This window comes from Leuciscus leuciscus, assembly GCF_965113295.1.
Source record: "Leuciscus leuciscus genome assembly, chromosome: 4".
In the NCBI taxonomy this organism is placed as follows: Eukaryota; Metazoa; Chordata; class Actinopteri; order Cypriniformes; family Leuciscidae; genus Leuciscus; species Leuciscus leuciscus.
Window position 1 is genome coordinate 5,556,137 of NC_138728.1, and position 135,053 is coordinate 5,691,189.

Consider the following 135,053-nt stretch of genomic DNA (forward strand, 5'->3'; position numbering starts at 1 on the left):
GCTTTATTTTTATAGGACAGTTTGAGAAGAGAGACAAGAAATGACTGGAGAGGAGAAAGGGGGGAACAGGATCGGGAAGAAAGAGCCGGAATATAAACTCTGGTCGCCATATGTTTGAAGCGCTGCCCACAAAGCTATGATTGGACATGTTCTTGACAGTCAAATTACAAATATACTCAGTCTATGCAGACAGATAATTTAATGTTATGGAGAAGAGCGCATTATCCATGTTATTTGAATCAAGACGCTTTCAGCTGGTGGCAGCCAACAGTCCACTCCTGTAATTTCACCTGATAAAGGTCTTGCCTGTACAGCAGCATCGCTCCCTTGAGAAGGTTCTCCATAGCAACTGGGCTTTGTTACACACAGACATGTAACTCTGTTCACAATAAGAGCAAATGAGGGATATTCAGACAGCAAAACAAGACCAGCGACAGTTCTCCGTTATCTGATATTCACGGTCCAAGTTTAACTCCAGTTAGTGTGACTGAATCAGAGCACTGAGAATAACTAATGGCCAGATGGAGCGGCGTTGATCATCGCAGTCTGTTCGATTCCCATCACAAAGACAAACTCTGCGCTTTCAAGTATAAATTCATTAATCACATGCCACACAAATGCTGTCGATGGAGACATCTTCACATACCATTTCTTGATTAGATCACGGCAGGATGGCGCTAATGAAAGCCGTGTCTCAAAGTTGCTCATGTGCGTAAGACATTATGCCTGCTGTTTGTTTGACATTATTTATATATATATTTGTGTTAGTGTGGATGTATGCTGTAATTTTATCTCACTGTGAGCAGGACCCTTCGTAGGAGGGTATTAAACCCAAACATTCGGCTTCTTTGAAGCGTTGGGTGGCTTGCAGATGGTTTATAATATGGACTGTATCCGTGATGCAGTTGCAAGAACTATTGGCAATCGAAGCAATTACCTTCATAGTCGCTCCGTTGCAAAGTGCAGCATGGCGGTCCTTTGACTTTTGCCAAAGTTGACCTTTGCTACAAAGAAATCCGAGCAAGGACTCACCAGTAACCTAATTAATAGGAAATGTCACAGCAGTAATGACGACCCACGATGTGAATCATCAAGGGTGCAATGCTTCTGTGGGTGAAAACGGGTGACTTTGAAGACTTTCTTTTACTTGGCTGTCCAAGAAAACGTAGGTTTGAGAATATAGTATGTTGCAACAGATGATCTACTCAAAGGACATTTAGCATTTGACTGTCGCCTAGCATAACCTCCAGTCTGATTGGACCACAAGATGACCATCACAGGAACTCAGTCCCTTACAAAAAAAAAAAAAGTGGTGCAATCAGCAGAACCTAATTTGGCCAAGTGCAACATGTTCCTGGATCAACATTTTTGTCAATCCTGGAGAAACATTTCAATAAACCAATCAGATTTGAGAGACAAGTTTACAGTTTATGACAAGTTTAGGCTTACAAACAGGGTTAGTTGCTTCTACATCAGTGTTATTCACCTATCATTTCCCTCTGATTTTAGGGATGAGTTATGGGTAGGTTTAGGTTTAGGGGTAGGGAAGATTATTATTACATTTTCAGACAGGAATGTTGTTCCAGGATCAACCAAATATGTTGACCCAGGAACGCATCTAACTCGGCAAAATCAGGACGTTCGTAGAATGATGGCTATACTGTTGCATTTTAATATATACCATGATACAACAGGTCAACAGGTTACTCAAACTTACTTTAAGGCAAGACACTGTGCGAGCAAAATCATTGTCATTCATTCCCTAGTGAAAAATAAAAATACCAAAATGTATTTTAAATACATTTATTTTAAGTATACTGCTAATATATTTACATATTTATGTACTTAATATAAATACCCTGCAATTGTACTTTTGGTATACTAAATTGATATACTGGTAAAGTCTGCTAAATTCGAACAACTAATTTTATACTTAATGCACTTTAGTCATCCGGAAATAGTGCTGAGGTTCAACTAAAGATATGTTTAAGTATATTTGATTGTGCTAAAGTGGAACTATTACAATAGGTGTGATGATCTGATGAGTGTCCATGAAAACTGCTGAGTGGAAGGAAAATCAAACAAAGGGAAAACTGAAAGTCCATGAAAGTGAAACTAAAGATGAATAAGTCCAGATAACTGTGATAACTATGGTATGTGTCCAAAAACATGAAAGTTCTGTGGTACCAAAGTATAAATTTAAACAATCTACATTTTCATATTTTGGAAGCCCATAAACGGGTAATTGGGAGTTCAAATTTAAAGTAAGCATGGGAGATATAAAGACACATTTTGACAAGAAAATTGCAATAAATAAAATAACAGTTATAAAAAGTAAAGATCTCTATCTATCTATCTATCTATCTATCTACAGTATCTATCTAAAATTTTATATCATATCCCAGAGATCAATTTGCATTAAATCTAACACATTGTCCTATATACTATAGGTGTGATAGTGTTTAGGATGATCCAGCACAACATGTCAAAGTGAAAACCAAACATCTGTCAAAATGTCATAACACATGACCTTGTTGGTGGTCAGGGATGATTCAGACATCAAATTAATGTGGAAGTGATTTACTGCTTGATGTTTTATTGCGGCACGCCTTGTTAGAACATAGTGTGGGAATGACAAATCAACAAAGTTCTCGGTTGACTCTTTCATGTTGTTTTTTTTATTGCCGCTTTTTTGTTTTATGCTCTTCTGTCCTTAGAACTGCAGAAACATTCATGGATCCAAGACCAGGGTTTTATTTAGCACAAGTGTGGAAGATCAGTGATGGACGGACAGATGCAGCGAGACAGATGGGCAGATGTGGCTTCACAGCAGTGCGTTCATTTTGTTCTATATTTCAGTTGAAATGAGCTTTTCATGTTTGTTTTTTTCCATCTCAATTTTTGAAACTGTTTCTGAGCTCCACATCTGCTGTGGGAGCTTGAGAATATTCAGAATTTTTAGGCTGTTTGCTTTCAGGCTTTGAGATATACACCACACAATGCTTGCATTAAAGTAAATATCATCTAAATTACTTCATAAAGAGTACAGCGCAAGTTAGAGCCAAAATTAAATTGCTTATGACAGTATTTCATAATCCACACCACACACATTTTCTAAAGATGAGGTGCGGGAAACTAAGTTAATGTGATTTGCTTTTTCTTTGACCATTCTTTCATCAAAGCAGCGTATCTAACAAAGCGTAGAGATGGATGTATGCACAAATTAGAGGATATGAGTAAACCGCTCTCTCTTCTCTCTCACACATATACAGTATCAGTTGTTGTATTTTGTCCAGAGGTTATTTCTGTCTGCCTGGACTAAAACTTTAGAAATGGCCATTTCACCTTTAAAGGGACATTTTGCTCTCAAAAGAGGGATAATTGTACCAATAATCCTGTGTTGACCTTTTGTTCATAGCTTGTCTTTATCTATAATTACTTTTTTCCACACTGTAGCGGAGTTACTGGGGCAGGGGGGTTGTGCGGGTTTATGGGCGGTAAATAAGTTACATAACAAACTGAAATGAAAAAAAAAAAAAACCCATAAATTGTAGGTTTTATATACAGTGCAAGGTAAACATGACCTCTCAGCCCACAACTTATACAAAAAAATGCTTCGGTTTTGATACAGGTTAAGCTCAATATGTATATATAAATATATATATAGTCAACATTGTGCTACAAGTGCTTCCAGTTCAGCACAACTTGCATTGAACCCTATAACGTTCCTTTAATAGGCTCTAAGTCAACACTTTGTTTTCTGCAGTCTGTTCAGTTTGTTTTTACTTTGTTTGACTTGCGTTCCTGCCATTTCACCCCAAAATAGTTTTTCTCTGCAGCACAACTACTGCAAACGACAGGCAGAACAAACCGTCCTTTCCTTGCCAAGCTCAGCTGGAAGGACGTAGCTGATACCCATGATGCTTTAGGTTACTACTGAGTGACAGATGCTGTAACACTGGCAGAGGTTCAGTGAATTGGATTAGCATTAAGGACATTTGAAGCCTCCTTCTCTGTTTTAATTAACAGGAACTTCTGATAAATATTTCAGACCCCTCGGCAATGACAGCGTGCTCACGAGGAGATGCAAAGAGGGTAAAATAAACCTCTAAGCGCCGTAATGTTACACGGATTTTAAGTAAACCTTGCACGCATGGCTGATCTCAGAAATGCGGTATCCGTCAGCTCTGCGTGTGCTGTTTTACCACGCCGCATATTGAATTCAAGCATTGCACGTCAAGCGAATAGAATAGGGTCAAAAGGCGCAACAGGACCAACTATGCAAATCGACAGCTGTGAGAAACATGCTAAACGCTCTCGCGCAAGGACAAGGACTTATTCGCCTCTTCAACACCCTCTGTAAATTTCAGCATCTGTATTTTAATTTAATTAACTGATTAGTCCGAATTGAAACAGCCGACTGTCAGTATCGCTAGTCAGCTGAACACTGGAGATGTTTGGACGCTCCGTCTGTGTTGAAGCTTGTGTGGATTTTAATTAGCATGAGGATGATTGTAGTGATTATGACAAGGGTGAGAAAAACACTTTTTTGTCTTTATTGCCGTAGAAATTATGAGAAAGGATTTTGAAATCAAACAATAATTGGCAGACTCCCTGATATGCTGAAATGATGGACAATGCGAAGATCATAGGATCAAACATCATGGGACACCTGTCGGGTCTAGTCCCTGAGTTACGTCTCCTGCTGTTGCTAATGGAAAAACATGGACATCAACTTTTTTTTTAAATCCTTTAATATTTATGCATTCATTTATTTTATTTACTATGTTTATATGAGCTGGGAGGGAAAAATATATTGCAAAACTTTTGCACTCCCCCAAGAAACATTGTGTTCATTCGCAAAATATTTGGGTATAATACCTTATTTTAAGGTGACATAGTTCAACGTTTTTACATGTACTTACTTACTAGTAATAACAGAAATGATGCATAATTACAAGTAACTAACCCTTAACCAAACCCGAAGCGTAACTATACAGTAAGTACATTTAGTTAATTAATATTACTCAGTACTTACTAGAGTAAGTACAATGTTACTACTTCACCTTAAAATAAATTGTAACCAATATTTGCGTTTCCTCAAGAAACATTGTGTTCCTTTGCAAAACATTTGCCCTGAGAAACTTTTACATTTTCAAACCTTTCAAAAGCATTGACATCATTTATTTCCCTATTTTTAATATTTTTCTTACTTTTTCTTTTGTGTGTAATTAATTAGTTTTGCAGTGTGACAAATACATTTAAATTAACTGTTTATAGACATACATTCCATGTAGACTTTCAATTATCATGAGGTCATAAAAAGCACGAAAGTAATTTAAAAAATGAAGTATAATGAATTCAGGTTAATTGCACCACTTTTGATAGTCCTGTCTAAAAGTTTCCTAATTTACCTAATTTTATCCTAATAATTAGAAACATATTGTTTAAAATACAACACGATACTTCTGTCACTGCTTGAAATTTCATGTTAACTCTCCTAATTTAGTTCAAACCCACACAAAGTGTGTCACAGTGGGTTGTTGCAATGAAACGCACGGGCAAAAGATAACAAAAACTTTATTACATCCAAACAGAAAACTCAGGAGATCACAGGAGGAAACAATAACAACCACGTACAACACTGACGACACCGGACAATGAACTCAACAAAACAGGGCACTCTAAAAAATGCTGGGTTGTTTTAACCCAATTGTGGGTCAAATATGGACAAACACAAACGTTGGGTTAAAAATGTAATAAAAAATGTAACCCAACGGCTGGGTTTTTCCATATTTGACCCAAAGTTGGGTTGAAACAGCCCAGCATTTTTTAGGAGTGCAGAGAAGCATACAAGGGAGCTAAATGATACGCATGTGTAATTAATCAGAAACCTGGGAAAGGAAAACCAATATTCCTGGGGAAAACCAAACTAAAACACAAAGAAACTAAACATAACCGTGACGCAGTGCCAGCCTAGAAATGCATATTCTGAAATCTGATCCGTATTATGCTTATCTTTCAAGCATTGAATTTGAACCTCAGACCTTAATGCTAACCGTCAGTCACTCTTCCATTGTGATGCAGGTCCACACTTCCCCTTAATCTAACTGAGAAATTAAACAGTGTTTACTTTGGCTTAAAAACTAACTTAGTCATTTTTTTTTTTTGTTCTCATTCATTAGAGATGGCAATTTCCTTTGTGCAGATGAGAGAGAGAGTGGGGGGATTGATTAAATTATGCATTAAAAATGAAAAGTGTGCGAAAAAGAAGGTCACACAGTGACTTTCCCCACTCTGAAGGGCTTTTTAACTTTGTACTGTAATAAGATATTATTCTGTGCAAATATACACCATCAAGAATATAAATCAAATGAATTACAATGTATTTGTTCCCTGATAAGGGCGTTGGGCTTGAAAGATTAAGAATAGTATCACTCTGTCATTGGACATCCATCATGATACTGACTATTCAAGTTTATTGGGTTAACCAAACTTAAATGTATCATATCTTTCAGTAATATCTTATTCTATCTCTGTATCTAGAGATACGCCAAGTCTCAACAGAATTAATCATATCTTTATCCTACAATACCAGATGTTACGAAAGTGAAAAAAGTGCTTGCATCTGTAGATAGACATGAGGAAGAAGCATCATGGGAATTTGGCACATTTACAAATCTGCGAGCGTTGCTTTTATCACTTTTCTCCTGCTTTACCTCAGTCATCTTCCTAAGCATGTTAACATGATAATAGTGGTGCTCATACAGTATGAGTGATTTTTCATTATGCGCAATATCATTCAGCAAGGTAATTCCCTTGAGCTCCCCGTGATATCGTGGCATTTGTCCAGTCTCCTTTCAGGAATGACCAATCATTTCCTGTTGTGACAGGCATTTAGATGAATGTGATCTTCTGCTTTGGTGATATGTCACCCCGCTCTAACAGAGTCATGGTAATTACTGCGCTCTGGGGAACGTAATGTATCATCAACAGGGCTCAAGATGCACCCTGCATATAGAAGCTGAGGTCAGGCTATCAAAAGAACTTGGTGCAATCACTAAAAAAATGGTGTTGATTAAGGCAAGATTGGGCTTTACTCTACATATGTTGCTTTGGAAGTCAATCATCCATTTAATTGTAGAAAATGCAAAAAGCATCCATATAAACCCTGGTTTCCCCTTTGAGATGACTGAAGATTTAATAATGTTTACGTTCATCTGTGGTTTTGGTCATTGCACCAACTTCAATTGCAAATTCATGCCCTTGGCAGCCACCAATTTGCCTCAAAAACACGCATGCATACCATATCCTTGCAAGTGATCCTGTTACGTATTATCTTTTAACTTGAATGCTTTTGTTTTACAGTTTTTGAAGATAAAGGCATGTCACAACATGTCCACACCAGCATCTGCCAATCTTGACTAGCTTACAGATGAATTTTCACCAGAAATGCAGCAGCAGCAGAAGAAGAAATAGAAAGCCTCCTCCATTGTTAAAGCTGGTGAGTGTATCTATTTTTGTCATAACCAATGCACAATTATATGGCGAACTGCATTTTATTTTTAGCATTTAGCATTGTTTTTCCCTCCTGTCCTAAACACTATCAGAACACTTACGACTCACAACTCGATGTGTAAAATTCTGTAATAAACGAAATAATAATTAATTGTAAGTGAACAATCAGCTCTTGTAGTCAATGCATTGGATGCAGGAGAAATGGGCAGGAATGAAGATCTAAGTGGCTTTGTTAAGGGTCAAACTGTTTTGGCAAGACGACTAGGTCAGAGTATCTCTGAAACGGCAAGGCTTGAGTGTTTCTCCCGGTCAGCAGTGGTGAGAATTATCAACAGTGTCCGAGGAGGGACAAACCACAAACCGTCAACATCCAAGGCTGATCGATGCATGAGGGCAACAAAGGCTATCCCCCGTCTGGTCCGAGCCAACAGAAGATCTACTGTGGCACAAGTCACCGAAAATTTTAATTATGGTTATGGGAGGAATGTGTGACAAAACAAAGTGAATCGCAATCTGCCAATCTGCCTATGATGACCCCTGTCCACCATCGAAAAAGTCTCTACAATGGGCAGGTGAGCATCAGAACTGGGCCTTGGAGAAGTGGAAGAAGGTCGTCTGGTCCGATGAGTCCCGTTTTCTTTTACATCTTGTGGATGGCTGTGTACGTGTGTGCCGTTTACCTGGGAAAGTGATGGCACCAGGATGCAATGTGATACGAAGAGAAGCTGGTGAAGGGAGTGTGATGCTCTGTCCTGCTGGGAAACCCTGGGTCCGGCCATTCATTTGGACATACATTTTACGTGTGCCGCCTACTTAAACATTGTTGCAGACCAGGTACACCCCTTCATGACAATGGTGCTCCCTGGTGGAAGTGTCCTCTTTCAGCAGGAAAACTTCAAGGTGTTGTCCTGGCCTCCGAATTCCCCAGATCTCAATCCAAATGGGCATCTGTGGGATGAGCCACCTTGGATCAAACTTGTTGGTCCAGCATTTCCCACAGATGCTCAGGCCTTGTCCACACTATTACGTTTTCGTTTGAAGACGCATCTTTTTTTCGCCGTTTTAGCCTTCGGTCCACACTGACGTGTTTTTATGAACGAAAACCAAGCTTTTTGAAAACTCTCTCCAAAGTGGACGAATCTGAAAACGGCATTTTTATCCAATAGATATTCATGTTTATACCGGTATTGTGCCTGTTATGTGCTATTCACTTTCACACAGTTGCTAAAATATGTTACTTTTCACACTCTTCAAATCACAGTCTTGCAAAGATGACCGATAATTTACTCGCACTTGCTGTCCTGCAGCAAAAAATGAGAGCAGTTGCGTTTTAGACCAAACATGGTGAGTTAGTGCGACCTGATTAGTGAATGGTGAGATATTTAGCTCATTAAAATGATCCTGCCAGAAGAATTGCGTGATAACTTTACTATGTCTTGTTCCGTCTGTATCATCTCAGTGAGCTTTTATGAGGGTTTATGCATGTGCAGTTAGAATAATTTAGCGTTTTCCAATGTGGGCAAGAAACTTTTGGAAAACCCTTAAAACGCTAGTGTGGACGGAAAGCGTTTTGAAATGAAAATTTCGTTTTCAAATGTATTCGGACTAATGTAGACGTAGCCTCAATCTACGCAGACCTTAATATGTGGCCTTGTTAGGAGATGACCGATGATATTCGCTTCACCTGTGACTGGTCATAATATTTTTGCTCATCAGTTTGTGTCAAGTTCTGGATAGCAGGGGGAAAAAACAAGTCTATGTACACATCCTAGCCACTACTTTTCAAAAATTGACTTTGGAATTGTAAAGTTAGTTCTCATCCATCAAACTGCATGCAAACCTGAGTCAAGCTGGCCATCTACCTTCTAAAAGCACTCAAGAATACAATTTAAAAACTCTCGATTGGCACTAATGCATTTTTGCTGTCTCATAAGACTATAGCATCAGTCAGCAAAGAGAGACGAGTTTTCAAGCTCAATGCGTTTAAGGCACCAGATGACGTCGCAGCTGAAAAGAGTAGATTTAAGCGTTAAGCCCGTCCAGGAGGTCTCAGAGCACTCCCTGTAAATCCCACCATTAACGTTCATGGATAAAGGTAACAATGATTAACGCCAAAGCCAATAGCGTCAAACGGCAGCATTCGTCACCGGTGGCAGTTCGCTGTCAGCACAGGTGATTCATTATGCTTAGCTTATTTTAATTAGCTTTGCTGCCACACAGCTAATTGGTCGCGGATTGTAAGCAGAAAAGAGCCGGTGCCTCGAGGAGAGGTGTTAAGACGACTAGACCGCTTATATCAAATCTCATTTAAGTAATAAGCGTTTTCAAAAGGCCAGCTGGCTATCAGTGCCAGATACATGTCATGTGACCTTTTTAAAAGGCGTGCGTGGAAATGTTGCATGCCAATAAAGCATGTGTTGGTGAACAATGTTCTGGCTCTCTGTTTCTGTTGCCTCTCCTCTTACATGAATTCAGATGAGCTAGATTTTGCTTTTATTGTGAGAAGAAAGCAATATCAGATCAGAGGCTTCTGACAGCTTCAGGAAGGCGAGTTATTTGTGAGCATCTTATCAGCAGCTGTGGCAGCAGACGTATGGCACGACTTTATCAGTGACAGAGGAAGGCATCACGCACAAACACACACAAACAGGCGTGTGCAGACACATGACGGACATCTCGCACTCTTCAGACTTCAGTGCTTCAAACTCGCCTGCTCCTTCATATGCTTCTGCCGCACGTATATCTCATCCCTCTGATCTGTTTACTTTGTTACGGCAAACATGGAAGGAGAAATAATAGGAGATATGTTTCAAGCGCAAACGTGCTCGTTACAAAAAGCAGCTCGTCCGTCTTAAAAATTTGAAATGCCTAAAGGCTGCTTTAATATCGCTAGTTATCATTTGATGTGGCACCCACTTTAATGTGCAACCAAAGCATGCCATAACAATGGAGATGCATACTATTTTGCTAAAATGTAATGGGTATTTCATGTATCTTTCATTCTGTGTTATTTTAGTAGTATTTACTGTAGGCCTATATATACTATTAAAGTATTTGTTATATGTTTTTGTTGTATGAATTAGTTTTTTTATATTTTCATTTCATTTTAGTGCTATGGTCTTTTGTCATTTTTATTAGTTTTTGTATATTTCTGTATAGCTCCAATTTATTTTTATTTCAGTTTAGTAACATTTCAAATTTTCGTTTAAAGCTTTCAATTTTAAGTTTTTCATCTAGTACTTTATTTATTTTATTAGATAACATTAACAAAACTTGTTTCAGTTAGATGCTACTATTATATTTGTTGTTAATATTTTAATTAGAATTTATTTTTTTGTATTTTGTCATTTTGTTGTGTTTTTGTCATTTTTATTAGTTGTGCCTATATAGTTGTTTAGTTTAATTTATTTTAGTACTAAATGAAAATGAGAAATAATGCCTTGATCAAGTTTTTTATATATAATATTTTAACAGTTAGGGCCCTATCTTGCACCCAGCGCAAGTGACTTTGTACACCGACGCATGTATCATTCCTATTTTGCACCCGCGCAAAGCGGACTTTTCCCTCCACAGAAGCACGTCGGTTAACTAAGAAATACACTTGCGCTCCCGGGGGCGGATCAGCGCAAAGAGGAGGCGTGTTCCGGCGCAAACGTTCCTTCTTGCTATTTTGCAGGTTTAGAAAACAATTGCACCACTAACCAGGAAAAAATAGTTTAAAGTCAGTGGCGCGTTGCGCATGTTATTCATAGGCTATTTTAAGGGCGCATGCTTGGCCATAATCAATGTAGCGTGTGCACAACGCGCACTTTGATTCTCTCATCTACACAGAAGCAGCAGTTTTCATTTTTGCAAATCATACATTATTACGATAGATAGATAGATAGATAGATAGATAGATAGATAGATAGATAGATAGATAGATAGATAGATAGATAGATAGATAGATAGATAGATAGATAGATAGATAGATAGATAGATAAACAATTTATTATAAAAGCATACATCTAGCTTACACATTTACCCAAATTAACCGAAGTTAATTTGGGTGGGTTTCTCCATTTCAATGTAACTTCTCTCTTTTACGGCCGTGACGAGAGCGTTGCTCTCCTTGGCTGTGAACCGCTGCTGGCGCGCGCCTGGCAAATCCGCCGTTACAATAGCAATCCGCTATGGAAAAAGCGCATCTGCTCTTAAAGGGAATGTGAGATGACGCTCTGATTGGTTTATTTCACGTTACGCCCAAACCACACCTATGAATAATGAAGCTACTTCAGACCAACCCATTTTAGATTTGCGCCTGGCGCAAGAGTCATTTATCCCGCCGGGAAAATAGCAACAGCGCCGAGACCCGCCCACAAAGTTACTTGCGCTTTGCGCTTTGACACTTGCGTTTCAGATCGTTAAAATAGGGCCCTTAATGTATCATTTAATTTCAAGAAGTGAAAATAATTTTTATGGTTTAAGTTTTAGTTACCAATAGTGCCTTGTTTCACCTAAAATTACTTGGGAGAAATAAAAATATAAATAAAATTGACGACAAATATTATGCCAGGACATCAAGCACTTGGTTTGTATTTATGCAGTGTTGTGCGCAAAATCTCAGTGGTCCAAACTCTCACTCCACAGGTGTATATTAAACATCAAACATCCTCTGATGGACAGACAGAAAAGTTTGAATTCACACTGAAATCTCTGATCTTGGCATCTTGGCAGATCTGAGAATAGTTTAGAACAATGTTGAGATGTCTTCTGAAACTTCAGATAAGTGGTATTAAAGTTTTTCAGGGCTTTTTTTTTTTTTTCTCAGGAAAAAAATCTGAGAAGCAGGAGAAACAAGTCTCAAGTTGCTCTCCATTTAATGTCATTGTAGGAGAAACAATAGAGATGTTAAAAAAGATCTCGTTCGTGATTCTTCTTTCCTACAGGGGTGGACACCTTAAATAGCATTTGACTAAGCGAATTTGCCTGAGATGTTTTGCTCGAAGTGTTTTCAACAAAACTATCAGTGTGCTTTGAAATCGAATAGCCCTGGAAGCACCACGGATATCACTTTCTACTGCGGTACAATACTGAAGACTAGCTGTGGGTGTCAGACTCGCCTTCAGCATGTCTGCTGTCCCGGACTACGCAGAGATGGCAGGCGGAGTAAATTGAACTGATCTGTGTTGATTAAGGTTGAACTGAGGGCAAAAGAGAGCAGGGACGCGAAGGTCACCCCCTTTATCTATAATCACATCACAGCAGAGCGCTACTGGTGGATCAGCGTCTCATAATTACTCGTTATTCATGAGTCAGTCAGAGAGAGAGAGATTCACATGATGTACTGCTCCCTTGCGCTCCTGAAATGGCAGCTACAGGAGATGTTTAGTAAGAATAATGACATAGATGTTAATCCTGATGTTCTGACGGTTAATTATTGGAATGAACCACCTGTGTTTGTTCCCAACTGTTAAAACACGGCATACTAAAACGCTGCAATTAAAGGTTAAAAACACATTTGCTCATCGAATCATGTTCCGCTTGTCCTGTGGCCTTACGTCTATGTCTGCCGGATCATGCGGTTTTAGGGGATCAATATCCAATCCTTCTTATTGCAGATTAATCCCTGAATATCCCAGCTTCATTAAAACTGGCAATGCCAGTGTATACCAGTGCATAATGTATACTGTGCAGTAAATACGTTATACTTTTGATGTATTTGTTTTCAATTCAGGATATTTTTGCATTTTCATTTTTTAATCTTTCTTTTTTTTTTCAGTCTAACCACAAATATGACAAAACATCAACACCTTGAAACCTTATTGGTGCTTGTGTTACGACGTCATGACTTTTAGTCGCATAAAAACCAATAAGGTTTGATTGAGTTTATAAATGTTGATTTAATTTGAGAGTGATAACCTCGTATATTTTGCTTTGTTCATCATAAAGCGGTTGTGCTCCATCAGAAAGAGAGAGAAAGTCATGCCGGGTGAGTAAATAAATCCATAATTTTCATTTTTGGGTGAACCGTCCCTTTAACGCCCCTATCTGTCCTTATCTTTTTGTAAAGGGTATTAATATGGTATCAGTTCGTTGAATATGTTTATCTTGTGATGTGAAGTATCATTTGAATGAGAATAACTCCAAAGACATTGTTGTTTGTACAACTGATAGCATCTGTGTTTCCCACACCAGCAGCGGCCCATTATTAGACATGATTATCACTGCACAAACAGCAAAAGGCACAACCCAGAAGACCACGGTTAAAAAAAAGTGTCCTATTTATCCTTTGATGAATCCTGTCCCTTTCAATCGGGGGTGTCTAGAGAACCAGAATAGATAGCAGTAAAATTCATTATCGCCTCATATCTCATAAAGAGTTCCACTGCAGCGCATACAGTTTATTACAATGCTTCATGAAGCTGTCGACTCGAAGTGTACAGAGAAAACGATGCTCGTTCCAAATGGCTTTGATGCCGATCTGAAATTCAATTGCATTGCATCAAAGAAGAGCCAAGTCCCAAGATGCCTGCTGCTTGAAGCGCCATCCTTCTCTATTATTATTTTTTGTTTTGTTTTTTGCTCAATCCGTTTAAGAACTATTGTTAGCTGTTGGGTGCAAAAACAGTTTTCAGTCTTGAACAATTTGAGGGAGGTAATACGGAGGTTAACACAACATTGCACTTAGCTTGATGAAGAACAGAAAGTGAAACAGCACATCGTGTCCCGACTCCAGATTCGTGTTGCTCAACACACCCACCTTAAGCGTAGCTCTTTCAGAGAAAGACAAGGAGCAGAAGATAAAGGTGACAGCTAAAGATATACATTGGCATGATAAAAAAGTTAAGTCGTCTTCTTCCAAGCACATTTCCTTTGGCACCGTGGCCCCGGCTGTGGAGCCAAGGCAGTCATTATGGGTGAAAAACTGTCCCGGTTCAGGGCCCTTACTTTATTGGAATTGCTCGTAAGTGTCACTACGTCACACTTGCTCCCCTGAGGTGTATTACTCCATGGTGAAATAAGTGCTGGGTGATAAAAGAAAATGCTCTATAAGGCGTATCTGTGCCAGAGGGAGCCACAAACACGGAAACGGCACTGCACATCTGTATGGACAATATATTGGCAGAAATAAAATTGCCTTTGAGCAATTGTCTGTCTTGCTTGTAGTGCAAACGTAGTGACACATCGAGCAAGACAGAGGAACACAGGACTTTTCTCTGATCAGAGAATATTTGAGGTTTATGAGTTAAATGTATTAGTTTTACAGCCTAAACCAAGAAACTGAATAATAATTGGTTCATTTAAATAAAAATACTATTTCTGAATGATATTCGGTTGCGTTAATGGTTCTTGCACATGCTGATACGCACTGAACATGGTACTAAAATACAGGGTTTCCTGCAATATAATCACCAAAACAGAGTTACTAAATCAACAGCATGAAAATGAGAGCGGGAGTAGTCCACTTGACAAATGCTCCTATTTTTTAACAAAAACATAAAGCGCAACCAGTGTCAGACTCCCAACAAATGACTCTGAGTTTAGTAAATCAAAACAAACAGCTTCACCAATCCAACTCCCGAACGAATAAAGACTACCCTTTTCATTCCATGACTTCCATTCATACACATGCTAATGCGGGAGACAGGAAACGCAAGCTCATTCGCTGCCTTCCAACGTTAAAGTTTTGGCGAACTGAATTCGTATCACGTTCTGACGTGCAACCAATAAAAGACTGATACATCTTAAAATCTGCAAAATTGTGAGTCTATCTGTGGGTCTTGCACATATCTAACCAATGAAAAGTATTAATAAGAGCTTGTGATTAGGCCACATCCACACGAAGCCAGAGCTTTCCCTATCCGATATTTTTTTTCCCCGTTCCAAAAAAAAATTCCGTAAACACGGCGTCGTCTCAAGAAATATCTGCGTACACACGCAACCACTGAAACCGACTCAAAACGATGTAGTATACATGCCAGACCAGTATGTGGCGCTGTAATTCTGCCACAGACATACACTAAAAACGGAGAAGAAGACTTAAAGCATGCGCATAAACCTTGCGCGCTGTATACTATGGCTGTATACAACAATAATATTAGGCACAGTAGCTTCTTTTTTTCTTTTCTTTTTTCTTTTTTAAACAAGAACTTTGTTAAACAATATGAAAAACCATAAATGTAGTTGCTGTGACTTGACGGTGTCTGACTAGTTGACACTTGGTGTGATGACATCATCGTTTCACAAAACGTACGGATTGGCCGTACACACGAAAACGCAAGGGCGGCGTTTTCAGATTTATCCACCTTGGGACCCGGTTTAAAAAAATTGCGGTTTCAGTCTCCGAAAACGCCGGATCCGTGTGGACGAAACGCCAATACGATAAAAAATTTATACGTATACAGCGAAACGCGTCTCCGTGTGGACGGCCCCCCTCGTATCGTTTCGTATCGTTTGTGTATTTGAGCGGTGGAGAAGAGTGTCTTCCTCTTGCATTTGTCGTCATGTCATAGCCAATAAGTCTAAATAGTTAAAGCATGTTAACAAATTGAACCCTTATTGTGAACTGTTACCATAAGACTAATTTTGGTATCCTGCCTTTCAGAGGGATTCTGTACTGTGAAATAGGAAATGTCAGAATGTGTCCCATGAGTTTTGTGAACATGGAACTTTCTTGGCTGTAATAACACAGTGCTTGGAGTTTCTCTTCTGACAGGTTGAAGCAGACAAATGAGGAGACTCACAGCCCACCTGAAGCCCAGGAGAATGCAGCGCGAGCAGGCTTTCCAGCGGAGGCCCCTGATAATTATCAGGCCTCTTCATGACTGACATCTGCCTCCTACCCCACTATTAGGACCAGCGACTTGAAGAAGAAGAAAAACAACAGCGAGGGGTTCCACTATATGCTCTGTAAGCAACAAAAAAAACAAAAAAACATTGTGACTTTGTGGAGGTGGTATCTGTTTTCATTTTACACAATTAATGAATTTATAATGCCTGAATTCTTTTGTGGGTTCATTGTGAGATAAGGTCCGTCTGTTGGTGGATGCAGTCTATACAGTTTATGATGAGAGGCTTTCTAATCATCATGATCAATGCAGAAAGTAATTTTGTTCTGGGTCATAAGCTAATTGGCACTTATTTAGCCCCCTTTCGATGATATATAAATTTCCCAAATGTATTTTGAGAAGTGGAGGTGGAGATCTGCTGGCTCAAATAATGAAATCTCTTAGAAGATTGTTTCAGTTATGTTATTTTAAAGGGATAGTTCACCCAAGAACAAATTCTCAATATCACTGCATCACAACCAAAGGAGTTCATGTATGGAACAGCTGCAGTGAAGAGATGAAATCATGTACAGCAATGAGTCATTTTAAAAGACTATTTAAACTGAATATATTAAATGCATACGAAAAGGACTCGAGGTGATAGTATTGTATACAGGTTCATTGGTCTACATATTAAGTCTAGTATTGGAGGTGTTATTATTTGATGTGCTATAGATAGATGGAAATGAAGAAGATAGATAAAATAAAATAAAAAGGGAATGTGTGTGTATGCATGTATGTATGAATCTGTGTCTATGTGAATGCATGGGTTTATGTGAACAGTAAGTAGGTAGATATACAGTGTATGTAAAGATGTATGTATAAGAGAAGCATCAAATTGTTTTGTATTTAACTAAAGGATAAAAATAGAGAAAGGGGGTAGGACCTGAAAAGTTTGTTATGAACTTCTTCCTACTCCTTTTTGAACATGGGAATTTCTAATTTGAATTACTTACAATAATTTTGGAACATTGTGCTGAGAAGTACATGACTTTATTTAGCTGTTATTTTAATTTTAATTGTATATATGTATGCATGTCTGTATATATATATATTTTTATTTACATGTTCAAAATAAACTACTAAACTACAAAAAAAAAAAAAAAAAAAAAAACTCATGTTGCTCCAAACCTGTATGAGTTTCTTTCGGAAGATATTTTGAAGAATGTTGTTAACCAGACAATTGATGGCACTCATTGACTTCCATAGTTTTTTTTATAGTTTTTTTAAATATGGAAGTCAGTGGTTACCGTCAACTGTCTGGTTATCAACATTCTTTAAAATATCTTCTTTTGTGTTCAACAGAACAAAGAAACTAATACAGGTTTGGAACAGCTTTGGGTAAACTATCCCTTTAAGAAATACAAAACCTTCCGAAAACGTTCCTATTTAGAATGTACCAATCCTAAAAGAATTGTCATGTGTTAAGTAGAATTTACAGTACTAGTTATATGCATACTTGATATTGTAGTACACTCAAGTTGTAGTACTTAAGTAATGTGTTTTTGCTAACTAAATAGCAGTCCATCCATAGTATGTAATATATAGTACACTCTATAGTGCATATAGTCCAAATTTGGAAATACATTCTAGCTGCATACGTATTAGAAATATAGAACCTTAAGATGTTCTGATTTTCTTAATTTTTTTAGTTTCTCATAATAATAGTTTAAAATGAACTGAAAATCAAGTTCGGCTCTGATTATTCCAGCATGGTGCCTAAACAGGTGATTAAGTCTTCATTTTCTGGCGTCCTGATGTGAGAAGTAATGCTGATGTCGACTCTGGAGATTGTAGGCATGGTGGTGGTTCGTCTGTCGAGCGTCTGCTCTTTGGTGACCTTGTCCGTCTGAGGCATCTGCGGCTCAGTGGAGCGTTTCTTGGCCGTCTCATGCTCCATCAGTCCCAGTGACGGAACACAGCACCAGACTAGACCCGTACGGCCATAAGGGGTGCTGGAGTCAAAGCGCTCCGCCAGCCTAGCTGACCCCTCTGGTTTAAGGGTCATTCAGCACCTAAAGTCACCCTGATGCACTCATATGAAAACTCCAGAGATGTCCCTTTGATTGGCATTGTACACAAGGATAGGTTCAATCAAAATGCAATGCAAAAAATCCTTTGAATGAAAAAACAACTAGTTGTAATGCATTCTACAAAGAAACAAGCAAAAACTCTAAAGTATGCATTAAAAAGTGTGTATGCAGTACATGGATATTCTAAACAACAACATGTGTGAGTGTGCATGAAAGCTCAGGAGTGCAGGTGTAAGCCCGTCTAAAGGCCCTATGGCGGTCTCCAATAATACGAGTGAAGGTTTCTGCGCGTTACTGTCTTTCCTTTTACGCAACACAACAAGATTAAATGAAATACATTTTCTCATAGGTATTACCTCGCTATTTCATCTGACTCCATAAATGAAAAAGGTTTTAATGATATCTGAGCGTCATTAAAAGTGAGCGAATGTTTGATTATTCTTTTTAATTCTTTTAATTATATTTTACCCGTTCAAATGAGGAAACTCAGAGGTCCTCGCGTCTTCTGTTTAACGTTCACAAGCCCATCAGTTTTGGTCACCAAACAGAGGTAATTGCTGTATACTGTACCTGAGATCGGTCACATTCATGTTTACACAATCAAAGATACTTTGGTATAGCCCCCATGGATTTGCATACACTTTAATTTTACTTAACGTTTACTTCAGTAGAAGTACGGCTACTATGACAGATATAAGCTGAACATTACTTCTCTTTAATAGCTTTGGATTGGCCATGCCGTGGTTTCCCACATTCACTTATCTAAAGTAACATTAAATTAAATCAGGTAAGACACACCCACATTTAGATTGGTAAAGCAGCATTTGCTGTTCTAAACGGAAATTCACTTATTGTCTTTGCAAACCAAGTACACTTGAATTGATGCCAAATATTAGTCGTCACTAATCTGACGCAAAACTTGCGGGAACATACAAATCCGTTTAATCTACTTGGGAAAACAATATCAGAGTCAGTCAGAATAAAATCAAATGTTTACAATTTATTGACCAGGTAATAGAACAATAATTCAAAATCCAATTCATAGAATAAAATCATTGGTCAATCAGATATAATAACAACAATTCGGAAATCAGGGAATTATAGAAATATTTTCCTGGCAACGAAAACTACTCGCTAGAAGTCTACCTACAGACTCCTCAAACCTTTTACCAATTTTCCTTCTTAACCCAGATAATTCAATATGCTTATCAAATGATGGTGTCTGTCATTATAATTAGATTTTGGTCCCCTATTGAGGGGTTCACAACTGTGGGATCAGAAATTGTAATTGAATGGGTTCTTGATACCTGTAGAAGAATACTTATTTACATACAGAAGGTAGTTTGAATGGAGGACCTCGGGGAGGGAGCACCTTTAAAGGGCACACCACATTTCTCATAGTTTATAACTTCTTTTAGCTTTTCATTATGGCCGCACTGAGACACTTTAAATCATACCAAACATGTATAGTTACTTTTTGTACACACTTAACATTGCATAGCTTTAAGTGAGAGGAGGAGAAGAGGCGGAGATGATGAGATGTAGATGTGCTGTGTGCTGCGTCTCGGATGTTTCTGTTATATATGCAAGAGAGAGTTCAAATGTTAATTTTCATGAGAGCCTTTTGTTTTCTCGAGGGGTAGCCCAGACTTGCTGGCACCCGCCTTACACAGGGAACAGGAGTCATTGTGCCCTCAGCTCCCGCTGAAGCCAGCCATCAGACACAACAGGGTGATGGTGTGTTCAGTTGCCATGGAAATACAAGTTAGTAGACCAGACCACATCCAACAAGGTTCAATGGTTCAAAAAAATCTCAAATTAACTGATGTAACAATCTGCAAGCAATTAATTCTTGCACTATTTCAACTGCTTTCAGCTGTTTGCTTTGTGAATGAATGCCTTCTTTTTCTGCCCAATTCCCTCTGGTTTACTATATAGTTTTGTATATCAACATTATTTGAGGAATATGGCTGTGCTTTATACCACTGTACAGTTGCAAAGCTGAATCTTGGTTACATACAGACGTGGTTTTTTTTTATTTTTTTTATTGCTAATCACTGTAAACTGTTATTTTCCACCAATGTGTCAATGTTTCGCTGTTGAGCACATTCGGGTTAGCCCCTGCTGGTAAATGCCATAACTACACCTTTTTTCTCCACAGCCATTCATAAAGTATTCTTACAATATTAGATATTTGCCAAGTAGAAATATAAATCACAATTTTCTTTATACTGTAGTAGGCAACCTATATTTGACGTCACAGCTCTGGATGGCTGCTAGTGAAGGGCTTGGGTTTGAGATTGAGATAAATGGGAACACAATACTGTTGTGTTGGAATTATTATAGACATTGTTCTCCTCAGTGCACTTTTGTGCAAATGTGTCAATCTCTGACCCCTAGTGGTGGACTGTAGTATAGGGGTTATTGTTTGGGAAGCTTAAAGGGATGGTTGATTATGATTTCACTGCCCTAACTTTAGTTAGTGTGTAATGTTGCTGTTTGAGCATAAACAACACTGCAAAGTTACAATGCTCAAAGTTCAAAGCAAAGGGAGATATTTGCTTTTAAAGAAATGGCTTTTTAAGGACTACAACAAACGACTGGTAGGTAGGGGAGAGCGGGGCACAAAGTAACACTTTTTGACTTTCTCAGTTTGTGTTAATCTACTTATGGTTCAGAGTTTTTATTTTTTCCTACATTAATTTCCCACATGTCTAGTACAATTATGTGGTTTTGTTTTATTAATACAGTATATACTTTTTTCTGGATATACCCCGAAAGAATGGAAGTGAAATGTGACAACATGCCCCATAGGTGGGGTTCATTGTAACATGTGTGGGGCACATTGTAACATAACATATGACAGCTTAAAATGTTATCTGATCTAATAAAAAAAATATACAAAACAAACTAAAATATTTTCTAAATAAAATACAATTAAAAAACTTTTTCATATAAAATAATGGCAATTTTTAATAATTAAATATAAACTCATTTTTTGAGTTTTGACTACGAACACATGAAAACACAGCTATACAACATAGTTCAAAACAAATAAATAATTAGTAATTTCTGAACATTGACTCTCAGTCTTTATTCACCTTTTTCTCACGTTTTCTCAATAAAATGAATAAAAGTATAAAGAATATAATAGCATATTTCTAATAGGGGCACATAACGCAGTGTTACAACATGCCCCCGCCTGCACAACTGGGATTTAAACCCTGCTAGTGTCTTCTGCTAGTTAGTGAAGCATTAAATAACTATCTCAACTGTTAAATAATATCTTGGAGATTAAAATAATATAAGATTTGTCTTATTTTAAATAAACACAAAAAATAGAGATGAAAAATTAACTTAAGTAAGAAATGTACTTTTGCTATGGTTTAATAAATGTCTATGGATATCTTCCCAAAAAAAATAAAAAATTGGCGGAATTTTTTTTTCTATATAGTGTTGATATGGCAACAAGCAAATACACAAAGTTTCGTCATCCAAGCATGTGCGGAAGTATTTAAAACAAGCGTGTTACAATTAGCCCCGCGTTAGGTTGTGCCCCTACTACAACATTCCTCCAGGGTTAGTGACATCACCAACCCTAGAATTTACATAAACCCCACCCCTGAACACGATTTATAGATTATCAAGACAGAATATGCTAATCAATGACTGGAAGATAACTACACATATATATAAATTCATCAACTAACCATTCAGAAATATCCTGTTGCATTCTACATGTTGTCACTTCTTCTTGAGTCTCTCCATCATTGTCTGAATCCGGTTTGAACATAAAAGGCTAAAAGTTTTTGAAATTTTCAGTGCATGTCTGTGTGAGTGCAAGTTGTTGAAGCTCCGCCCCCTGTGCCAGGAGCAGCAGCTCATTTGCATTTAAAGGGACACACACAAAAACGGTGCGTTTTTGCTCACCCTCAAAAAGTGACAATTTTAACATGCTATATAAAAATATCTATGGGGTATTTTGAGCAAAAAAATTCACATACACACTGGGGACATCAAAGACTTATTTTACATCTTCAACCCTTTAAAATGAACACAGGAGGGATGGTTCACTTTCACTGTTTTAGAATGTTATGTAATTATAGGCACCTGTATTGAATGGTTTCTGTATCATTGATCAGAGTGCTAAAGTACTCGAGCCATGAGTCATTTGTATTTGCACAAGCAAACTAAAATGACACACAATGCATTTTGATCTCACGTTTGCTTTTGTTAACACTATTGGTAAGGTTTTGGGTAGGGTTTCAAGTGCGATAGAGCATTACAGTGCTTCTCACCAAACACTTCATTTCTGAATTGCTGCGATACAAACAACAACCATCGTAATAAAATGTTTCTAGATTCACGTTCATCTGTTTTGGATACAACTGAAAGCACTTTTAACATTAAAAGTTTTGCGAAATATGCAAGAAGCAATGTAATATGTGCAGAAATGATGCCATGGGTCAGATCTCTCACACTGTTTTGAATGTGCAACATTATTGTCTGTAAATGAACATTAGTTGGAGGGGAATAAAGGGTGTTGTGATTGATAATTATCGTTGAGTACTTAAAATACTTTATTACAGTACTAACTTTACCATAGTCAAAATTGTCATTTCAGAAATCAGGTCACCTTATAGTCTACTGTCAATCAACTTTCAGTACTTCAGGTTTAGTACTCCCACTGATAATAAAAAGCTGCGGAAAACAATTTCATGTGCACTTGCAGGTATCATAAGGGAAAAGTGGATTTTCTTTCATCTGATCCACATTTTACTCAAAGCTACTATCCACAGGAGCAGTGGATTGAGGGCAGATGTTTTTCTCAATAGCTCAAATCCCATTAGCATAATGATCAAGTGCAGTGCAAACTAAATATTTGATAGCCGGGCCCAGTGCGTATATATGTGTGCGTTTGATGTTTGTTTGGTCCTATCACACTGGGGTTGTTTGAGGTCAGATAAAGGCTGTTCCTGATTCTACGGGGGGGGGGAAACACAACCCCGGATGCTCCTCATGATACGCCAGAAGATTGTTTGAAAATGCCCCAGTTCAGATAAACACCTCATGAATATGAGTTTAAAAAAAATCCATGTCAAAACACAGCAACAAGTTCCTCGCTTCTGTCTCCTATCAAGAAAAACATGTTCTCTCTGCCCCGGGAACGGGTGCTCTCATCCGTGTTAAACAGTCGACTCCCCCCTGAGAGCTGGGGTGAAGACAGAAACAGAGCGAGTGTCCCACAGGCTAACAGCTCACACAACACCCTGCAGAGAGAACAACGCCAGCGACGACTCACATAGCTTTCTCTGATCAGTCAAGCATAATGCTATCAAGTGCATCTCGCTAACCGGTACTCTGCAACGCTCCTGAGCTAAATGAGACCGCTGGGTAGCACTTCTTTTCAGAACCTTGGATGGTTGTGGTTTGCTATTGGTTGATCTCATGTGATTGACAGGTTGTCCCGCCGTCGCACCTGTAAACGCATCATCAGAGAAGAGATGTCACTGCAAGAGGGAGGGAAAGTTAAGCTGCACACAATTACATCTCATTACATTCCAGATGCAGCTGTTCACGTCCTCGTAATTATGCATTTATACGGCAATATCAACGCCAAAATAGAGCTGTCTATAGAACTCGGAGATCTAATTCGCTGCTGGTTCCTTCAAGATTTTCCTATGGGGTTTTATAATACATGTTTTTCAATTTATGTGTAAAATAAAGCATGTGGTAAGCATAACTTGACTATACATTAATGTTTTGTTCTAAAATGTAAATTAAACAGACCCAAACGCACAGTTTCAAGCTATGTTATTTTTGTAAACAGATGTTTTTAATAAGTTAAGATAAGACAGCTTGGGGTGTGAGTGTGTGCAGATTACTTTGTAGAACAAAACATCAAAGCATAGTTCAGATGTCATACCTGCACCACTTTATGAATCTACAGTGGTCTGGGGTTGCATCGGTCACATGGTACAAGTCGGAGCTCTCGGGAAATTCAGAGTTTACCAGTTGTACAATTAAGAGTTCTATGACTATGTGAATGCCTTTTATAAGTCAGAATCTCGTAATTACGGTAATTCTTACATGGCATAAATGCACCTTTAGTTTGATTAAATATTACAAGGGCACATTAATTTAAAAAAAAGTGATGTGCAGGGATAAATAATTAATAATAAATACTGCAATTTTCCATTTAAAAAAGTTTACTTTAACATTGTAAATCCACCAGCAAAGTTTCCTTTATTTTAATTTTATAAGCCGAATCTCAGACAACTCACAAGCCCTGAAGCAACATCACTTTGGCAAATACATACAACATATTGTCAAAATACATGATATCTTGGCGAGTGTCATCGAAAACATTCGGTTATGTCGTGACTCGTGAACATAAACAGAAAGAAAGCAGCTGTGTATCATTGGATTCATGCATTATGTCTTAAAGCGAGCGCTTACCAGCTGCTGTCTGTCTTTAATGTCAATCCAACAAAAAAAGACAAAGAGAAAATCACTCACTGCTCTTGACTGAATAACTTTCAAAGCTTGTAAAATGATCAGTCTGTATTTAATAAAGACTATGCAATGTTATTTGTCATTTGATTATTCTATTTCTGTACCTGAACACCTGATGTATTTGTGCTATTGCTTGTACTTTGCTAATTGTGATCTTTAACTTATATATATATAATTTTGATGTAATAATACGCTTATTTATGAGATTACAAAATAGCAAGGGTCACAAAAACTTCCTACAAATAAACGAAAACAAGAACTTATTTTAGCATATATTTCTTTCTGCTTTTGAAGAAATTGCAACCCACTGCTTCTCTATTAATAAAGAGAGCTGCACAAACAGATGGGACTAGTTCACACACGCAATCGCTCTCTCATTAATGCATTCAAATAAATAAATGTACTGGTACTGTGCTAATAAACTGTTTCGCATGTGATTTACGGTCTCTGCTCGGGATTTTGCAGTGATTTGTAATGGCACACGCATTAGAAGTGGATTTATCAAGACCCCCCGTATGCTGGGAGACCACTAATATCTTCTAGTACCGACGAGCATGAAAACACTCCCGCCCCGTCCGCGTCTAAACCAGCTCACTTGCAAGTGATTAGCGACTTCATTACCCATGAGCCTCTCCGTCACTCTCGGTAGGCCTGTTTTCAGCGTCGCCGGCAGTGATGGACAGGGAGTGACGTCAGACTCGTTGTTAATGGGGTGGGCATTTGAGAGCAATTTCCCCTATCTGCGTAGGGTCACTGGGGAATCGCTTAATGGGAAATCGTTATGCAAATCCAATGTAATTAAAACAGGAACCACATGCCTCAGAACCTAGAGTCTGTGTGTATGTGTATGTGTGTGTGTGTGTTTCGTGGGTGTTAATTTACATCATCAAGCAGGCAAATTAGCAGTAGCCAGAATGAGCAGCTGATTATTTTAGGTTCATGTCTGATAATGTGTTTGTGGTGGGTAAAAAAAGGGCCATAACAATTCCAGGACATTCAAGCTGAACATTATTTGTGAAATTTGCTTGGCAGCGAAGGGGCCCTTATTTTGGAGTCACTTAAAAGGGAATTATTTCACGCATTGATGATAGTTTGGATGGGCTATTATGCTGTTTTAAGAAGCTGCACACAAAATTATCATAATGAGGGGGCGATCCCACAGTGGGCCTGTATTGACATTATTACACAAACCAAGAGTAAGAAATCATTTTAATTCTCCGTAATAACATTTCCTGGAGCACAATATAATTTCTGCTGCAGATGCGTTCACTGCTGAGGTTTTCTCGTGTCGTAAATGAACATAGAAACTCTGTGGATTTGCTGTCTTCCGAGAAAATGCATATAAGAGCTGATAAATTAAACAGATCTCAGCTTTTTGTAAATATTCCCATAGGAAAGAAACACATCTCAAATGAGATCTCCTTGACAGCAGTGAGATGGAGAGCAAATGGAGACCTTTTTCGTTACAGAAGAGATCTCAGCAATGTTTCAGACTGTACTCATTTGCCAAGAAAAAGTCTGGAGTCGAATGCCAAAGACTTTAATATGAACTCCATAATTTCCTCCAATCCCTCCAAGACCATCTGAGGAGATCTGAGGAATTCATTTACAATGTTATATTCTGAATGTATGTCAACAGTGGTCTCATTTGTTGCAAATTTGATCTCTGATATATTATACTACCGTTAAAAATTTTGTGGTTTATAAGATTATTTAATGTTTATAAAATAAGTTTTATTCTTACCAAGGCTGGATTTATTTAATAAAATAAAATTAATAAAAACTTTAGTCTAGTGTCCAGTTCCCACTATATTAACTGTTGCTTATTAGCATGCATGTTGTAGTATATTGGCTGTTTATTAGCCATTATTACCATATTCTACATCCCTTAATCCTACCCAATACCTAAACTTACCTAAACTGCCTTACTAACTATTCATAAGCAGTAATTATGAGTTTATTGAGGCAAAAGTCAAAGTTAATAGCTTGTTAATAGTGAGAACTGGACCCTAAACTAAAGTGACCGAAATGATTTATAACAATGTAAAAGTCTTCACTTTCACTTTTGATCAATTTAATCTATCTTTGCTTAATTCTTTTTTTTATTTATTTTTTATTAAATATTACTGCCCCAATATTACTGTTTCCTGAATCATAGTACAGTTTTCCTCTAGGTTTATTTATAGAAGACCATTCGATATAAAACAGTAGAATTAAGCAAATGATTGTGAAAGTGCATTTATAGCAACCATCAAGAAAACAGTATAGTAACTAGAGAGCAATTCCTTATCAATCACACTCAGGGACCGGTCGCATACACTTCTAAGACTAGTCTTACAAGTTAGCCATAATTTTTATAATCATCACTTTTTTAAAACAGTTACATTCATTTTTCTTTAGATTGGCCTAATTTAATACCAAAAAGTAACACTGATTAACCCTTAATAACTAGTAATATTAGTTCTGAAGACACTTGCATCCACATGTAGCCTGGGGAAAACCAGACCATTCTCAGTAATAACTGAGTTATGGTCTGGCAAAGCTTCATTAATAATTCATTTCCAAAAGGACGTCACCAACGGACGTCGCTCAAATGCCTCTGGGCGCAATTGGATAGACCTAAAACCAATCAGAGCGATCGTCATCGTGTAAAGCCATATGCTGCGTCCCAAATCCCAATTCGCCTAAGTTACACTACGCCATAAAAGTATGTTCTCTTTTTGTGAAGAAAAGGTATTTACTTTTGAATGTGTTGCAAAAAAGTAGGCAAGCTTTGGGACATACTACTTCGTCATCTTTATCGGACGGATCTGTCGCGTGCATCCTGTCACGTAAACTGCCCTGTCAATCATCTTGTCACAGTTAAAATCCTCTGTTAAATCTAATTTAATTTCTTACCATTTCGGAGAGAAATGTAGCAGCACGTTCATCTGCCAGTGGGTCTTTCATGGAGACTGTCCTCATGTGTTTGCAATTTGAATATAATAATGCATTTAAAAGTTAGTGCGCTTCACCAACGGACGTCGCTCAAATGCCTCTGGGCGCAATTGGATAGACCTAAAACCAATCAGAGCGATCGTCATCGTGTAAAGCCCGCCTCAACGTTTCTGATTGGTGCCGCGATTTGGACGGATTAGAAATCGGCTTGAATGGGCTCTTTGCCAGACTACCTGCAGAGCAAATCTAAATTTTGCCAGAAGTTTGTCTGGGTTTCCCCAGGCTAATCCACATGGCCATTATTTTAAGACTGTGTCTCAAGAACTAGTATTACCAACTAGCAGTTAGTTATCAGTCTTACTTTTTGGTGTCAAATTAGTCCATGAAAAGCTTTAGCATTAAGTTCTGCCAGGAAGACTTAATTGTTACGTCACTCTACCTTTTCATCTATCCAATCACATTCCAACACTTGTGGTATAAAAGTTCGGTACTTACGTTTGAGTTCGCAGATGCTGACGCTTCAATTCACCACCATCCTCCCCACCTCCTCCAAATTGAATCCTTCCCTCCATCCTCCTCACCACCACCACCAGGATGGTCCCTTCCATACCTCACGGGGTCGGCTGCGCCCCTGCCTTGATCTTCAGGCAGGATATGCAGAGTCCGGACCCTCAGATTGCGAGCTACGGACGGGGCCACGCCAAAGAACTTTATTGCTTGCTGGGTTGCTAATAAATGGATAATTGTCACAGTATTTATTCTCCCGAGTCTTTCTGGTAGAACTAGCAATTCTGTAGCAAACTCATAGCAAAGTCTACCATCTAGGCTATATTAGGCCCATAACTTTCCAACTAATGTTTAAACTGTTCTAGCATCTTGACAAATTTAATTTGTCTAATTTGTTACAACAGTTCTTCCATTGCTTGAACCCTCAATCTTTCAGTCACAAGCTTAGGTCTTTAACCTGCATTATCCTCGAGAGTTTAAAGGCCAGGGTCGTGTTATCAGAGTTGACATTGAAGAGTGTGATAGCAATGAGTGAAAACCAGCCCTCCTAAAAATAAACGTGATCAGAGGCGCGTGCTGCGGTGCACATGTATTCAATACACCGCAGGCAAGAGCGCATGAGCGATGCGTCATGGGACGGTTGTGTTCACTCCATCTTTCAGTGCCTGTCGACAGCTGCCTCTTTCATACTTCAGATTCCACTAAAGGTGTGTGTCCTTCCACCGTCCGAGCTTTGTCTCCCACGTCCCGGATTCGGAGGCTCTTAATATACGCCAAAGCGGAACCGACCCGGCACATAGTCCGTCGCTGAACCATAAAAACCTTTTTGAATGCATTATGGGGTCATGCATTTATCGATCTCAGGCTTTTAGACCAAAAGTTGCCCTCTCAACCTGACTCAAACTTGCTACTGGAGATAAATGTTCTCTGCATGCCACTTTCTCCCTGTTTTTATGACTTAAAATGCTATGATCCATTTTCATGTTCTTCCCAGCAGTCTCGAGGTGATATTCACCTGTAATTAATGCCACGCTCGACTGAATAGGACTCTCATTCGAAATTCAGGCCTCCGAGCATTGGTGAATTATAGCGTCAGACGGCACCATAAAATGCTCAATTTAACAATTATGAGCATTTATATCTACAGCACCTGACCATAGGACACCCAGAGTCTTTGTTGTCATTAGGGAGGCCGTGGGAATCTTAATCACCTGAATATATGAATTATAATATATGGGAATTTGTCTTTTATAAAAACCTATAACATTTTCTGTGCTGGATCAACCACACGCATGTGACTCGGAGGGATAATGAGCGTTAATTGTGTGTTTGTGTTCCAGAACAATGGTGTGCCAAAAGGTGGCATTGATGGGAGGCGCTGTGGTGAGTTATTTTGGTTGGCCATTCACATGTGAGAGGTGAGGCATGAATCAATCATTGAAAACCACACTACGCCGTCTCCCTCGTACATCACTCCTCTGTTCACGCTCCTGGACTCCTCTTCAAAGGTAAGAGCCTTGTTTCAATGCTTTTTTATCATGTCTAACAGTCTGCCATAGAAATCAAAGGTCCACTTCAGAGGTCTTTTAAGTTAGAGAGCAAAGAGTGGTTGAAGAGTCTTTTGATTTGAGCAAATGGAAGGGTTCGCTTTCTTTGCTTGAGTTTTTATTTATTTTTGCATGTTTTTAAGCATGATAAATGGCATGCAGTCTAATAGTGTGGGATATTGTGAGGTGAATGACAGGGTGTCTGGAACATGACTGGAACGACATTCTGGGTAGACTTGGTTGGTTGATCGTTTGATATATAGTTACAGTTGATGTTGCCAATGTATTGGATACAGGCCTATATATCATCCCATGTTGTTTTACACCATCGAACTATAGACCATCATAAACTAATAAACAATGAGGGGACTTTATAAAAATTCATAGGAACATATTTTGACAGAGTTTTAGTTTAGTTTTGACCTGCAAATTGTAGTTCTAGGGTGTGTTCACACTTGTAGTGATACATTTAGTCCTGGTTCGCTTATCTTTCACACTGTCATTTTTAACACCAAACCTAAAGATACAAAACTACAACAACAACAAAAGTGCTTTTATGTCGTATATTTTGTGACACAACTTGTCGAACATCCAAAACAATGCTGTGTGCTGGGCCAAATGCGTTCGCTGTTTGTGCGTATATATGATGGTAGCTGAGAACTCGTGAAGAGCTTCTAAAACGTGTAAAGGAGTCAAAACAGTGGCAGAAATCCCCCTGTCACACACACAAACAAAGATGTGCTGCGAGGAAATGCGGTTCTGACACTTGTATCGAACTGTAAAGGGCGAAGTCGTGACTATGACGAGGAAAAAACATATATGCTTGAGCACTCTGTCCTTTTCAGGGTCGAATCTTGAGACATCATGTCCTGTTTTGGTTCGTTTACATGTCTCTGGTCCGTGTTTCGTTCATATTTCACTCAAACAGCACCAGAGTTCATTTGAAAGTGCACTGAGACCCATCTTTTCATCGGTCTCGGTCCGCTTGTTTGGTGCGCACCAGGGTTCGGATGGCAGCATTCCTCAAGAATGTCAAACATGAAGGTCATTGACTCGATTACCTCTTGCCAAAGTCATGCCAGTTATGTCAAGGACATTAACATTAGCAGGACTAAAGCCAAAACAGAGTAGATGCCAACAAGCTGTTGAGCGATTGTCATTTACAATCAATATGTGACATTATTCCCCTCAGGTTATATCAGTTTTCTCTTTAATACACAATAAACTGTTGCTGGATCTCTCTTGTGAGTGTGTGAAGTTGCACCAGATTTATTTTCACTAAATGACAGTTTTCAGACACTGTGTCATCAATATCTCCCATCACAGCATTGAATTCACACTCAAGAGTGTTTTGTCTGTGCTTCCTATCCACACCCATTCCGCCTCTAAATTTCATCCCTCAACACCATTTTCCCGGAGGAACCCCATTAACCCCTGCTCAGAGTCATCCTGCCCGCTGCGCACCGGTCAATGAGACAGTCAAGGTCACTGTTTTCTCCAAGGGGCCAAAATGTCAGGACCCCGATCTCTTTGAACCACAAGATGTAATGAATGTATCTTTGAAGATGCTGAGAAAATCGCTGATGTGCACAGAGAGATGGTTTGTTATATTGGTGGAGTAAAGGTCACGGTTCTTCCGTGTTTGTGTCACAGCGATGACCGGTATTAAAGCGAAACCCAATGTCCGGTAACCGTCTGCATATTGGAATTGCTTTAGTGGATCTGTAGCTTTTGATGTCAAAGATTTAATGCATTTAAACATGCTTTTTTTAGGAGCAACCCTTGACTCTGGCGTCACTCATAATCCATGACAGTTGTTTGGCATTTGACTAGTGATGCCTGACGTGTTTAGATATGAATGGTGAAGTGCTGGATGATGACCACAATTATTTTGGCTCTCTTTCAGGTCACATAGTGTATTTCAGACATGTCTGAGGGGTGAGTGTTATCTTTATTAGGCTATTGACCCTGTCAATGTCATACTCATCCAATTCTGCTTATTTACACCAGGTAATGAAATGTAAGTTAATATTTTCTTTGCAAGCGGCCAAAACATTTTCCTGTAAAATACATGAATCTAGTTGCTCTTTAATAAAACTTTATATACCGTTATATAATATTTGTGTTTTTTTTGTTTTTGTTTTGTTTACATGCAATGATATCGTCACAGACCGGTAAGTGAATTACCACCACATTTGTTATGAGGGTTTTTTAAGTCTTGTTTTGTTCATGATTGATTCTCTTTTAATAGTTTCCATGATGATTAACAGTTGAAAGTAGCAGTGCACAGGGTGGTGTCTCTATATATTAAAGTCCAGTGAATGTTGGAATCAATGATCCTAATCCAGCTCTAAATGGTTTTTAGTCGCTCAGTGATTCTGTAAGGACACTGAACAGCATGTTAAAAACTAATCTGCACTGTAGGTTTGCTCTGGTCTGCTTAAAACTATACTGTACCACTGAGCCCTCAGTTCGGCAGTTCAGACGGTAATCAGGTCAGACAGTTAATTCATGCATCACAGTGTGTGTAGATTAGACCCACTCACAGGATTGTCTTAACAGGACCACAGACTATAAAGAGCTCGGCTTAACTCTTCTTGTTCTTGCAGAGAAAGACCAAATCCAAATACTCTGCAACACGCAGACTTCTGCTAAAGGTGGGTCAGAAACAAAGCTGAACATTTCAAGTATGATGACACACACACACACACACACACACAGAGAGACGTTGGGTTTCCATGTTTTATCGGGACATTCCATAGACATAATGATTTTTATACTGTACCGACTGTATATTCTATAACCTAACCCTCAACCTACCCATCACAGAAAACATTCTGCATAAACGGCACTTAGTATGATTTATAAGCTTATTTTAATCATGGGGACCAAAAAATGTCCCCACAAGGACAAGGATTTCAGATATTGCCATCTTTTACCAGGGCTACACACACACACACACACACACACACACACACGTATGTGTGTAAAAGCAGCAATGTAAAGCTTACAATTTTGTAAATACACATTAATTCTTCAGTAAATCTGTTTGAATCATTATTTTTACAGTCATTTTTGGGATTATGATATTTCATTGTATATACAATTATATATGTGTATATTTTATTTATTTTATAATGTGTGTGTGTGTGTGTGTGTGTGTGTGTGTGTGTGTGTGTGTGTGTGTGTGTGTGTGTGTGTGTGTGTGTGTGTGTGTGTGTGTGTGTGTGTTTGTGTGTGAGTGTCAGTGTGTGTGTGTGTATGTGTATATATATGTACAGTATGTATACAGTATATATGTTTGTGTGTGTGTGTTTTATTTATTTTATTATATGTGTGTATTTAATTTTATATATGGAAGTGAATGGGGCCAGTTTTTTTGAAAATTGAAAAAACAATGTAAGGCTTTTATAAAAGCACATTCATTCTTCTATAAAGCTGTTTAAATCATAATTATACATACAATAATAATCATTATAATGATCATAATTATAATGCAGTCAGTTTATAATATTTCATTGTTACATTAATGAAGATCTTATCTTATGCTAAAATCATGTTAACACACACATTATTCACATTATTCACATACTGTTGAAACAAATGGATTGGATTGCCAATTAAATTTTATTTTAAATGCTGTACTATAACCCGGATTTTTGCATTTTTCAATACAGTGTCTGTGTGTGTGTGCGTGTGCGTGTGCGTGTGCGTGTGCGTGCGCGTGCGCGTGTGCGTGCGTGTGTGTGCGTGTGTGTGCGTGTGCGTGCGTGTGTGTGTGTGTGTGTGTGTGTGTGTGTGTGTGTGTGTGTGTGTGTGTGTGTGCGTGCGTGTGTGTGTGCGTGCGTCCTGCACTTTCTACTATAATTTGTAGTAGTGCCTTAAATTCAGCACTGTGTTTTTGTGCCATCACCTGATTTGCATTAGGTGCTAAAATAACACTGAGAGCATGTGCAAATGAACAGCAGTATAAATGGACACAAATGAAGAATTATGTATTTTGTACTAGCATGACACCTCTCTCACCTTTTCCTCGCTTGACCCTCAGAGCAAACTGCTGAGAAAGGCAGAAAGTTTGCTGGTGAAAGAAAAAGAGCAGAAAGATTTGGAGAGAGAAAACACCCTGAGGGAGAGAGCGCCGCCCCTCAACCTCTCCGGCCTGTCTGTCCAAGAACTGCAGGTGCGAGACTTTACTATGTCAGATATTTACATTGAGAGCTTTTACTGCGGCAAGATGACCGTGTCCAGAATATCTCTCAACATATTATAATGGTGTTTCTGTTTACATTAGCCGTTTGAGTTTATGTATCATCATCTGTCTTTGCAGGAGCTTTGCAGAGATTTGCACCACAAGATTGACGTTGTGGATGAAGTGCGATATGACCTTAATATAAAAGTTGCCAGAAATGATGCAGAGGTATGTGAATGGAGAATGTGCATAGCCTATGTTTGGGATCGGTATGATTTATGGCTGCATTAATATGATCAAAAATACAGTAAAAACAGTAATATTGTGATTATTACAGTAATATTGTATGATTAAAAAAACTGTTTGAATATATTTTAAAATGTAATTTATTTCATCTTCACTCCAGTCCTCAGTGTCACATGATCCATTATGTAGCATTTACTACAGTTGACTGAGTGGATCATCAGGTAGTCCGAGCTGGTGTGAGTGAGTGGAGGCGGGGACCAGTTTGCATATTCATCGCGTATACTAAATGAAGCAAGGGTGTAGAGTTACATTCAAGCTATATTAAAGCATGAATAAATTATTTTTCACAGGAAAAAAAAACAAAACGTTTAAATATGTCGTTTTGATTATCAAAAATGAGTTTTAGGGGTATAATGATTGACTGCAAAGGGACTTTGAACCCCCCGGTGTATATCCTTTAGAAAATCTAAAATATTTTATAAAATATTTAAGTTATTTCGCTGATACAACCACTTTACAGATTTATTAACAAAAACCTGATGTATTTGTTTGTTACCAGATTCTCTCGTTAACCCAGAAGATCTATGAACTGAAGGGAAAAATGAAGCGGCCGAACCTAAAACGGGTGAAGGTGTCGGCAGACGCCAAGCTGGGAGCGCTGACGGACTCCAGAGTCACGAAATCTGACTTCAAAGCAAACCTCAAAACAGTTAAAAAGGAAGAAGAAAAGGTAACACTCCAGCTCAGTGTTATAATATACTTCAGCTCATTTGCTCAGATGTGCTGTGTCTAAAGAGACGGGTTATTTTTTTAAAGGCCTAGTGGTGATGAAATATTGGCATTTCAACTGCCCCGTCTGTCTGTCTGTCTGTCTGTCTGTCTGACGCGTGTTGCCACGGTCCGCCGTGCCTGTGCAACCATTTGAGTTGCTCTCATCTCTGATTATCTGTCTGTCTCACTGAAGCATTTTCTCTCCATCAGAAGGAGGAGGTCACGGACTGGAGGAAAAACGTAGAGGCCATGTCAGGCATGGAGGGCAGAAAGAAGCTTTTCAACTCCGGACAGTAGCCCAAAAGAGGTCGCAATTAAAGGATAAAGGGGCATCTTGATGCAAAGCTCATGTTGTTTGTTTGAATTTTAATCACCTTGAACATTATTTTATGGTAAATTATTCATTTATTTTGTCAGCCAGCTGTGGCTTGCACACGATATTAAATTGCGATTTGCTGCGATTAAAACGTGTGAGCACAGCCCGTAGAGAGGGGTTCGATAATAGAACAACCTCTTATTCATATCATATCATATCAACTGTGTAAATATTTGCTTCGTATTTAGTGTTGATTGAAACCAATGAGGCTACTGTTTACCCTCGGGTGAAGAGCATGATTATTTTATGGCCTGTTTGTAGTTTACAAACAGAAAATTGTTTAATTTTTAATAAAAGCTTATTGAGTGAATTAGGAAGTTGGAGTCCTTCATTAAAAGATCAAACATTTGATTAAAACACGCTTTAATGTCAATGCCACAGGAACTGCATGTTAAATACCCAGTTAGAAGCAGTTTTAGCGGTTGACCTACAGATGGCACTCTGCAATTATATTACAGTAAACTGAATTGACATTCGGTCAACACCAGGGGGAGACAAAGGCACACAAACCTCACCGCAGGCCTCAAGTGAAGCCTTAAATAAACCGTGAGATCGTCACAACTAGAATATCAGTGAAAGACAAAGGAGAAGATATGCATCATCTGGTTTACATCTGGAATAGGACATTGTAAATGTCTGTGGACAGGTTTAGTATTGTTTAGAAAAGGAAGTACAGGGAGGTCAAGTGAAGAAATTTGGGAGGCACTGTATCCTCTATTACCAGACAGATGGCAAACTGGCAGATATGACATCTGTCATCAAGACCTGAGTCAGCACAACCAGTTCAGCAAAGCAGAACGCTTAAGGTCAAAACAGACTGTTTAAATCACCAGAAGAACAGAAATCTGTCAATTCAGTGCAACTAAACCAGTGAATCAATAGGTTTTGGGATAAATGTTTTTGTAGGCTAAATGTGGATATGAACAGTTGACATGATATAACTGTGGCTATACTTTACCTAAAACTAATAATTCTTTAAATTAGTCATAACACTTAACAACAAGGTTTCATTTGTTAAAGGTAGAGACTTCGGAGTGACTAATAATAGCAAGTTAGCTTTGAAAGCATAAGATCCCACCCTCCCTTCAGAGCGTCTCAAAGCCACGCCTTCTCCAAAACACATGAATACGTACAGCAAAGTTTGCAAAGCACCACGAGAGACAGCATTAAATTACCTCATGTGTCAAAGCACATACTGTAACGTTACAATAATAATAAACATAAACAACTTGGACTGTTGCAGATTCATTTCGGCATTGACTGTGTTGTCATTAAAAAGCATAATTCCGGGTCTGAGGACATGAACGGCTCCGGGTAGAACGTCACGGGTTGGGATATCTTAATTAAGGTAATTACGACATGGCGTGAATTCGGACCGAATGCAATGATTGGACAAACATTTTTTGGTCCTGAGACTTCCACAGAAGATATATATGTAGGCCTACATTTTTTTTAAATATTTAGACCACTTCTATTATTAATTGCTATCAGGATGTGAAGAGAGTTTCAAACAGTATACATCAAAAGTGTTGCCTTCCCTATCCTTAACATTAGTTTACTACATTAGTTAGAACTAATGGTTATAAATACTTCTAAAGAATTTATTCATCTTGGTTAATGTTAATTTCAAAATTTACTAATAGGCTACATTATAAAAAATTAAAAAGATGTATTTTTATTAATTAATGTTAACAAAGATGAATAAATACTGTTGCAAATGTATTGCTCATTGTTAGTTAATGCATTTATAATATTAACTAATGGGACATTATTATAAAGTAAAACTTAATTAGTTATTATGCATGCAGATTTTATGACCTCAAGATTAACTGACATGGGAAATTTCCATGTTTTGGAAAAAATAAATCATTAAAAGGGTATACACTTTCTCTTATAAATTCATTTAAATTTTAACTTAAAATATTTATTTCAAAAATATGTGCATAATATGTGTAGCAAGTACTGCAAGTTTTCCATTTGTCCAAACACATAAAAAAGAAAAAATGCCATCCAAATCCTTTTTCAAGTGGATCAAAGTTATTTTGAAACCTTAGTGCATAATCTTAAAGTATGCAGTATCTTTTTTACTATCCTATTAATGCAGGTTTCTCATTTTTATGATTAGCAGATGGATTTGGTTTAGATTGGATACAGATGCTGTCTCTTTGGCAATGTTAGACACACGTTGTTCTTCCTCCCTTAAAAATGACTTCCAAAGGTTCATTGTATCCTGCCGCACTTATTAATGCCAGGAAGGTTTAGGATCAATGTGAGAGAAGTTGAGATCAAGGAGAATTATCAGATTGTTCTGAAACGTCTTCAGTTCACTGAATGTACTCAAGTGGATAACAGAGATGCTTCATATGCTTCTTGTATATTAAAATCACCTTCATTAATTACAGACGAAATTGTAATTATTCCATAGTCCATTTGAATCTGTGTGTGCTCGGCACCCACAATCATAAGGCCATCTGAGATGGTTTTTGATACTGGCACCCTGGGGTTCACTTACAATTTTCTGTGATGTTAAACTCTCAATGCTTCAGATGGCCTGCAAAATAAGTTCATGTACTCCCAGAGAGAGACAATCTTGAGATATTCCCTCTCTTAAGAGCACAGAGCAAGTTAAGGCAAGCGGCTAATATTTTCAGGAACTCATATTTAATATCCGAGGTTATCTAAGGCCATTCCCAGATGTTATCAACCAAAGCACATTATAAAAGTAAACATCTGAGATCCTCAGGCAAATATAGTGCAGGCAAAGCCCTCAGATCAAAAGACCAACAAATCTGGAGACTTCTCCTGTTTAACCAAATTACAGGCAAAACGATCGACATTTGACTGCTCTCGGTTTCCAATTCGTGGGAAAATACTAGGAGATATTTTGCTCGCACTTAAAGGTAAAGCACTTGAGCACTTCTGTTTCACCAGTCATACATGTAGAACAATGAATCATTGTTTTCCTTCAATGGTGTTTACTTGATTTATTTTCCAGAGATCAAGAATGACATTTTCAGCCTTTCTTTTTAATGTTGCCAAGACACACACACACACACACACACACACACACACACACACACACACAAACTGACATCGACCTCAGGTCTAATACTCTGGTCTGATTCTTACACACTTACACACACTTACACTGAATACACTTACACACACATTTTTGAGCAAAACACTCTTGTATCTCAGTATAGAGACAAAATCCACATCAGGGCTATAATTCGGTTCTCTATTTATTTATTGAGGTTATCAATAATAAATATCATCCTGTGTGTGTGTGTGTGTATATATATATATATATATATATATACATATATATATATATATATATAAAGTTTAAGTTATACAAAAGTGACAAATACGTATAACTTGCTATAACCGATTGTTTTGTACATTGTTATGGACTATTTTTCTTCGCGGAAGCGTTAAGATAAGATTCAGGTAAATAATTTCAACTCAAATCAATATGTCATGATGACCACGTATTTATTTATTTGGTGAGTAGCCCTATTTATTTAGTAAGCGGGATAATGAACAGTAACCGAAATAAACCTGTTCAGGGCGACGCAAAGTTATGTTTGGTCAAAGCTTGCAGTCAAATTGCTGTTTTCCAATTAAAGCTGCAGTCATAAATAATGAATACGTTTACTTTGAGTACGAAAAAACTTATATAAGTTTTGAATTGACATGAAATAATGATTTGATAAGAATACTACAATGCAATAGTGTTCGTTTACTCTTCTAATGAAGGTTGTGTTAGCAGAGATGAGTTTGGGACTGCGACTGCACATGACTCGCGAAGGCGGAGGTCTGATGGAGCGAATAAAGGGAGGAGCTTCAGAAACTCTGAGAGAGAGAGAGTCCTGTTACTGAACGCTGGAGATTTGGGAGTGAAGGAGCAGCTCAAGTCATTTTCTCTTAGCAGGTTTCTTCGCACATCTAAAGGAAGCACTCTTCTTTCGCCTCATAGCGCAGGTGAGTTTTACCATCACTGCCAGATGTTTGGATAAGAGTTTACAAACTTTAGGCGATTTTCACAAACTCTTCCTGCTTTTTTGATAAAACATTAACCATTAAGCGTCAGTCTCAGTGAAGTCTTTTGTTGAAAAACGTGGCTTATACTGCATGCATTTATATAGTTTATATTATTTTGTCTTTGAAGAAAGTTCTTGAAGTTCTAAGTGATGTGATGCAATTGCTTTGGAATACGAATGAACAACTATGTGTGCATTGGTATGTGCATTATAGGGAGTGTTATTTGAGTGTTGGGGATGCACTTTTTTTTTATTTAAGTCTCTTATGCTTTCGGTATTTCTTGTCCCCTTGGCTTCCACACCCACCCTTTTGCCAAAACCTTTAGAAAAAGGCCTTGGTTGATTGACATCTGCCGAAACTGTCTAAATAAGGCTGGGGAATGGAAATGGCATTTTGATACTCTGTTGACCTGATGAAATGGGTTCAAGTATGCTTTAATCATACTAAAAATTAACTCCTGAGGCCCAGAAAAAAAGTTTTTTTTTGAATATAGTGTAATGTTTTTTAATTCACCAATACATTTAAGTTTCAGGATTTTTTTTTTAACCAAACTTTGAGTAAAGATGATTCTCAACTATGTTATGAAAGATATAATGGAATGAATTAAAATACAATTTTACTTGGCCATAAATGCCATTCCCATTCAATACAATATATCTATACATTGTATCTAATTTGCATATTAATGTGTTCTTGGGGCAACATGTAATGAAAAAAGAAGTGTAATAATGTGGATAGTCATTTTTCAACATTTTCATAATAATATCTAATATATCATTGGATACTTTCTTTCCCTATTCACTTGTTGTGTCTCCCAAAATGCCTGATAAACGTGATTTAAGCCCACTACAGTGGACATGTATGAAATCAATGCCCTAAAATCACTCAAATATGGCCAAAAGTCTATCCTGGGTCCCATAATTGCATTGAACTCTTTTGGGCTTTTTAAAAAAATATATTTGGGGGATTTTGTTTATGTAGAGAGGACCATTCCTAGGCTTCTTTTGCATCCTATAGTCTACACACAGTAAGGAGGGCACCACTGTCCCAAGATTAGTTTTAGGGATGCTGTAACGCATTAAGATTCTCAGTGGTATTGTCCAAAGTGGATTTGGAGTTGTCTCTGCCTGCCCGAGTCTCCACACTCTCTTCTCAAAATATTTGTGGCGTGGAATCACCGGCCATAAACATTCTTATATTGTTTAATTCATGTCTGTTGTGGGATTTGGGATTGAGCTGAGGGGGTGGGGGGTTTAGACTGGATGCTCTAGGGAATTTCTCTGCTGGGAACCATTGAGTGCTTGTTGAACTAAAGCGATGCATTTATGAAGCATCTTGATTGTTGCTGTTTGCGTTTTGGCAGCGCAACCATAAATCCCGACCTACAAAGAATGCAAGCTCTGTACTTATTGCAAACTATTAAATTAATTTTATGGCCCCATTTACTAACACGACCGCACAGGCCAGGCTTCGAAGTCTACTGAATGGCAGCTGCATATTTGGCTGATTCAGGCTATAATGTGCATGCAGCTTTGTACAGAATCTGTCAGATTGTTACTTGTGACCTCGTTTTATTGCTCTGACCTTTAGTTGTACGAGTTAGAGCCTGAGGAAAGAGCTGAACGCAGATTTACCGAGTGATGTGCTGTCAGAGTAGCAGCACGGACAGTGAAGCGGGCCAGTAATTGGCCATGAAATAGAATCTGATAATACTCTGGTGTTTGGAAAATATATGGGGAATGCCCTTGCCTTAAAAGGAACAGATTGAATATGGTGACATATGATTGGAATAGCCTCTGGAATGCAAAACAGCACTGTTTCCCCACATTTTGCACTTTTTCTCTCTTTTGGCTCCCTCTTTGTTGGGTTATGGTAACTGGCTTGCTGTAGGGGTTTAGAAGGGTCCGTCTTAAAACTGACATGTCAGAGTCACTCATGCTGAAAAAACTCTAGTCACAATGACCTGGGAGAAGGTCCAAATTTTCTCCCTTGTCATAAGCACTTTCTACTGCCAAAAGGATGACTCCATAATCCAAAGAGACAGATGGAATTTTTATGTTAAAGCCGCCAGCACTTGTTCATCTACCTTCGTTTTTGAGTGCCATGCCCACATCTCAACATCAAATCAACCACTGATTCATAGAACCAAGTCCCTGCCCAGGGGCGGATCCACGGGTGGGGATTTAACAGTTTGCCCACCGTCAGATCCATGGATTATTATTTTTATTTGATTTATTAATACAATTTTCTAACGTTAATTGTTTTGTCATGCTTTCAAACTTTATCCTAATATTAATAAGAATATGCGAATTAGTCTCTCATCAGTTACGTCACGCCAGGACTAATGTTATGTTCTTATCCGGATTATGATTCTATCCGGATTCCACATAGCAGCGCCCTTTTTATGTTATTACAAAAATGGCTAACCCGCTATCTATGACACATTTAAGAAAGAAACATGTCTAGACAAAGATGACAGGATGCCGTAACAACTTGGCACTTTTGTCTTTTGAAAGAGAATAACAGATAATTCGAATTATGATGATATTTTCAGCATCTTAGATTCAAAACTTTTTTAGAACAGACATCAGCCATACAAGGTAAGCTATGGGTAGGTTTTACTATGGTTACGCAATATTTACTTTTAATGTTTGTGGGCAAGGGGTTTTCTGAACTGTACATAAGCCACATGTACTGTATTAGCAATGGCAGGTTGTTGATACAGGACTCAGTATGATATTTCTTCATGATATAGTTGTTATTTAGCCTGACAAGTCCAAACACACCATTGGCAGGGCTCAATCCGAGGGGCGGGATAAACGGTTGTCTTTCAAGTTCCCTCTGCACGCAATAGGACAGCGCTACAACCAACCAGAGCGTTTTCCCACCAGCAGAGCTAGTTGATAGATTAAACTTTTAGATTAAAACTTCGAACACATCTTCCTTTTTTAAGAATGACTTCAGTGCCGTTCTTTTTTCTTTTCTCAAAGGAAAGCTTAACTCCAAGTCTTCCAGAGTCGCGGCCAAAGCCGTTTCGAAAGACCGCTGTTCGCCAGTCATTATGTTAAGCCCGCCCACCGACTCTATACACGATGTGATTGGCCGGACTAGAGTTTGGTTTTTCCAGCTCGCAAGCCAACGGAGATTTGCTAGACGACACTGGCTGCAAAATAAAGTTTGCTGCAGCGAGGGTGCGTCTAGATTTCTAGGCTAGTTGATATTAGGACTCGGGTTGGATCTCTCACTCCTGCTTTGTTTTTGTTTTCATTTTTTTCACGTGGCAGCCGCTCACACGTGATCGCACTGTGCAATTAGAGCCGGCACTTTAGTGCTTAAAAGTGAAGTATGTCGTTTCTGCGACACTAGTGGCACCTAACGCAATTTAAAAAAATAAAGTAACCTTGCAAACGGCCCTTCCGCGTGTCGCGCCTGAAACTCAAACATCACAAACACACCTCGTACTGGGGCTTGAGAAGGCATGTCACAACAGGGGGAAGATGATAAAAGGTCCAACATATGAGGAATACGTTTAGCTGTGTTGCTATGTGTCATGAGTAAGCAGTTAAGTAGGCAACACTCTGCCTAGAGCTAACGTGAGCGTCTCGCTTTTAATAAATCCATCCAACCATTTTCAACCAAACCAAAAATCAATTTTTTGACATGACGCACCACAACTATTTGAGGCTGTTCATTCTGTAAATGAAATGCAAACTGTATAAACTGGAACATTTGTCTTTTTGACAGTGCATGATGATGTTGTATTGAAGCGTTTATTTCGTTGGGGATATTTTGGGGATATTTAATTTAATTTGATCAATCAATAAATTCCTCTTGAAACAAACTTTGTTGTATTATTTTAATTTAATACTGTGAAGCTGCTTTGATACAATCTGTATTGTGAAAAGCGCTATACAAATAAACTTGACCTGACTTGACTTGACTTATTGTAGCATGTTGAAATGCAATTCCCCATTTGCTTAGACGTGTTCATGACCCGTTTATCTTACATACATACTTGACTGTTGTCTCAGCACATTGTAAAAAGTTATAAAGGGATACAGTAGGGGAAAAAATGTAAACGTTGCACTTTGATTCTGGGATCTTACTTTTGCCTATAGAACACTGAGGTTTGAGATGAAGTGCCGCTTAGGGACATTAAAGGAGCTGTATGTAAGAAATGTATTTAAATGAATCATAAAATGGCCCTGATATGTCACTAGACATTAAGAAATCATGTTCATTTCAAATACTTATATCACTGACAACAGTAGTCCGGCCAGGATATTGTCATTTAAAAAGTGAAGTTGCAGCCCTCAACTGATGTTGATGTTGTCATCTTGTGTTTTGGCCAGAAGCGCCACCCTCCACCTATCTACCAATCACGAAGTCAATAGTGTTTCGGCATCGGGGTTGCCAGCTCTGCTCTAGTTACCACAGCTACGTAGCAGCCTACGTTCCTGCTGGATCCTGCAGCCTATCTGGCAACCTCGAGTCAGGGGGGAGGGGGAGGGGATACACCGCTCTACAGTAATTTGAAAGTGATTGCAGTACCAGTTTTGGCCACAATCTTACAAACGGCTCCTTTAAGCAACTGTTTGCATACATAATATCAAAAATATTGTGTTTTCTTGTTGAATTATGGTGTCGTTCCTTTTTGCTTTGGATGATTTCAGGATGAAGTGTTAGAGCGATTTAATTCTCCCTGGTCATTGTTTTAATTCATTAAGCTTTTTTTCACATTAGGTGTCAACTCCTAATGAGCACAATATGAAATGAAATGAGTAATTTTATATCACAGTAACAGTATCTATCACAATTTAGGTATTGTTAGTTATTTTCCTGGAAAGATGACATTTGTGACATCTTTAATACCAATTTAAATGGCACTCTTTTTTTTCTTTACTTGCTTACATATTTATTGATGAATAACATAATGACACAAGATTATTCATGACAAATTATTAAGTTTAGCATTACTTCAGAAACAGCTGCTTTACATTTATATAACACTATATTTAAGTACTAAAGACTTTAGTAATTTTAAACAGCATTTTAACAGTAATGCCGTATAAATATGGCTGGATTAGCTGCATTTGAACTGTTGTAAAATAGCACATCAGTTGAAATCTATGTTAATATGGCAGGTTGTGATGTTCTTTGGTACATGTAAATCCAGTTACTAGAGTGTCTTCAGCAGACATAAGCGGCATGTCACATCGCGCCTACTATAATCAATGGAGCTGGCACCCGTCTGTAACAGCATGAGTAGATTATAGTTTTCTTTGGTGTCAGACTGCAAGTATAAAAAGTATAGCTGACACATTTCTGCTGTCACATGGTAAACAGTCTCATACTACCCTATTTGGGCATTTGAACCCTCTAGATTAATGTCTTTCTGCTTCTTATCTGGTTTAGTCTACATTCACGGACTTGTTTTATCAAGAGCACTACATTTGCCAAAGCTCTATTTGGATCCTTCAAATGCATCAAAACATGTAATTATATTGACTTGAGCTGACAATTTAATTAGCAAGTTTGCATTATAGAGGTTCTCCTTAAATGTGCAAAACAATTTTCCAGATATGAAACTCCCATCGCTGTGCTAAAATCACGTTTGGTTATCCACAAAAAGATTTAGGCTCATAATGCATTCTCTTTCTGTTTTTATTACGCATTCAGTACAAAGCATCCTCAAAGTAATTGTGTAAGCAGAGCTAAAATAACGTTTATTTTAGATGACTCTTGTAAAATGTTCAATTAACTTTTTGTTAGTGTGATTGACGTGCGGCAGAAACCTCAGGAGATGTAGCTCTCTAACCCTTCCCCCTTCATATGTTCAGCTATTCCTCTGCTGCTTTGAATCCGATAGCCTGTAATTTTAAAGCACTGGATCCAGGAACCGCAGTTGTGTAACGCTGCAACGTTTCTGAGCTTTCTCAGAACTGCTGGATCTGCTGAGCTCCAAAACCAGTGGTGACAATCGGGAAACGCAGCGAAACGGGGGCATTCCTCTATTGTGAAGTCAGAGGCAGAGCCATCTGAAACTGTAGCTGATGTTTATTTAGGTCCCTGCAAATATGCAATAAGTGCCCCAGATGTTTTGTTAGTAATATATAAATCTGAAATTCCTCCCGCCTTTTACATTAAGTCCTTCTGCAGCAGGATTCCATTTTTTTTTTTTTTTGCTGTAATTTGACTTTGTGGTCTGTTTGTTGTCCTTTTATTGAGACGGCAGGTTTCAGTGGAGAAGTCTAATGGTGCCTGGCCTCGGGCTTCGAGGAGATCTTAAGTGCACTAGGCTCTTGCTCAGACCGTTGGTTTGTCAGGATTTTTCAGGGGTGATGAAGGCTGATGGACATTTATGCTTCTCTACGAAGTCTGTCAAGGACTGAAGCACATTTGATATCAACTTTAGTGAGAATGCTTCAGTTTGGAATGAAAGATGACAACTGAGAAGCTGTCAATTGTCTGCCTTGAGAATGTAGCCAAGTTTTAGAATAAGGAAACGTTTACTATTTTGGGGACGTAGGCTAATCGTTGTTTTTGCTTGGCTGCAATACAAAGAACTTAATTATAGCCCAGCCATCTAAAGCTGTGACTTTAAGGGGCTAGTTCACCTAGAAATTAAAAATTTGTCATAATTTACTTGTCTTCATGTGGCTCCTCCAAACCTGAATTTCTTTCTGCTGTGAAATACAAAAGATCTTTTGAATGCCAATGGGGTTACAACGACATTGACTTTTATTGTATAGCCAAGACAAATGAAGCAATTTTTTCAAATGATCTTTTGTGTTATACCAAAATCATACAGGTGTGGAATTGCTTGAGGGTAAATGATGAAAGAATTCTCATTTTGGGGTGAACTATCCCTTTAAGACCAAGCAGCATCATCGTTGGACATTTACATTTATGCATAGGAGATGCTTTTTATCCAAAGCAACTTGGATTGCATTTAAGGTGAACTTTGTTATCAGCTCATGCATCCCTTTTAAGCTACTGGAATGTTCATTGGACTGAATGAACATGCAAATGGTTTGTGCCAATCAATCCTATTATGACTAACATCTATCATTTAATAGTTATGTATAAATTAAATGTCAGGTTTTTTTTGGTCTGTGTTTCTGTAGGACTTTGAGTTGGTTTGTTGTTTGGATAGAGGTCATTGTTCATTGTTTGAGTTGGTATCCTGTTAGTTGGTTTGTGCTGTTTCTAGATCAGTTTCCTTTGTCTGTATTCATTAGTTACCATGTTTTTTTATTTTTTATTTCCTTCATGTGTCACAACTGTGTTTAATTAGTTACTTCATTTCTTGCCTAGTGTTTTCCCATGTATAGCCCTCCCTGAGTTTGTTCAGTTTTTGTCCTGTGTTAATGCTGCCACATTTGTGTTTAAAGCAGCACTCAGTAGCTTCGGGACTTCTTCGCTGTATTCTCGCTTTTTGCTCGCAGGTTTCTCTCTAGAGCTCCCCCCACAGCGTCGGAATAGATATTTGACAACACTGTTGTAAAAACTCGTTGTTGATTCTCAGACACTAGAGGCTATAGATCAACGACATCAAAGCAGATGGGACATTCTTTAAAACGTCTTCTTCATTCGGGTTTGGACAGCGTGAGGGAGCGCAATAATGACAGCATTTTAGCAGATTTCTTTTGGCCGTAAAGCAATTGTTGACATCGCGAGACCTGATATCACGCGAGACTTCCTGACGCAGCGGCCGGCGGCCCGCCGGCTCAAAGTTGCAAGTGCGTATTTTCCGCTCACGGGCACCAGGGGGGTGCGAAACGACCACCATTCAACCCGAAATAAGTAATATAACCATTCCAATGACTCCGAAGCTGTTCAGTTAAGGTAAAAAAAGTTACTTAGTTCACCTTTAAAAATAAAAGTGCTGCAATTAAATCCCTTTCTCTAATATTGTTTTCCTGACCTGCCGAGAAAATACATTTGAAACACCCATAACCAAAGCTTCATATCATTCTTACATCTCGGGTGACATCTTTCAAAGACCGTGTGATGTCAAGTTTTCAAAATTACCACAATAGTAACATCCAGGCGATCAACGGTTTTTTGTTGTTGTTGTAGTGAGCTGATTCTCATCTGCAAAAACATGCACAGGAAATGTCTCAACGAACCCATTTTCCCTGTCTTCTGCCTTGGCCGACCAAAATCCCACTAAACAAACAAAACTAGCCAAGAGATGTCCAACACATTCCATCAGAAATCACCCCTTGAGAGGGAAATGAAGAATTAGGGGACATATTTGGGGTCATCCATGATGCAGAAGTGAAAGAACGCATGAAAATTGACGTTGAATCTAGCATGAGGTCATGTTGATGTAGAGGCTTAGCAAAGGCCTGTGTAGTGAGTGCGAATGTGTGCCAACAACACTCCCATAAAGGTGTTGAGGGAGAGCCAGTGAGCGGTGATTTGACGAATGCCGATTCTGCTGATGTAAGGAGCGCTTCAGCGAGCTGCTAGTCAAACTCTCCTGACCTCCTGACCTAAGAAAACAAGCATGCTTCTCTGTGCCGGCTCACTTTGTGCTCTTTCTGCCTTACATGGTCAGGTCGTATATATGTATACTTATCGCAAACCCAGCTGGGTCAAAGAAAAAGCCAATCTTGTGAGATAATGTTGCTGCTAGAATGATGAAGTTGAGTGGTATCAAGTAACAGATGACCTACACGGGTTGCCAAAGACAAAAAACTGACTGATGATGTTGAAAACAGAGCAAAATCCTCCAAATACCTCTGTGGATCTGACGCTAGTCTTCTTTTGTCTGGCTCTGTCTACACTAATCCAGATACCTTTGAAAACGCATCTTTTTCTCTACGTTTCAGCCTCACTGTCCACAGTGAGCTTTTTAAAGACGCTCTCCCAAATGGTTAAACTTGAACACATAATTTTCACATTGTAGTCTGGACCGTGAAAACGGAGCTATTTGAAAATGATGACGCATGTTAAGTCATGTGATAGTTTATAAACTAATCATATTATCTGTATGTGCCTGCTGTGTGTTATTCACTTTCACAGGGTTGCTAAAGATAAATGTTACTTAGTTGCAATCGGCATGCGTCAAAACACGAGGGCAATCGCGTTTTAGACCACACGCGGATGGTGATTGACTGCGACCTGGATACATGTTAGTGGTGAGATATTTTACCAATAAATTGGTTGTGCCAGAAGAATAGCGTGAGAACTTTATTATGTTTCTGTATCATCTAAGTGAGCATGTATTATGAATTTACACATGGTGCTGTAAGAGGATTTTAGCGTTTTTCAACATTTCAGTGAGGACGAGAAACGTTTGGAAAACTCTTGAAAACGCTAGTGTGGATGGAGAGCATTTTGAAACGAAAAGTTGTTTTCAAATGCTTTAATAGACCTCAGTCTTTATGTGTGCGTCTGGTAATAGTAGCAGCGGTAATTGTTTAAGAGTGCCTTTATGGAGTGAACTCTTTCCTTCTAATCAGAAGCATATTTACGTACTAGCACACTCTCCTCAGAAGAATCCTCAGGAATGCAAGGCAGTGGCGCTCACACGTACGTACCCTCACTTCCTTTGACTTTCCACTTCACATGTCATTGCATCCTTCTGAGAGAGCCTATTAAAGCTGATTAAAGTCCGACATCAAAGCAGGCGGTGTGGCTGTCACTCAGGATTCCCTCTTCGAATGTGTATTTACCTGGGCATTGTTAAATGAAATGCATCCTGACGCCTTTACATAAGTGGAACTATACAGTACTTTGCTGTATAGGGGTTGGCTCGGTTTGTATTTGTAAGCTGAGAGGCACTGCGGAGTTAATTTCTTGATTGGCCCTTTCTCATTGTCTGGCAGTGAGTCAGACGCAGAAATTCGCTCTCATGGTGAGAGTTTTTAATCATCAATGCTCTGTGCAGAGAGGAACTGGCATTCAAGAAACTCTTACCTCATAATAAAATGTGTTATAAATGATTCCCCATTACAATCACTCATGCTATTAATAAACCTCTCAGGTCTGGCTTTCTTAAAGCAGATTTTATTACCCTTCAGTCGGAGTCTAAACTAGCGGAGGCGCTTGCCTGCTGTTCTTTGCAGGGCTAGTGATTCTAAGTAAGCAGAAAAGGCATGAGATTTACTTGATACATGTCCCATTAGTCAGTAAGTGTATTCAGCATGAATATAATGTAATTCATAGGCGGTACTCATAAAAATATATATTGTATTTACAGTAAATCATTTGGATTCATTGTGTACCTGTAGCTCTGTTTTAAAACCTAGTGAGCTGCCTACCTAGACAGCATCTTAAGGTTGGTATCTTAAAGCTGTTAAAGGGATAGGCTACTTCACCAATTTTTCATATTAAACTGTTATTCCCTTAACTAAGACAAGTTGATACATGCCTCTCTCGTCTCAGTGCGTGCACTCAATCGCTCTGATGCGCGGCGACACTTTTATAGCACTTAGCTTAGCCCAGTTCATTCATTAGGATCCAGACAGAGATGAAGTTAGAAGCGACCAAACACCTCCACATTTTCCCTATTTAAATACAGTTACACGAGTAGTTACACGACCAAGTATGGTGTCACAAAATAAAACGTGGCGCTTTTCTAAGTGGGTAAAAAGGATAACTATAATGTATGGCGGAATAGCACTTGGGACTCGGGAGCACTTCGACTCGGCGTAGTAAAAAGTCACGTTGGTTTTAATGACAAAAGTGAGAGGGAGAGGATTTTTCAGGCGTGACTTTTTACTGCGCCGAGTCGAAGTGCTCCCAAGTCCCAAGTGCTAATCTGCCATATATTATAGTTATCCTTTTTACCCGCTTAGAAAAGCGCCACGTTTTATTTTGTGTCACCATACTTGGTCATGTAACTACTCGTGTAACTGTATTTAAATAGTGAAAACGTGGAGGTGTTTGGTCGCTTCTAACTTCATCTCTGTCTGGATCCTGATGAATGAACTGGGCTAAGCTAAGTGCTATCAAAGTGTCGCCGCGCGCCAGAGCGATTGAGTGCACGCACTGAGACGAGAGAGGTATGTATCAACTCGTCTTAGTTAAGGGAATAACATAGTTTAATATGACAAATCGGTAAAGTATCCCTTTAAGGCTGTTCCAAAATGTCTATAATGTTTCTAAGATAAGACCAATGTTTCTAAGACCAAATTCGAAGGCAGCATTACTTATGTCCTTCAAGAGGTAGGCAATTGCATGTATTGCGACTAGCTTTGTGAAAAATAAATTTTCATTTAATAACAAAAATTGCTGATAAAAACGATGACGTTTAAAAAAAATGTTGCCCAGTTTTTGTGGGCTATGTTTTTTAATGCTGTTAGCTTAGCAAAATGCTCAAACTCTATCGGAATCTGCTGTGTCTCAATTTGCATACTATCTGTCCTAAATAAGTATTTGAAATTAGAATTAGTGTGTCTCAAATTGTAGTATGTTGAAATGAGTATTCGGATGATCTTTTATTTCCGGCGGTAATTTGAAGTGCAGATCCATGCACACTCTTAAAGGGATAGTTCACCCAAAAATGAAAATTCTGTCATCATTTACTCACCCTCAAGTTGTTTCAAACCTGTATGAATTTCTTTTTTCTGCTGAACACAAAAGAAGATATTTTGAAAAATGTGGGTAACCAAACAGTTGATGGACCCCATTGACTTCCATAGTAAGAAAAAAATAATACTATGGAAGTCAATGGGGTCCATCAACTGTTTGGTTACCGACATTTTTCTAAATATCATCTTTTGTGTTCAGCAGAAAAAAGAAATTCATACAGGTTTGAAACAACTTGAGGGTGAGTAAATGATGACAGAATTTTCATTTTTGGGTGAACTATCCCTTTAACAGCTAATATTGCCAACAATGGATTGCGCTTTGGAGGAGGATTCAGTTCAGAACTGCAAATAGGAATTAAAAGTGTTAAAAAACGAACATGGCAGATATGCAAGGCCGACAGTTAAGTAGAGAGGTTTAGATAAAGAGGTTTGAGTGATTTGATAATCCGTTAAAGATGCAATCATGACACGATAGTAATGTTCCAAAGTTGCCTACTCTTCTGGGCTCTCAAAAGTATCACAAAAAGTATTCACAAAAAGAGTACTTCTTTAACATAGGAGAGTTGCTCACATATGTGGTTCCATTTCAATTACTCTGTTCCGAAACCCTGCCTATCTAGACAGCATCAGAGAAGTACTCTTTTTGTGAATGCTTTTTGTCAAAGGTGCATTCACAATGTCAAAAACATAGTTTTGGCCAAATTCTAAGCCAGCACTGCATATCCTTTGTGAAAAAGGCAATTTCTTGATGTACTCCGACAGGCTCTTTTTAAAAAACGTTCAAGATTGCATGATGAAACACTTCAATCAATATAAAAAATTGGTGAATTAAAAACCGATGTTGTTAGCTTTTAGCTTAGCAACATGCTAACATAAAACTCTGTTGGGGTTTGCCACTAATTAGGTTAAATTTCAGTTAGGATGCTGCCATAAAAAGCAGTTACCTTTACAGCAGGGCAGCTCAATATATTCTAGAACAACCAAATTGGGGGGAAATTAGCATTTGGTGACGCTGAGACCAAAACAATAGCAGCAGCAAACATACCCATTGTTTATTTCTTCCTGGCCTGATGCAAACAAAATGGGGAATGCAAATTGATAGGGAGTCGGCCGTAATTACAGACTCATCATTGTTAATCACTGACGCACAGCGCATTCAAACATGTCTTTAAAAGTAGGTTAAGGCAGTTGTGTGTCTTTTTGAGTGATGAAATACTTGAGGTTGTGATGAATGTGATGGAGGTCTTGTTGTGTGTGTGTGTCTATGTTAGACCGGCAGTCCTCATTAAGGTTTGCTTTAATGAACACGGCCTCAGTAACAAGAACAATGGGCACTTGTTGCGATCACGTCTGACAGACTGCTGTGTGTGTGTGTGTGTGTGTGTGTGTGTGTGTGTGTGTGTGTGTGTGTGTGTGATTGCGGCTGCAATGCCACTCAAGTCTGTGACAGGCGTCTGCTAGACCACCGCGGATAATAACGGGCCTCCATTAGCCCAGGTTAGACTTAATGATCGGGAATTGAGTCGCGGTCGCCCAGGCACTTCTGAAACGCTATAGCGAGTCATTCAGGATATATGTCAACACAACCAATCTCAGCCCTCTGAATGGGTTCTTGTGTGTGGCATAGGTGTGTAAAAGTGTGTGAGACGGCGGTCCAATGTCGTCTTGGAGTAGCTCCATTGATGCTTGGATTTGTGAAGTAATCTCATTTCCAGTTCAGCTATTAGCTATGATGAGGGACCCTCAACCAAGCAACTTGAAACCGCCCCATAGCTCCAATATTCAATTATTTACAATTTCATGCTTGCCTGAGATTTGTGTTTTTCTTGTAAATGTAAAGATTATGCAGCAGGAGTCCTTTATGCTGAACTCTGAGGTAATGATTTATGCACCTTTTTTCCTTAAAAGGGTTTGTACGCTGTTGCAGAGTGGAAGGGTATATTGAGTTGAGCTGCATGATGGAACGCTTTCTAGGCTTAACTGTGGCAATATTTCACTCGACTAAAATAGAGGAATTTATCACAAAGCTCGCAAAGTCTTCCAAAGCCGAGTAAATATAAGTGACTGCGTGTTTGTTCGAGAGAGAGAGAGAAATAAAGAAAAAGAGAGATTTTTCTTGGAACTGGCAGTTACAGCCACATTGAAAGAAAGATTTTTTTTTTTTTTTTACGGTTTTCCTGAACGAACTGCACAGCCCTGTGGCACTAAACATAGCCATGGCGAATTTACCACATAATGTCTTATATGCGACAACGTGGCCGGTATGACTGAGGTTCAGTGTGCATGTGTGTAATACCTGCGTCCTTATAGTTCATGTTGCCGTCTCTTAAGTGTCCGTGGGGGCCACACAGTGCTCAGCCCCTGACAACGCTGGCCTGGAGCCATGCTAATAATAACAGCCAGCAGAAATATGCACAGAAGAGGGGAGATCTGGTAGCGTAGCTGGAAGAGAGAGGAGAGGGGCACGGGAAAGGGTTCTGCACTCACACAAGAATGTGTCATCTAAGGAGTCACATAGTACAACATATTCTGCCGCGAACATGCATATCTGTGCACTTGTATGTTATAGGTCATGGTGTGTGTGTGTACCGGCCACTTTATTAGGTACACCTTGCTAGTATCAGGTTGGACCCACTTTTGCCTTCAGAACTGCCTTAATTATTCATGGCATAGACTCAACAAGGTACTGGAAACATACTGATTTTGGTCTATATTGACATGTTATCTCCCGTTCCACCACATCCCAAAGCTGCTCTATTGGATTGAGATCTGTGACTTGGAAGGCCATTTGAGTTTAGTGAACTCATTGTCATGTTCAAGAATCCAGTTTGAGATGATTTGAGCTTTGTCACATGGCACGTTATCCTGCTGGAAGTAGCCATCAGAAGATATGTTCAGTCATAAAGGGATGGACATGGTCAGCAACAATGCTCAGGTAGGCTGTAGCATTTAAACTATGCTAAAATGGTACTAAAGGGCCAAAGTTTTCCAAGAAAATATACCCCACACCATTACACCACCAACAGCAGCCTGAACCGTTGATACTAGACATGCTTTCATGTTGTTTACGCCAAATTTTGACCCTACCATCTGAATTTACCCTACCCTTGATTCACCAGTGACCCTTTGTTAAAACATCAGTGCTCACAACATATGGTTCCTCCTCTCAAACTCCCGAATGGTGCATCCTTGCGTAATGCCTGCCAGTGGGGTCATCCAGCCCGAAGCATAATCTTATTTCTGCTATCTCTTCTGAGGAATGCAACGTCCTTCATTTTTCAGAAAATGATCATCAATTAATTCTCTTAAAATCTCGTGCACTAAAGAAGAGCACATTCCATTGTCTGAATTCTGGGCTATATAACGGCCACATTGAGGAAGATTAATACTGATGGAATGGAAAACTGGATGGAAAAATGTCACTAGCCATGCCGATAACTCTCCTCAGGGAGTGAATGTTTTCGCACAGTTCAGAGATATAACAAATGAGACATAAACAAATGACGTGACAGGAGTTGGTTTCTGAGGATGGGAGGACGAGCGGAGCATGTTGCATTGCTTGAAAGCCATGACATGGAGTGTACGCTTCATGCTTTTGGCTTGTATTGCTACTATATAAGGCACAACAGGAAGATATTTCTCCAATAGTGATGTTGAGCAGGGCCTTAAATCACTCTGGTGGTTTTAACTATATTTTTTCTTTCAGTTCTGTTGCCATTCTTGTGAGCAGAATTCAATTGACACATTTTACAAGACACATCAGGAACTTCTTAGCTTTATGAGAAATACATTTTTATGTTCCATTAAATGTTCCAGCAAGCTGTAACGTATACAGGAGAGAGAGAGAGCAACGTAGAGGGTGTGCTGGGTTATGTTAATTGTGATAGAAAATGCAGCTTTCTTCTAAATGAGGCCCTCATGCTAGGCCAAATGTAGTATGTAATTTATATTTTGCAAAGCCTGATGTTTTCAATACCTTAATTTGGTGTAGATGGTCTATATGCAGAAACAAACTTTAAGGGATATATCTCCCAAAAAATTCATGCTGTGTTGCTTAATGAAAATTAAAGCAAATTGGGTCTGTCCAAAATCTCAAAAAGCACACTAAAAACCACGACATTAGTCTGGAGGACTTGTTCTTTATATCCCAAGTCTTTTGAAGTCATGCAGTAGCTTATTGTGATGAACAGACCTATACTAAAGGTTCACTCCTCTCTAGCTCTCTCTCAAAAAAAAAAAAAAAAAGAATGCATTGATGTCTCAAGACCAAAGTGAGACCAATGATGTCAGCATAACATTTTTGTTGTTTATGCAACTTTAATAGTTTATAGCTTCTGTGGAAGGGAAGATTATCAGTGAGTATCAAATTCAATTTGGGCTTGTTAATCCCACAAAGTTATCATATGACTTAAGAAGACTTGCAATAATGGATGGACTACTTTTATGATCATTTTAAAATCATTTGGGATGTTTTTTGTGGCTTGACAGACCCAGATAATATAAATGGAAAAAGAGCAGCCACTTTCTTCAGAAATTCTCCTTCTGTGTTCCAGGGAAAACAGTCATAGTGGTTTTGAACGATGTAATGGATGAGTAAAGCATGAGTTAATTTTCCTTGCAACGATTTCTCAATCGTCAATATTTGATGTAGCTTAGCCTACACAATCGCTCTTATAGAAAAGTATCTCAGATGACATAACACTGAGCTCATCAGGTCCAAACCTCGATGAATGAATGCTTAAACCCTTAAGTGTTGGCAGGCGTCTAGTTGCATGCTTTTGTGATTTGAACAGGTCATGAAAAACGTTACATGTCATGATAAGGAAGCTAAATGAGTTTTGCTTCATTTCTTTTGCATTACATGCAGCATAGACCGTGAAGCACACATCAAAAGCTCACTGAGATACGTTCTGCTTCAAAAGTTCAAGGCGCTTTCTGTCACGGCCATCTTCGTGGCTGAAACGTTGGATATTTGGACAAGAATCTTTTTTTCCACTCTGGTCTCTCACAGTTATGTAAGAAGAGACGTAGCTCAAAGCTAAAACCACTCAATCTTGGACAAAAATGCTGGGAGGGAAAAGCTTTTTGTCTTGTGCGCCGTTGTTCAGTTGAGGATAGTGTAGAAGAGGGTTTGTATGTGGTTTGGGACTGCTAGTATGTTAGGTATGTTTTGTTGTTTCTGTGAGTAAATTTGTTTGCTGCTACTCGGACGTCACGTAGCGCTATCATTCGCTCTGTGGAGTGCAGATAGAAGTTCCCTTCACTCTCTCTCTGTGGTCAGCGTGTTTGAATATGAGGGCTCTATCTGTCTACACAGCATGTGAAACCCTTGGGTTTTTCTTTTTTGTGTGTGTTGCTTACGGGAAAGAGAGCTTTTTTCCTACCATATTTGGTCATGTGGAGCCAAGCCAATAGGCAGCAGACGTTTGATGCCGTACAAGCATCTCAGTTTGGCCTTTTCCCTTTTGCTCTCTTTTTTTTTTTATTTTTTTTTAGGACCTTGCATGCCGATACTGGCTGATAGTGGTGCGATCTTTGGACGTGCATGAGAGGACCATTTAAAATCAGCATTTTAAAATGCATAGCATGAAAGCTTCTCTGCACCTGAAATGCATTTCCAGAAGCACAGCTGCTGTTGTGCGGAAATAAATGGCCCTGGGTTTAATGAGTTAATGCCTATGAAAATTGCCGAAAAACAAAACATTTTCCCGACATCTTAAACACATGTGCTTCACATTTCTCTTGTTCATTTCTTTGTGTTGGAAAGGAAAAGTGAACATTTTGGGGGATTGATTTTTAGTGCAGCAAACCAAATTATTTTACGCAGGTCTTTTAATAAAAAATAATAATAGGTAAAAATGTATATAAAACATTTTTATTTTAATGGAAAAAAATAAACACTGTGTGTATTCATTTATTATACCTATTTTATTGAATTGAGAATTTATTTTAAACAATATGGATTGTAAAAAGAGCTATTTATAATAATGTTAAAAAATAAATATATATTATTATGGGAATTTTAAAAGAGGAATTGCCATATATTTGTGAATGTGTTGCATACCCAGCTGGTATATTTTCCCCAAAACATTTCAGGTCATACATCAAAGAGTAAGAATGTTTTCTTAGGACAGCTATTGACATTTACACTGTATCCCAGAGCCTGTAATTGCATGGCATTGTGGGTAATTGAGCGGTTTAAGACATATTTGGTGTTTGAGCAGGTAACTGTAGACCAACTGGTTGAGAATGATTCAGAGGACATGCAGACGTGTCGGGGAATGCGATCCATTGTCTGGGAATGCAGGAATCTCCTTTTCCAACCTCAAGTGGAAATTCAATGACTGAGGCCTATTTTTGCCCTTGCTTGAATTTTTGATCCCCTCCCTCCCATTTTAAAAACCTAAGGGATAATGTACAGTCAGCGAGTCATTATCGCAAAATAAACCCTGATGTGGTTATCAGAATCCCGACACACAAAGCCAAGGTGTCTGAAAGGGTTTTTGCTAAAATGACTGGCTGACTGTACATTTATCTTTATTGCATTTAAATTTATTTGGCAGATGCTTTATCCAAAGCAACTTCAAATTAAGGTATATATAGATATAGTTCATGCATTTCACCATTTGCGTGCAGCGGATGTATAATCAAAATCGTTTGGCTACCCATGCCATTGAAATATTCTACTCGTGTGAGATTCACCATGACACCATGTCTCCGAACTTAGGTTAGATAGGTTGCGTACCAACCAAATTTTCTTCTCTCTCCTCATTTCTCTTATACTTTTCAGAGCTTCTTCTTTTCCCAGTGACAGCCATGAAAAGCAGTTGCTGCTCTTCCTGCCAAAATATCTACTGGATTTATAGCGGCACATCCTGCTCTTTTTCTCGCTCTGTCTATGTCTCTCTCCATGTCTTTTCTTACTTAATCTCTCATTCCTTCTGTTTCTTCTCTAAGGCCCTAGAGCCATAAATGTGTTGATGCATCAGAGAGTCCAAGCTGAGCTTTTGGTTACGTGAAATCGACCTTCAATAAGCCAAACGTTGCCAAAGTAATCAAACCAGCATTTGTGCATAAGGTGGTATTACCAACTCGAAGACTCACAGCTAGGGACGTCTCGACATTGCAGGGCTGGTGTCCTTCCCTACGACAAGATATTATACTAGGATCCAGAATTGCAGGATCTAGATTTGTATCCCATGTTCCAGACTTTAATTTTTCTTTTGGTTTATTTGCTTGTGGGTGATATTTCATACTTGAAATCACCATAAAAAGAGTACAATTGCTCTGCTTTTGTTAACAATGCCATCAGTGCGCAAATTATACAGTGATTTTGAAGGGGGTTGATGTTTTTAAAGACATCTCTGTATAATTGCAGTTTACAATCTGTTGAAGTTAACCTAATACAAAGATTTGTTGTGTACTGATACTAACGAAAATCCAAGACTTAAGCATATATTTATAGCCCAGTATGTATTCTGACTAACTTCTAATCTACATCTTGTGGTTAAATGTTGTTTGAAAATGATGTTGAACATACATTATAATGTAAAAAATTAGATGTACTTTTAAGACCCCCACAATCTTTAGTTTTGACTTGCTTATGTCTACCTGTTATTAGAGAGGTTAGACCCCGTCCCCCCAAATCCCCCATAATTTGCACACTATGTCTCATCTGGATTTCATTTGTAATTCCCCATTTGGTCTCTATCAGAGAAAGTATCACTTCCCTTGATCCATCAAAACTTAAAGACAAACAAACTCAGGTGTCAACTTTAATAATATTAATGCTAATGCTAAATGATATCCAATATAGTAGTCAAAGATATGACTTTTTTTGTTGGTGTTGGTGACTTGAAGACAAAAAATTTGGCAAACTGTACCAAACCATAATTCTTCCCTCTAAAATCTCTGAAGCACAGCAGGTTGTCTGACCTTCAGCACATAAACACAACTGTGTTAATGGGGATTGTTGGCCCGTCACATAGAGTTGTTGGTATATTGTACATGAACCTGACCTGGTGCTGGAGCCCTGCCATTACTGTCCTGACACGGTCCTGAGATCTGCGGTCGTGTGCCGGGCCAATCATTCAGCCGGCTTTATGGGACAACTTCGGCTGGCCTCCAGTCACTTTTATTGGTGCTCTCAATTTCCTGCGCATCTCGGCAAGCGCACACAACCATAACTCTGCCGTAGGCCTGTAGGTTTGTCATCACTGACGCAGACAGACAGACAGAGAGGTGTATTGACTGCACAGCAGTATAGATTTCATTCTCCTAGCTCAGGTTCATTTCACCAAGACCTGCATTCCCAGATCACCCTCTTTGATCTCTTTATTTCTCTGCAGCTTGTTGAGTGAACAGCACTCTCAAAATATGGCATGAGAATTAGATTCTCTCTCCTCTTGTCTCCCGTCTCTTGGTTTGTTCTTATCCGCTCAGTGACTGGGATTTTTGAATTTCGAACTGTGTATTTGTTTGATCTTTTAAGGGTAAGAAGGAATATTGAGGATTAAGAGGATTAAACTGATTAACACATTAACATTCCATGAATACTACATAATAAAGTACTGTATTAGAATATATTTTAAGAAGAAATAAAGACTTGAAGTCTTCATTGACATTGTTGTTGAGCAACTGTCAGTGAATCCAGATGGAAAAGCACATAGCTGGCATTCCTGCAGTGTCTTGTAATGAGGTGGCAGGTGAGTGAGGTGTGTGTACCTCTGATTGGCTGCTGACGCTGCAGATTTCTGGGATACCTTCTTCCTGCACCTGGCTACAGTTCACCCTTTCTCACAACCTCAAAAATGTCCCACTTTTTAACAGGCCTGAAAACGTTTTCTGATTATTCGTTTTTCCTTAGCATTGACTTCTTCTAAAAATGTTGACGTAACTCATTCTTACATGTTCTTAAAGGCAGCATGAAATCCAAATTTACTTTATGATGTGTGACTGCATGTTGTTTCACAGAAAAAAGTGTTTCTTTACAATCTCACATCAAAATCCAATAACCTTAACTGCTTTTTATTTTCTACAAATACGTCATTTTAAAGAATGTGCTACGAAAGCCATTTCATGTTGATGTTAATATGAGTTTGGGATTGTCCCATTTGTTTGTTTACTTTGGCTGCACAGTATAAACATCTTCCTTTTATGAACGAATAGTGAACATCATGACATTTTGATGGTTACACACAGATTTACTTTATACCTCTTCCTGTAGGAAAAAGGCCATTTTATCTGGTGCTTAATACCACATTGTTTCATGGTGAAATATACACCACATTACAGTAAAACGCTTTTTAATGCAACATGTCTGCGCAGCTCCTCCATTTGTTACAATCTTGGCCAGAGAAGACGGTCTGAATCCCGACTCCCGCTGCGGCCGCGGAGAGTGTGTTAGCATAAACTCTGATAGCGAAGCCAGTCGATGTTAATGGACCTATATTGACAGACATGCAAATAAGGGTGATGGTTTATGTTGGCAACGCTCCACTCTCTTCCTGAGCCGTAAATTTAGTCTCTCTCAAGTTGTCCAGAGTGGCCGAGGTCCAAAAGACGGTGGGTGGTAGATCCAAACATTTAGTTATTTAATCCTTTTGGCAGTGGGGTTGTGGATCACATCAGCTTTGGCTCTGGTTATAAAGAACAGTCTTTACCTCAACATTTATCTCAGCGAACTACGAGCATCTCACTAATGGTAGATTGTTAAGGCTAAGTGTGTTGACATTAATGAGTTTGTAATTATTTTTTACTGCAAAGCGGGTACGAGGAATTTCTTGCGGTCAGAGGTGGATTACATTTCAAACCGTGAAACTCTGCTAGAGTACATTACTTGAAGCGTTAATGTTTCATCAGTGGATGTTATTTCAAATAAAATAAAAATACATCAAAATGTTATAAAATAATTTTTCTTATTGTTTTATTCAGAAATACGAAAGTAGAATCATTTTTCATGTTTGCAAAAGCCATTTTAGCAAAACCAGTTTAAAACCCAGTCAAAATCAGTTTTCCCTCTGCCATCGTTTTTAGTTTTCTTCATTAGTTGCTCCCTTTTCCCCGCAGAGTTTAAAGAGAGCCAAAGCTGCATCGTTCGTGTGGTTTGGCACAGGCGTCCGTGTGTACGTTCGCGACCTAGAGAACATCACAGATGGAGGCTCTAAGACTGCATTCCCATGGGTCATTGCTGTGATGAGCTTTGATGAAGGGTTAAGCACCGCACTTATGAGGAACATAGTAATTTACCAGGTGAATGTGTTATTACAGCCATTACAACGCGTGCTCTCTAGACAGGAGGCGTCTCCCTGCTCGTTGGGGGAAGCCAGACCCCCGTTATGAAACATTCAAGAGGGAAAAAGTGCAACGACATGAATGTAGGGATGCCTAGGAGGCTTGTAACGCCGGCTGTAGCCGCACACGGGTGGTCCTTGAAAGGAAGAGGCAAATCCGTTTCTACATTCTTTCTCTGAAGACAGGGCCTTATTGTCAGTTGTGCACGGCGCTAGTACACACCACGCATCCAAAACACAAACACCACCTGAATTTCAATCATAAATTTAGTATGTGAGGTCAGCATGTGTAGTCATCATCGCTGCGAGAGCGTGATTCAATTTGAGTTGATCGTACACAGTTGTGACAGTTTTATTGAGCTGAGTCAGTGCTGTTTGCTCAAGGGCTCCGATATGAAGAGCAGCCATGCTCCTGCAAACAGAAGATCCAGCTAAAGATAGAGCACATTCCTGCGGTTCGCGAATGCGGGCACAGCGGTTCTGCCTGATAAGGAAGATCGGCTCGATCTCTTGCTCTCCACTTCTCACTCACATTCCTTGCTTTCCCTCTCCCGCTGTTGTTTTTGTTTTTTCCATTTCTCTCTCTCTCTCTCTCTCTCTCTCTCTCTCTCTCTCTCTCTCTCTCTCTCTCTCTCTCTCTCTCTCTCTCTCTCTCTCTCTCTCTCTCTCTCTCTCTATATGGAGGAGGGGTTTAGGAGGAGCAGTGTTTCCTGTTCTCTTGTGTCTGAGAACCTCTTTCTCTCTCTCTTTTCTTGCACACTTTGTGTGTGTGTGTGTATTTGTGTCCAGCAGTAACAAAAAGTGATGTTGCTAACTTTTTAGTAGCAGGACAGTTAAGCTATGCTGAAAAGTGTTGACTTTCCAACAACCAGCCACATTTCTCACGAGAAAAATGCTAAATAGTTTTTTTTTTTTTTTGTCACAGTACAAACAAAGCAAGCTGAGGCAATAATTAAACAGGCTGTCACTCAAGTAGCATTTTTGCTGGGTCGTTCATGTATATAAAGTGGTTCAAAAAATTATGCAGTGATATTTTACGCTATTTCCACTTGTATTTAGTGTAAATTGCAGTTTGATGCTGAAGTGATATTCGCTTAAATTGTTTGGTGGGATTGAAAATATCAAATTCCATAGAATCAATATTTTAACAATATTCAATTACAATTTTACTAATAATATGTACTAATAACAATTTTTCTATTCAATCCTGTGTGTATTTTTTTCTATTTTTCACTATTTTTTATTTTCTGTTACAGCTTTAGTGTAATAAAAAAAAACAGAAAAAAACCATATTCCACAGTACACCGTATAATATGTGGTTCTGGTTGTCTTATTCCAACACCAATTAACTTATTTTCAGTTATTTTCCACTTATTTCCTGTGATAGCTTGAAAAAATATTGCCCCTTTAAAAAGCTCCAATGTAGTTAGCTAGCCTACTTTTTATTAACTAATAACTTTTTTTTTTAAATCTACAATTTTCAAGCAAAAGGTCTGCAAGTGTTTTCATTTTTAAACATGCTTTCCGCAAGCGAATCCCAGCTAACCAGCAACAGTGCCGTGATCACAAAAGAGAGGGAGGGAACGAGAAAAAAAAAAAAGGAAAGGAAAGGAATGGAATGGGCAATAATTGGGAGTCGGGAAGGGAAAGAGCGAGAGAGGGACAGTGTCGGAATGGGAGAAAGAGAGAGAGAGAGAAAGGAAAAGGGGGAGAGAGGGAGGAGGCAGACCCGTCGGCCGTGATTGTGAGTTTGCACCATAATGGGAGGGAGAAAAATGGAGGAAAGTAGGGAGGGTGAAAAAAATGGGAAAGGAAGAGGCCGGCTTTGGCCCAGCTGCAGCGAGAGAGAAAGAGCCTGAAATACTCTTTGAGTTGGAGTGTTATCGAGACGAGAGAGAGTGAATTTCTGCTATGTTTTGAAAGCTAAAATGTTCCAGAGGTCATCATCACTAAAGTGAAGGTAGGGCGGTCTGAAGCGTCACAGTGCTGAGATTAATGACAGCAGCTCTATATCTCCTGGGTGGGCTGGGCTCCTCCACTATGTACCCTGCAGTATATTTAGTCAGAGTCTTTCTGCTTGACTGAGTGGACATCCTGTGCTAACATCTTTTCCTCACCCATTCTCTCTCCCTCTCTCTTTTTTCTTCTTCTTCATTCTTCCTCTCTCTCTCTCTCTCCCACAATTTCCATTTTAAGTGGTATTATGAAAACAAACTTGTGATCTGTTTGATGTCGGGCTGAGAAAAGATCGACTGTAAATGTCTTGCATATGGGAATGCGTGATTTTTGTGAAAAGGTTAACCAAATACTCACAGCAGCTGTGAAATCCAGACGTACTCCACCATATTCAGTAAACGGAGAGGATTCTGTGAGTTTATGTAAGGTTCATGCGTGAGACTAAAAGACACACATGTTCTGTTGTTTCGCAGGGTCATACTCTCAGGATTGAAGCATGGATGATGATTTCGAACGGCGCAGGGAGCTCAGGAGACAGAAACGGGAGGAGATGCGTCTGGAAGCCGAGAGGTAACGTGGGCGTCATTAATGCTCGCTTTGCACCGCAAGCCGAGGGCTGTTAATGAGGTTGAGATCATCAGATTGATTGCACAGCCACTGCTTGTAAAGATTGTTCACCTTGCTAAAACATGACAGCTTGCAAACTGTGTGACTGCTCTGTGGCCAAATGAGTCTTTGTGCATTCGTGCACGATTTAAAAATGCGTTTCGTGTTCCAGAATCTTTTTTGGGGGGATTAAGTGAACGCTCAGTTTTATTAGATATTATTAAAGAAGGCAGTTGTGAAAGGGATAGTTTGCCCAAAAACGAAAGTTCTGTCATCATTTACTAACCCTCAAGCTGTTCCTGTTTGATTATCTTTTATCTGTGGAACACAAAATACCAAGAATGTTGATGCTTTTTTTATATATATACTGAAAGCAAACATTAGCTATGTTTCCATCCATAATGTAACTCTTGTGTAAAACTGGAATATTACATAAAACATTTGTGAATAAAGCACAGTTTCCATCCCATGTGTTCAAGAGAAATGACAAAGTGACCAAATCGTCACTTTCTGGGAAATTAGCACAAAGTATCTGTAATAGAAATGGAAGTTACTGCAATCGGGGGTCTTTTTTCATACATCATAAATGACTGAACAAATGACACAATCATGATATCTTGCGTTTGGATACCTGGTGTTTGGGAATGCTATCGCGTGAGAGTTCTGGGAGGTTATTATACCCAACCATTTTGATGACAGACTTTGGCTCTGGTATTTCAGAATGATCAACATTGAGATATGCTGTTCAATGAAATTTATTCTGTAAATGTGTTTTAATCATAGTTTATGTGCATGTCATCTTATTGGATTAAAAAAATATCCGTCTTAATTGAGCGCAAGCGGGTTTTTTTATGCACATTTTTACAATTTATGCATATCTTGGTGTTTCCATCCAGCATTTTTTTTTTTTATGCAATATGATATCCCAAAATTTACTTAAAATACGTGGATGGTAACACAACTAGTGACCAGGGGATGCTATATTGAATAGCAATATAGCTATTCAAACTATATTCCAATTCATATTATGTTTCTTTTCTTTTCTAAGGCCATACAATAACTTTATGTGAGAAAGAGACAACAAAGTTGTAGTTTGTGGTTTATCTTTGCATCTGCTGCAGCTCTTAAATATTCAGATATTGATGCATGGAGACATATTATGCCAGTGTCAGTGGTGGCATTGATCACATCAAACAAATGTTAATATACTGAAGTTTGAATGCAATATGAGGACGGTGGAGATAGGGAAGATTTTCAGTGTTTAACAACTTAAATTAAAGTTATCAAATGGAGTCATATGGACTACTTCAATGGTACTTTTATTATGCTTTTTTTGTTATTTTTGAATCTTGACAGCATTTGTCTCTATTTTCATTTGTGTGGAACAGAGAATCCTGGATACAATTCAGTTGTTTCGACTCACTAACATTCTGGATTGCAAACTATTGGTTATTAATGTGGCGAGACCCGCAATTGGCAGATTCAGCCATGGCTCTTATAGTTTATTTTTGTGCATTCAAATATTATCACATTCACAATAGTGTAAGATTCATAAATGTATGATCCTGCATGTATGTCCTACATTTCTAACTCATTAATTAATCATTCTTCTCATTTTTGGAAAAAGAAAAGAAAAATTTGTAATCACAATTTGTAAGTAATCATTGTTTTAATGCTTTTGTGGCCCAAAGATTGCGCTATCAGCTCCTTTTTTCTTTTTCTGTGATGATGGAGTCTGCTACAGAAAGCCGGTGTTAACGTAACAAATATTAAACATCAACCGACTGGCACTTTTGCGAGCCGCTTGACCATTTAAGGCAACGTGACGCTCCCATAAAAACTGGAGGCACTGACCCAAATAGCCCTTTTGCATCAGGCTAGATGATCTCTGAGCACTGTGCATTTCTGCAAACACAGACAACAGCTGTTTCTTGAACATTTATGCCCCTGTCAAAAAGAGTTATGGGTAATGGCTAATAATGCAAATCAAGCTTATTATCATACCAGGAGAGCATAGGATTGCATGAATCAGCTCTAAATCAATATCTTTCAGCAACAATTATTTCTATTATCATTGGCTAGGATGTTAGACCAGAGTAACTTGGTGTACAGTTAGTTTCGAGTGTCAGCTTCCCGTCTGCAACGGCTTTCCTGTTTCCTCCAACCGTGTTACCATGAAGCAGGAATGCTTTTCTTTTTCATGATTTAAGATATATGGGACATTTTTCACCTAATCGCAGGGCGGAAGCGTAAAGCCGATGACGCACAGATTAGGGACCATTATATTTTACAGCATAGCATAAACCAAATGCTTTTTTTGGCTATATGTTATAAACCTCTGAATGGGTTGAATTGGGTTTCCTATGCCAAGTATCGCATTTGGCAGAAAGTTACAAATGCAACCCGTTCAGCTCTGCGACACAATGTGATCTTGTGTTTATGTTCTTGTGGAGAATTTGGCCCGCTCCTCTTTGCCTGCTCGAGTTAGTGATAAAAGATTAAAACGCTCTATTAAATTACTTTCATTATGCAAAGATGCTGTAACAATCAATATTTACTCTTTGGCGGTAATTGAACTAGTCAAAACCATGTGTCGTCCTGTGGGCCCCGTCCATTTCGGCCATCATCACAATGCACGTCGAAGACAAAAGTCAGTTTTCGATGTACATAATGATAAGCGTTGTCGCTTTGCCAAATGTCTCTACATTAGAAGTGTTTACTGGCAGTGATTTGGGATGCGCTCCGTCTCCAGACGGTCCTCGGTGCAAGCGGAGGGACAGCGGGCAGGCAGATGTTGGCTCGGCGTTGATGGGGAAAAACAGAGAAAGTCCGATAACGCATATACACGCAGGAGCAGCTTGGCATCCGAGTCCAGCTGCTTTTCCATCAGGCGATGATGGCTTGATGTGCGCCAGTCTTATTCTTCTGGAAGACGTGCCAGTGTTTCAACTGCTGAAAATGACAGGAGAGGAAAAGTGTGCGAGAGAAGGAGGGTGTGTGTTCTGTCTTTTGTCTGGACTGTTTGCATTACTTTTAACTCTAAAATATGTTACACCTTCACACTAGATACACTGTCAGAAATAGGGGTACAGTAGGAGTCCATTTCTGTCCCCCAAAGGTACAATCTACACTAACGTACCCCCGTAACGTATAGGGCTTATTATTGGACCTCAAGGTACATACAGTACCAGTCAAAAGTTTGGAAACATTACTATTTTTAATGTTTTTGAAAGAAGTCTCTTATGCTCACCAAGCCTGCAGTAAAAAACAAAACAAAAAAAAAAACAGTAATATTATGAAATATTATTACAATTTAAAATAATGGTTCTCTTTTTTTAATATATTTTAAAATGTAATTTATTTTTGTGATGCAAAGCTGAATTTTCATCAGCAAGTACTCCAGTCTTTGGTGTCTTATGATCCTTCAGAAATCATTCTAATATGATGATTTGATACTCAGTTATTATCAATGATGGAAACAGTTGTGCTGTTTAATATATTTTTTTGGAATACTTTTTTCAGGATTCATTGATGAGTAAAACGTTAACAGCATTTATTCATTAAAACAGCATTTATTCAAAATAAAAACATTTCTAACAATATAAATCGTTACCATCACCTTTTATCAATTTAACGCATCCTTGTTGAATTAAAGTACTAATTTCTTTAAAAAAAATAGTTATTGTTCCCAAACTTTTGAACGGTAGTGTATATTGTTACAAAAGATTTCTATTCTAAATAAATACAGTTCTTTTTAACTTTTTATTCATCAAATAATCCTGAAAAAAGTATCTCAGGTTATAAAAAAAATATTAAGCAGCACAACTGTTTCCAACATTGATCATAAATCAGCATATTAGAATGATTTCTGAAGGATCATAAGACACCAAAGACTGGAGTACTTGCTGATGAAAATTCAGCTTTGCATCACAAAAATAAATTACATTTTAAAATATATTAAAAAAGAGAACCATTATTTTAAATTGTAATAATATTTCATAATATTACTGGGTTTTTTTTTTTTTTTTTTTTTTAACTGCAGGCTTGATGAGCATAAGAGACTTCTTTCAAAAACATTAAAAATAGTAACGTTTCCAAACTTTTGACTGGTACTGTATATGTACCTTTTTGAGGGTCAAAAAGCATTTCTTCGTTTCTTTTTTAAAGGTTAAGGTACAATATTGTACCCTTGAGGGTTCAGCCCCAGTGACAAACCATTGTACCCCTAAAGGTACAATTATGTACTTTATTTTCTGAGAGTGTATGATGCAAATATACAGCGTTCCCATAGACAAAACTGTCTGATGCTGATTGCATAGAAGATGTAAATGCATTTCTCAATATCCCAAACTCCAGTCTGATTGTCTGACTGCTATTAAATTTCCAGGAGTCAAGATGTAGAGGCTTTGATCAGTTTATTAGGAAACGTGTTTAAATCTTTCCCCGCCATTGACAGAATTTTCCAGCAATCCACATTTTCACTGTTTTACAGTAGGGCTCGCTATTACACATCTCCTGAAAGAGTACAGAATCTCCGGATCGAAACGCATGTGAAGAATAAGCAGAAACAAGCGATTGAAGCATTGCTCACGCACATGTCAAATAATGCGATCATCAAACGTTCAACAGCATATAAATCAAAACTGCCTAACGTTACTGAATGAAATGTTGACCTAGGAAGAGGTACAGGACTGTGAAGCTTAGAAGGTATTGATGGACTCGATCTACTCCATCTATGTTTTGATCATCGTTCTGAGTCCGATCGAATGTAGTCTTTGACAAAAACGTGATTTCTCTGCTGATGGGGGAAGAGTTAAAAGTAACTGCAAAAAATGTGTTTTTAAGGAACAAATAGTCGCTGGATTTTGAAAAGTTTGCCAGTTTTATGACAGTGAAACTTTGAATCATCATTAAGAGTAGCAACTCAACTAGATATCCTCAACTATTTGTTGTGCTAAGTGCTATAATTGTTCTTTTGAACACAAATGTTGGCTTATTTCTTTGATGTTTTCTGTTTTGACCCACTATTTGAATTAACTGCTTATTTGCTGAACCCTGGTCGATCGTGGTATCCTCCATTTTCCAATTTATCTGCCCCAAAACTTCATCCATAAAGAATGAAATGTGGTTAGTCGTTTTACATGAAGGTCAGACGAGCCCTTCCTGTTTAAGTGGGCGGTTCATGGCCAGAATAAGCTGCAAAGTGAATGAGACTTTATGCTGATAGTCAAACATCTGGCTCTGTGAGACTATAACAACTAGATCATAGATCAGGTCTGCTATGCATTTAGAGGAATAGCTGGTCAGAGCCGCTTCTGAGATGACTGGCACTGTTGAGGGGTCAAAGGGTTCATGCTGTTTTTAAAGCACCATGTATACACAAGCACAGTTACACACGCACACACACTCCTGTGTGACTGCAGTGGCCTTTCCCGGGACAGGTTGATGTGTTCCAGCTCCGAGTCGGGTCATTGATACTCCGCATACACACACAGGAATGTTTTGACTGCTGGCTCCGTGTCCCCACTCACCATGCTGACGGAATGTTCTGACTAATGATTACCAAAACCCACCGATTCTGTCCAGTCCACGGTTTCTATTTTAGCATCAACTGCAGAATAAATTTGGATGGGAGCTATGTTTCCATTCAAGCTAAGAATTTAATTAATGGGGGGAAAAAAAATCACGAAAAGCAATTTGTGACTAAAGCTGCATTTCCAGCTGCATTGTTTAAAAGAACAAATTCGTCATTTCTGGAGAAACTGAGGAGAAAGTAAAATGGAAGTTGTAGTCACTGGGGAAGCCATTGCGCGGATCTTTTATTATGTGTAATAAATTACTGCAACAAAGCGCTCTGATGGACTTTATGTTTGACAGTAATCGATTCAAGTGTGTCAGACAGTTTTGGAAGGTGATAGTAGCCCGTCATTTGAGCATATTCAGTCACATGACCTGAGTCACAGTCACACTTCTACTACCACATCTAAGAATTTTATTAGGTTTATGCGTTTAGATTGTAGTTTATGCACAAATAAATAAAAAAAATCCACCTCCAAAAACCCATAGAAAAAAACTAAAAGTTATTTATTGTAATAAATAAGTAATTATCTGCCAGGAGATTATCCATTAAGTGTACACTTGACATGTCCTTTAACCCTAAAACAAAACACAATGCTGTGTGAAATTCAAAATACAGATAAAACACTAGTAAAAAATCAATACGGAAAATTCCACAGTACACTGGGCCCTATTTTTATGAAAGTGAAGCCTTTTATGTGCATTTTTAGAAATGTTATGCACATCTTGCATGGAGTCTCCATCCATAATTATTTTTATTTTATATATTTTTTATTTTATTTGTGTAGATTTATTGCATAAAACATGCAGGGCGGAATGTGCATAATGTAAATGTAATTTATGCAACAAACATAAACAATTATAATAATTATTTATTAATTATTTATAATCCATAATTTTTTTATGTTTTATTTTTTTTTTTTTTGTGTAGAGTTATTGCGTAAAACATGCAGGGGAATGTGCATAATGTAAATGTAATTTATGCAACAAACATTAAAAATTATAATAATTATTAACGCCTCATATACACCCATATACTTTTAAAAGTTGTATTTTTGTGACAGTAAAGACATTAATAATGTTTATTTAAAATATAAAATAAAAAAATTATTTTAAACTTCATATTCTTGTATGCTTGTATGTAGTTTTCTCTATGGATCTACAGCCATCTTGGCACCACACATCTGTGCTGTTCCCATGAGAGGCCAGGAAGAGCTGAGGAAATAACACCCATCCTCAACGAATGGCCCGTTCCAAACACACTCTCTCTCTCTCTTTCTCTCTGGCTGGTTAAAGAAAAGCTTGAGGGTATACATGTGTTCAAGGGATGCTGTTACTGAAAGCTGTGTGGTTATGGGGCATAAATGAGAGCAGGTGATCCTGTGCTGTGGTCAAATAAGGAATGGACTGATCTGATGCACTGGAGATGAGTATGGGGTCAGTAAGTAAAGGAAGAGCGTGGGAATAGAACAGTGGACCCAGATTTGGCAGGGTCCAGAAATTTCTCCCTCCCAACCCTTTGGTCTGTGATTGCTCTCGAGAGCCTTTGCCCTGTGTGTGATGTTTTCATTGACATTTCTGAGATGTTTGGACCACAAGAAAATACTTCCCGCCTTGATACTTCAGCTGTTCCGGCCTGGTTATGGGCTCTGCATGTTGTTATTTGTGCTATTATGAGAGCAAATTAGCTGCAACATTAGCCGCATATCAATTTAATTTCCCACACAGTAACCCTGGCTTCCTTTATAGAGTTTATGAATCCCATAAAACATGCTGCTCACCGCGTAGCTCTCACCGCGCACACTATAAAATAATTAATGCTACACGGCTGAAAGATGTGCTCCATATGGAAATCATGTTCTTGTTTTGGTTTACATCCCATATCACTACAGGTCCTAAAGCAATGCCCCCAAAACCCCTATACTGCTAAAAAATGCTGAGATGCTCCTGAATGTTTTTGCAGCAGGCAGTCAGCGTGTTTTATTTCTGATTTATTTTTGTGGTTATGGAACAGGGAAGATGGGCGGTGTTCCCCGGAGGGATATCGGATCAGAAACTCATCTAAGAGTCCGGACTCGATGGGCTGGAATGTTAAAGCGGATTTGAGGGCATTCTGTGTTTTTTGAAAACTCCCTCTGGATTTTATTCATTTTCGTACTGAGATAAATATTTTTTTTATTGATCTGTTAAAATAATAGTTTGATGTAGTGTAAAATCATACGGTAAACTTGCAGGACTTCCAACATGGTCCAAAACGTTTCTCAATTAATTCAGAAATCCTTGGATTTCCCATGTTAGAAAGCAGAAAAACACTGTTAATTCCATTCATACAATGGCATTGGAAATGTTTTTTGGAAAATGTTATACAAATTCTGTTGAATAATGTTATATGTTAACCTCAGAGAAAGATATTTAATATGGTCCCTTACAGAACAAATACTTCCGTATAAACACAGTTGAGTTTGTCTGGTATGATTTGTTTGTGAACATAATGACAAAGGGAGAGAAGACAAGAACAAGAAAGATGGAAAGAAAGAACAACAGAATCCAGCTCTCTATATGATTTCACTCTCCCTAAGGTTTTCCATGGGCGTTAACAGAGCACCACGTTCAGTCCTGAACACATTCCTAATCACTGCACAAACTGAGGAAGGGCTTTTTTGTCAAGATTAAGTATTTTTCTCTCCAAAAAATCAAAAGCAAATGCATTTTTTTTAGAACCATTAAGATTTTTTGCCTTTTGACATTTGTATGGTTTTATTGTGAAATATGACTCAAACAGAAAAAGAAATTAATTAACATAGCTGCTGCTCATAACATTTCAAACAATAGATAGTCGAGCACATTTGATCTGATATAACTGGAGTGCAAGGTTATGAGATGCATTATGTGACTGCTTGGCTAAAGAGATGTGTCTTTAAACTAGATTAAAGTAGATGTGTTTGAGCCCAGAACTTTATCAGGAAGGCTATTCCAGATTTAGGAGCCAAATGTGGCTCTTGACTTAGATATCATATAGATACTACCAAAATTCCAGACTTTCATGACCTTAAAGAGATTGTAGGGCGATAGAAGATCAGTTAAATACACTGGAGCTTACCGTAATAATAAGTAACCAGTGTAGAGATGATAAAATTGGTGTGATATGACCATATTTACTTGACCTAGTAGGAACTCTAGAGCTGTATTTTGGACTAACTGTAGCTTGTTTATTGAGGATGCAGGACAACCAGCTAGTAATGCATTACAATAATCCAGTGTAGAGGTCATGAATGCGTGAAATGGCATTTATGCATCAGAAACAGGTAACATGTTCCGTAGATTAGCAATGTTTCTAAGGTGGAAGAAGGCTGTTTTTGTAATGTTTTTGAAAGACGAGTTGCTGTCTAATATTAGACCCAGGTCTTTAACTGTAGAGGATGAAGTTACAGTACATCTTTCTAGATGAAAATTGTATTCTAAGAGATTCTGTGTATGTACAGGTTCCCTTTCAAGGGAACTCGCGTTGCGTCGAAACTGACGCTATGGGGAACGCTTTGCGTGATGACGTCTTGAAGCACATGTAAAATCAGTCCAATGGTGTGGCGGAACGTCAGAGGCGGGTGAAGTCACGTACCAGGAAGCTATAAAAGCCAGCCCGAAACAGAAAACGAAAGCTTTCTGAGTCTTCAGTTGCGCTCTGTGTGAATCTGTCCTTGTTATTTGGTGTTGTCTATCTATATTATATTATATTATATTATATTATATTATATTATATTATATTATATTATATTATATTATATTATATTATATTATATTATATATTCAGTATGGTGAGCAAGCAGCAGTTTAGAGTGTGTGTCCATCCCTGCCCGCGTTATTTAACGGGAGGTGATACACTCTTTGTGTTGTTTGTTTGGGTGAGGAGCATGCCCAGTCAGCACTCGAGGGTGGTGACTGTGTGCATTGCGAAGCGCTTCCATTGCGTACGCTCCGATCCCGCTTGGCTCGGTTCAATCCCGATCACGTTCCCCAGGGCTTTGGTCCCGCCGCTGCTGAGGCACGGCGTCGATCTCAGACCTGGGGTTCGCAAATGGATTTATCAGTGGATGTTGAGATGGGCTCTGCCTTATCTCAGCCTCGTTCTGATAGATCCAGTGCCTCTCATCAGGGTGTGGAAGCACGCGCTGCGGTTTCTTCCCCCCCGATGGAGACACCAATACTGCAATTGTCCAGCTCTGAGGAGCTGGACGTTGTTAGTATTGAAGCTGAGTCTGAGGATTCGCCACCTCAGTCTCATGCTTTTGAGGAATTGCTCGATGTTCTCACGAGAGCAGTTCAGAGATTATCTATTGAGTGGCCAGAGGATAGGCAGGACTTTCGTTCGAAAAGTAAGCTCGACGAACGCTTCCTGCCATCTCGTACACAGCCTCAGCGCAGAAGCCTTCCGTTTTTCCCCGATCTCCACACCGAGGTGTCGAGATCGTGAGAGAAACCAGTGTCTTACAGAGTATACACACCACAAACATCTCACTATTCTAACATTTATAAATATAAAGAATATGGTTATGGGGAGATGCCGAAGGTGGAGGAGACGCTTGCAAGCTATCTCTCTCCAGCAACGGCATCTTCCTTGAAGGCTCCTTCACTTCCCTCTAAGCCAGTTAAATTTACATCAGCACTGGTTCATAAATCGTATGCAGCCGCTGGTCAAGCTGCAGCGTGTCTGCATACGATGTCCCTTATGCAGGCTTATCAAGCAGAATTATTGGGGGATTTAGAGGAGGGCGGGGGAATTGGTCCTGACACGGTGGCCGAACTACGCAGAGCCACAGATCTGTCTCTCAGGGCCACCAAGGAGACCGCTAAATCAATCGGGCGGTCTATGGCAGCCCTGGTGGCCACTGAGAGGCATCTGTGGCTCAATCTGAGCGATATAAAAGATAAAGAGAAACACGTTCTCTTAGATGCTCCGGTCTCCACTGTTGGTCTATTTGGTGATGCAGTTAACAGTGCTGTAGCTAAATCACAAGAAGCTTCTAAACAGGCAGCTGCACTGCAAAAACTTCTCCCCCGCCATTCTTTCTTTGAGGCTGCTGAGCGGGAGCATCGTGAACATCGTGCCACTCAAAAACAGAGTGTGTCCTCCCGTGCTCCCCCGCAAAAATCTCGGGGACACGGAGGGCGCTCTCAAACCCAGCAGCCTTCGAGGGGTAAAACGGATCTGCGGACCGTTAGTACCGCCAAGAAGGCTGCTGGGAAAAAGTCCTGACGTCCGAGGGCTCAGGACAAATGAGGGTAGTCCCCCCCGAAGCAGAGCGGTTAACACCTCTTTTCACGGTGCCCGTCTCTCTTCGGTGCCCTCAGGGGACCGTTCTGCCAACCCTGCCGCCTCCGGTGTTACAGGGCGCAGCGGTCTCCGGCGAGCACATATCTCAAGGTCCACCCGGAAACGTAGTGGCCTCGGGATGCCCGCCCCCTCTGAGGAGGGTGCTAGAGCAGTCTGTTCGGTCGTTCCCTGCCGGTGCGCCGTTACAGGGCGACGAACCGACTACTCAACAGCAACAAAATTCAGAAACCAGTCTCGAGAGGCTGGTACCTCTAGTAGAATCTTTGACAGCGTGGAAGCTACTGTCAAATGTTTCTCGTTGGGTCCTGCAGACCGTGGAAAAAGGGTATCAGATACAATTCAAGAAACGCCCACCGCGGTTTATGGGGGTCCTGCCCACAGTGGTGGGCCCCGAGCAGGTTCTGGTTATGGAACAGGAAGTAAACACTCTGTTAGAGAAAGGGGCCATAGAATATGTACCCCCCTCCAACAGGGAAACCGGGTTTTACAGCCGGTACTTCATAGTTCCAAAGAAGGACGGGGGATTGCGTCCCATTTTAGATCTTCGAGTTCTGAACGAGTCAGTCATGCAGCTCAAGTTCAAAATGTTAACATTGAGACAAATCGTGCCACAGATCAGGTCCGAGGACTGGTTTGTCACGATAGACCTCAAGGACGCATATTTCCATGTTTCCATCCGTCCGTGTCATTGGAAGTTCCTGAGGTTTGCTTTCGGGGGCAAAGCATACCAATATCGAGTTCTTCCATTCGGCCTGGCTTTATCACCCCGCACTTTCACCAAATGCGTGGATGCAGCTCTGGCGCCCTTGCGCCTTCAGGGTATTCGCATATTGAACTACATCGACGATTGGTTGATTTTAGCTCAGTCGCATCAGGAGGCGATTCGGCATCGAGATGTCGTCCTCGCCCATATGAAAGAGCTGGGGTTACGGCTGAACGCCAAGAAGAGTGTGCTTTCTCCACTTCAGAGGACCACTTTTTTAGGCGTGGTTTGGGATTCAGTGTCGATGCAGGCGCGCCTGTCACCGCCACGTGTAGATTCCATCCTTGCAGCTGTGAAAAGTGTAAAGCTAGGCCAGCTACTCACTGTCAAACAGTTCCAGAGACTGTTGGGTCTCATGGCAGCAGCTTCCAACGTGATACCTTTTGGACTACTGCACATGAGGCCCCTGCAGTGGTGGCTCAGGACCAGAGGGTTTTCCCCGAGGGGCAACCCATTTCGCACAATCAAGGTCACGCGGCGATGCCTACGTGCCTTGGTTATGTGGAAGAAACCTTGGTTCCTGTCCCAGGGCCCAGTGCTGGGAGCTCCTTGTCGTCGCAAACTGCTAACGACGGATGCTTCCCTCACGGGTTGGGGAGCGATCCTAGAGGGTCGCTCATCTCAAGGTCTGTGGGAAGACCATCATCGTTCCTGGCATATCAATCACCTAGAGATGTTAGCTGTCTTCCGGGCTCTGAGGAGCTTTATCACAGATCTCAGGGGACACCATGTGTTAGTGCATACGGACAACACGTCGGTAGTCGCCTATATCAACCACCAAGGGGGTTTGCGCTCGCGCCCATTATCCAATCTGGCACGCCATATCCTCTTGTGGTCCCAGGGGAAGTTGCTGTCACTCAGGGCAGCCTACATCCCCGGGGTCCAGAATATAGGAGCAGACACTCTGTCGAGACAGGGGCCGAGGCCCGGGGAATGGAGGCTCCACCCCGAGGTGGTGGAGCTGATACGGAGGGAGTTTGGCCAAGCACAAGTGGATCTGTTTGCGTCTCGAGAGACGTCTCACTGTCCACTTTGGTTCTCCCTCACGCATCCAGCTCCTCTGGGACTGGATGCTATGGTACAGACGTGGCCGAGGCTACGTCTGTACGCTTTTCCCCCAGTGGCTATGCTCCCGGGAGTTCTGGAGAGAGTTCGCAGGGACCGGGTTTGCCTGCTTCTTATAGCCCCGCGCTGGCCGGGCAGAGTATGGTTTCCCGATCTTGTGTCCCTCCTCGACGGGCATCCTCTGGAGCTTCCCGTCAGGAGGGACCTTCTGTCCCAAGCAGGGGGCTCGATTTTTCACCCCCGACCAGAACTGTGGAACCTGTGGGCTTGGCCTCTGAGGGGGCCCAGCTCATAGAGTCAGGTCTCTCAACTGAGGTTGTTGAGACCATTCTACAGTCCAGAGCTCCCTCCACGAGGAAACTTTATGCCCTGAAGTGGAGAGTATTCACTTCTTGGTGTAGTGACCGTCGGTTGGATCCAGTCAACTGCCCAATTGGTACAGTTCTGGAGTTCCTGCAGGACCGGTTCACTGCAGGTCTGACTCCGTCCACTTTAAAGGTCTATGTGGCGGCCATAGGTGCTTACCACATTCCTTTGGGTGGAATGTCTGTGGGGAAAGATCCTCTGGTATCTCGTTTCCTTCGTGGCACTTGGAGGCTGAGGCCTGCAGTTCGCTCTAGGGTGCCACCTTGGGATTTGTCCATTGCGTTGCAAGGCCTTTCCCTGGCCCCCTTTGAGCCTATTGAGGAGGTTCCTGAGAAATTCTTGACTTTGAAAGCTCTGTTCCTTCTAGCCATTTCTTCTCTAAAAAGAATAGGGGATCTCCAAGCATTGTCGGTTGCTCCGTCATGCTTAGAGTTTGCTCCGGGTATGGTCAAAGCTTTTCTTCACCCTAGACCGGGCTATATCCCCAAGGTCCCCACTAATGTGGCTAGACCTATTGTTCTGCAGGCCTTCTGTCCTCCTCCCTTTCAAAATGCGGACCAGGAGGCGAATAATTTGCTTTGCCCTGTTCGGGCGTTAGACGCATATGTCCACAGAGCTGCCCTGTGGCGTAAGAGTGATCAATTGTTTGTTTGCTTTGGGTCCCCTAACAAAGGAGGTCCAGTGTCTAAGCAAAGGATGAGCAAGTGGGTGGTTGAGGCTATCTCACTTGCTTATGAGGCGGCTGGGCAGCCTTCTCCTTTGGCTGTCCGGTCGCACTCTACTAGGAGTATGGCGGCCTCTAAGGCCCTTATATCAGGAGTATCTTTGCAGGACGTTTGTGATGCGGCAGGCTGGTCCTCACCGCACACCTTCGTCAGGTTCTACTCTTTAGACCTAGACTCTACTCCAGGGTCTCAGGTTTTGTCTTCCTAGTGCTGCTCACTTGATTACACACAGGAGAGACATTTGTAGCTATGGTGGCGTTGGTATAGACGTTCCCAATAGCGTCAGTTTCGACGCAACGCGAGTTTCCTTGAAAGGGAACGCCTCGATTACGACTGTAACCTCGGTTCCCTGAAGAGGGAACGAGCGTTGCGTCGCCTTGCCATATCTCCTTCATGCCTGTCAGCACGACTTCAGACTCCACGAAGCTTTCGTTTTCTGTTTCGGGCTGGCTTTTATAGCTTCCTGGTACGTGACGTCACCCGCCTCTGACGTTCCGTCACACCAGTGGACTGATTTTACATGTGCTTCAAGACGTCATCACGCAAAGCGTTCCCCATAGCGTCAGTTTCGACGCAACGCTCGTTCCCTCTTCAGGGAACCGAGGTTACAGTCGTAACCGAGGCGTTTTTGGTCCAATAAGTAATACTTCATTCTTATCCTAATTTAATAGAAGAAAGGCCATCCAATATTTTACATCTTTAACACACCCTATCAACTTGGATAATTTAGAGAGTTCATCTCGACGTGATGAAATATATAACTTGAGTATCATCAGCATAATAGTGGAAACTAATTCCATGTTTTCTAATAATATCACCATGGGGGCAGCATTTGGATTGAAAATAGCAGAGGGCCTAAAACAAACCCTTGTGGCAATCCATAATTTACTGACGTTAACTTGGAAAATTCCCTGTTTAAATAAACAAAATGGTAACAGTCTGGTAGGTAAGATCTAAACCACCTTAATGCCTGAATACTAGTGTCATTTTGTTATCAATCTAAGAGTATGTCATGATCTCTATAGTGTCAAACACAGCACTAAGATCAAGTAAAACTAGTATTAAGATGCAACCTTGGTCAGAAGCTAGAAATAAGTTATTTGTAATTTTAACAAGCACAGTTTCTATGCTATGATGGGGCCTGAATCCTGACTGAAAGTTTTCATAAATATAATTTTTTTTGCAAGAAGGAGCATAATTGAGCAGACACAACATTTTCTAGTATTTTAGATATAACTGGAAGACTTTAAATGGTTCTGTAATTTGCCCATTCATTTGGATCTAGTTGTGGTTTCTTAATGTGAGGTCTTAGGACATGACCCAGAGTTAGAGATGAGTGATACTGAAGACTGGAGTAATGATGCTGAAAATTCAGCTTTGCCAATTACAGAAATAAATTACGACTAACAAACCCAAACTTAAATGGTAGTGTAAAAATGTCCTTAAAAAAACGTCCTTACATCAGCAAGAGACGAGAGAGAGAGAGAGAGAGGTGAAGAAAGCTTGTCAGAGAGATGTGAAAACTTTATTTAGGATACACGAAAGTCCCCTGGCTGTTATGTGGGCTGAATGCTGTCAGGATCCTCTCATCAGCTGCCAAAGCTTATATACACACACACACACACACACACATACAAAGCTGACAGCCAGTGAAAGTTCATCCTCGACAGCTACAACAGCAGCAGTATCTACTGTGACTGAGTGTGCCAAGGTGACATGAGGCCTAACTCTTTCCGTCTCTTACTGGTGTAACATCTAGCTGTCTCTGTGTGCAGGATGGCATATCGCCGGAGTGAGGAGGATGAGGAGGAGGCCGCTCGTGAGCGCAGACGAAGAGCGCGTCAGGAGAGAATGCGTGGTAAGGAGAGTGAAGATGTGGCCTACAAACCTGAGACCCCGGAACTCAACAACAGCCACAGGTAAAACACAGACACGCTCAAGTACTACATCACTACAAAAAATGATTTTCTTACTCACCCTGCGTCTGAATATGCCTACTTCCATACTATATAGTAGGTGAAAAACAGTATCTGTGCTGAGTAGTACGTCCGAATTCGTAGGATTCATAAAACAGGAGGCGGAAAGTACCCGGATGACCTATTATTTCCGGTGAGATGCTAAAGTGTGAATCCGAAGGACACTTTACTATCCCATGAGGCCACAGTAGAGGAGTTGTAGTAAAACGATGCAACTGAGAACAACATGAGAAATCATTTGACATTTAAGAGGTCTTTATACCATTAAAACATCTTGCAAGTTTCATAAAATGTCCTCTATTATAAACAAAGCATTTATTAAATCAAGCTCCGAAAACAGAACATTTCTATATTGCTGGATCTGTGACGTCACACAGGCAAATACATTTGACATTTGCCTACGCTGGATTTGAGCATTGCTTTGCGTCAAAAGCAAATAGAACGCAAACGCATTATAATCACCGACACTGTCTACACTGGATACAGTATACAGATGCACTTGACACATTATCCACGCACTGGAGTCTGTCAGACTGATGGAAGAGTGAAAGTCCAGTTTAAACAGCTCTTTTGATTATCTCTACAGACTTCAGAAGAATCCAACCCAGAAAGCAATAGCCGTCATTTCACCGTCTAGGTTAACTATAGACCCGATATAGTCCGGCTATGAGTAACACATTTCTAGCCAAAATAAACTTGAAATTGGTTACATGTCGTTTTTGCCAAAATAACTTCCGAGTCAACAGTGATTACAAGGTGTTTGGTTTCATTTCTTCACTCTTTTCATTTCTGTGTCTAATTGATGACTAGTCTATTCCTGGGCTCTGGTTTAGACGTCTATTAGATTTTCACTGACAGCCCAAATTTTGCCTTGTTTTAGCCTAGACGTCTGGGCTGTGTTCGGACGGCTATTAGACGTCTTTTAAACGCAAAATTGCTTGCTGGGAAGCGTCGGAAACAATTGTGTGTTTTTATTCTATGTTGCCCAGATCGTGTCCGAGGATTATATGGTTGTTTGGAGCATTTTGTTTTGTAAGCGAGGCACAGTGTAATCCAAAGTTTGCTAATAAACTTTTGAAAGATAAAGCAGCCAACTGTTCTGGATCTGACAGCAGCTGCTTCACAAACGTAAATGATTTCATAATGCTTTGTCCGTAAATGACGGTTTTAAATAGGCAGTCATTAAATAGGGCAGTAGTGAGTGGGCTTTCATATGGTTTCCTATGCAATGACGTTAGCCAATCATAACAGTGGCCGTTTACTGACAAACCTTAAAGAATCTGCCCCTTAAAAACAGATCATTTTAGACAGAATGAGGATTGAAAGTAATCATTTTTCCTCGTATATATTTGTTTTTGCAATTTGTTGCAACAAACTTTTATTAACATTATAAGTGAACCTCAAGGAACATATATTTAAAAAAAAAATTTTTTTAAAGATGTCATGACACCTTTAAGATATTAAGTCTTGTTTACTGAAAATGAATCAAAGTGAGTTTGTTAAAAAAAAGAAAATAATCTTTTTACTCTTTGAATGAATTAAGTTTTTTTTTTTCTTTTTTTTTCTTCTTGTTTTAAGCACAAACTCTTAATTTTGATGACTTTTTCAGAATGCAAGACTTAATATTTGATATATTTTTGCTTCTCAAGTAAATATATCTTTATTTAAGAATTTGAAGGTCATTTTAATGGAAAACAAGACAGAAATACTAAGCAAGTCAATTTTTGGCAGTGATAGGACAAAAATGTCGATATGTCACTTTTTCACTTTTTCTTGCGCCTTCCTGCAAAATCTGCCTGTAATCTGCAGATTTAGTGGGCGGCACTAATAAATAACTTCCTGTAGCGGGTCAGCATTGCGGAAGCAGTGACATGTTCAGACACTGAGGCTTTGTGCAATGAATGGACACAGAAGACGGTCAAACAAGACCAGAATTGTTCTCGATGTGTGACCAGACATAGCTCCATCTATTGTCAGTAGTGCTGACGCACGGTAAACGTTTGCCAAGCGGTGCAGTCAGACTACATTAACCTACAGTGGCAGGATTATGGCAGTCTGTGTCCTTGTGCACGCTGGTTATGCAGCCCTAGAAAAGGCAATAGGGAGTGCGGATACACTTGAAACCATAATGAAGTTCCTCGCTATAAATTTAGCTTTTGAGGTTTTCGATGTTGAGGTTTTGCTAATAAGAAAGCAAATTACGTTCTTTAGGGTCGTAATGTTGTGTAAGGCCTAAATATTAGTTGATTATTTGGCCCCAGTGTTAATGTTGTAGCTCATACAAAATATAAATAGCGTGTTATGTTTTATATTTTATGCACTACTTTTCAAAAGTCGGTAAGTATCTTGCTTGATCAAAATTTTAAATAACTGTTTTCTATTTAAATATATTCTAATTATGACCGCCGCTAGCGTAGCTAGCGAAAGCGGTCATATAGGGATTGTCAAAGTATTATTATTTTTTTATTTTTTTTTCATCTACTGAATTTTTCGTCAATGATACCAGGGACACCGAAACACCGGGGAACATGAAATTTGGTGGGCATGTAGCCCCACTAGACTTTTACGGAAAAATTTCGTTTGGTCCCCGGGGGCCACTCCCCCCCCGCGCTGGGCCCCCCCAAACCCAAAAAATGCAGTTTTTCCTAAATAACTACCTGAACCGTGGCACCGAGGATGAAGAAATTTTTATGGTATGTTGGTCTTAAGGGCCCACATCAACCTAGCCCATAATCACTCATTTGTGATTTGCGCCCCTCCCATAAAAAATGAAAATGCAATATTATTCTGCTTTAATCGCCCCTATCTTCAGTTGAGATGTTCAGAACTGCACCATATTTCATGTGTATGATTAACTTGACATCCTCTGGGGGTATCCTCTGCTAAGTTTCGTAGAATTTCATCCATGGGGGGGTATAAAATAAATTCATTTATGTGCACATTTAGTGACTGTACACTCATCGGCCTGTAGATGGTGCTGTTGAGCGAAGGGTTGCTGGTTTAGGATGATACTGTCACACACACACATGCAGGAATACAAACAAACGCAAGCATGCACACACACTGACATCCACACGCACAGACACACACCCATACACACACATACAAATCCATATGCACAGACACACACACACAAACACACACGCGCACACACATGTAGGCACGCATACATACACGCACAGACACACACACACACAGACACACACATACACAAACACACACACATACATACACACACAGACAGACATGCACATACTACTACTTTTTTTAGGTATATACATAAACACGCAATACAGCCAAATTGCTCCACGTCATTTATTTTTGTGGAAAGCCAGTGCAGGCCTGAGCGGCGGCCATATTTTGTACCGCCATGCGGTACATCTAGTTTGAATAATTTCAGCATCATTACTCCAGTCTTCAGTGTCACACGATACTGCTGAAATCATTCTAATACGTGGATTTTCTGCTCAAGAAATATTTATTATTATCAATGTTGAAAACAGTTGCTGCTTAATATTTGTGTGAAAACTGATACATTTTTTCAGTCTTTTCAGCCACTTTTCTCTCTAGATACTGCAATTGAAAAGCTTATATCCCTCCATCACTAGTAATATATTGCTGTCTGTATTCTACCTTATTTTCTCTCCAGCGTTATGGTGACAGAGAGCGTATCCACCTCAGTGGTGACCTCCAGTGGGACGGGAGAGGACGAGGAGGAACAGGCCCTGCTGGAGCGCCTGGCGAAGAGAGAGGAGCGCAGGCAGAGGAGGATGAAGGAGGCGCTGGACAGACAGGAGGAGGACGACACCAACCAAACCTCAGAGAGCAGCGCTGGTCTGCGGCCCGGCCCGAGCTTCGAGGCAGAGGTGGAGAAACAGGTGGAAGAGGAGGAGGAGGAGGTGGTCATCCCGAGGGACGAGGTGGTTGTGGAGGAAAAGCCACGGAGGTCTTATATGAAAGAACAGGTGTGTATTTCTTTTTGTATGGTTTGTTAGAACACAGGAACTTGCATTTAAGGTTTGTTTATGGCAATTTAACTTTGTTTACCTGTAGGAATCCGTTGAGGAAATATCTAAAATACCTGATGAGGTATGATAAGTGTTGTTGTTTTTCCAAAATGGCTTTTTTTTTTGTCTCATTTGATGCAACAAAGCATGTGACTGCAGTTCCATTCATAGGACGATAATGAGCAAGATGCTCTGCCTGCTTCTGAAGTGCGTGAGGTGATTTTAAATGAAGACGTAAATGATTCTGCAGTTGTTTCGGGGACGGATGTGGAAAATGGCACAGCAGAACTCACTGCAGGTGTACACGAGGAAAAGAGTGAGATAGAGGGATTGACAGAGAATGGAGTGGATGAAATGAGAGAGGCAGAAAACATTGAGAAATATGAGACAGAGATTTCAGAAAATGACGAGTCTTTGGTAAGAGATTAGTTGTGCTTTGAGGACTGCATATGGATGGTTTAGATTTTGGGTGAGAGATGAACAGAAAAGTTTATTCGTAAAGACCTCTTGAAATCAAAGGTTTGTGACATTTAGTTACTTTGAGGCCTCTATATGCTAGTGACAAACTAACCTTTAACACATATATGTGTTCAAATAAGTCTTTTACTGCCTTGATTTCGCCGACTTGCTTACACAACTTCGTCGCTGTCAGGCGGAAACCTTGTATCTCCGAAAACGTAACTTTTCGGGAAATGGAGTGTTTTGTCTGTCATTAGAACGGCCGCATCAGAGGCAATGCATTACATTTTCATAAACTTACAGGTTATAAAGTTTACTGTTGCTATGTGGGCGCACAGTTTTTCTGTCATATGTCATGTTGATCTTCTCATGTCATGAGAAATGCTAGACTAATACATAAAACATTATCCTTTTATATGTGTAGTGTTTCTCGAGTAAAGAAAACACTATACTTATTCAAACAACCTTCATTTTTTATTTACCCTTGTATTGCAAACAAGCAGAGACGGTCCAAACTGTGTGCGGCACTTCATTCAAGATTGCAGCATGAGGTTGAGGTTTGACAATCCAATGGAGATACAAGGTTAAATCACAAGCTCCTTGGTTACAAATTAAAAAACCCACAGACAGACATAAAGGGTGAACAATAGTAATGATAAAAATAATCAAATAAAAAGGTTTCTGCCCGACAGCGGTTGTGTGATGCTCAGAAAATGATGTAGAAACAAAAAGTGGCAATGCTAATATTTCTTTAGCAGGTGTACCGCTATCAACAGAGAAGATCATTTATCATGTTTTGACTCATTGATTTATCAATTTTTATCATTAAATGCGTACAGTACATGTGCCACCATGTTCTCATAACATCATATGATCTCGCTAAGGTCAGGTTTAAAACATTTCTGCCTGAGTTTCCAAGTTGAATGTCCAACTTCGAGAGCCATTCTTTTGCAATGGGTAGTTAGGAACTTTCTGAGTTGAATGGAGACAATATTTCTATTTAAAGAGAATATTTATGATTTGATTTTGTTCTAACAGGCATTGCCATTTTGCCCATGGAAAAACAATACCTAATACAACCTGCATCCAGTAGTAAATAGCAAATAGTAGATCATTGGCCATTTAATAAAAAATGCAAACTCTTCAACTTCCTGTTTCAATTTTGAATATGAAATAACACAAAAAATAAGTAATTTCATGGGGTCTTTATTAGCTTTGGATACAAAAGTCAATTCATGTCTTACAATTTTTCAGTGCAGCCATAAAATGTCTTCCCCAAAATCCTAAATCACTCCAGGCACTATTTGAGCACAGTGTGTATTGTTTTCACCAGCACACACAAGTATCAGTGCATTTCACAATGCAGGTTTCAAATCTGCTCAATGATCAGCAGTTACACACCGTGTGTTCACTGCTTGCTGCATGTCTATTGGGAGTTGATGGTGTGTGTGTGTGTGTGTGTATGTGTGTGAATACACCAACAGCACCCGCATTTCGTTCTTCCAAAACTCTTCCAGCGCTCCGTCTCTCTCTCACGCACATGCATGTCACATCCACACATCACTCACTTCTGCTTGTGTGTGTACAGATGGAAGATGAAGATATGATGAGGAAGAATAAACAGCCAAATGGAGGAGTGTGTGAGGACAGCCCTCTCAAACACAAGAAAGCCGAGAGGACTTTCAGGTCAGTGCTCATTATAAACAATTAATGATTGTGTTAGGATGGTCCAGGCTTTCTTTTTCCAAACAATTTAGAGTTCCCAGAATTCCACATTTGGCAGCCTATAGATCTGTAATGCTTCGTCCCAATTCGCATACTTTCCCTCCTAAATAGTATTCGAAATTAGTATTAGTGTCCCAAATCATAGTATGTTGAAATAAGTATTCCAAAGATACCCGGATAGTTTCTGGTTATAATCCGAAGTGCCGATCCATGCACACTTTAATGGCTAATACTGCCCACAACCCACTGCGCATTGGACTTGGAATCGATTACTATCGAACTACAAACACGAATAAAAAGTGTTAAGAAAAACTACAAAAATGACAGATGTGTGAGACTGATGGTTAAGTAGAGAGGTTTAGATAAAGGATTTTGAGTGATTAATAATCAGTATCTAACCTGACAAAATATATTTATTCAATGTTATCCATATTATATTTCATCTGCAATAGCATTGTGAACTTATAAGGATACATTTGCTCATTCATTTTTGAATGCATCATTTTGCAAATACATGAGAGTTAAATTTAATAGAATGTTGAGGTTTGTTAATTTTAACTGTGTACGTTTCTTTTCTTTTCTTTTCTTTTCTTTTCTAAAGAAATAACCAAGGGTTTGACCAGAACAGTGTATTCATAAATTCTTGCAAAACAATCTGCATTAAATGCAAATAAATATAAATTAATGCAAATTAATGCAAAACAATTTGCATTAAATGCAAATAAATATACATTTATTTGGGAGAAATATAAGCACTTTCCTTGCACCAATAACCATAATAACAATCAGTTGTTAAAAACTCATCCCTTGTGTGCAAGTACAGGACGTTGAAATTAACATACAGATAAAATAATCACGTTCCACATGTCTGTTAGTCTGTTTTTGACCTTGTTGAAATACATTTCTATGTGTCCAGCTATATTGCGTTCAGAGCTTTGCGTGATGAGGTATTTGACGCTAGTCACCTGATCTACTGTGTCCTGAGGGCTGTTCTCAGCTGTAACTGGAGACTGTGTTACCTTAGACAGGGGTGTGCTGATTCACTAAGTCTGTGTGTGAATAGGTTGGGTTTTCTTTACACGTAAAGAACATGTATGCGTAAAGGTGTTGACAGACCCTTTAACCTGAACGAGTGAGTCTCTGTTTGTCTGTGCGACAGCCGAGGCAGCTTACGCTCTCCTGAGGCGCCGGAAGTAGACGAGGCAGACGGCGAGGATGCTCGCTTGGAGGCCGAGAGAAAGCTGGAGGAACTGAAGAGGAGGAGAGATGAGATGGAGAGCGAGGAGTTTGAGAGGATGAGGCAGAAACAGCAGGAGGCCGAGGTGGAGCTGGAGGAGCTGAAGAGGAAGAGGGAGGAGAGGAGGAAGGTGCTGGAAGAGGAGGAGCGGCAGAGGAAGCAGGAGGAGGCCGAGAGGAAAGCCAGAGAGGAGGTGTGTCCCTTTAACGTCAATGATTCATTTCCCATTCAGGTAACAGTTTCACTGACGCTGTGGAATTTGCCTCCATTCGCTTTTCTGCAAGCGAATATCTTGATGAGGGTCCTGTCATCAAAACTAGGTGACTTCTGTAAACACCACTGATATGATCAGTAAGTCATGGCAAGCAACTTAACTTATGTTTGTAAGTTGAAATAGCATATGACCATACTTTTATGGATGTCCTTAGAGAACTGAAACCTCATATAAGTAAATATAATGTATTATATAAACCATATATTCAATAGGTTAATATACAGTACAGTTTAAAAGAGAGGGGCGAATGAATACAATTAATACTTGTATTCAACAAGGATGCATTAAATTGATCAAAATTAACAGTAAGGGCATTTGAAAATAAATTTTGAACTTATTGAAATTGTAACTTTTGAATAGTAGTGCATACTACTATATATTTGTCTCATTACTGAAACAAATATTGACAAAAATGATTGTCTACAAAAAAAAAAGATAATTTACCCAGTATTTGTGTGTGCTGTCTGTATTTTTATGCTTAAAGTATCATGTTGTTAGCTTAGCTTGAACTGTAATTTGATATTAGGCTTTGGTGTGAAATAACTGTTGTATACTCTCTCTCTCTCTCTCTCTCTCTCTCTCTCTCTCTCTCTCTCTCTCTCTCTCTCTCTCAGTATTGAATAGTTGTAATTCAAATGAATTCCACATCATTTCCATTAGCATTAGCGTGATCGCACCCAGTGTGAGTTCCACATGAGTGCACATGAGTTTCAGACTCTGGATCTCTCAGTAGGGGGCAAGAAACACAGCCGTCCCTCCTCGTGGAGGCCCGCTCCTAGCATTGTAATGCAAATATGTTCCTTGTTCCTAATGAACAGAGGCAGTAAATGAAAAAAGGACTAATTAGAGATTAGAGGGCCCCCGTGCTGATGCTAGCGGGCCGTGCCAAAAAACGTGGTGTAAATAAAAAGGCTTCTTTATGATTTCTCAGCTGCTGTGGAATGCGTCTGGCTGCCAGTTCACGTTACGCTTCCGCAGAGAGACACGACAGACGCAGTCTTGATTTTTGTTATTCGTCTCATTATCATTCTCATTTATTGCAAGAAGGACGTTTTCTTGGACGTGAAGATCCCAGATCAGTCTGCCGGTGGTGTTTTTGAATGAAGCGTGCCAGTGAGGTGATGAACGTGTGTTTGTTTTATTCTTCAGGAGGAGAAGAGGAGGATGAAGGAGGAGATAGAGAAGAGAAGAGCGGAGGCGGCTGAGAAGAGGCAGAAAGTGGAGGATTCTGTGGATGGAGAGACCAAGAAGCCCTTTAAGTGTGTCAGTCCCAGAGGATCCTCCCTGAAGGTCAGCCGCCACCCTCTCTCTCTCTCTCTCTCTCTCTCTCTCTCTCTCTCTCTCTCTCTCTCTCTCGGTCCACAGCTGTCAATCACCCGACAGTGTCAGCTGACTCGTAGGAACACGCTGTCCCTATGAAAAAGCAATTATCTGCCATATCTTGTAAACATAATGAGGAGGAGAACAGCTTGATGATTGTGCGTTAATGCAGCTGGTGTTCACTGAAGCATGTCTGTACTAGTTTAAAGTTTAAAATAACCCTTTTGTTACCATTTTCCACCAAAGTACCATAGCTACTAGAGTTCTTGTTTGTACAAAGAAAACTGGTAATTTGATATTAGCCACCACTGTCATCAGAAAAGGACATTTAACACTTCTGAAAGCTTCTTACACCCTGTGTAAGAGAGATTTTATATTAATATCATAATTTATATAATGATAACAGTATATTTGAAACATTTTCTAATTCTTAAATAATATTTATGTATTTATAATAATAATAATAATAATACAATCATTTATAATATAATGTAAAGTAATTATAATATATAATATATAACAATATAATAAAATTAATATAATAAAGTAATATAATATTATGAACCTAAAATGTATACTTTTTCTTATACATAAGTAATAATAGAATAGAATGCATCTAAATGTATACTTTCCCTTATAAATGTATACAAATACACATACACTTTCCCTTATACCTAAATTAGAATAGAATAGAATAGAATCTAAAATGTATACTTTCCCTTATAAATGTATACAAATACGCATACACTTTCCCTTATACAGTACATAAATAATAGAATAGAATAGAATTCCCTTAAATTTATAAAAAATATGCATGTACTAACTATGCCATGTCTATGACAGCTACCATACTCACTTATTATTTAATAACTATAGTAATTATGGTATTTTGGTGTAAACTGTGCTTACTGTGAGAATTAGCATCAGATGCACATTCTGAAATCTGTGCTGAAAGACTTTCCCTCCTATTTATCATACGCAGATGATACGTTCACAGATCTGCTTTGTCATCATGTACACTGTATGTATTGCATGCTGTGTGATGTATTTGTGTGATTTTTAACCCCTGTGTTGTGGGTATAGTTGGATTAGTTTGATATTGAATGATGTTTGACAGCCAGAATACAGGTAATCGATTGTAACAAAATAATAATTGACTTCATATATTTTCGTTATTTCATAATTCGTAACTCATTATTTTAATATCTATTTTTGTATCAATGGTGCATTTGACGCTGTACATCTAATTTCCGAATTATTTTTCTGGTTCTCGGATGCTTTGGATATGGGTTTCCTGCTGTCAGTGGTTTCAAAGTCAGTTCTTTTCTTCTCTTCCCTTTGGAATCCATCTTTTTACAAAAATACAAAATGGCGCGGTAGTGTTTTTGTGAGATAAAGCCGAGCTGCTCTCTTCAAGACGTGAACTCTAGGGGGACGCAGGAAGACCATTAGACTAATAGGATTACTGTAACCACATTCTAACGGAGCCGTTTCAAACACGCCTGAGAATGGGGAATTTCCTGCTGAGGAGTATTTTAGGAACTCCCACATTCGGTTGAGGGGGGGAAGTGGATTTTTTTCAAGATACTTTTGGGGTTTGTATGTGTGTTGTCTGTGTGGTTTTTGTTGTTGCTTCACAGGAACACTTTCCCCCCTCTTAGCCCTGTTGTCATATATCATAAACACAGGCCACGGTTCCCACAGAGAGCGAGAGAGAGCTGAAAAGGGCCCTGCTTTTCCTGGCCTTGTGACAGCTTCATACCGAAAAGAACAGGCTAGTCTCTTGCCTCTCAGAATAGCCAAGTCCGACAGACAGCTCGCATCTGTGTGTGTGTGTGTGTGTGTGTGTGTGTGTGTGTGTGTGTGTGTTTTATGTGTGTGTTCCTCATGACCAAAGCAGTGACCTTTGTTAAATCTATCCATTGTTTGATTTCTCTTTCCAGATCGGTGAGAGGGCAGAATTTCTCAACAGATCAGCACAAAAGAGGTGATCACTTCTACTTTTATTCCTTGCTGTGACCTTTCATGAAAACATGTTATTCAGCCTACCTCCTAAGCACAAACGTGTCCAAAAAATAAGATTAATTACATAAATGAATAATCTGAACTGTTTGGAGTTCTTTCGGGTTGGTTAAAAGAATGTCCTGGTTCCAAAACAAGTTTAGACCGCATTTGTGGCACGTTGTTGATTACCAGACAATGATGTTGACTCATCCCTCAGTCCTATCTATCTATCTATCCATCTATCCATCTATCTATCTATCTATCTATCTATCTATCTATCTATCTATCTATCTATCTATCTATCTGTATGTCTATCTATCTATCTGTCTGTCTATCTATCTATCTATCTATATGTCTGTCTGTCTGTCTATCTATCTGTCTGTCTATCTATCTATCTATCTGTCTGTCTGTCTGTCTCTCTATCTATCTGTCTGTCTGTCTATCTGTCTGTTCATCTATCTATCTGTCTATCTATCTATCTGTCTGTCTGTCTGTCATTCTGTTCATCTATCTGTCTGTCTGTCTGTCTGTTCATCTATCTATCTATCTATCTATCTATCTATCTATCTATCTATCTATCTATCTATCTATCTATCTATCTATCTATCTGTCTGTCTGTTCATCTATCTATCTATCTATCTATCTATATATCTATCTATCTGTCTGTCTGTTCATCTATCTATCTGTCTGTCTGTCTGTCTGTTCATCTATCTATCTATCTATCTATCTATCTATATCTATCTATCTATCTATCTATCTATCTATCTATCTATCTATCTGTCTGTCTGTCTGTTCATCTATCTATCTATCTATCTATCTATCTATCTATCTATCTATCTGTCTGTCTGTCTGTCTATCTATCTATCTATCTATCTATCTATCTATCTATCTATCTATCTATCTATCTATCTATCTATCTATCTATCTATCTATCTATCTATCTATCTATCTATCTATCTATCTATCTGTCTGTCTGTCTGTCTGTTCATCTATCTATCTGTCTATCTATCTATCTATATGTCTGTCTGTCTGTCTATCTATCTGTCTATCTATCTATCTATCTATCTATCTGTCTGTCTGTCTGTCTGTCTGTCTCTCTATCTATCTATCTGTCTGTCTATCTGTCTGTCTGTCTGTTCATCTATCTATCTATCTATCTATCTGTCTGTCTGTCTGTCTGTTCATCTATCTATCTATCTATCTATCTATCTATCTATCTATCTATCTATCTATCTATCTATCTATCTATCTATCTATCTCTCTGTTCATCCATCAATCTATCTATCATCAGTCTGTCACTGTTCATCTATACATCTGTCTATCTCTCTGTTCATCTGTCTATCTGTCTGTTTATCTATCTATCTGTCCAATTCAAAATTGCTTTATTGGCATGACTTTAAATAATACAATATTGCCTATCCATCCATCCATCTATCCATCTATCTGTCTGTCTGTCCGTCTGTCTGTCCGTCTGTCCGTCTGTCTGTCTGTCTGTCTGTCTGTCTGTCTGTCTGTCTGTCAATCCATCCAATAATTGTTTATTTGTCACACATGAACTGTTGTCATTTTAATTGGCAGTTAATTTAAATCTGTAATCTTTCATTGTGAAAATGATGCTCATAAATACCAGCATGAGCTAACGTGTGTGTGTGTGTGTGTGTGTGTGTGTGTGTGTGTGTGTGTGTGTGTGTGTGTGTGTGTGTGCCAGTTCCTTAAAGGCATCTCACGCTCCTGTGGTGTCTAAGATTGATAACAGATTAGAGCTGTACACCACCGCAGTGCAGGTGAGTCCTACATCATCATCTCTCAAACTGAACACAAGATAAATCCATATTAAACACAGGATACCAGAAGACAGCAAAGTGAAATCTCTGCCTTTCCTTTCTGCCCTTGCTCTCTCTGGTCAGAGCAACAAGGAGGTCAGATCTCCCAGATCAGCTGCCATAGATCTTCCTATGGTGACGGACGGTATTCGCAACATCAAGAGCATGTGGGAGAAGGGGAATGTCTTTAGCTCTGGTGGAAGCCCAGCGTCAACCAATAAGGTTTGTGATGTTCATTCACATAGACTGATGGGTGGGGGAAGGGACCCCACTTTTTCTCTTGGAACCATTTCCTGTCCGACGTCACATTCTGAACTTTAACCTTAAAGGGAGTTTTTTCTTCCGCCCCATACAGGATGCAGCTGGGATAAAGGTGGGCGTGGCTGGACGCATCAACGATTGGTTAAATAAAACTCCAGAGACAGGCAAAATGTCAGGAGGAAGACCCACGGTAAGCCTTTGACCCTGTCTATTACACCCTTGAGCTCTGCTTGCATTAGACCAGAACAAGATGAGTATTGTTGTATGGCACCACCTAGTGGTAATGCCTCTACGCAAAGGGAAATAACACTTAGCACTGAACTAAACCAGATGTTTTAGAAAACATTAGAAAGAGATTCATGGGAGCTTATGTTAATTTCAGTCATTTGTATACTTTGACTATTTCTGTAATCACATAGAAGGTTTTAAAGAGGTGGTGGTATTCAGGCTCACTCATATTTCCTGTCATCATCGCTGACTGGCTGTTTATTTTAAAACTCTGGCTGCAATGTTCAAATATGGATGTAATATAAAAGGATGCTATAAATATATTTAAGTGTACAAATCTCTGTAAACTTAAGAAAATAAGTCTACTTAACTGTGCAGTTAAGGGATATGGGAAGCAAAGTACTGAGTTCACTCACTGTATGTCAGAGTAATTACAGACTATGACAAGTCTTAGTTAAATGAAGCAAATAATTGTCAAGAACATCTAAATTCAGCCATTATAATTAGTTATAAATGAAATCACAACTGTTTTGGATTTAAAATGTCACCCGTTTACAGAAAAAAAGGAGAACTGTTCATTTTTGTGTACTTTTCCTCATCCAGGGGGTGGTGTCGTTACAGTTCCGCTTTTTAGAAACCAGGATAAGGTTACAGTGGGAGTTTACGCCTCATTTACGATCGCCCAGAGCGTTAACATAATAGGGCTGACCTTTGACCTGTTGCTCAAGTACAAAACCCACGGGTGCACTCTGATCACAATATCCTCATGCTAGTCTTTTTACTACTACTATTTAATAATGACAGACAATAGACAAAATTGGCTTAACCATTTTTTAAAATGCAACTTTTATTGTTGTTCTTGCTGTTTAAATAATTTATTTTTTATTTTTTAATTGTTCATCTATTAGATAAATTAATAAACTTTACAAAACGTTTTTTCACAGGCTGCAAATACTTGAAAATGAAATGCATTGCTTCATAATTCATATATTTTTAATGTCAAATACAATGAATTAACATTGATTTACCTTGAAGTGAATGTATGTCAAGATTTATTTGGAAAAAGAAGAAAAATCATATAATGTCATATACATATGCAATCTTTGTCGTGCTGCATTATTTTCTGTCATCGAAATGGTGCACCTCACCTTGGCCTTCACAGTTTTCCTGTCATTCTCTCTTTCTCTTCCACTGTTACTGTAGATTTCCCTTTGCTTCTTCCCTTGGGCTTCTTTCCTCCGCTCTCTCTTCTGCTTTCTCTCTCTCTGCTGAAGATCAGGTATGTCCCTTCCCTCCATGTATGCTCCCTTGCCTTAAGGACACTGGCATCCGTTATGTCACTACTGTCGGATTGATGTGCATGTACATGTGTTTACATGAGTTGTGTAGTTCAGGGCCATCTCACGAGTGATATTACACCCCCTTCTCCTCTTGCAGGACCTGAAGCCAGGTGACGTGACCAGCAAACGCAGTCTATGGGAAAACAAAGGGTCCTCTGCTACCAAGGTAACCAAATACAGTTTGTTTTTTTCGCCCCAATCAGCCCAATCTCTCTCTCTTAGTTATATATACACATAACATTTTTCATATGCCCCTGGAGAATGAATTAATAAAGCACTTATGTGTCCAAACAACAGGCTGTGGGTATATTATAACCCTTCAGGCATGCCATTATAGGACTCTGGAGACAGTCACAGTCATAACACCACTCTAGCATGATGTCTGCAGTATAACATTGCCATAACATTGCCTGTGTGTTTTGTGTTTTAAGCCATCCCCTTGCTAATTGTCTACAGATCTGACCACCTTGAGGAGGTAAATGTTACTTTATCACACAGTGTTTGATGAGCCACACTTAATGCATTTATCACACGATGGCTTAGGAACTGCGATGTCATGCATTTGGCTTTTTTCGTTTCTTCACGGAGCTTCTCTCACACTCTTGCTCACTGCCACACGAGCAGACGGTTGGTTTGCAAGGAGGATGTGCTTTAAAGAACTGAAGTCACCAGGAGTAACTCCTGTAACACTAATTTACCTTATGTTAAACTCCGCCCACCTTGGTTACCATTGCTGACTCAGACAAGCATTACATAGAATCTAATAGGAATGAACTGGATATGTTTTTTTTGTTTAGTTTTTTTTATCAGTAAAATGTGCTCATGAAGTGGAAAACAAGCTAATTGCAAAGCATCGTGTACATGCCATTTTTCTGCCCCTTTAAGCAACCACACAACACACCCTAGCAACTCCCTAGCAACCACCCAGGACTCCTTAGCAACTCCCTAGAAACAACAGAATAGCAACATCCTGGCAGACATCCACAACACCCTAGAATCATGGTAGAAATTTTTGCAAGGGCAAAACTTAAACAAATTAAGTTATGCAGTTATGCGATGAAAAGACTGCGAAACAGAATCTAGATAAATGCTTATGACAGTAAACTTAGAAAAGACAAAAGCCTCTTTTAATGGCAAGTGATAACGTTACTACAACTCACCATGGTACTGTGAACTCAGTCACGATTGGATTTTAATCAATATGTAAATGAATTAACATTGATTTACCTTGGAGCGAATGTAGGTCACAATTTATTTGGAATAGTAAAACTACTGGGTAGCTTGTGTCACTCTTACAGTAAAAGTGACTTGCCATTATTTAATAATAAAATGTAAAAATAAATAAATAATCCAATTTAAAATTCAATTTAAAAATATCCAAACAGACATTAAAGAGCAAAAGCTTGTCTGATAATATGCTGGTTGGTTGGTAATTAGGGCGGAGTTTAGTGAAGGATCATTTTCACCTTCCCTCTCTCTTTCATTCGCTCTTTTTTTTTTTTTTTTACCATCACCCCTTTACAAAGGACTCTGCCTATTGTGAAAAGATCTATTTTAATGCTGGCATGACTGGGATGCAGTTGACCAAACATGGCGGTTTATTCACATCACGAATAGAAACCAATTCCAGACGATCCCATCGTCTGAACTTGAAAAGGCATTCCCACGAGCGCTGGCCTTCATATTTTTATATCCACAGATCAAACAGATAATAACGGTAGTCATTCAGAGCGGGTGGCTCTATCTTTAGAACGGGCACAATACAATCTTCTGCTGGACTGTCAGCGAGGCGTCAAGATCAGGCCAAGGCCGCGGTTAGCCACAGATTGCAGTTTTGGCCCAGAGCACTTAAAGGACTGGTAAATGGTGACGTAAAAAGCCTAATGAAGGGAAATCTGTGGTCATAACCGCACTGATGTTACCAAAACCAGCAGTGCAGTTTGGTCAGGAGTGGAAAGAATGAGGGTTTCACTTGTGTGTGTGAATCTGGAAAAAGAGTGCAGTTTGAAACCATGCTAAGCATGTTCCTGTCAATGTACACGCAGCATGTCGGCCACAAGTGCTTTCACTGATGGCTTCTTGGAGCACATCGGCACAAAAAAACATGTTAAAAAGGAAATGTAAAATGAAATGTGAAGGCATAAGTGGAATGCCAGACGGATGGGCTGGGAAAGGACTCTGCCACACTGATTAGCACATTAGCTTTTATTTATGTTAATCTCATTCTGTCTTTTTCTCTGTTTCTTTCTCTTTCTCTCTATCTTTCTTTTTGATTTATACCTCACCCAGGTCGCAAGCAGAGGAGAGACCAAATCCGTCACCAATGGTAAGTGACAAGAAGATAAATTGTATTTGTGTAAAACAGTGTCCCATTTCCATTTTCCAACAAAAAGCAATTTGTCAACCAGTAATTGCTGCGCGATGTGACACAATCACAGGCAATTAGAATGTATTTGATGCATCAAACACGTCTATGAAGAGCAAGGTTTTGGACCAATCAGATTGCACAGTGGGCGGGGCTACCAAGTGTAAATGGACCCTTTTGTGTTTCAAAAAATTGGTCACATTATACAACATTTTTGGTCAATTTGACACATTTCCAGTTATCAACACCATAAATCTAGCAAAAAAAATTTATATTTTCATTTTATTTATAACACTATACTTTGTGTTTTCTACCATAGCATTAAATTACAGAAAACTGGTTTCTAATACAACGTCTTCTTTCTCTCTTCTGACCAACATAATCAATCTCTCTATATTTTTTCCTCTTTTGTGAAGTCATAGAAACGCTATTGTGGATTTTTTTTCTTTTTTTTTTTTGGTACTGGAGCAAATGGGAACACAAAAATGATATTTGTTGTAGCTACCGTTCAACACTATAGAAGTTTTCCCAACTATGACGATTTCTGCTTCTGAAAACACGTGTGAAACAATGTGAGACAAAGCAATCGTCAAGATGGCCTGGTGTCACAGTTGTGGCTAGATTGGAAAAAAAAATGTGGATTTAAAAAAAATTTGGTTGTGCATGTGTGTTTGCAATATAGTTGTTTCTTTTGCCTATACATCCAAGCCAAAATGAGGTCAAAATGAAGTCCTACTGTGAAGGGCAGGTCTCTCCATATTGCACAACACCCACAATCCCTCTGGCAGGAAGCCCTTCCAATGATAAATCATAGCGGCAGGCACGTCGTTCCCTGGCTGAAGTGTTTTAAAATGCCTCTTTGGCATTGTTTTCTATTTTGAATGCCGGCCATTTGTTCCTCTAAAAGAGGACGCGGTGGCCTTGGGGCGTGCCAGGCGTTTTTTGGGTAATGGGCGACAGGTCTTTGCGTTAGCCTGCCCTCTCACCCACGCCGGCCTGCTCGTCTCAATATCACACTGTGGATTATGGGCGTCTGTCAGTGCCAGCAGGGCTAAAGCTGCATGTTTGTCACATTACTGCATGGGGCGGCAGATTAGCACACTCGCATGCCGTATGAAAACTTGCGTCCTTCCAACCACATAAAAATGGTCAAACACATGGCCAACTTGCATTTAAGAGATTTTTTTAAAAACTATATTTAGCTCTGGAGTACAAGAGAAAGGGTGTATGTTACAAATACACATAGCTAAGCATACAAAGTATGAATGTAACAGCGTAACAAACACACACCATTTAACCCTTCCTCTAAGGGGCAAATAAGTGGCCCAGATCCCATAAATAACAGGCAATAATCATGTTTAAACATGTTGGACAATAATCATTTTATAAATTTAATTTTGGGTGAAATTTGAGATCTACTTATTTCAAGGGTTCTATATGAATTACAACAAGGCTGCATTTTTTTTTTTATTAAAAATAAATACAGTAAAAACGGACATATTGTGGAAAACGTATTACAATTTAAAATAACCATTTTCCTTTTAATATAATTTTTTTTAATGTTTTTTTTAGCATCATTACTCCAGTCTTCAGTGTCACATGATCCTTCAGAAATCCTTCTAATATGCTGATTTGCTGCTCAAGAGACATTTCTTATTATTGTTGTTGAAAACAGTTCTTATGCTTAATATTTTTGTGTAAACTATGATACTTATTTTTTCTGGACTGTGGTGAATAGAAAGTTCTAAAGAATAAAATAGAAATATCATAAATGTCTTTGTCACTTTTAATCAATTGAATACATCCTTGCCGCATAAAAGTCTTAATTTCTTTTCAAAAATAAATAAATAACGTACAGACCCCAAACTAACTAGTAAAAATTTGAATTAAAGTGTGTGTCATTTAATTTATTTTCAAGCAATTTTATGACTTTTCTCTTTTGTCTCTTAACAGGAACGGGCCATTAACCCTTCAAAGACGCCAGAGAGGCAGGGACCAAGAGAATGCACAACATTCCTTTTTTAAACTTTTATTAATACCAAAAAAAAAAAAAAAAATAACATACACACGAGCATTTTATACTGCCTGGAAGATCTGTGTGTAGACACGGTATAAAAGAGAGAAAAATGTAAAAAAAAAAATATATATATTTTATCACTGTATTCACAGGCCACCATCTTGCACCATCATAACATGAACGCAGTTGCGTGTAACTTCTGTTAAACTGAAATCTAGGCTGTGAAAACGAGCGATTCCGACTTTCATTTGTTACGATTATATAACAATTATATAACAGCTCAAAACATTACAAGATTCCTTGGATAGGAGGACGAGGAGTAGCATTCCGAATTGTCTTTTGTCAAATCACGAAGCATATTATTAAGCATGTTAGTTACCCTTCTCACCTGTTAATTTATAACTAAAGCAAAGCTTCACCCTGCATTTCATACATGTTCCAGACCGAATATGAGCACCTGTAGAGTAGCTGTATTTTGTAGGCCTACTTTTTGTCATAACGACACTTTTTATAAAAAAAAAATAATAAAAAAATTTGTCTTAATAATATATGTTAGCATATAGTGTAAGTTTTTGTAATTAACTATATATTTTACTGCTTGATACAAAATGGTCTTTGCTTTTGCTTTCAATAGTATTTTATATCAAAGCAAGTTTTAATTCAGCAGAAGTCCATTATAGTCCTACCGTTATCATTATTACATTATCTTTGGCTTTTTGTACTCTTGGAAACACTGTTCTGACCATTGTTTGTGACCATCTTTTTGTAAGTGTTAATCACTATGTGTCATGTGGAATAATCGGTATTGGTTGAAACAAGAGAACTCGAAAAAGAAAGGGAACATGCACTTTTTTGGCTTAAATCACATAATTTGATCAGTACATTTCACAATTTCTGCGTATAAAGCAAGACCTTGGTTAATCCAAAAACACATCCTGATTTCGGCAAGGAAAAAGAGGACAAGCATATAGTCAAAGTCAATTCATGTTTATAAGTGTTTCATTTTTTGAGTGTCTTCTTTCTGCGCTGCAATTGATTCGTACTAAATTGCAGCATGGACGTTGTCTGGTTTCAATACAAGCGCTAGTTGGCAGAACATTAGTAACTTCATCATTTAAACGTCATCATTTCTGACATCTTTTGTCAAAGAATATCCAGTTCTGCGCGCCGTAGCTCAACGCTAATGTCTCTAAATGTTCAAAGTTCCTGTATTCTGCTTGTATTTTTTGACAATCAAGTTTTTTTTTACTATTTGTTTCATCTTTGTAAGCACCTATGTATTGTTTCTGAGTAACACTATGCAAGTCGCACCACCTTTAAATGCAATTACCTTGTTACAGATATGACCATTTGTAGCCAATAGTTCCATACAGAGCAACATTGTATCATCGTCTCAGTGACCACAATAAAGAGACCAATGAAAAACACCTGTGATTGTGTGCTTCTCAATACTCCACCAGACTGCTATGCTAAAGCCATATATCTGTCATGCTCCACTACCTCTAACAATAGGCTAAGTTCCAGCAGCCAATCAGAGCAAAGCAGTGTGGTCACATGATCTGGCAGGTCTGTATTAGGTGAGCTTTGGGTTAGTTTGAAACTGTCTGCTGCCCGGACCATCGAGATAAGATCTCTCTCTCTCTCTCTCTCTCTCTCTCTCTTCTTGGTGGGATCTCAGGTAAGAGGCTTCAGATTTTGTTATTGGATCCAAATGACATTAGTTCATTAGTAACTAAAATCTACTCAAACAATTGCATGCCTACCGGATTAAATTGATTCTGCAAAGTTGCTCATAATGTGTGAACTCAGGCCTGAGGATCACCCTCTTCATTCCTCAATCATCAATGCAATGCTTGTCTTGTTCGCCAGAGGGACTGGTGGTTTGCGTGCTTTGGGTTTTTCTTTTAATGCCGCTTAATACAGACTATCAATGGCAACATTCCTGCCACCGTCAGCCTGTGATACTCCAGCCTTTCAGAAGGAGTACGACTGGCCCTCGCTTATTAACGTTAAAATGCACGTAACTCCAAAGTGAGACAGTTAATCTGCAGCAAACACTTGGTGGATTTGGTCAGAGAAGCTCCTCTGGCTGCTTCCGTCACACTCTCATTATCACAAGGACTCAATGTAAGATAAACCTTTATCCAAGATGAACTCTGTGAAGAGCCATTAGTTTGAGGACTCTCAGACATGATAGTCTGAAGATCCCCCAACAGATGTTGAGGGAAAATAAGAAATGACTACAATTGGATAACCTACTGACCTCTGAACTTTCAGGAGCTACAGTAATATTTGGTTACTTTAATATGCATGGATTTCATTGCAATAAAAGCAAAAATTAAACCAAGTGGTGTTAAATGTTGCCAAAGCATAACTAAATGAACTTTTTTAAGTTTTTTTTTGTTTTTGCAATAGTTTTCAATCAGTTGGCCTTTTTGTGTGTGTGTGTATGAAGTCTGTTCTCCTCAAGTTCCCACAGGTGTGATTCATGACATTAACTATCAACATGTTCCAATTTATGTCTCAATTTTGAACATGTTTTTTTCTCAAGACGAATAACTCCAAGGCACTCGTGTGGTGAAATTTAAAAAGCCTTTAATTAACAGGGCTACATCATTCAAATCATTTAAAAGTTGAAGTGTATCTGTTTATTTTATTTAAAACCTCAGCAAACTTTATTTTGTGATATGTTTTGCTTAAAGTGTGCTTGTGTTAAATTACATTTAAAACAATCAACCATATACTCTTAACAACAAAGATTCCAAAAGTGGGTTTTCGCAGCAATGAAGAACCATTTTTCAGTGAGCATTTTAAAGAACCTTTTAATAATCTAAAGAACCTTTTTACGACTTCATCAATAAACTTTTGTTGAATGGAAAGGTTCCATGGAACCATTGACGCTAATAAAGAACCCTAGTGTACTTTGATATTTCATATACCCTTTTGGGCCAGTGCACATAATCATAATGAGTTGCATTAAAACACTAGATGCGTCTTTAATGGCAGTAGGTGCTGTGGAATAATGTCCTGCACAAACAATGTGCTTTAAAAATAGATGACAAGGACACACGCACTCTTGATTTACACGGAGAATGAGCGGCAGCCCTTGATGAGACCAGCCAATTCATTGTCTGGAAAAGTGTGGAGCACCTGTTCCAAACCTCATAGTTTATTACTGGCAGAAATAGCCACCCTCACTCATTCATCACATGTTTATTGTGCAGTGATTTATTTCCTGGTGGACACACACACACACGTCTTCAGGACAGCTTTTTCAACGCTTGTTAAGCACGGTAGTTAATATAACTTCGACAACGTTGAACATAACGCTTGACTCTGGGATCAGGGTCACTTGTAGAAGAATTTTAAAGATGATTTGTTGACCATGTCAAGACTGTTCTAGTAAAAGAAGTGGAAATTAATTGAACTCATTTGACATGCATAACTTAAACTTATTTACTCCATCAGGAATCACTTAGTCATGGCTGACACAGAGGAAGTGGTGGAGGAGGAAGTGCAGTACGTATAACGTCATTACTTTTTAACTGTTTTAATTCACTTACGTATATTCTGAATACCTCGAATTATAGACTATACTAAAATAGTAATTGAAACAGCAGGGTACAGTAGTGGCTAAAAGTGATAAAGATTTTTTAAACATAGTAATATAAAACCTGTAGCTGTAGTTTGCCCTTTTGCCAAATAATTTAAACCAGTGTATATATAGCACATACTGTATATGTTTATGTATTCACATAGATAGTGAATACTATTACTAACACAACGTACGTTTTTCATATCTATCTTAATTTCTTGATTCATTACCCAACTTAAAGTCAAATGTTTTTCCTTTTTCCTTTCTTCTTCTCTTTTCACCCTGTTCGTATGTTTTAGGGAAGGTAAGCCAGTTTGAGATTCATGCACTATCACTAACTATGGAAATGGAGGCTGGTCCAGAGGAAGTTTTGTGTGCTTGTGTGCATGTGCTATTTTAGAAACTTTAGAGAACTAAAGTTTCGCTTTTGTCCTCGGCTACATGCCCAGGAGAATTGAGTTACTCAAGGCTGCAACTAATATCAGTAGGTCAGTGTGCAGGGTGACATTGTTGCATCAAGTCAAGTATGTGAATGTCCTGCCCATGTACATTTCCTATTGTCTCAGATGTCATTCCCCCCCATTCGTCTCTTGTGTGCTGTCCATAACGGTCCGTGAATGTGAAATGAAATGCTTGTTGTCTGCAAGTATTATGGCTCATTGGAAAAACGTAGCCTACCTCGTTTCATGACACTTTAAAAGTTAAAAACTAAAATCTGAAACAATATAATGTGACAGATTAAGTTATACAAGATTCAACTCGGGGTTTTTTTTATAGTCAGTTTAATGTAATTAAGTTGAAATGACTTAGCAACTTTTTTTTTTACAGCGTAGTAGAAGCATGTTTTCCCGATGAGCCTGAGTTGATTTATGCCGTCGTTAAAATGATCACGTAAAAATCATGTTAAATTCATTTAACGCATCATTTGGTCCATGCTCACATGCAAATGGCATCAGATAGGCTGCATTGGTGGTCTATGGACTATCATTTACAAGCTGTTGGGTGGATCTCAATGTTCTGACAAAGGTTATAGACGATCTGTTTGTTAACTTGATTCAGCATCTTGATTATGCAAAGACTGATCAAATATTATGCTTCTGAATGTATTTGCTACTAATCGTTATTATGTTCACACTGTAGTGGAGGAAACCGAAGAGGAAGGTAAAATTCACCGTGTGTTGTGTTGCTTTTCCTGCATGAGAATACATTTTAAAATTAACTTCAAAATATTTTAGATTTAGATCATATTAATACAACATATGTGGCTTAAAACAAAGTCGGACTAGAGTCTTTCACACACACATGCATGCGGATAATTCAGTTTATTCTCACAGTTAATTAATTAATTTACTCATCCTCATTTGTGCAATTATTTCTTCCTTTCTTCTTGCATTCACTTGTTCTATCACTCCCCCTCTTGAAGTGGAAGGTAAAATTTTCATTAATTAATTTGTGCACCCATTATTTAATTGTTCATTCACCTTTTTATTGCACATATTGCACTTCAACAGTAAATTCACATTTTCATATAATTGAAAACAAAAGCTATACCTTCATACAAATGCATGATATTGAAAACGCATTGCATTAGACTAATTACTATAGCCTTTCCATAATAATCGTTTCTCTTCAATAGTGGCGCCTCCATCAGAGGAAGGTAATGCATCGATCTGACCTTTTATTTTCTGGTGATTTTCTGTACATTTGCCATCACCAATGCAAGGTAATATTTAATATCTCATGTTATATTTTTATATCAGAACCAGCCCCTGAGGTGGAAGGTAATCAATCCCTCATTTGATTGTTAATACAATTATTTAAATGTTTTATGATTTTTAAATAATATCATAGTTACAATAGTCAGCTATCTTTAAACCACTGGATCGACACGTATATACAAATACTAAATTCATTAATTGTAGTATTCACCATTTTAACCAAGACCTGCATTCAGGCAACTCAAGTTCAAATCATTTGCTAAGAGAATCTCTTGCCATAAACTAAAAATGAAGTCATATTTTTCAGTCAGAATATCTGTTCCTGAATGGCAGATCTTAGTAGTTATGTTATGTTATGGTATTTTTATAATTTCTCAAACTACTAGTCTTTATAAACTAACTGATTTGCTGTTCTTATATTAGAGCCTCCGGAAGTAGAAGGTAATTATTTCAGTTGTTACGAATATTGAGGTTATTCATACTTTATAATGTACAAGTGTCTGTAAAGTTTCATTCTTTAACCACTTATAACTTATCTCATATCTGAACAGAGGAGCCAGAACCTGAACCAGAAGGTAAAGCTCTTCAGCTTTACATTCATTCATACAAATATAATGAACCAAACATTCAGCAAGAGTTTCCAACACATTGAGTTGCTCATTTTTTGGCACTTTGCAGCTGATTTTGTAATAGCGTGGTCTCAAGGATTGACGGGTTGTTTAGTGTGTTCAACCTTAATGAGCAGCACTGGGAGGCCAGTGCCATCAGTGCATTTACATGTAAATCCAACCCGATCACACTAAATGCGTCTTTATAGCACGCATTGTGTTTATCGTGCAATGTATACGCCGAAATGACTTTTTACGTGCATATGATACGCATGGGTAGGTTTAGGGTAGGTTTAGTAGTGGTAGGGTACGTGCATATGATACGCATGGGTAGGATTAGTCGTGTGGGGTGCGTCATGTAAAAACTCATTTTCCCGTATTTATTGCACGATAAACACAATGCGTGAAATAGAGACGCATTTTCATGAGATCAGCTGGTAAATCTTACTGGCCCAAATCATGTCTTCATGATAGACAGCTCATTTTCTTGTTAACTGATTCAAAATGTGATGATCGATAGTGGTCTGAATCAAATGTTTACCATGATTACAACTGCATGACGTCTCATTGTGAAGGCTGGAGGACAAAACCTGTTTATTTGTAAGGTTCGTATGTCATGATGCAATATATCAGCTAATTGAAATCGCATGTGTGATGATTGTGACTGTCAGAACATTGGGGCGTCACGTTCAGCCAGGCATTTGTTACAAAATCAAAACTTGCACATTTTATTTTATTTTTTAAATGTTTCAATGCAATTAGTATTAATGTGAAATTTTGTCTGTTCATCTTTCATTGTCCACCCAGCAGAAGCCCCTGTAGAGGAGGAGGCCGCAGGTAACTGCTCCTAAAATCACACATTCGGTTTGGTTGATTCCCTCCGAGGTCGACATGTGAAGTACTTTGCGTGTCACATTATTAGTCAGTGATGATGTTTTGTTTATATATTTTATCCCCAGATGAGACAAAACCAAAGCCGAAGTATGTCCTATGTTGATATCTTTCTTACTGTGTTTATCTGCATAAACTCATACGTGAAGAATGCACAGCGTCAGTCCTCATGAGTAACACTTATTTTACAGATTCATGCCCAACATCACTGCTCCAAAGATTCCTGAAGGAGATAAGGTGGACTTTGATGTGAGTAACAGGAAGTTTAAATTACATCACTTCCTGTATTCGGAATGGAATATTATGGTGTCTTGCTTACTACATTGAATTTTGTAAACCTGCACATTGGGAATGATATAGTATGCCGTTTTCATATTAGAACCATGTGACTTTATTATGTGAATGTATAATTCTGCAATTATAATGTTTAGAGAACATTCAGATAACATTTTCATAACTCGTAGAACATATTTTGCTAGCTGGGTGAACGGTCATCCACAATTTAACGTATGTTATAGTGAATATTGAATTGATGTCAATGCCTGTGTGTGTGTGTGTAATAGGACATCCACAGGAAGCGTCAGGAGAAGGATTTATCTGAGCTTCAGTCTCTGATTGAGGCTCATTTTATCCAGAGGAAGAAAGATGAAGAGGAGCTGATCGCTCTGGTCAACAGAATCGTAGGTTCTGCATAATCTGGAAGAACGATCTAATCCAGAAAGATTTCAGGATGCTAAAAAAACATTCAGTCTTTACTTGTGACTGACAGTGTTGTGTCTGTCTGGTGCTGTGTGCAGGAGAAGCGTCGCACAGAGAGAGCAGAGCAGCAGAGAGTCCGTGCAGACAAGGAGAAGGAGAGACAAGCCCGTCTGGCCGTGAGTGACACTCCCTTCAGCCAATCGGAAGCAGCCGTTTACCTCCACGAGGCTAAGTGCTAGAATAGAAATAGAGGAAATGAGTCAAACTCTTTCCATCGGATCTCTCAACAGGAAGAAAAGGAGAGGAGAGAGCTAGAGGAACAGAGGAAGAAACAAGATGAAGATGCCAAGAAGAAGAAAGCTCTTACCAACATGACACACCAGTACGGAGGAATCCAGCAGAAGGTTTGAATTAAGAGATATCTAGGAAACTAGACATTTTGATATTGGATTTTGATCTAAAAACTTCATGGAAAAGGGGAACTTAGGTGTATTAAACCTAAGATAATATGCATGTGAAAATAAGAGCCCACTGAATCAAACACCATCATTTATGTCTCGCAGGGCGAGGGGCGCAAAGGGGCGAAGAAACAGACGGAGAGAGAGAAGAAGAAGAAGATCCTGGCGGATAGGAGGAAGCCAATCAACATCGATCATCTGTCTGAAGATAAACTGAAGTAAGTCACCGCTGAGCATGATCTCATCACAGTTCGTGTAAACGGCCACTGACGAAGCTTCTGATTGGTTCTCGCAGAGAGAAGGCCAATGAGCTCTGGCAGTGGATGATGCAGCTGGAGGCCGAGAAGTTCGACCTCGGAGAGAAACTGAAGAAGCAGAAATATGACGTAAGTGTCGACGTAATCAACTTCACACAACAGCATAGAAAGCATAGCATGAATGTTTAGAAAATTACACTGTCAATATGGGATTTGTACATTTCATTTTTGTTGCAAACATCATGATAACAATTTAATTGTGCCGTATTGACTTAATTTCAAGAAAACTGTTTCTTTATTTATGTTGGTATCAGCTGTTATTGTTGAAATCTTTTTAGCACAAAGTAGATTATAAGATATAATTAAAAATTAAGTTTGGCTCGACGTAAATCACTTAGTCAACCTGAAAACAACTTTTTTTTAACTTTTAATACACATTATTGTTATTAGCAATTGGTCATCCCTTTAAAAAATTACATCAAGCCCTGCCATACACTGTAAAATAAGATGTTCGAAGTTTTAAATAAATCAAACATTAGTGTAGTTCGTTTCACAAGAAAATAATACTTTTAAGTACAATTTCATGTTTAATTTAATGTGTTATTAGCCATTTCTTTGCAATTAATTGTGAAATTTACTAGCAATTTCTGAGTTAAAATTGTTTCTACAATTTTTTTTTTAGTATATAGAAATCACCCAATAAATTAAATCAAGTCCCAGCTTACACTTTTTTCTTGTTAAATATCTGTCATATATTCACATTACGGAAGTAAAATAGTTATTTTATGTTGACTTCAAGGCCTGGTACACCTGGTATTAAGAAGCGTTTTAGTTAGAACGATTGCAAGCGGACGACACTAAATACAGGTGTAAACCGAGTCTAAAAGGTTTTAAGCTTGTCTACTTTCGACCACTTCCAGAGATAGTCGAAAACCCATTAGACCGGATTGCTTTCGTAGTGTAAACGCTCATGTGGTCGAATGTGTTCAAACAGCCACAAAAGACCTAATGAGTAAACATTATGGGAAGCGCTCTAGCCAGACGGGATTTAAACTTTGGTAAAACTTTGGTTTGAAGATGAAAACTTACCAAGCACAATGTTTTCTCTGCATTCCTGATTTCTAACACACACTCACTCTTGTGGCTGTCAGAGCAGAAACGAAAGCTGTTGCTCTCCTTATGTTTTTCCGTCGCCTCCTTTCGCGCCCATTAGATCGAAAAATCGGGGGAAAAAACTACATTTACCAGCCCATAGACCCTCCCCTCGACGAAATCAGGACAAAAGTGGTTGAAAGTGGACAAAAGAGACAGATTAAAACACCAGGTGTGAACGGGAATGTGTCTTTCTCTTCTACTTGTGATCCTACTTGTGATCCAATCGCCCCAAAACTAATCTTAATACCAGATGAAAACAGGGTGTAAAAGACTGGCGCTGTGATAAACTGGCGTCTATGGCCTACCTGTCTTAAACTGTGACTTGCTTCCAGATGAATGTTCTCCAGACCCGAATCAATGAACAACAGAAGTTGTAAGTAACTGGCTGTGAGGGCGGCCACCTCACTGTTGTGTAGCCTGCTGTCAGTAACTGTTGTGGGTCAGATTTGTGTCGGGTCTGGGCTCTCGGTCGGTCGGTGAAGGCAGGTGACGTGCTTGTGGCTGCAATCCGGCTGCGAATCCACAGGTTTTCCCCCCATCAGCTGGTCCTGTTGATATTGTCTTTTGTGCTTAGCAAGGCTTCCGTATGTGTTCCTTACAGATCACTCAGCTACTGGCTAGAGTCAAAGATCACCAGAGGTAAGTACCCTGAGCCACACTGGTCACTTTCCCCTGGTTTCAATGAGGTCTGGCTCAGAGGAAGGAAGCAGAGGAAGTGATGCTGTTAAAGGGATAGTTTACCCGAAAAATCTAATTCTCACATCATTTACTCAACCCTCACGCCATGACTTCCTATCTTCAGATAACAAAAATGAAATTCTTTAGGAAAATAAGCCATCTCTGTGAGTCCATGTGATGCCATTGAATGGGTGCCGCTTGTTTGATGCGTGGAAAAACCACACACAGCGATAGTCATGGTAATCCATACGACCACAGTGGAGGAACCAATGTCTTCTGAAGCCAAACAATAGATGTGTGTAAGAAAAATAATCATATTTAAAACTATAAATCATTTCCTCTGATCTGCTGTCATACAAGAGTTCACGAGAGGGCTGTTGTGACAGGCGACGTAAGTGTGTTGTGAAGAAGTGATGTTACTTCAGTGTTACTTTCTGCACAAACTTCACAAGGCACTTCCATTTATGTCAATCTGAACTTGTGAACGTGGCCGGAAGCAATGGTTTACATTGCAATGTAGAGCATTTTTCTACATTTAGCTTCAAAATACATTGATTATTTTCCCAAAAATCTTTGTGTTTATCCGAAGAAAGAAAGTCATCACGGATGGCATGAGGGTGAGAAAATGATGAAAGAACTTTCCTTTTTGGGTAAACCATTTCTTTAAGCTGACCAAGACAAAGCAGTTTGGGGTTTGGTCTGCTCAACAGATCCCGCTCCTTTCAGATCCCAGGCCCGATGAAACCGTACGATCTTGACAGGTGCGAGCTCGGAGCATGTGGTTCAGCTCAATCCCAACGTCAAACGGGGAAATGTTTAGGATCTTTACACTCAATCCTAATACGACCAGTTTAAGTGGCTCCTTCCGTTCGTACTTCACTGTCCATGCCAACACATACAATACATGCATTTGTCCATAAATACACTCGTATATGCAGATAAATAGGAATTATTGTGAATTCAGGTTGATTGGGTCACTTTTTGCCATTGAGATGACTGGGTAAAAGTGTCCCAATCAACCTGAATTCACCCTAAATGTTGACATTAAATATTGATTGGACATAAATGAGAGAGACTCCAATGAAACGGTAAGTTTAAAATGAATATGTTTGCCTCTGGAGACGGAATCTGTAGGCTGAACGAGAGGGTAAGAAACACATTAGGATAAAATGAGACTGCAACATGGACTGCATGCGACTGTTTCCTTGCATGTGTATGAAGTGCGTCTCTTCTAATTTTGCAAACTGCTATTCTCTTAACTGTTTTATTTTATTTTTAACTGTCACCTGTAAGGGGTCTTTCACACCGATCGCTTTTTCCTGTTCCACTGTGTTACTTTTCCATTGTTTTGTTTTTTTTCCAATGTAAACACGTGCTAGATGGACATCTTTAACCGTTGCGCTCCAGTCTCGTCTTCTGCAGCGTCTTGTCGTCTTTTTTTACTCGTCTAAAGCATACCTGTCAACCCTCCCGTTTTTCCCGGGATTCTCCCGTATTTTACCTTGCTATCCCGCTATCATCCCGTTTAAATATTTTCCCGTATTTTTTATCTTTCTATAAAAAAAATGATTTAATAAATCACTGGGCACAAACCAGTTCAGCAGAAATCCCGCCCTGCAGCTAATTTCATTGGTTAAGGTTACAATGACGGGTAGGTTTAGGGATCAGCATTTGGTGTAGGCTCCGATGAAGTAGTTTGGGGGATAAAAAATTGTGGGAAGAAGAACAGCAGCGCATCCCGAGGATGGACGAACATGAGAGAGATGGCATTGGAGACTATGTATGTAATACAGAGATTATGTATTTATTTATGTTAATATATGCGCAATTAATGTGGTGTATTTAGCCTGCCTCTGCCTACACAAACCGTAAACAAAGCAGTGCGTGCTTACCGTTTTGAATATCAATCCTGCTAAACACTTTCTTTATTCCACTCCGCTCGTGTTAATATTGAAATATTCGCCAGGGAACACTCAGGTAAGATTTGACTTTTTTGCTCCTTGTTTTGCTATTATTCTCGAGCACTGACTCGTTCACTAAGCTGAACAGCCAATCAGAGTTCTCTCTCTCTCACCGACGGCCCGACGCCGATTCAACATGTCGAATCGGCCAAAAAAAAGCCGACGAGGACCAATTTCAGCCGACGGTGCAGAACACACTGAGAAAGCTTAGTCGGCCGACGCACAAAAACTGCCTGACTGTCGGCTTGGTGTGTTCCAGGCTTTAGACGGCATTCTAAAAACATGCTCATGTTGAAAAAAAAAAAAAAAAAATTATATATATATATATATATATATATATATATATATATATATATATATATTTTTTTTTTTACACATGCCTCTAGACCTTGCGCATTCAACAGCTAAAATGCTTTCTGTGTGAACCGGTCCTGAAGCAGTCACATTTCCATTCAAAGTATCGTCTCAATCAACTGTTTGTTGTCAAAATCAAGCTCAGTTTAGCCATTGCAATGTCACTGAATTAATGAAGTGCTGAATTTTAGTTAAGTTAATACATAAACTCTATTGGAAAGCATGAGGTTGTGGAGACAGGAATCATTTTTGGTTTGGGGTTGTTGTGTTGTCACAACACAATTAAAGTCACCATGAAATCAAAATTGAGCGTAGAGTGCAACATTCCAGAAGTAAAAACTCCATTCATTTTCTCCATTGGGAAATTGATTTCAAATGTTAACTCATAAACCTTTAAAGACAGACCTGTGAGCTACGAAGTTGTTAAATCGATGGTATTTGCTTCTGCTGAAGCTGTCAGCCGCATTATTTCAGCTTATTTTTATGAAAAACTACATTACCCATGATGCTGTACCAAAAATTACACCAATCAGAGTCGAAATAAGCAACACGCCCCAAAAGATCCCCTCCCACTCCCAGGAAGCAGTCGAAATCTACGCTCTCAAAATAATTAAATGTTTGAATGTATATGCATATTTTCCGATGAACTTAAATTATATTGTTTTTATATATAATCAACATTTTTAAATTAGTTTTATGTTTCTTCATCATTTTTAATTTAATTATGCTGTTCGCAATGCTTCATGGGATTGTACTTCGTTCCCTCACAAAAGAACAATGCAACTTCTGTTTCATGCCAACTTTAAGGTTTAGCTCATGAATATTAATTTTGCCCTGCCATATAGAAAAAGCTTATTCCTAACTAAATTCTCTTACTTTTTTTTTCTTGCTAAATATCTTTTTTTTACTCTGAAATAGGTAATATATTCATATTATGGTAGTAAAGTAGTTTGTGAATATTCCATGTTGACTTTTTGGACTGGGGTTGTTGTGGTTTCACAACACAGTTAAGCCTTAGCTCATGAATATTAATCAGGCTATGCTCAGATAACTAGTCTATGATCTGAGGTCAGGTCTGTAATATAGAAATTTGCTCAGTTCCAGGTCAAAACTGAAATGCATTAGCATTCTGATTAGAAATAAACTGCGCAAAATCATTTAAATCATTTCCATAGCACACGTTATGTTCTCATAGTGCAGTGATTTAGTAGATCAGTGGATTGATGAAAGGATCGGTAATTATCTCATATGCTTATTGATATGCAGCCAAATAAAATGGTTTGATAATTTCGTTTCTCTTTGCAGTGCCAAAGGTCGTGGCAAGGCCAAGGTTGGCGGCAGGCTGAGGTAAACGTGCAGCGAATCGAAACACCCCAGAGATCCAGAAGACTTTGCCACCTTCTTCACATATGCAGTTGTAGTCATTATAAAGCCATTGTTCTGTTTGACTGCACTTTTAGAGACAGTGAAGTGACATATTTTTCAGATGTCATGCTTGTTTTTGTTTTTTGTCTTGGACAAACACGTATTCTGCATTTATTACTATATTTAATGTCACTTTATCCCTGCAATATTAAAAGAGTCAATTGTCTACAAAGCATCCTGGAGACTGTTTTTTAAGTTATACATTTCCCATTTGTAAAGGAAATGTTTATTTGACATTAAGGAAAACCTGGAAAATTATTAAACCCCATAAAACAAATTGATGTGAATCGCAAGCAGTCCAGAGAGATAAGTTGCAGAGCCAATATGTTCTTGGTAATAAACCAATTTAAACTAAATAGTGACCTTCCTATTAAACCAATATAAGTAATAAGACTACAATGAGGATTATTTTTGTCAGGTGACCTGATAATAGAAAACACAATCAATTATAGAGGTAGGTAGGCTACGTCAAAGGTCCAAGCTAGCATTGACCAAGCTAGCAGCATAGACAGTATATAAACGGCTAGCAGCTGTAGTGTGTCAGAGAACATATTAGAATATATAATCAGGATTTGAAGCTTCAAGATAATCTAATGCGAGGTTTGCCTGTGGATCGAGTTTTAGTTGTAAAAAATAAGCTGCATGTGTGTTGTTCACGCAGTTACCCAGAGGAGGGCGTTCAGAGTGATTCAGGTGTTTTAATGAGGTTGGAGCTAAACTCAGGAAAGTGTCTCACCAGGAGCAGGATTAGACGCCCTTCTTTCCTCCAACTGCTGTTTTCATATATTAATGCACATACACTTAATGTCCACAAGGATGAGACACATGGATCTCGGAGGACACAGACAGAGGAAGTGTTTCTATGGATGTTTCTCATTCATTGAATATATCTTCTTTTTTTACTGAATATTTAGCATAGTCTAATGGCTACGTAGTTTTTTTTCTGTACCATAAATTATATTGAATAAATACATACTATAGTTTTCTGTTCATGCTTTCATACTGCTGTGGTTCATGCAGATACGCGTATTGTCCACAAGGCGGCGCTGAAACGCTGATCTGAAACTTTGAAATGCGTGTGCCTTGTCAGTAAAACTGACTGCCTTTAAACACCATTAAATGTTTAGGCGTTGTATCATTTGAATGAAATGAAATGAAAACTATTGTAAAATAGACAAACTAAAAGAATCAGATATCTAATCACGTGTAGTATGTGTTTACGCTTGAGGCGTGTGTCTTTCAGCAGAACATTTGATCTTACCCCATCATTTTGGTCTTTCTTACCCCATCAGAGGAGAGCATCTGACTCAGATCCTGACAAAATCATACATCAGTTTCCAAATATATGAAAATAACATTTCAGTCCTCTCACCCAGACCGAAAGTGCACTTACCCAGGACACCAGTTTGGCTCTACAGTGCTGATAGAACAACAGAACATGAAGCGCAGTTCTTCATCCGCTCCACTAGGCGGCGTGAGCGGGTTTCACTGTCAGAGCGACTCATTTGGATCCTTGACAACATTGACGCTTGATGACAGTCGCTACTACAACACATGCAGATGACAGCCATTAATATGGACATATTTCAGCAAATAAACCGACATACAGTCCGATAAAATGCGGGATTCTCCGGTAAGTAACTTTGCACAAAGAGAATTTCTGTAGTAAAATGAGTTGCTCTGTCAGGTAATTTAGGCTGTGTTTACATTCTGCTCTATTGCTGAACTCCCTCAGACCTTCAGAATCTTACATCTTTGAATGGATCGCCACCAGATATTCATATTATAAAGTAGAATAATAAGGAATGGTGGTTTTGTGTCTGTTGTTGTTGTAGTCTTACTGTAGGTAATAATCTACTGGATTGATGTTTGTTAACTTAATTCGGTTGTTAAGTCGTGACGTAACCAATACTCTTTCCGGGTCCAAAGTCCAGGTCCTCTCTACCTACCTACCGCTTTCGCTGGTGTTTTGGTTATTATTGAGTGTTTTTACAATGCCGCAGTGCTGTGTCCCATGTCCCGAGCTAACTCACTTCAACCTCGTAAATCTTCTTTTTCATTGATGCCTGGACTCTACCCTTAATTATGTCACCTGAGTGATGAGCTACACTAACCATTCTGTTGGTGTTAAAGGAATGTAAACCCTTTTTGACCGCCAAGGGTGCCTCACTAAGAAGGACGTGATCGTAAATAAATTTACAGGTTCCACCGTTGTTATTTCTGGACGAGAGGAGCGCTTGGACCCAAAACGTCACGCGTGACGTCAGACTTAACAATCGGATAACGTTAGTCAGTTTGTGTCATCATCAGCTGTGCCAATCACATGCTGAGAACGAGAGAAACTGCGATTCATTTCTCGCGAGACAAGCAGCGAGATTCACGTCTGTCTTCTGCAGAATATTACGAGATTTAAAAAGAATATTAAGAATTTAAACAAATTTACACAGCAAGAAGAAAATAACTGTCTATGAAAGAGGACAACTAAAAGAAAAAGTCTTGCTATATCAGTGCAAATAAAAATTGTGAAGTTAGTTTATACAGTTTATAAAGGTATTGAGAGAATTGAACTTTTAATGTAATCATTTTATAGCTGAATCTTTTGATTCTAAAGCGTATTTATATTACCTTTATAAATGTATTCCTTTAAACTGTGCGTAAAAATAATTAATAAACTAAAATTGTACATGTGATCGATTAATAGTTACATAAATAATATCTAAATCATACAAAATTATTATTCTAAATAAGTGTTACTAAAAGCCAGACGATTTTGTATTTAAAAATAATTTGCTGTTGTGACCTTTAATTTGTAGTAGGAGCAGATGGAGTGACTTTATCGCATCAGACATGTGTCACTTTGCTCACAGCTGATTGGTCCAATTTCGGTTTGAGATCTCTTACCTGGAACATAACCTGCCCCGGACCAGGTTAGCCGTGGAGTGTAAGTTACTATGGCGATGAACTGCTAAAAGCCAAACCACTTTCATGGTGCCTAAAACCCAGGGTTGGGTGCAAACTAAACTGAAACATCGCTGGCTAGCCACCTAATCCGGCTTCATGGTACAGGCCTCAGACCTACTCTTACTGTATAGAAATGTTTTTTATTTCTACAAGTGTATGTGTGAAAAGCTGTTTGACTTTGAAATATGCAAACTGATATTTACGCGAAATATGCGCTATAATACATATTATTATTATCATAAGTTATTCTTTGTATCAACTGTATCAGTAACTGTGTGTGATTTGTGTCCTATCTTCTTTTTAAATAAAAATTATTTGAAGAGACTAATGAACTTAAAGAGTTAGCCCTCCTGTGGTGATTTTTGTGAATTACACCACTGCAAATCTTTTCTTCTGTCCTCTTTGTCCTTCTGTTAAAGGTGAACTAAGTAACTTTTTTTACCTTAACTGAACAGCTTCGGAGTCATTGGAATGGTTATATTACTTATTTCGAGTTGAATGGTGGTCGTTTCGCACCCCCCTGGTGCCCGTGAGCGGAAAATACGCACTTGCAACTTTGAGCCGGCGGGTCGCCGGCCGCTGCGTCAGGAAGTCTCGCGTGATATCAGGTCTCGCGATGTAAACAATTGCTTTACGGCCAAAAGAAATCTGCTAAAATGCTGTCATTATTGCGCTCCCTCACGCTGTCCGAACCCGAATGAAGAAGACGTTTTAAAGAAGGTCCCATCTGCTTTGATGTCGTTGATCTATAGCCTCTGGTGTCTGAGAATCAACAACGAGTTTTTACAACAGTGTTGTCAAATATCTATTCCGAAGCTGTGGGGGGAGCTCTAGAGAGAAACCTGCGAGCAAAAAGCGAGAATACAGCGAAGAAATCCCGAAGCTACCGAGTGCTGCATTAAAAACGTTCATAAACATGAATGACCAGACTTCCTCGTTATTTCCTCCTTCCAGAAATAATTTTCTGCACCACAGAGCTTGTATCTAATGTAGGAGTATGAAGTAACGTAGGCTCAGGCTTTGTAAAAGATGATCTGTATCTGTGGGATTCAAACATGTTTCTGTTGCTGCTTCATGATTCAAAGTCTCAGATGTGATCTCGCCACTATAATCCGACGAGACAACATGACATCATGACTTTGCGTAAACATACACGCCACTTTCAAGTCAAGTGGCGTGTTATCTATACGCATTTTGAGCTATCCGCGTGTATGTCCACGCCGTCATCTTCCGCGTGTATGTCTACGCCGTTAAATGTCCGAGTGATTCCGCGTGTATGTCTACGCCGTTAAATCTCCGAGCGAAACGAAGCAAAATGTATATCTACATCTGGGGAGCGATATTTTTTTACTAGGATGGTAGGGGAAGACTCATAAATGGTATTAACCCCAGTGACGGGTAGGTTTAGGGACGGGGTTGGGGTAAGTCACATATATTTATATAGAGAGTAATGTAACGTTAAGTCAACGGCGTTGATAAACACGCTGAAAAGCGATTATGCGTGTTGATAGCACGCCAAAAATGGAAATACGAATTGGCGTGTCATACATACGCCATTTCATGAGATCAGTCTGGACGAGAGTAAAGTGCAGTTCTTCATCCGCTCCACTAGGCGGCAGAAGCGGGGTTCTCCTTCAGTCTGACACTTCTGCTGCTTGACAACATGACGCTTGATGACAATCACAACAACACGTGCAGATCCTGCAGATGAGAAGATGACAGCTCTTAATGTCACTTTATCGGCACATATTCCAGCTCAACTGCAAATTAAACCAACACACAGACGGATAAAATGAAGGAAATGAGTGTCACGAGACTCACCTGTAAGTAACTTTCCGCATAAAGTCAATTTCTCTTGTCAAATGACTTGCTCGCTCTATAGCAAACCAATCGCTAGTTGTAGCGTTACCTTTTTAGTCTCTGAATGAATCGCCCTCTGATAGTCACACTATAAAGTGTAATGAGAAGGACTCAGTTGATATTGCAGTGTTTTCTGGATTGATGTGAGAGTCAGCAGGAGTTGTGTGAAGCTCTGATGTTCTCCTGTTGCTTCATGCTTTTCTACTTCCTGTTATGACTGGGATATGGGAGTAAAACACAGCCTTTAAAATGGTATTTTAATTCAAAATGTCATAATACTACAGGCATGAAACAATGAAGTAAAGAACAGCGACTAGACACTTTGCTCTTGGTTTTCATTGTGTATTATTTCTGTAATCTTGTTCAGATGTTTTGTAAGTCTGGCATTCTTTGAATGAGGAGTTAGTTTTAGTTGAGTTCAGTGTTTTCTTCATTCTGTGGCTGTAAGACAGTAATGGAATAAACACTATCATCAGAACTAAAACGAGACGATTGATACAGCATTACTGATTTATAACAGATTTCATTTTAGACTATTTATAAATGCTGATTATTATAATTTTTTTATATATACAGTGTTTAATGACGCCTTTGTTTATGCCGTGACTCTACAGAATCGGTGATGATGTGTTGTGGAGCGCTAACGCAAACGCTAGTGCTACGGACACTGCAGACCACTGCCAAACCAGGCGATCGCAATCCATCATGCACACTTCTCCGAGGGAGGCCGAAAGTGCGAAAACCACCACATTCAAAACTAGCTTACCAGTAAACGCTAGTCCTGACGCCCGCGCTATGGACACCACAGTCCACTGTCAAACCAAATCAAGCCCTGCACCAATTTTGACGAGTCCCGAAGTCACGTATAGTGATTTTAACAGCTATGGCAGCAAGAGCATAACATTGAACCCCTCAATGTCCTTTAGGACTGAGCATGTCTCAAGTTTGTTACCCAAAACAGAGGCTTCGGAGATCCATCTCAACAACTTTGGCAGCAGATCAAGAATCATGAGTAAACCTGAGCCAATCGAATCATGAGTACACCTGAGCCAATCCACGGAGCCCGATCCAGAACCTTCTTCGCGGTGAAAGAGGACAACTCGAGTTCGAACAGGATTGCAAAGGAAGACTTACCCAAGAGGAAAGCGTCGCTCTCAGAAGCACCCGTGAGCAAATCCAATGCTCATCCGCCCACTGAGGCTCCAAGACCCCTGCGTCACCCGAGTCCACTGAGTCCCACCAGGTCACGGTCCCCGGAGATACGCCCCAAATCCTTGCCAAAGCCATCCTTCCGTGCTCAGGGAATAATGGTCCAGTTTTCTGGGAGAGGAGCCACAGATGAGGCCAAGCATTATGGAATGCACTAAGCAAACTAGGACTGCTGAGGGACTCATCTTAAACACTCACATGATGCTGTGGCTCTGTGGTGTAGACAAGCATTTGAGAAGTTATAATTCAACCAGTGCTGGGTTGTAAGGAATTCTTACTGGAATTTTTGTAAGATTACTTACAATATTTAGTCTGCTACTGAACTACTTTTATTGACCCAACTCGTCAAACAGGGAGATTTGAACAAGATAATCTTATACCATATTGATGGAAAAACTCACAGAGAAAGGAAATGTGTCCCATTACATTATGTTAGGGTTTCCCAAACAAGGGTTTGTGAAGGAATTTCAGGGAGTATCTAAGTTCATGAAAAATGTATAGTTTTTTGCAATGGGAATTGAATAATTTCGACTGTAACTGTACACACACACACAAACAATATTGGCATTACCTTGTTTGCAAGATGTCTAGTGTTCAGAAGGTCCAGATTTATGACCATCTGTTGGACAGCAGCAAGTCTTTCTGATTGAGTTTAGAGGAAAAAGTCACAGCTAACACTTGTTTGGACTGAGCTTGTTTTGTCTGCTTAGGAGTTTTGAACCAAAATCAAGAATCCAATAAGTTCTGATATCTTTAGCAAACACAAACTCAGCATTCACATTCATCTCAGAGGTAATCGCTCAAGTTCTACATGTTGCTTTGGAAGCGCATGGCCTGGTTTCTGCCATCTTTTCTTCATTGTCACATGGGTTCAGAACATTGTTTTGAGCCAATCACCAGAGTCCTAATTGTCATGTGACTAATCACTCCATATTTGAACTCCTAAAACACTGTTAAGATTCCTATACATCTACTATAATGTCATGATGACATATACTTTTTATTATAGACTAATTTTATTTCGAAAGATAAGTGCGCCAGGAGAACTGTAGGAATTGAGTTGTCCTCGGTGGTTCGGTGGCAGCAGTACCGTCGCTAAAGTAAAAGGTTACCGGTTCTATTCCAACTTGTTGTTGCGGTTTTATACTCTGTTGTGATTTCAGACTCGGTTTCAAAAGATAAATGTACCAGGAGAACTGTCAAAATCGTGTTGTCTTCAGTGGCTCAATGGTAGCGCTACCGTCACTGAAGCGAAAGGTTTCCGGTTCTATTCCAGCTTGTTGTTGCGGTTTTATACTCTGTTGTGATTTCAGACTCCGTTTTAAAAGATAAATGTACCAGGAGAACTGGCCGAACTGTGCAGGTGCTGGTGGCGCAGTGGTTGAGTCATGGTATCACCTTCCCAAGGTCCATGGTTCCAGCCTGGGTCAGGTGTCTGCACACCCAGAAAACCAAAGGGGGGGGTAGTGTGTGTGTGTCCCCCCCCCGAGGTTTCGGAGTGCCTGTCGCTGTGGTTATGCTGCGTCGCGCTTATGATTTGCTACGTTTAATAATATAATAAATAAAAACCTTAATTATTTAAAAACCTTTTTTTGGGGGGGGGGGGGGGGGGGGGGGGGGGGGATGATTTGGAATGTGACTTTTTTCTTTTTTAAATTTTGGATTTTGACTTTTGACTTTTTTCTTCTTTTTTTTTGACTTTTTTGACTTTAGAAATTTAGTTGTTAAAAGTAACTGTTACTTAGTTACTTTTAAACTAAGTTACTTTTAAGTTACTTTTAAACTTAGTTACTTTTAGTTACTTAGTTACTTTTAGTTACTTAGTTACTTTTAACAACTTTTAAAAGTAACTATTACTAAGTAACTTTTAAAAGTACCTAAGTACTTACATAAAAGAAATAAGTAAAATAAATAAAAGTAACTATTACTTAGTTACTTTTAAAAGTTACTAAGTAATAGTTACTTTTAAAAGTTGTTAAAAGTAACTGTTACTTAGTTACTTTTAAACTAAGTTACTTTTAAGTTACTTTTAAACTTAGTTACTTTTAGTTACTTGGTTACTTTTAAAAGTAACTAAGAATAGTTACTTTTAACAACTTTTTTTAAAAAGTAACTATTACTAAGTAACTTTTAAAAGTAACTTAGTAATAGTTACTTTTAAAAGTTAGTTTTAAAAAGGTTTTTTAAAGGTAACTTCTACTTTTAAAAGTTTTTTAAAAGTAACTAAGTAATAGTTACTTTTACTGATTTTAGCAACTAAATTTCTAAAACAAAAGTGAAAGTAAAATTGAAAACAAAGTAAAAACTAAAAGTAAAAATGCAAATAAAAAAGTGAAAGCAAAAGTAAAAAAAAGAAAAAGAAAAAGGTTTTAAAATATTTAAGGTTTCTATTTATTATATTATTAAATGTAGCAAATCATAAGCGCAAAGCAGCATAACCGCAGCGACGGGCACTCCGAAACCTCGGACACACACACACACACACACACACACACACACACACACACACACACACACACACACACACACACACACACACACACACACACACACTCACACACACACACTACCTGTGTGAACTTCCGACAGTTCTCCTTGCTAGTCTAGTTAACTCGCTCTAGTTAAGTTAGTTAGTTTAATTTGTTTATTAGCAATTTAGTCATTGCTAAACTTAACAAACTAAGCCTTATTTACACACTTTACCTATTAAACACTCACTATGTTTAAACTGTTAAATAGAAGTCAGTTTATCAAAATGTATAAATTTATAATTCAAAATGTATTGTTTATAATTGTGTCTGTGATTAAAGATCAACTGATGGAAAGAACCCAGATCTTTATGCAAGAAATACCTCAAGAGTTCATTCAAGCCTCTCTTTATGATGTTCAGCAGGCAGTTTACATGATAATGTTGTGTTTTATATTCTCTCGATGTTGAGTTGTGGGTTCCCATCGTTTTCTTTTTGAAAAGCAAGTGATGGGAACTTAAATGGGTGGGGAAGGGACAAGGAGTGAACATTTTTATATAGTTAATATTAGAGTCCCCTGAAGAACTGTCCAAAAAAACCACTTTATGATTTGTTGAATTTTGCAACTTAAAAGAAAAAGTAAAACATACACATGTTGAGCATGAAGTACACATGAAATACATGTGTTTATGTGCCATGCCATGCACCTTATTCTGTATCAAGACACAATTTTTATTGGACAATAGAGTAGAAACTTCTTGTACAGAGGAGTTTATTACAGAACATTACTTTTGACAAATCATATAAAGGGAAATGTTTTTAACACCAAACTGCATGATCCTGAAACTCTTGTTGTAAGCCCTGAGACTGAAACCTCCATCAAGACATTAAAAAGCCAAGCTTCGGCCAATGAGAAGAACGTTCTGCACATTAACCTGATATGCAGGTTTGCATCTGAGGACTAAGCTGAAGCACAGAAACACTGCCTGCACATAAGACGGTCAGAAAGCAGCATTTTAGCCATCGATTTTCAGATCCTTGGCCACGAGCATCGCTGTGACGGGGTGCATTGCTCCACGGTGCTCCTTAAAAGTCTTCACTGCCTCGTCGCTGTACTTGGAGAAGTTGTAAACTTCCCTAAAAGGAAAAGAGAGAGAGAAGAGTCAGCAAGTGCACTTTTGAAATGGTCTTGAAGAGTCTCGACAGTTAAAAACAGAAGTTTAGTCAATGTTTTGTTGCTCATGTCAGCAAGGAAATTACAAAACTTTCTGTAACATCCTGTTCCTTTTGGTCCATTTTCAACAACTGACCCTACTTATTGCTGTTGCTGTCTTTGGTCCAATCATGGACTTCTCAGAACAAATGAATGAATTTACTTAAAGAGCGGGCGAGTGAATTTCATTCTGCCCTGTTCGGTAGCCATCTTCATCGCCAGGGGAACAGCTTCCTCCCAGTGTGCCCTCACACAGACACGCAACCACCTGCATAAACACAAACAATTTGACATGAAATACTGAAATATGTGATAATCAGATAATTTAAAGAAACAGGTCTGATGTTTACCTGAAGCGAACCTCTGAGTTTTTAACACTGTTCAGCTGGTAGACCTCCTGCATCTTCTTCACATGGGACAGAGGAAGCGGCTCCTGATACAGGCAATGCACAGAGGAAACACACAGACACGTTACAAGACCACTTCTGCTTTCTGTTCCTCTCTGTCTTTTGATCTGAAGTGCTAAAAGTGTTTGATATGGTACAGCATGACTTATTCTGCATCAACATAATGGGGAATCACAGACTAAATTAGATCTTTAAATTTAATTTTTTAAAAGTTAAAAATGTAATTTAATCCATAATATACATCATAGTAATAAACAGGTAAACAGGTTTACATTTAAAATGTAAGATTTTATGTGTGGTTTTATAGATACACTACTGGTCAAAAGTTTTAGATCGGTAAGATTTTTTATGTTTTTAAAAGAAGTCTCTTCACCAAGGCTGCATTAATTTGATAAAAAAAAAAAACAGTAATATTGTGAAATATTATGACAATTTAAAATGACTGTTTTCTATTTTAATACATTTTAAAATGTAATTTATTCCCGTGATCAAAGCTGAATTTTCAGCATCATTACTCCAGTCTTCAGTGTCACATGATCCTTCAGAAATAATTTTAATATGCTGATTTTATGCTCAAAAAACATTATTATTATCAATGTTGAAAACAGTTGTGTACAATTTTCTTTCAAAATTCTTTGCTGAATAGAAAGTTCAAAAGAACAGCATTTATTTTAAATAGAATATTTTCTAACATTATAAATGTCTTTACTGTAACTTTTGATCAGTTTAACTCATCCTTGATGAATAAAAGTATTGATTTATTTTATTTCTTTCTCCCCAAAATAAAATGTATTATTCTTACTGACCCCAAACTTTTGAACGGTAGTGTTTAATGTTACAAAAGCTTTAGATTTCAGATAAATGCTGTTCTTTTGAACTTTCTATTCATCATAGCATCATGAAATAAAAATATAAAAAACTGTTTTCAACATTGATAATAATCATAAATGTTTCTTGAGCATCAAATCATCATATTAGAGTGATTTGTGAAGGATCATGTGACACTGAAGACTGGAGTAATGATGCTGAAAATTCAGCTTTGATCACAGGAATAAATTACACTTTACTGTATATTCACATAGAAAACAGCTAATCAAATCAAATTTGATCAAAAATCAGCTATTCTTTAATCAAACAAATGAAGCCTTGGTGAGCAGAAGATGCTTCTTTTAAAAACATTAAAAAATCTTACTGATCTAAAACTTTTGACCGGTAGTGTATGTGATTTTCTCTTGCAGATTCAAGACAAAACAGGATGCAAACAAGATATTGTGGTTCCTAGACATGATCAGGTCCCAGTTTTAACTTGTTTAGTACCTCTTGGAGTAACAGAGCCACAAACTCAATGAGTTGAGGAGAGTTTAATTGCTTCACATCTGCCTCAGTGAAACTCGTAAGGTCCCCTTCTTTTGCCTAAAATGCACGAACACACAGAGAAAGAGGAAGAGAAGGGTTTGTAATGTAATTGAATTTAGATGTAATTTAGAGAAGCTTGAAAACTTAAAGTCTTTGGTGTAGTTGGGTAGGAAATGTTTTTCATAAACACTTTTTGACTGAAAACACTGGTTGAACTCTCTTCACATCCGGATAGCAATCAATAATAGAAGTTGTCTAGATATAAAAAAAATAAAAATAAACTGTACATATATCTTTTGTGGAAGTCTCAGGACCATAAAATGCAATGTTTAAATCCTGCCTGTAAACATATTTCCATACCTCAACACACCCTGCTCTCACAGACACCGCACGCCATCAGCACGTTTCATAAGACAGTTTACAGTTCCTTCTGAACCAAAACAACGAGCTTATGCTGCGTTCATGCCATAATTAATAGATTGACAATAATTAGTTATAAAAATTTATAATTAATTAACAACCCTTGACAGTCTACTCGGAGCTGTTCATGTCCTCGGACTCAGAATCATGCGTTTCTATGTCAACACTATCAACGGCGAAATGAATCTGCAGGAGTCAGGTGATACAAGTCAGAGCTCGAAGTTGTTTCTGTTCATTATTTTTGTAATGTTATGTGCTTTGAGACACGAGCTAGTTTAACGCCGTCTCTTGTGACGCTTTGCAGACTCTGCTCTGGCTGTGCGCGTTCATGTGTTTTGAAGGAGGTCTGGCTTTGGAGACGCTCTGAAGGGAGGGTGGGATCTTATGCTTTCAAAGCTAGCTTTCTATTGCAAGCCTCTGGGAAGTTGCCTACCCTACCTTTAACAGGAGAAAGACTCACCTTCACCCATCTCTGGCACAGAGCAGTGCAGGCATCGGCCATAGTGGTGTCATACCTGTGCACAAAGAGGACACAAACACATTTTTTTGTGGACTTTCCAGAGACATAATGATTTTTAATGATTTCTGGTATTGCTATCCATGGGGGGGGGGGACATTTTGTCCCCACAACATAGGGAATACCTGAACCTATGCACACACACACACACACACACACACACACACACGCTCTGCTGCTCACTGTGGTTTGACGGGGGGCATTCCTGGTGTGTGCATCCATCCATTCCAGTCCACTTTATTCAAGATGTCCACCTGACAAGAGACAAATAGACAAATGGAATGTAACATCCAATAGAATCTTATTTGATTTTCACAGGATATTAGTTTGATCCCATCATGAATAATTCTAAATGATGAGACACATTCCATTAGCAGTCTTTTTTTTTTTTTACAAAAACCTGGTACAAATATATGAGTATGTGTTTTCCTACTTTATCCAGCTTTACTGCATCAAAAATTATGCATGTATATATTCAATTACATACTAGTGTATTAGTTCTCACCTTGTCTTTGAAGTAAGTGAACAGATAGTTCTTCCATTCCTCTGTGGTTACACTGCCATAAGCAAACAGCTGAATGTAAGACTTCACGAATCCCATGAAGACCTCTATAATTAAAGGCAGAGAAAGCTTGTTTTTCCTTTCATTTATTTTGTTTAAATATTCTATTATATATTCTATATATATACACACACAATATTAACATATAATAATTTAATAAATATAGTGATTAGGATTTCTGCAGCAGAATTACGAAACAACAGTCTGCGCAAAACAGCAGTGTTTTGTAAGCTGCAGTGTTAACTCTTGTCTTAAAGTAGTTTTGGCACATTAAACTGGAAGAGGAGAGAGTATTTTGTGTGTGTACCTGGACCTCCCATCAGTTCCTCCAGATGATAAAGCAGAGCGAATCCTTTCTCGTAGGGCACAGAGGAGAAGGCTTCGTCCGTGTTCACCTCATGCAGATTTGGGACCAGGTTTGTGAGGACATTATTCGCCCCAAACTGCTTCACCTACAAAATGATACAACAGTGTATTACTTTACCAGTAAATTGCAACAGGAATTTGCAAAATAGACATTAATCTTATGTCTCAAAAACAAAATTGCAAGGTCACCAATATAGTCGACAGCACATGCATGTAAAGATTTTTTTTTTTTTTTTTTTAAACAGTAATTCTCTGTGAGGATCAGATAACTATTCAGCATCTCTGCTGGGTCAGCAGATCAGAACATCATGTATGTGGGATATCTATCGGCATAAGCCGAGAACATGTTAATATTTGTCCATTTTTCTGTATGTGTGACTCACAGACTCTTGAAGTTCTTTCCATCCTCCGATGCCTTTAAACTGCCTGAGCTGTTCACTCTCCATACACCTGGCAATCATTCTCTCGATATACACCGTATGACCCTCGTTCAACCTGCAGAGAGAGTTCACTTGTTACAGATTAAAGGGGTCATATATTATAGAAAACAGGATCTAGCCTAGGGCTAGATGATTAATCGAAAAGTAATCAAAACCTAAATTCAGAATGTCTCGGACAACACCCTGAAGCCAGATCACTTTTGCTTGCGTCCTCACGAAAGTTTGTCAATTGTATGTGTTTTCCAGTTTGAACATTCAAGCGAGTTTAGACGATCGGATGTGTATCATTATATTGAACTAATGCGCTGATATATTGTGGCACACGAACACTTACAGACACTCGCACAGAGAAACATTCAGGTGTGTGAATAAGATTTTGATTTTAGGTCATATCGTCCAGCCGTAGCCATTTTGAAATAAAATAGTTCAGCGTACTTTGGAACAATGTTCTATTACAACCAAAAGAACATCACGGGGGGTGGAGACTGGGGGCATATTTTACATATTCTGATATTTACATATGCAGGGAAAGTTCAATGTGTCGAACTGACCAGAAATGCTCCCAGGTCCTATTGGTCACCAGGTTCCCAGTCCAGCTGTGGGAAATCTCATGAGCGATGACCTGCAGCAAAACCATAAGCACAGACCATGTTCACATTAGCAGAAGATAAGTGGCTTAGAACAAATGCTCATTAACCTAAAAATGGTTTTAATTTGAAAAGAAGAAAGAAAACTGCACACAGATGACTTACACCAGCAAGGGACCTGTCTCCCGCCTGAAAAAGAGCACAAGAATGATGTAACAAACACTTTTGTAACATTACAAATGCATTTACTGAACTTTTAATTTAATTGAATGTGTCTATTTTAAAAAACACTTTTGAGCAATAGTGCATGCAATATTTTAATACATTTCTCTCCACTTTATAAATTTCGCGTGCAGCTGAAGTAGAACTAGACCACATGTAGAACCCTCATTGACTGTGGTTGATGACCTGTTACTTTTTGGCTTTGCATGTCTGTGTGGATGCATCTACTAACTGCAGAAGTATACAGAGGTACAAGTGCATACAGAACATGTATAAAGGGGAATTATACAGACCAGTACGGTAGGGGTGACGAATGTCAGGCAAGGGTTCTCCATGCCCCCGTATGGAAAAGAAGGAGGCATCACCAGGAGATCATACTGGCCCCACACATAAGGCCCTGCCAGACTCTCAGCCGTCTTCAACATGGTCTCAGTCTAATGAAGCATAAGAGTAAAGAGTGTGTCTTCATCTGTTAACCACATCAGATAGCAAATGCAAGTCGAGTGTGTGTGGTTTCTAAGTTAAGTAGATAGTGAGCGCCTTTACATGCAAGTTCTTAATACGATTATGCTTAATAAGCTAATAATGCATGTGGCCATGGAAACGCCTTAAAAGTGCAATAAGTGATTTCTGAGTAACATTGTTGATATGTTGCCCATTGTTGCCCTAAAATGCACGAAGATGCAATGCAAGAGTGGATGTACTTCACCGCTTCATAGCTGAAGCAAAGCACTTTTTAATCAACGTTTCTCAGAAATCTGCACATTTAACCTGTTTTCTTTATCGGAGTAAAGTCATAAGCATCGGAGTAAATCGCCATAAGCGTTCCACTGGCATGTAAACATGTAAATCTGCGTTCGGTCGGCTTATTGAAGTGCGTGATATGAAACAGGAAAGTGTAGAAGTGGCTCAGTCAAAACACTGCTTCTTTATTTAACATCACATCTCACAGTGGAATACCTGGGCTCAAATACACGCATGATTAGGTTTACCAGGGTATACCTTGATTTTTTTTAAGAAAGTCTTGTGAACGCAGTTTACTTATGTCGCCAGGTTATTGGTTTGCATGTAAACCAGGACAATGACTTAATTCAATAGGCTGTTTTTTGGGAGTTATCAGCATATGCATGTAAACGTGTTCAATGTATTAATCACTATCTCTTCATGTGCTGAAAACCCAGAATCCTCATCTCACCTCTGAAAACTCAAACGCTGCCTCATCCATATACTCCTTCTCAGACCAAACTCTGGACCGGGGACCGATTTCCCTGAAAGCCACAAGCAATGATTATTTACACCTGATATGGAAGCCGTGCACAGTTCGCAAAATGAAAATGAAAAAATAATGGGCTTCTGAGAAGCGGATGCTTTCTTCAGGCCACAGGCTGGTGTGATGTTCGAGGTGTTAAGTAAAATAAGTGAGAAAAATGTGTTTGCCCACATTGAAAAATGCTTAAAATGCATATTCAAGTCAATTTACAATGTAGGTCTACACTACACCAAATGCCACCCTTTTAAGGCCCTTAAAATTGCACCTTATTGTTCTTTTAAGACATCTATATCTAAATGGCCTCTTATGATTGGCTAACCTCTTTGGATGTGAAATAGGTAACCACAACTAAATGCTGAACACTGAATATGTAAACTTGGTGGTCATATGCAAATATAAGCATGGTGACATCAAAACCATGACAAAAAAAAAGAAAGAAGATGAGGGGAAGAACAACAGGAAAATGATCACCTGCTTTCCAAAGCGCCAACTACAATGGCAATGAGGTAAGATGGCATGGCGACCTGCGAGAAAGAAATCGACATTTTTCATTTTTGATATATATTTTGAGATCTATTTTAATTTGGAAACCAACTCTCCATTGAAGAAGAGGAAGAGGCACTGACCGGCTGTCTGAAGCGATAGATAACCCGGCTGCTGTCGCTCAGATCTGGTTCCTGGCCATCATGCAACGCACTCATCAAAGCCACCAGCTCTTTGGGGACAGACACCTGAGAAACAGTCAAATGTACCCCGTGTTATTGGCAGAACAACTGTGGATTTTAACTGTAAACAAACTGTTTAATTTTGTTTAGATTGTGGCAAGCACTTCATTGCTGCGCCATTGAGTGTATGATTAGTTCTTTGAGCTTTTCATGCACGTTACCTTGGCATAATATGTGTGCTTCACTGATGGAGTGTCCTGACAAGGCACCATGGTCCTACAGTGAGTGGCCTGTTTTGAATAGACAGAGTAAATGAAAAAAGTAAGAGAAAATGGAAAACAATCATACAATGGTTTAAAACTAAACATTTGAAATTGAGTGAATTTATATGGAACAGAAACAAAAAAAAAGGGAAAATCCCATGTAGTTTCCTTATAAACTGACAACCACAACTCTAAAATATCAGACGAAAATACTGGAAAGTTTTCGGACTAAAAATATTATTATAAACAGTGTTATTTCAGTATTATTGACCCTGTTTACACCTGGTATTAAGAGTGTTTTGGTCGATCGGATCACAAGTGACAATCCCGTTTACACATGGTGTTTTAATCCGTCTCTTTTGTCCACTTTCAACCACTTCTGTCCTGATTTCTTCGAGGGGAGGGTCTATGGGAGGGTAAATGTATGGGTTTTTTCAGATCTTTCGATCTAATGAACGAAATAAGCTCACGCAATTTACATATGAACGTGGAAGGAGACGACGGAAAAACAAACAGAAATCCGCAGCTTTAGTTTCTGCTGTGAAAGCTGCAAGAACTTGCTTCCCATAATCTTTACGCATTAGTTCAGGAGACGAAGAGTAGACGGTCTCCTGTGGCTGTTTGAACACATTCGACCACATGAGCGTTCACACTACTTCTGGAAGTGGTCAAAAGTAGACGAGCTCAAAACAGTTTAGAGCCCTTTTTTTTTTTTTGTAGATCAAGTTAAACTGAATGAAAATTAGAAATGTTTAAATAAGCTTTAATAAAATAGTTTTAAGTTTTTATATATTTTTTTTTTTGGTAACACTTTACAATAAGGTTCATTAGTTAACATGAATTAACTTCCTTAGTTAACATGAACAATACTTCTTCAGCATTTATTAAATCTTAGTTAATATTATTAATTAACATTAACTAATGTTATTAAAATCAAAGGTTGTATTTGTTAACATTAGTTAATGCACTTTGAACTAAGATGAACAAACAATGAACAGCTGGATTTTTATTAACTAACATCAACAAAGATGAATAAATACTGTAACAACAGTTTTGCTCATTGTTCGTTCATGTTAATTAATGCATTAACTAATGTTAACTAATAAACCTTATTGTAAAGTGTTACCATTTTATTTTATTTCATTTTTTTTTTATGGTTTTAGTTTTAGCACTGTACTTTAATTAAACGCACACTTCTAATCAAACAAACACTTGGTGGAGATAGTTTAAAAAAAGGTTTTTATATATATATATATATATATATATATATATATATATATATATATATATATATATATATATAGTAGATCTACAAATTATAATGTCAAATGGGTTGTGGAATGGCTCTTGATAGACATTTCGTGATAAACTTGTGAAGCAGAAGAACAATGTAACACTTTGGGTTGTATTGCAAGATTGCACAAATGATAATATTTCAAGTAAACTGCACCCATCTTCACATACACACACACAGGGTGGTGGTGGACAGACGAGAGATGGTGAGGAGGTACCTGGCACTGGCTGAAAAGGTATGGCTGTTTCTTCCCAGCAGTCTGTTTGGGGGACAGCCACTGCAGAGCTGTGGCACTCGGAGACGTCTCATATTCAATCTCCACAATCACGTGCTGCCCACTGAACACACACACACAGATAATTGCAATACAACTTAAAATAAAGAGGAAAAACTTTGCGCTGAATTTAATAGGGCTGTCAGAGTTAATATGTGACCCTGGATCACAAAACCAGTCATAAGTCGCACGGGTATATTTGTGGCAATAGCCAACAATACATTGTATGGGTCAAAATTATCGATTTTTCTTTTATGCAAAAAATCATTAGGATATTAAGTAAAGATCATGATCCATGAAGATATTTTGTACATTTCCTACCTTAAATATAAATAAAAAATAATAATAATTTGTGAGTGAATGCAGCACAATTGCCAACAGAAATGGACAAGTTTAAAGGTGATTTGTTTAGATTTTTTTGCACCCTCATATTCCAGATGTTCAAATAGCTGTATCTCGACCAAATATTCCTATCTTAACAAACCATACATTAATGGAAAGCTTATTTATTCAGATTTCAGATAATATATCCATCTCAAAAATAATCTTAAAAAAATACCCATAAGACTGGTTTTGTGGTCCAGGGTCACATATGATAATATCTAAAATTAATTATATACATTTTAAGTCTAAAAAAAAAAAACAGTCATTGACTGCAGGAAGTTGCAAATCCCTGTATATACATTTGATACACTAAATTAATTCTTTGCATTTTTTTTTGTATTACATTTACTTAAATATTAATTACATAATAATTCCATATTTTTTCCCTTTGAGGAATTATTTTTTTTTTTGGTCAGATTTAGCTCACAACTTTGTTCACAAAGTATTGCGTGCATTTGAATGCGTGTTTAAAGCCGCATTTATGTTGGCAACGAAAATCATATCGGAAATAACTTGCAAAAAAACAGGAATCTCTTACAATACAGAACAAGTTTGTGGCTTTACCGGGACAGTTCAAAAGGCAGGGTGATCTCCAAAGGGGATCCTTTAAATTTATGCTGGGCTCCCAATGCAAACTGTGCAGCCTGGCCATTTGCAGAAACCTTAAAGATCTTCAGGTCCTTTGAGTCCAAAGTCTAGAAAGATAGCGAGAGAGAGAGAACAGAGTGTATGCCTTTATCTGTTAAAAAAATATGACATTTAATGATATAATAACACAAACTGTCCATTTACTTTCTGCTTACAGAACACCTGAATAGTATATCTGCATACAGAGCATTATACAGACTGAATATTTTGGCAATGCCTTGCATGCCTTTTGGGATTTGATGGTAGATATTATACTGTGCATGTCACATCTTGTTAAAACGAGCCACGGGAATCCATTTCTCATATTTGGTTGCATTGCACAACCCTGAAATGCAAAATCCATGAAAATTCAATTAGCAGTTATACAAGTACATATTTATCTGAAAGCTTCTGGCAAGTTGCACCTGTCTGTCAAACTCAGATAAAAGGTCCATTAATGTGATCTGACAGCTCCTGAAATCAAAGTTCAGCCAGGTGAGGTGAGGTGCAGTAAACCAGGTACACAGTCCGTGACTTAATACACCTCATCAATGAAGACATATATTTGACATAATTGGTAATGTGACCATCAAAGCATATGCGCATGCATTTACAGAAGATGATGGTTGAATAAATGTATCAAATTCATAAACAAGAAACTTTGAATGCAAGTCATCAGGTTACGTGACGGATGATATCATCATTACTGTATCAAGTTCAGGTAAATATGTAACCTAGTCCTGATCTACTGTTACTGTATGACAGACAGCTTTGACATGTAGCGCTAAATAACTAGTATCTATTTTAATTACTAGTATTACTAATTCAATAGCGACTAGCGGCTTTTTCGGGTTGACTAGTAAACATCTATTAGATATTCCACTTAATAAGAATGAATCAAAGCAACAAATGCATAATAAAATCATACAGCACACTGAATCTTACTCATGCAGATGTGTGTATGTGACTTGCAGTGATTAAGGCAAGCAAACAGAATCATGAAAACTGTACCAGAGAAGAGAATTTATCCTCCAGAACTTCCACAGTCAGGGCGACTTTCCCTTTGAGCACATGCCTTTCAAAGTCAACATGGTAAATGAGATTTAAGTGCTTGGTAGAGCACTTGGAGATGGAGGAGAACGAGCTGGGGTCTGACACAGGAGCCATGGCTGAGACAGAGAACAGTCAGCTCGCGCTGCCACTAGAGTTTTAACCATAGAAAGTCACGTGATTAACGGCCGGGCCGTTTAACTGCATTATTGGAGTTGTAGTTTTATATCCTGCTCTGCAAGAACGATTAACTACTGTCCTCTAGCGGCTGAGGGTGTTTGTACAACAACAACAAAAAGCGTCAGCAGGGTCGTTGTATTATAGGTATACGGTGAATAATTTAATACGTTTTTAAAAGATTGGAGTAGGCCTATCTGTGGAGAAAAAAACTTTATTTTATAGTGTCCTTGTTATACGTTACATGTAGTTACTGTAGTGATAACTACAAATTACGCATAATTACATGCAACTAATCCCAAACCAAACTCTAATCCTAACCCTAACCCTACATGTAGTAAGTACATGTAGATAATTATTATTACACAGTAGGCCTACTTAAATGCATAATTACACTGGCACACCTTAAAATAAAGTGTAACGCAATCTTACAACTGGTTACTTTTTTAAGGAAAATTATATTTTCTAGATCATAATGCCATTTTTAATATTACTTTTATAATTATTATTAATATCTCAACATGAATTTTAACTTTTTTTAAGAATTTTAAGATTATTATTATTATTATTTGCTTTAAACAAAACAATACATTAACTATTCAAGTTTATTATTATTATTATTATTATTAACTGTTAAAAGATTGACGGCCGTCGGTTTTTGTAATGACGTGTACATGCGCTTGTTGTAATGTCTTCATCCTCCACTAGATGGCAGATTATGAACAGACATTTTTAAAACAGGGTACTTGCTAAGATCATAATTGTTTTCATATGCCCCTTACAATCTCATGTGTGAACATCTCAAGTGGACAGATTCCGGCCTATTGATTAATATCAGCTCTCAGCTAAATTAAAGCATCAGTTAAAAAAAAAACGGATTCGTACTAAATAATTTAAAGAAGAGGTTAAGAGACTCTCTCTCTCTCTCTCTCTCTCTCTCTCTCTCTCTCTCTCTGTGTGTGTGTGTGTGTGTGTGTGTGTGTGTGTGTGTGTGTGTGTGTGTGTGTGTGTGTGTGTGTGTGTGTGTGTGTGTGTGTGTGTGTGTGTGTGTGTGTGTGTGTGTGTGTGTGTGTGTGTGTGTGTGTGTGTGTTTTTTGAAGGATCCGGCTTCCTGTCAGTGGATATCCCTCCAGGAAATCGAAAGATGGTTCCACCCCCCTGTGGAGCCCCATGCCACTCATTTACTGAGAGAGAGAGAGAGAGAGAGAGAGAGAGAGAGAGAGAGAGAGAGAGAGAGATATATTTGTTGTACAGATATACTGTTTACTTTTATGGGCCTATGCATTTCATACATGTTATGCTATATTCCTTATTTGCACTGTTGTAAGTTGTATTAAACATCATGCTGCAGTGCATGTCTTTTGTTATGCCAATAAAGCATACTTGGCAACTGATTTTTTATTTAGTTTGTTTAGCGGTCTGTCCGCATGTCTGTTTGTAACGTCTCCATGCTGTATAAGCAAATATGCTTAGACTTAATGCAAACTAAAAAATGTATATATACAAAAAAGTGGATATTTGTGGGAAATAACCTTACATTGCTTTTTGAAAGTGGGCTGACAGTACAACTTGTAACCCATTACTGTTCTGCAGACATAATCATATCCCCAGGCAGTACATATTAAAAGATATTAATTTAGCTTGAGATGCTACGATGTAAAAGCTGATGTAAAAAAAATGAAAAAAAGAAAAGATGTAAAACTTGAACAAAGATTTTGTCTGACAGTATGTTTAAAGTAGGCTACAACAAAAATTTGGAAATCACTATGAAAAGTATAAAGCCACCCATTTCATAAAATGACCTATATTCTCTTTAAGAATTTATTATTTTTTTCTCTCCCAGATTTAGTTTTGAGCACATTTTCAAGCAATTTGATCCCCAAACGTCAGAATCAGACACACACTCT

General features: G+C 38.7%; 4 protein-coding genes and 1 long non-coding RNA gene across 16 annotated transcripts; 4 read left to right on the forward strand and 1 right to left on the reverse strand.

Moving 5' to 3' along the window:
• Positions 1–29,532: 29,532 nt before the first annotated feature.
• On the forward strand, positions 29,533–32,471 carry LOC309496508. The gene is made up of 3 exons (XR_014205139.1): positions 29,533–29,829; positions 31,775–31,878; positions 32,039–32,471. It is a non-coding gene; the product is annotated as an uncharacterized lncRNA (long non-coding RNA).
• tnni4a (troponin I4a) lies at positions 32,472–35,760 on the forward strand (the record flags this gene model as incomplete). Its single annotated transcript, XM_082166457.1, has 5 exons — positions 32,472–32,525; positions 33,917–34,048; positions 34,196–34,285; positions 34,863–35,033; positions 35,285–35,760. Coding segments are annotated over 5 exons (534 nt in total), but the record flags the coding sequence as incomplete, so codon positions are not given.
• Positions 35,761–39,276: 3,516 nt separating this feature from the next.
• Positions 39,277–100,182, forward strand: cald1a (caldesmon 1a). 6 transcript variants are annotated; one of them, XR_014205780.1, is made up of 17 exons: positions 39,277–39,434; positions 63,762–63,858; positions 79,495–79,638; positions 83,345–83,660; positions 83,749–83,784; positions 83,874–84,119; positions 85,750–85,847; positions 87,046–87,316; positions 88,547–88,687; positions 90,661–90,704; positions 92,430–92,505; positions 92,629–92,766; positions 92,900–92,995; positions 94,471–94,539; positions 94,805–94,848; positions 96,663–96,699; positions 98,692–100,182. XR_014205780.1 is itself a non-coding variant. In XM_082168408.1 (16 exons), exons 2-16 carry the CDS (start codon positions 63,785–63,787, stop codon positions 98,703–98,705), a joined length of 1,800 nt encoding a protein of 599 aa, XP_082024534.1. In that variant the 5' UTR covers positions 39,277–39,434; positions 63,762–63,784; the 3' UTR covers positions 98,706–100,182. The 6 variants fall into 6 exon arrangements, 5 of the variants coding, with proteins under 5 accessions (XP_082024534.1, XP_082024537.1, XP_082024538.1 ...); XM_082168408.1 differs by lacking the exon at positions 94,805–94,848; XM_082168409.1 differs by lacking the exons at positions 39,277–39,434; positions 94,805–94,848 and adding an exon at positions 63,141–63,292.
• Positions 100,183–103,426: 3,244 nt separating this feature from the next.
• Positions 103,427–112,727, forward strand: tnnt2e (troponin T2e, cardiac). Of its 6 annotated transcripts, none has more exons than XM_082168467.1 (15): positions 103,427–103,511; positions 103,987–104,007; positions 104,111–104,131; positions 104,492–104,509; positions 104,620–104,643; positions 105,484–105,513; positions 105,636–105,657; positions 105,759–105,816; positions 106,131–106,247; positions 106,365–106,442; positions 106,557–106,670; positions 106,830–106,942; positions 107,020–107,110; positions 108,469–108,509; positions 112,435–112,727. In XM_082168467.1, exons 1-15 carry the CDS (start codon positions 103,442–103,444, stop codon positions 112,478–112,480), a joined length of 864 nt encoding a protein of 287 aa, XP_082024593.1. In that variant the 5' UTR covers positions 103,427–103,441; the 3' UTR covers positions 112,481–112,727. The 6 variants fall into 6 exon arrangements, with proteins under 6 accessions (XP_082024593.1, XP_082024595.1, XP_082024594.1 ...); XM_082168469.1 differs by lacking the exon at positions 108,469–108,509 and adding an exon at positions 108,738–108,775; XM_082168468.1 differs by having other exon boundaries at positions 105,487–105,513.
• A 9,080-nt stretch (positions 112,728–121,807) lies between these two features.
• Positions 121,808–133,117, reverse strand: lta4h (leukotriene A4 hydrolase). 2 transcript variants are annotated; one of them, XM_082168407.1, is made up of 19 exons: positions 132,931–133,117; positions 131,857–131,987; positions 130,852–130,972; positions 129,303–129,367; positions 129,039–129,147; positions 128,884–128,936; positions 128,338–128,410; positions 127,436–127,576; positions 127,086–127,109; positions 126,885–126,955; positions 126,277–126,388; positions 125,835–125,979; positions 125,471–125,574; positions 125,149–125,219; positions 124,909–124,963; positions 123,990–124,085; positions 122,616–122,698; positions 122,429–122,533; positions 121,808–122,189 (listed from the first exon to the last, which is right to left on the reverse strand). In XM_082168407.1, the coding sequence occupies exons 1-19, from the start codon at positions 133,084–133,086 to the stop codon at positions 122,069–122,071; spliced, it is 1,836 nt and encodes a 611-aa protein (XP_082024533.1). In that variant the 5' UTR covers positions 133,087–133,117; the 3' UTR covers positions 121,808–122,068. The 2 variants fall into 2 exon arrangements, with proteins under 2 accessions (XP_082024533.1, XP_082024532.1); XM_082168406.1 differs by having other exon boundaries at positions 129,039–129,143; positions 129,299–129,367.
• Positions 133,118–135,053: the final 1,936 nt, after the last annotated feature.

Excerpts from the sequence above, each read along its gene's own strand:
- lta4h (XM_082168407.1), bottom strand. The coding sequence starts at position 133,086 with ATGGCTCCTGTGTCAGACCCCAGCTCGTTCTCCTCCATCTCCAAGTGC. Across the intron at positions 131,988-132,930 it reads AGGATAAATTCTCTTCTCTG|ACTTTGGACTCAAAGGACCT; the intron begins GTACAGTTTTCA and ends CTATCTTTCTAG. Across the intron at positions 128,937-129,038 it reads TCTATCGCTTCAGACAGCCG|GTCGCCATGCCATCTTACCT; the intron begins GTCAGTGCCTCT and ends TCTTTCTCGCAG.
- tnnt2e (XM_082168467.1), top strand. The coding sequence starts at position 103,442 with ATGCTTCTGAATGTATTTGCTACTAATCGTTATTATGTTCACACTGTA. Across the intron at positions 106,248-106,364 it reads TCGCTCTGGTCAACAGAATC|GAGAAGCGTCGCACAGAGAG; the intron begins GTAGGTTCTGCA and ends TGCTGTGTGCAG. Across the intron at positions 106,943-107,019 it reads CTGTCTGAAGATAAACTGAA|AGAGAAGGCCAATGAGCTCT; the intron begins GTAAGTCACCGC and ends TGGTTCTCGCAG.
- cald1a (XM_082168408.1), top strand. The coding sequence starts at position 63,785 with ATGGATGATGATTTCGAACGGCGCAGGGAGCTCAGGAGACAGAAACGG. Across the intron at positions 90,705-92,429 it reads AACAGATCAGCACAAAAGAG|TTCCTTAAAGGCATCTCACG; the intron begins GTGATCACTTCT and ends TGTGTGTGCCAG. Across the intron at positions 92,506-92,628 it reads TGTACACCACCGCAGTGCAG|AGCAACAAGGAGGTCAGATC; the intron begins GTGAGTCCTACA and ends CTCTCTGGTCAG.